Raw genomic sequence first — 121,896 nt, 5'->3', positions numbered from 1 at the left:
GCAGCTGGTCCCGCGTGCTGTCACCGCCTGCGCTGTCACCGCCTGTGCTGTCACCGCCTGTGCTGTCACCCCCTCCCCACGCACAGCCCGAGGGCAGGGGTGTCACCCCCCCCGCCATCAGCCCCCGAGTCCCCAGGTGACCCCGGGTGGGGTGGGCTCCCCTCCCTGCTCACCCCCCGCACCCCCGGAGCTCCGGGCCCCCCGGGCTGGCAGCGGCCGTCCCGGCGTGTCCCTGTCCCCAGCCCTGTCCCCAGCGGCCGGGACCGAGGGGGGTGTCAGGGGCTGAGAGGCGGAGTCAGGGATGAGTGGGGGAGCAGGAGTGGGCTGGGGGTGGGTCAGAGGTGGGCTCAGGGGTGGGGGGCTCAAGGATTGGGGGGGCGAGGCAGGAGGGTCCCTGCGCCCCGCCCGGCCGCGGGTCCCTGCTCGGCCGGTGCCGGGGGTCGCGCCCCGGGGTCCCGCCCCAGCCCCGCGGCGGTGCCCGCAGCCCGGGGCGATGGCGGAGGCGCGGGGGCTGCGCTGCCCCGGCCCGGGGCCGAGGAAGGAAGCGGCGGGCGCGGGGGGCCGGGCGCGGCGGGGGAAGTTTCTCCGCGGGACCGCCCGGGGCGGCGGAGGAGGCGGCCGCAGACTTCCTCCTCCTCCTCCTCCTCCTCCTCTTCGTCCTGCTCTTCGTTCTCCTGCCGCTGCCGCCCCGGCCCCGCGCCCGCCGCCGCGCCATGCCCCGGGGTGAGTGCGGGGCCGGGGCACCGGGAAGGGCCGGGGGTCCCGCGGCCGGGGGTCCCCGCCGGGCCGGGCTCCGAGCGGGGGGCGGGAGGAGCCGCCTGTCGGGGCCAGGGCGGGGGCGGCGGGACCCGTCCGGAGCGGGACCACGGGAGATAACGGGACTGCCGGGGACAACGGAGCTGCCGGGGAGAACGGGGTTGGGATAGCGGAGCTCCGGGGAGGAGGGGACCGCGGGGGATAACGGAACCGTCAGGGATAACGGGGGCCCGGTGGTAACGGGACAGCCGGGGATAACGGGGGAGCGCGGTGCCAGAGGAGCGGAGTTTTGGGCGGGAGCGAGCCCGGCAGCAGCCGGGACAGAGCGGGGACAGAAACTGGCCCGGCCCGACTCCCTCGGCGGGACCCCTGCCCCCGGCCCCGCACCCGCCGAATCTGCAGCCGCACCCCCGCCCCGCTCCCGGGCCCGGCGCTGCAGCGGCTGCGTGACACCGGGGGGCGCTGCACGGCCCGCGGGGACCCCGGACCCAGTCTTGGCCCACCGACCCCCTGCACTGACCCCCCCTGCACCGACCCCCCGGCCCCCTGCACTGCTCCCCACTGCTCTGACCCCCCCCAACCCCCCTGCAATGAGCACTGAGCCCCTGCCCTGACCAGCTCTGCACTGACCCCACTGACCTCCCCCCGGCACTGCTGCACTGACCCCCTGATCCCCCTGATCCCCCTGGCCTGACCCCCCACACTGACCCCAGTGACGCCTCCAGCACTGTTCCACTGCACTGACCCCACTGCCCGCTGCACTGGCCCCTACAGTGACCCACTGACCCCGCTGGTCCCTGCACTGGCCCCTGCAGTGACCCACTGACCCCACTGACCCCGCTGGTCCCTGCACTGGCCCCTGCAGTGACCCACTGACCCCGCTGGTCCCTGCACTGGCCCCTGCAGTGACCCCCCTGTGGGACCCCGCACATCCCTTGCCGGCGCTGCCACACGTGCGCAGCAGCCAGGATGTGCCAGGAGCTCCTGCCGTGTGTGCTTGTCATGGGGTCCCCCGGGGTGTCCCCTGGAGTCACTGGGTCACTCAGTCAGCGTGGGGACACCCGTGGGTCCCCTGGAGCCTGCGGGCGGGCTGGGGGCTGCTGGGCTTCCCCCGCTTGGCTCGGGGGAAGGAGAAGCCTCTGAGGTACCATTTGTGGCCCATGGGGACAAGCTGCGGTGGGAGCGTGGTGGCAGGGGGCCCACAGGGACAGGCTGTGGTGGCAGAGGGCTGGCCCAGGCACCAGGAGTGTCTGTGGGCAGTTGTGGAGGTGCCGGGCCGTGCTGGCCATGGTGCCGGCGTGGGCTGTGCCCTGTGCGTGGCGGTGGGTCTGGTTTGGCCGGGGCCCAGAGAAGTGCCAGAGCAGCACGGTGCTGCCACCCAGCACTGGGACCCGCTGGAGGCCGTGGAGCCTGGCCTGGCCTGCCTGGCTCCATCCCTCCATCCATCCCCCATCCATCATCCATCCATCCATCCATCCATCCATCCATCCATCCATCCATCCATCCATCCATCCATCCATCCATCCATCCATCCCTCCATCCATCCATCCATCCATCCATCCCTCCATCCATCCATCCATCCATCCATCCATCCATCCATCCATCCATCCATCCATCATCCCCATCCATCCATCCATCCATCCATCCATCCATCCATCCATCCATCCATCCATCATCCATCCATCCATCCATCATCCCCATCCATCCATCCATCCATCCATCCATCCATCCATCCATCCATCCATCCATCCATCCCCCATCCATTATCCATCCATCCATCCATCCATCCATCCATCCATCCATCCATCCATCCATCATCCATCCATCCATCCATCCATCCATCCATCCATCCATCCATCCATCCATCCATCCATCCATCATACCCCACCTACCCACCCACCCACCTACCCACCCACCCAGGATCCCCCTGCTCCAGCCCTGTGGTTGCTGGGACAGTGCCAGCTCAAGCAGGGGGTCCCCACGTCCCCTGGCCCCAGCTCCAGCCCTGGAGCTGCAGAGCTGTGGCAGCTCCTGGGGCAGAGGCCAAGGGCCGGGAGTGGCTGTGGTCGTGGTGAGGAGCAGAGTGGGACCTGGCCCGGGAGGGAAATAAAATGAGGAAATTAGTCACAGCAGCTGGAAAATGAGAGAAATCAAAATCCTCCGACTCAGCACGGGAGTTATTTTAGCTGCCACGGCAGAGCCTGGGGCAGACATCCCCGTGTCCATGGCCATGGACCCCCGTGGGGTCCCTGCTTGGGATTTAGAGATTTTAGCAGTTTTATTAATTTCCTTTCTGCTGCTGAGCAGGCTGCAGGGCCGGCGGGGCAACGCTGTGCCTGCACCCCCCAGAGCAGGAGTGACCCCAGTGACTGGGGCTGGTGACCCCCAGCCTGGGTGGTGCTGGGCACGTCCCCCGGGCCGGGATGGACCCTGCGGCTGGGGAGGGGTGCCCGGGGGCACGGTGGGCTGCGAGGTGCCTGCAGTGGGGCATGCTGGCGGCCATGGGGCACGGAAGGGGTGCCTAGGGCTTTCAGGGTCGGTTCAGGGAGGTCCGTTCAGGTTTGGGGACCGTGGGACAGGGAGCTCATGGGGGCGGCTGCTCCACTTCCCCGGCGGAAAACCCCCGGGGGCTGCCCCGGTCGGGAGCGCTGGCAGAGAGTTTTGCTTCCCTTTTCTGCTGAAGAGATGAGTCGCTTTTCCCGTGCCAGGGGGGGGTGATGGGAGGGGGGACCTCTGTGTGTCACCCACAGCCCCCCCTTGCCGCCTCCCCAGCCCCCCAGATGCCACCCGAGTGCCACCGCAGTTAGGAGCGGGGCCGGGGGTCTCGGGGTGCAGCCTCCGGGGCTCCCACCCTTCCTGCCCCGGGCCCCTCTGCTTGGGCTGGGAAGGGGCAGGTGCCCCACGGGCTGTGTCCCCCGCGGGCTGTCCCCTCAGCCCCACGAGGCCGCTTTGACCCCGGCATCCCGGGGCCCAGAAGGGGTTAAATGCGCTGCGGGCGGCGGATTTCCTGGGAGAACAGAGCTGGCCTTGTGCCGGCAGCGGAGCTGGCAGCAGCGGTGGGGGCACACCCGGACCGAGGCACCCACCCAGCGTCCCCGGACCGGCCCATCCTGGCCCTCGGGAGCCCCAGCGTGGCTGCAGGGACATGGGCGATCTCCAGCCCCTGCCTGGCACTACCAGGATGCCACCGGGCAGCCCCTGGCCTGTCCTGGGATGGGGTTCCTTTGGCAGGGCTCCTGCCGACCCCCCTGTCCCGTGCTGGGGCATACAGGGGCCCAGGAGGCAGAGCACGGGTCCCTCCTCATCCTCCCTGGGAAGATGAGTGTGAGTCGGGGGCTTGGCCGGGGCTGGGGGCTGGTTGGGACGGTGATGTGGTGGCTGTGACTGCAAACCTTGGCTGTGACAGAGCTGGAGCCCTCCCCTGGCACCCACATCCCCTCCTTGGTACCCAGACAGACCTGGGGCTGCTGCAGGGGCTCTGCCCTACACAAAGCTCCCTCCTCAGTGAGGCACTTGCCCTGTGAGTGCGGGCCGTGCCTGTGGGTGCCCTCGTTGTGCCACGGGCACCTCGTACCTGGTGCTGGCAGTGCCAGGGCTGGCAGGAGCCAAAAGGCTCCCGTGTGAGCCCTCAGGTCCTGTGTGGCCCCTCCATGGGCACCGTGGTGTGTGCCCATGTTTGCTGTGTGCCGGTGACAAACCTGGGGACACTGTGGGGCTCCACACCTCTGGGGTGCTGGGTGATGGAGAAGTGACCCCTGGCCTCGAGCCCCTCCTTCTCTTCCTCCTCCTCCTTTCCCTCCTCCTCTCCATTTCCCAGTGGTGATGCCCTTCATGAGCATGAGTGTTTCCTCTGCACTGGGATGGGATGGGATGGGATGGGGATGGGGATGGGGATGGGGATGGATGGGGATGGGGATGGAGATGGGGATGGATGGGGATGGAGATGGGGATGGGGGGATGGAGATGGGGATGGGGAAGGGGGGATGGGGATGGAGATGGGGATGGTTCCTGCCAGGTGCAGCTCATCCCGAGGTGCCCACAGTCAGTTTGGGCTCTGCATCAGTCCCAGTGTGGGATGGGCACAGGGCCAGGCTGGTGCTCAGGGCTGCTTTGTGTCCAGACTGAGTCAGACAGGCCAAATGGGGCCTTGGGGTGACAGGGACAGCTGTGTCCCACTGCAGGGGCTGCTCTGGGCTACCCCCCAGCCCTGGGAGCCGTGGGCCAAGGGATGGGGTGGCCGCAGGACAGAAGGGGCTCAGGGGATGTGGGTGGCAGTTACAGCCCTGTGGAAGGTGCATGTCCCCAAGGGTGGCCCTGCGCAGCCATGATGGGACCTCGGTCTCCCACAGTCCTGATCCTGGTCCCAGGACCCTGATCCCGTTCCTCCCACTGCCCTATTCCTTCTCCCTCTGCTCCTACTCCCATTGCTCTGTTCCACTTCCCCCACTGTCCTGCTCCAGCTCCTCCTGATTCAGTTCCTTGTCCCACTGTCCTGTCTCCTTGATCCTGATCCCACGGTTTTGATTCTGGTCCCGTCCCCATCCCTCTCCTCCTGCTCCTGCTGCCACCCCTCTGTCCCTTCTCCCACCGCCCACCCCGTGCCCCTGCAGCCCAGCACTGCCGGGCTGAGCAGCTGCTGCAAAGCCTTGTGAGGAAACCTCCGGGCTGTGTTTGCTCCCAAACTGGAGGCCAAAGGCCGGGACTGTGTTTGTGGCCCCCGGGGACCCTGCAGGCGGCTTCCTGCGGGGGTGGGATGGGGGAGCCGCCTGTGCCGGCCCCGCTGCTCCCCGATCGCACGGCAGGGATGCGGGGATGGCCGTGGGAGCGGGACTGCGGGGGAAGCTGAGGCACAGCGCTGCGGGGCGGTCCTGGCAGCCCCCCTGCCTGTCCCGGGGGTCGGGGCACAGCCAGGCAGGGCGGGGGTCACGGCACAGCCGCAGGAAGCCGCGTGTCAGGGCGGGAAGAGGAACAGCGACTTCCCCATCCGAGGGGGCAGGGACGGGCTGGGGCTCGGGCCTGGGGGCTCGGGCCCTTCCCCCTCCCCAGCCCTGCGGACTCAGCGGGCTCTGGGGAACGGGGACCCCCAGCCCAGGACTCCGGGACACTGCGGCTTCTCTGGCCCGGCACTCTGCTCCCTGCCTGTCACTGGCACACGAGCGGGGCTCCCATCCTCCCGCAGTGATCCCACGGGTAGCACCAGCTGCCCACGGCCGGATCCCGGTGGGAAAGGGGCTGCCAGCCCCAGGGTGGGCGCGTCCCCACCCCAGCACCGTGGGGTGCCCCCGCCTCGGCTGGGCAGGGCTTGGCAGCGCCGGGCTCCGGCAGCAGCAGGAAGGGGAGCAGGATGCAGCCCTTAATGGGAATTGCAGAGGGAACCTGAGGAAGGAAAACGCGCGCCGGGATTGGGGATAAACACAGCTGCCGGAGCGGACGCTGGCTCCGCGGCCACGCCGGCCACAGCGCCAGCCCGCCGGGACCAGCACCGGCCCTGCTCGGGGTGGGCAGCATGGGGCTGGGACAAACGGTGACAGCCCACGGGCTGCCACAGCCCCGGTATGGCCCTGCTCCCTGCCCTGCTGCCCTCCGTGCCATTCTGGGCCGGGGGCACGGCACAGCGTGGGATGGCACAGGGTGCTGCCACAGCCTGGCTGCCATGGATGCAGCACCCTGGGAACGACGTGGTCCCCATGCACACTGGCCATGGTGGCAGACACGTGTCCCTGGGTAATGGTGGGCAGATCCCCCTTGGGGGCTCTCTGTCAGGGGGATTTGCCTGCTTGGGAAGCTCATCTGGGCAGTGGCTTGGATGGTGAACCAAGGGGGTGTGACCCTTGTGCAGCCCGTGTCCTCGGGGTGTCAGAGCAGGGGGACCACGCTGACCCAGCCCTGGAGGGTCCCCCCCTGAGCCTGTTCTCTTCCCACAGGCTGCTGAGGGGACAGCAGGAGCGCCGGGATGCAGAGCATCAAGTGCGTGGTGGTGGGTGATGGGGCGGTGGGCAAGACCTGCCTGCTCATCTGCTACACCACCAACGCCTTCCCCAAGGAGTACATCCCCACCGTGTTCGACAACTACAGCGCCCAGAACACGGTGGACGGCAGGACTATTAACTTAAACCTGTGGGACACGGCCGGCCAGGAGGAGTACGACCGCCTGCGGACGCTTTCCTACCCCCAGACCAACGTCTTCATCATCTGCTTCTCCATCGCCAGCCCGCCCTCCTACGAGAACGTCAAGCACAAGTGGTACCCCGAGGTGTGCCACCACTGCCCCAGCGTGCCCATCCTCCTCGTCGGCACCAAGAAGGATCTGAGGAACAACCCCGAGACCATGAAGCGGCTCAAGGAGCAGAACCAGGCGCCCATCACCACCCAGCAGGGCATCAGCCTCTCCAAGCAGATCCGTGCCGTCAAGTACCTGGAGTGCTCGGCGCTCAACCAGGAGGGCATCAAGGATGTGTTCACCGAGGCCGTGAGGGCCGTGCTCAACCCTGTCCCGGCCAAGCCCAAGAAGCCGTGTGTGCTCTTGTGACGGGGCTGCCCAGAGACGATCCTGGCCCTGCCCCCATGCCCCCACACATCTCCTGCCCCGCAGCCACCCCGTGCCTCCCCGAGCCTCGGTGGGACCCGAAGCCTCCAGCTTTAATAATACAGACCTTGTTTGCACTAACTGGCCGCCCGCCCCGGGGGCACCGGGCTCCCCGCCCCGCCCCGGCTCTCGGCCGTCGCTTTTGGTGACGCCTCTCCGGTCCTGGCACAGCAACGCTTCCTGAGAAGGGGATGCCCGGGGTGAGCCACCCCCACTGCAGCCCTGAGCACCCCACGGGGACCTGCCACCTCCACCCTCTACACCAGCCGGGGCACAGGGGGTCCCCAGCCCCTGTGCCGGCCCTGGCACTCGCCCAGCCTGGAGCATCTCGCTGGCACTGCCCCATCCTGCCCCGGGATCCCCCTGGCGGCACCAGGGACCCTGGGGGGTATTTGGGGTGAGCCCCACACCAGGAACCTCCAGCCCTGCTGAGAGCAGAGCCAGTGTGGCCACAGTAGAGTTCTTGCCCTGGCTGGTGCTGGAGCTCCACAGGGCAGCAGGACTCACCTGTAACCAGCTGTCCCCAGAGCTGCTTCTCCTTAAATAAAAACCTGCCCAGGCCCCCGTGTCCTGTGCTCTCCCACACTCACCCACCTTTCCTGGGCATGAGGACACTCCCTGGAGGGACATGGGTGTCACTGGCCCGAGCTGGGCTGGGTCCCCTCACCATGCCAGGGCCAAGCTGAGGGTGCACATGGTACCTGCCAGGGCTCTCTTCTGGAGGGAACTGCCAGGGAAACCCTGGGATATCCCTGCCATGGCCAGTCCTGACCCCACCATCTCTGTGCCAGCTGAGCTCCCACCTGGGGGCTTGGGGACATTGTAAGGGACACAATGGGGACAGTGCAGGACGTGGCCATGGGGCCATTGAATTGTGTGGGACTGGGAACACTGAAGATGGGGACATTTCAGGAATTGGCACACAAGTGTGATCCCCACCTGGGCAGCCCCCAGCCACCCCAGCCCCAGTACTGCCTCTGGAGGGGCAGGTGGAGGGCAGAGCGCTGTGTTCTCATGCCCAGGGGCATCCTTGGTGTTCCCATGTCCTGTGGCTGGCGATGGCAGCAGCGAGGGAGCGGTGGCATCCCCGGCCGCTCTCGCCACCCCCTCGCCACCCCCCCGGCACGTGCTGGCGGGCGGCCAGGTCCGGACACGGGCCCCTTGTCCAGCCCCGGGGCCTTCCTGCAGGAAGGGCAGAGACCCGGCGCCCGCCACAAGCCGCCTTTGTTCCCTGCTCCCGTTTGCTCCAGAGCCGGGGCAGGCGTGGGCAGCGGGGCTGGGGGCTCTGGCCACGGCCCGGCCCAGCCCCGGCCATGCCTCCTGCAGCCTCCCGGGGCACGGCAGAGCGTGGCCCCTGCAGACCCCGCCCTGGGAGCCCAGGGCCAGGGGACACGGCCCCAGGGCCGCTGCACAGCCACGGGCTCGTGGGTCCCTGCTGCACCAAATCCTGCTCCCACCATGGGCTTCCAACATCCCACAGACAGACCTGTCCTGGTCTGTCTGCGGGAGAATCCCCACAGCCACGTCCAGCTCCCACTGTTATGGATCCCTACAGCCGTGTCCAGATCCCCATGGGATCCGGGTCCCACTGTGGGGCTGGCGAAGTGCCACCCCGGTGGGGTTTGGTGTAGCAGTGGGTGCTGGGATGAGGAGGGGACCCTGTGATGCCACCAGCGGGACACAGCCCTGCCCTGGCCCAGCACAGCAGGATGAGCTCATGGCTCTTCCCCTCCCAGCTGCTCCCGGTGCAGCTGTAGCAAGGGCAGGGCCCCACCATGGCCTGGGACGGGGGGAACCAAGCCCCCGGCAGCTCCCCTGCCCCAGCCCTCCTGGCTCCAGGCTCTGTCCCCGGGGCTGTGCCGGCCCTGGCCCCGCAGCAACCATAAGATCTGCAGGATCAGCAGCCAAGTGAGCGGCCCCAGGAGCTGGGCGGGGAGCGGGGCCGCCAGCTGCGGGGTGGGCTCAGTCCCACGCCTGCAGCCTGGCTCCTGGCTAGCTCCCAGCCTCGCTGAGCCTTCCCAGGCTTCATCCGGCACCCCAGGGCCACGTCCCACACCACAGCCCCAAGAGCCAGGATCCAGAGCCCACACCCCAGCACTCAGGACTGACATTCCACACCCCAGCCATCCACATCCTGCACCCCAGCACTCAGGGCTGACATTCCACACCCCAGCCATCCACACCCCACACCCCAGCACTCAGGACTGACATTCCACACTCCAGCCATTCACACACTGCACCTGAGCACCCAGGATTCACATTGCACACCCCAGCAATCCACACCCCACACCCCAGCACCCAGGATTCACATTCCACACCCCAGCGATCCACATCCTGCAGTGACCTGCATCCTGAGCCCCACCTCCAGGGATCCATACCCCAGAACACGGGGGTCACATCTTGCACCCCAGCTCCAACACCCAGGATCCACATCCCACACTCCAGCCCCAGTGCCCAGGGTCCATGTCCTGCACCCCATTCCAGCCCCCACCCTGCCCATGGTGCTGGTCTGGACCTGCTGGCTGTTCCAGGACCATGCCAGGACCATGCCAGGCTGGGCCAGGTGGAAATGCTATGGAGGCTGCCGAGAGCTCACAAAAATACTTAGTGCTTTATTTCCACCTCAAAGCCAAGGCGCTGCAGGGGCAGCGCGTCACACGCATGCAGGGACACAGATGGAGCCCATGGATGGGGACACTGACGATGGACACGTGCAGCAGGACCTGCTTGAAGCCAGCTCGGCCCCAGCTCTGCCAGGGCCCCACAGCTCGCATTGGAGGAGGCTCTGCCCAGCCCTGGGATGAGCACTGGGACATCCCAGAGGACTCTTGGCGGTGGCTGCGCTCAGGTGAAGGGCAGGGAGGGACCCACACTGGTCCTTCCTGGCCAAGCATGGGCAGGAAGCCGAGCCCTGGCAAGTGCAGACCTCCCCAAAATCAAGACAGCTCCAGGTGCCCCTTCCAGCAGCACTGCAGGAAGAGCTTGGGGACACTGTCAGCCCCCATCTGCCATCCATCCCCTGTGCCCTGGCAGCCAGAGCTGCACACTGGGGGCACTGCTGAACCCCAGCAGTTCCCAGCTCCAGCCCCACGGCACAGGGGAAGCCATGGGGACACTGGGGCAAAGACCTCCAGCACCAGCACACTCACCCTTCCTCCTCAAACTGGGTTGGAATGGGCACAGCACCCCGGAACAGCCTGTGCCGCTGGGAGGGCTTCTGGGAAAGGCAGGGGCAAGATGTGGATGCTCCTGGCACCTGCTCTGCCCTGCGCACTCCCACCCTGCTCCAGGCAGTCCCTGCACGGCCCAGCACCTTCCCACTACTGTCCTGGGCACTCAGGCACAGATGGGCCAGGACCCTGCCCCAGTCCAGTGGGAGACCAATGCCTGAAGCCAGCCCAAAAGGCCACCAGCCCTTTTTGAGGACTTGCCCCAAGACCCCCAGCCTGGAGGAGGAACCGTGAGGCCTCTTAGACCAAGAAAGGACAGGGCAGGGCTGGATCCCTGTGCCCCAATATTGGGAGCAGCATTGTGCTCTCCCTGGAGCATTCTCCAAAGCAACAGGCAGCAGGTCCCTGTTCCTCCTCTGTCCTGCCCTCCTGGAGCTAGAGGGAGCCAGGACAGGGGGTCCCTGGGAAGAGCCCACAGCTCCCCCGGAGCAGAGCTGCAGGTGCAGGAGGGACAGACACTCAGGGATCTTGGCAGGATCCTCGCAGCAGCTCCACAGCAAACACCCGGCCCCGGCAGGACAGGGAAGAGGAGCCCCCAGCAGCAGGGCTGGCTAGAAGTGCTTGTCCTCCAGCAGTGAGCTCACCACCAGCTCCTTGTTGCCGAAGTCCCAGAAGGCAGTCATGTGGAAGGCCATGTTGGAGAGGACAACCAGGTACTCCAGGAAGGCGAAGACAGTGTACACTGGGGAGGAAACACAGGTGAGGGGGACCCACAGCTCCCACAGCTGCATCTGCCCCGGGAGCTGGGGGGGGTCTCTGGGCCACCTGTTTGGGACAGCAGAGCAGGGGCTCGAGGCTTGGACCCCACCAGGGAAGAAGCGTGGCTGGGCACCCGGAGCTTCCCTAGGCTGGGATTTGGAAGGCAAGGTATCACATTAGGAGGATGTCAGACAACAGGAAGAATTCTTGGACATCAGAAGAATTTTTTCATAGAAGGGGTGGTCAGGCATGGAAGAAGCTGCCTAGGGAGGTTTGGAGTGCCCATCCCTCGAAGTGTCCAAGGAAGGCCTGGAGGTGGCACTCAGCGCTCTGGGCTGGGGACAAGGTGGGCATCGGGCACAGCTGGGACTTGCTGATCCCAGGGATCTCTTCCAACCTTAAGGATCCTGTGATTCAGTGATTCTGGGACCACCCAGCCCCCTCCCCACACTCCCCTGGCAGCCCCCTCACCTCCAGGGCCGCAGTACCAGTTGTGGTGGAAGTAAACGCACACGGCGAACGCAAACGTGATGAAGGTGAAGAAGAAGAGCAGCTGCTTCCACTTGTACGACTTGCGCTCCTGGAAGAGGCCAAGGGCTGGCTGATGATAGAGCTGCCATGCCATGCCATGCCATGCCATGCCATGCCATGCCATGCCATGCCATGCCATGCCATGCCATGCCATGCCATGCCATGCCATGCCATGCCGTGGCCCCGCACTGCCCCAGGGGTCTCTGCACCCTGGCTCCTTGTACAGAGCCCCCCAGGCCAGCCCCAGGGGTGGCTTGGGCAGTGCTGGGTGATGCCAGGGGCGCGTGGGGCTCACACCTACATGGAGATACAGGGTCTGAGGGAGCCACAGGCTCCCAAAAAATATGGGGCCCCCAGTGCTGGGGTGCTCAGGGGACCCCTCAAGGATAGGCCAAGGCTCTACCAGAGCCAGATCCCCACGCCAGGTGGCTGCAGGTGGCCCCAGGACACAGGGAATTCACTGGGTGCTGCACCCCCTCACCCACAACAGCAGCAGGGAGGAGGAAACCACATGAAGGGTGGCAGCTGGGGCAGGTGCTGTGCTGGAGAGCTCGCCCAGCATGCCCTGGCACTGGAGGGGCCCCATCCTGCCCCCCAGCACCTCCTCTGATGGGGCAGGAACAGAGCATGGGGATGCTGCCAGTGGCCCCAAACTCCCAGCTCACTGCTTCTGTCCCCCAGAGCTCGGCCTTTGTGGCAACCCAAGGGCCAGTGATAGGCTCCCAACCCACTGCCCAGCACCCCAAAGCTGGGGGCAGTGGGTGCAGTGACCCCGGCAGCCACAGCAGGTACTGACTCCAATTCCCTTCCACTATTTCTCCCATCACCCTGAGGGTCATGGATAAGGATCCTACAGCCTGGGGGGCAGAGGAACCCCATGCCATGTCTGGAGCCCAAGGAGGGTGCAGGGGAGCCCTGGAGCAGGGGGGCTGCAAGGGGGGACAGCCCCACAGAAGGGGCTAGAGATACCACAGAGAGCCCTGGCTGTTACAGGTGGGAGGGGAATTTCCCCCTCGCCTGACACTTCACGTGAGACAAAGATTCCATTCTGAGGGAGTGCTGATAATAAGGAAAATTTAAATTGCCCCATCACACTTTCCATTACCCCCGTAATGTGTGCCAGGGGCTCGGCCAGGGAGGAAAACCCAGAGAGGAAGGACGGATTCACGGGCACTTCACCGTGTGGGGACACGCGGGTGACGCCACCTCCAGCCCACGGGGGCTGGGCTGGTCCTTCCTGCCGGGACTGACGGTCCCTGAGGCCAGCAGCAGCTCAGCCGAGCGCGGGGTGTGAGGAGCAGCGGCGGCACCGGGAGCGGCAGAGAGCGCCGAGCCGGGGCCGGGGCGCGGTGCCGAGTTTCACACCGGAAAAGCGGCTCGGAACAGCCGCTGTCACCGCGCTGCCACCGCGCTCCCACGGCAAACGGCTGCGCTGAGCCCCGCCGCACCCACACAGCCCCGCCGGGGCCTCCCGGGACCCGCTCCTCCCGGGAGCACCGAGGCAGCGAACAGCTCGGGCCGTCCAGCTCCGGTCCTGGCCCCGTGGGAGCCACCCCGGGTCACCACCGTGACCTTGCACCTCTGCGTGCCCTCTGAGCTCCCCCTCTCCCGGTCTGGGCCGGGGATTATCACACGGATAATTAGGTGTTAATCCCTAATTCCAGGGCACAGCTGGCTCAGCCCGGTGCCAGGGGATCACAGGGCAGCACCTGGTGACATGCCACGATGCTGAGCAGACCTGGCTTGGAAGGTGGCACCTCGGGAAAGGTCCCTGCAGGAGCACGGGCAGGATGCCCAGGCACAGCAGGGGGACTGGGGTGCATGGGGACCCCCGGGGCACGTGGGAGCTGGAGTGCCACCCTGCCCTGCTGCAGCAGGAAGGGAAAGGGCCAGCCCACACCTCAGGCACCACGGTGGGAGCTCCAGGAGCTGCTGGATGGAGGAGCTGCCCATCCCCTCGCTGGTGTGGGCTGGACCCACTGCACTGCCCAGGGCTCAGGCAGTGCCAGGCACTGTCCCTGCTTCCCATGGCCCCAGCTTTGCTGTGATTCCCCACCTGGGGACAACCCAGATGGCGGCCAGAGGAGGGCACCAAGATTAGAGGGATGGAGCACCTCTGCTGTGAGTAAAGATTGGGAGAATTGGGATTGCTTAGCCTGGACAGGACCAGGAACCCCCAGGTTAGAGCCCTGGAGAGGAGCTGGCAGCTCCAAGCACCCTGGCAAGAAGCCACCAAACTCTGGCTGCCTGTGAGGAAAAAGGGGGATAAGAAAATCCCAAGGACGGGGTGCTCCCATCTGAGCTGGTGCCAGGCTCCCCTGTGGCTTGGCTGTGGCTGCCAGGCTGGCACAGCTGGGGCTGCCAACTTCCTCCTGGCAAGTCAGACCGGGGCACCCGTGGCCCCTGCAAGCAGCGTCACACAGCCACCCCAGCCCTCCGTGGCTGCATGTGTGTCTGGCTCAGAAAAGCACAGGGGAATTATATTTAGTGCCCAGCTGGCGGGCCGGAGCTGAGGCACATTCCCCAGCAGGGGAAGGTGAGTCAGGAGCAGGAGGCTGGACAATTCGGGGAGGAGAGAGTGGCTGCTGCAGCCAGCTCTGGGGGCACACTCTGGGATGCTGCTCCCAGCCCAGCCAGCCCGGGGCACACTCTGGGATGCTGCTCCCAGCCCAGCCAGCCCGGGGCACACTCTGGGATGCTGCTCCCAGCCCAGCCAGCTCTGGGGGCACACTCTGGGATGCTGCTCCCAGCCCACAGAAGGCACTGGGGGTCTCATTCCCCCACGCTGGGGGAGCCCCGAGCCCTGTAAATGCAACTCTGAGGGCTGAGGTGGCTGCTGTGAGCTACCAGCAAGGAGGCACAGGAACCTCCTGCTTCTTCCACTGCCTCCAGAGAGAAGAAGGACTGTGCCTAGTCCCCAGTCCCTGATGGGGACAGGGATGACAGTGATCTTAACTCCAACAGCAGCAGCTCACTCTGCAGGGACCTCCCAGGCACTGGTTCTGCCCGGGAGCCACCATCCCTTTCTGGGGGACAAGTGGCACCTGCAGGGCTGTGTGTCACGCACCAGTCCCAGCTCCCCCGGAGGGTTTCCGGGTGTGTGCAGAGAGCCCAGAGCCAAAGGGCGCCACACGGAGCTCAGCTATTTACAGAGGGCTTGTCTGAGCCACCGGCAGCGCTCCCAGGGGCGCCGGGGTGAAACCACGCGTGGTCACCAAGGTGCTTGTGGTCCCCGCTGCTCACACAGCCCTGCTGGGCAGGGACACAGCTCAGCCACCCTGCTCCAGCTCCGGGGGCTCAGCTGGGCCCAGGGGACACAAGGGACTGTGCCTCGCAGGCTCCTGTGCCTTGGCGCTGGCTGCAGCCTGGGCTGGGCTCAGCCCTTGTGCCCTGCAGATGCCAGGTGAGTGGGACATTGTGGGATACAGCCCAGGCGCCGAGGGCACAGCAGGACCCATCTCTACTAACCCACAACACGGACTACAGGTGACCTTAAAGCCCACCCAGTGCCACCCCTGCCATGGCAGGGACACCTCCCACTGCCCCAGGCTGCTCCAGCCCCAGGGTCCAGCCTGGCCTTGGGCACTGCCAGGGATCCAGGGGCAGCCACAGCTGCTCTGGGCACCCTGTGCCAGGGCTGCCCACCCTGCCAGGGAACAATTCCTCATTGCCAAGATCCCACCCAGCCCTGCCCTCTGGCCCTGGCAGCCATTCCCTGGCTCCTGTCCCTCCATCCTTGTCCCCAGTCCCTCTGCAGCTCTCCTGGAGCCCCTTCAGGCCCTGCCAGGGGCTCTGAGCTCTCCCTGGAGCCTTCTCCTCTGCAGGTGAGCACCCCCAGCTCTCCCAGCCTGGCTCCAGAGCTCCAGCCCTCCAAGCATAACCGTGGCCTCCTCTGATGGGCCTGAGCCAGCCAGCCCTGTGCCCACCACATGCACACACTGCTGTCTGCTGGGGCCACCAGCCCTGAGCTGGCGGGGGGGGAAGTGTTTTTGCAAACAAGAAGTGAAACTGCTCTGCCCCACTGCCCAGCTCTGCAACTCAAGGCTGGGAGGAAGGAGGGTTTTAAGGGCGAGCAGCCAGCCAGGTACACCAGAGCTGCCAGCCCAGGTGGGCACTGCCATACCATGGCCAAGCACCAAGCACAGGGTGCAGTGACCAGCCACAGCTGAAGGCTGCTAGGCTCCATTTCCTTTTTCCACAGAATCTCTCTCCTCTGCTTTGCCCCCTCCCCTCCTTTTCTCCCTCCTGCTTTCTCTTTTCTCCCCTCCCACAGAGCTGTATTTTCCTTTCTCTCACCATTTGCCACCTCGAAACTGGAAACCGCCTGTACTTCCTCATTACAAACCAGTTCCTCTGCACCTTCCTGCCCTTACAGGACACCAGTTGCAACAGGATCCCAGCCGGACATGAGAAGCTTTTGCAAGACCAATTCCTGTCCATCCTACGGTGCCAGACCTGGGGAGCTCAACCCCCACCAGTAGCACCAAAAGCAGTGTCAGCCATGGGGCAGGGAAGGCACAGCCCCTCCTGTTCCTTCCTCCTTCCAGGTCCCCACACGGAGCTTGTCCTGGTCCCAGGTCTGGCCCTGGAGAACCTGAACCCTGTTGGGACCCTCTGCTGGGGAGGAGGGAAGGACAGAACACCGCGGGACCGGAGCCATCCCTTGCCTGTCCCCTCCTGCCGTCACCAGCTCCAGGGCTGGGGGCAGCAAAGGTGAACAAAGCCCCACAAGGCACACCAACCGAGCCAGAGTCTGTCCCCAAGGTGCCATGATGCACACGGAGGGATCAGCTGTGCCCTTGCCTAAAACAGCCCCACAAGTGTGGCTGGGTAGCTCATGGGTACTGCCCGAGCCCTTGGATGCAGCAAGGACGTGGCAGTGGCACCTCCCGTGTCCTGCCCTGCCAAGCCAAGCAAACCACGGGTGTCACAGGAGCTGTGCCAAGCCTGCCAGGGCCACCAGACGTGAGCAGAGGGCTTGGAGCCTGAGGAATCCAGGCAGAGAGTGGGACAAGCCCCAGGAGACCCCACTCGGCCCAGAGTACCCGTGGGAAGGATTGGTGGCACGAACCCAACGTGCATCACCGGCCACGGGGACGCGGCAGCCGCAGTGACCAGAAGTCCCTTAGCCAAAGGGGACGCCTGATGGTGTGACAAGCACTGTGCCATCTTCCCCCCGGCACAGCCGGTCTGGGAGCTGTGTCAGCCCGCAGCGCCTTCCTCCTCCTCCTCCCTTACCCGTCACCCTCGTGCCCTGGGCGACAGCTCCATCCTGTGGCCGCGCATGAAGCGGGCGGGGACACCAGAGCTGGCACTGGGACATTGTTGCTGGCACAGGGATACCGCACCCGCGGTGGCCTCAGGTCAGGGCTGGCCCTGGAGGGCTCCTGTCTCCTCGGGGAAACCCCCAGCTTTGGGGGGACCACACACCCCCGAGGGCAGCTCCCCTCCACCAGCAGGGTTGTTCCAGGATGGGAGGAGGAAGTGAGTGGTGGCACTGTGCCAGGTGGTGGCAGGCTCAGCCAAGGAGTCACCAAGTTCCCTGTCCTTCCCCCATGGATGTGCAGATTCCTTTAGTCCACGTGTAGAGTCACAGAAACCAAGGAGGCTGGAAAATCCCTCTGACACCACTGAGTGCAACTGCACCCCAGCATTGCCAAGGCCACCGTCAATCCATGTCCCCAAGTGTCACATCCACACAGCTGTGAAATACCTCCAGGGATGGGACTCCACCCTTGGCCTCAGAAACTGGACAGCCCTGTCTAGGAAGTGATTTTCCCAATATCCAATGTGAACCTCCCCTGGTACAGTTTGAGGTCGATTCCTCCTGTCCTGTCCCTGTTCCCTGAGAGCAGAGACCAAACCCCCAGCTACCCCCTCCTGTCAGGAGTTGTGCAGAGCCAGAATGTCCCTGCTGAGCCTCCTTTTCTCCAGGCTGAGCTCCTTCAGCCCGTTCCCCAGCTCCATTCCCCTCCCTGGACATGCTCCAGCCCCCCAAAGCCCTCTTGCCTTGAGGGGCTAAGGCTGAGCCGAGGATCTGGGATGTCTTACCCCTGCCTGTTGCAGGAGAGATAAACCAGCTCCAGTGGGTGACGTGGCAGGGGAGGAGATCCAGGGCCTTGGAGGTCTCACCCAGAAAAAAGACAAGCCAAAACAATATGACAGAAATAAAGGAAGCCGTGGGAAGGCTGCCAGAGAATGACTGCAAGCTCCCGCTATTCCCATATCAGCAGAGAGAACAGATCACTTCCCAGTGAGCAAGGAGACTCTCAGCATCTCCACAAGTCCCCTTCCTAAGGAGCCTTACAGCCAAACAGCTGCTGGAAGCTTCTTTTCCAGGTCTCTGGAGTCAGGCAGCAGGGACAGGCTCGGTGAATTGGCGGAAGGGGAGGATAAGCAGTGGTGACAGAGCAGGAGCTGCTCTGGGACTGCACAGCTCAGCCCTCCAGCACTCATCCTGCTGGGACTGCACAGCTCAGCCCCCCAGCACTCATCCTGCTGGGACTGCACAGCTCAGCCCCCCAGCACTCATCCTGCTGGGACTGCAGGGCTCAGCCCCTCCAGCACTCATCCTGACAGGACTGCAGAGATCAGATCCCCCCAGCACTCATCCTGACAGGACTGCACAGCTCAGCCCCCCAGCACTCATCCTGACAGGACTGCAGGGCTGGGGCCCCCAGCACTCATCCTGACAGGACTGCAGAGCTCAGCCCTCCAGCACTCATCCTGCTGGGACTGCAGGGCTGGGGCCCCCAGCACTCATCCTGACAGGACTGCAGGGCTCAGCCCCTCCAGCACTCATCCTGACAGGACTGCACAGCTCAGCCCCCCAGCACTCATCCTGCTGGGACTGCACAGCTCAGCCCCCCAGCACTCATCCTGACAGGACTGCACAGCTCAGCCCCCCAGCACTCATCCTGACAGGACTACAGAGCTCAGCCCCCCAGCACTCATCCTGATAGGGCTGCAGGGCTCAGGCCCCCAGCACTCATCCTGACAGGACTGCAGAGCTCAGCCGCCCCAGTACTCATCCTGACAGGGCTGCAGAGATCAGATCCCCCCAGCACTCATCCTGACAGGGCTGCAGAGATCAGATCCCCCCAGCATTCATCCTGACAGGACTGCAGGGCTGGGCCCCCCAGCACTCATCCTGACAGGACTGCAGAGCTCAGCCCCCCCAGCACTCATCCTGATAGGGCTGCAGGGCTCAGGCCCCCAGCACTCATCCTGACAGGAATGCAGGGCTCAGCCCCTCCAGCACTCATCCTGACAGGACTGCAGAGCTCAGCCCCCCCAGCACTCATCCTGACAGGGCTGCAGAGATCAGATCCCCCCAGCACTCATCCTGACAGGGCTGCAGGGCTCAGCCCCCCAGCACTCATCCTGACAGGAATGCAGGGCTCAGCCCCCCCAGCACTCATCCTGACAGGACTGCAGAGCTCAGCCCCCCCAGTACTCATCCTGACAGGACTGCAGAGATCAGCCCCCCAGCACTCATCCTGACAGGGCTGCAGAGATCAGATCCCCCCAGCACTCATCCTGACAGGGCTGCAGAGATCAGATCCCCCCAGCACTCATCCTGACAGGGCTGCAGAGATCAGATCCCCCCAGCATTCATCCTGACAGGGCTGCAGGGCTCAGCCCCCCAGCACTCATCCTGACAGGAATGCAGGGCTCAGCCCCCCCAGCACTCATCCTGACAGGACTGCAGAGCTCAGCCCCCCCAGCACTCATCCTGACAGGGCTGCAGAGATCAGATCCCCCCAGCACTCATCCTGACAGGGCTGCAGAGATCAGATCCCCCCAGCATTCATCCTGACAGGACTGCAGGGCTCAGCCCCCCAGCACTCATCCTGACAGGACTGCAGGGCTGGGCCCCCCAGCACTCATCCTGACAGGGCTGCAGAGATCAGATCCCCCCAGCACTCATCCTGACAGGGCTGCAGAGATCAGATCCTCCCAGCACTCATCCTGCTGGGACACGCACCCCAGGCACAGCACCCGCCCTGCAGCCCTGCTCACAGTCCCTTGAGAGAGGCTTGTCTGGCCCTTGGCAGCCTCCCAGCCTGGGCCACAGGCACACGCCTCCCAAGGGCTCTGCTCTGCAAACTGTCACCTTCCTGGGGCAACACAGTCTCAGGACCCCTCCCCATTTAACACTGGGACCATGAGGGCTGGACTCAGATCAGATGGGGAGAAGCATCCCGAGGGGAAAGGACAGAGAGATCCAGGCAGTCCAAATCCACAGGTGAAGGCAAGTGTGCAGGAGCCACGTGGGCACAGAAACAGGACCCCACAGCCTGAAACCTGGATGTCCTGCCCTGCCCGTGCTGCCAGTGCCTACAGTCCAGGACAAAGCTGGATGTCCTGCCCGAGGCCCAGAACTCACACCACAAACCAGCACACCACAGAAGCTGCATCCAGGCAATGGGGCCAGGAGCCCCTGGCTGGATCCTCCACCAGACCTGCTGCCCCCACAATCAGCCCCTGCACCCCCTGACCCTTCCCCAGAAAAGGAGCCAGAGCCAGCCTGCTCACCGTCATTCTGGAGCAAAGGGAGAACACTGCTGCCCACTGCTCCCAGTTTGCAGGACCAGCAATTCCCAGCACAGGGAAGCCAACTTCAGCTTAGAAACAGGCATGGAGAAGGGATGAACAATCCAAATCCACAGGGATGCTAAGTGGTTTCCAATATGATTTCTCAATGAAAACTTAATGAGATACTGGGAGGAAATGCTTCCCTAGGAGGGTGGGCAGGCCCTGGCACAGGGTGCCCAGAGCAGCTGGGGCTGCCCCTGGATCCCTGGCAGTGCCCAAGGCCAGGCTGGACACTGGGGCTGGAGCAGCCTGGGACAGTGGGAGGTGTCCCTGCCATGGCAGGGGTGGCACTGGGTGGGCTTTAAGGTCCCTTCCCACTCAAACCATTCTGTGGTTCTATGATAAAACCAGAAAATAGGAAAAGAAAAGCTTCCTTCCCATTTTGCTGTGGTAAATAATGGATTTAGGTGAGTTCTCCCATTTTACCTGCTGCAATTGGCTCCTCTAGCACCTGCTCAGGGCTATTTCACAAGCAAGGACAGCCAAAGCCCTTCAGTGCCAGCACAGAACCCCCTGCCAACTCCCAGCATAGCCCCAGAGCCCCCTCCCAGCTCCCAGCAGAGAGAGAAGAAAGAAAAGTGTCTGTACCTCGGGACTTACTGTGTGTTTCTTAGTCATTCTCCAGAGGATGCAGGTGAGCAGCATGTGGCCCAGGGCCGACGTGATGAACACGATGAAGGCATTTTCGTGGATTGCTGGATTGACAAACAACAGGTTTCCTGTTCAATCCAAGCCAGGAGCACACCGGGAATGTGGGGCAGGATTTGGGAGGACTTTGCGCTCTGCTGGGAGCCCCAGCACCCCCGGTGATGCTGGTACTCTGGTGGGATCTTGGCAGGAGACAGGTACGGCACAGTTCCATAACCTGCTCATGCTGCCTCAGGGGGCCCCTGGAAGGGGATAAAAGTGCCTGGAAGACTTATCCCAAAGTGCCAGGAGGGTGCTTCTGTGCTCTGGGACCATGGCTTCACACAGCTGTAAACTCAGGGACCCTTGGGAGTAGCTCAGCATTGCTGCTGTTTTTCTAGGGATGGGGAAACTGAGGCACGGGGAGGGGGGTGCAGAGCGAGCCAATCCAAAATCCAGAAAAGTTCATTTTCTGGCCCCCTGTATTACCTACCTGAGCATTTGCAGCATCAGCAGCCTCATCTGCAGCACTGAGGTTGCCTTGTGCATACCTGGACTAGCCCAGGTACAGGATGGGGCTGGGAAAGCAGCTGGAGCAAGGCTGAGACAGAGCTGCTCCTAAGGCCCCAACCCCACACAACCCCTGCACCTTCAGGTGAGACATTTTGATAAGTGCTACTCTGAAATGAACTTCCCAGTCCCTTCTCCAGAAGCTGAACCTCGGGCTGAATTCCCAACCACCCGAACACCAGGAATGACCATCCCTGTCTGCCCTCTCCATGCCAGGGGAAGGGAAGCACGCGAGGGGTGAGGTGCCAGCAGGTGGGAGAGGTCAGACCGGGGTGTTCTGCAGGGATGATTAACCTGAGCACGGCAGCTCAGGGCTGAAACTTTCCCCAGAGCCAGGGATTAGTCTGGGGTGAGGATCCCAGGAAGTGGGTCAGCCAGGACTCTGCACCGGGCCGGGCCAGGCTGGCCCAGCTGGCCAAACCTCAAAGCAGCACCTGGATTTCCAAGGGCAGGGCCCTGGCTCGGACCAGGGGGAGAAGCCCCGGGGGCAGGTCATGGCTGCAGACCCTGCCATGAGGAGAGCACTGGGACACCTTGCCATGGGGACAGGGAATGCTGGCAGGACACAAGGTGAGCTGGACAGGAACAGGTCCCAGACCACAGACCTCTGTTGGAATGTGGGGGGACACAAGACAGATGATGGACTTTGGGCCTGGTTAACATAAGACATTTGATAACAGGATGCCTTGGCAAAAGCAAACGGAACTTTGAAAATTAGACCTAGATTGTAAGAAGATTAAATCAGACAGGTTTACCAGAAAAAGAAAATCCCATTAAACTCTGCAAGCAAGAGATGTTGCTATATGCACAAGTCTGTGTATGTGATTTTAACCTAATCATTGTAGTACACATTACTAATCTCCCTGAAATAGTATAGGAGTGTTTGTATCCCACAGTAAAATTGGATTCTGATCACCGAGTCAGTCTCCCCATCTCTCTCCATCGCTGAAGGACCTCCCTCAGCAGGAGGTTCCTGCCCTGCCATCCCAGTCACTGGGCTCCGCCACAGACCATCCTCACCCTCAAAGGCTGGGGGAGATCCTGGGACTCTGCTCACAGCCCTGAATCCCAGAACAGTTTGGGTTGGGAAGGACCTTAAAAACCTTTTCATCCCAACACCTGCCATGGCAGGGACACCTCCCACTGTGCCAGGCTGCTCCAGCCCCAGTGTCCAGCCTGGCCTTGGGCACTGCCAGGGATCCAGGGGCAGCCCCAGCTGCTCTGGGCATCCTGTGCCAGGGCCTGCCCACCCTGCCAGGGAACAATTCTTCATTCCCAAGGTCCCACCCAGCCCTGCCCTCTGGCACTGGGAAGGCATTCCCCTTGTCCTGGCACTCCATTATTTGTTCAAAGTCCCTCTCCAGCCCACAGCTGGACACAATACCCATCATCACCATCCTGCTGTGCAGGGAAAGCCAACACATTATTGTCCTGCTGATACAGCCCAGCATGGGGTTTGCTCCCACTGCAACAGCACCACCTTGCTGGCTCCTGCATTTCAGTGCTCTCCAGTTAACCCCTGGTGCCTCCTCCAGATTCTAGAATGAAACAGCAGCTGCAGACCAACATTGGCACTTATGTTCCTATCAGATGAGACCATGTGGGGGAAGAGAATTTCCCAGCCTGTCGTGGCCAGGTTCTGGACACATGGATTTAACCTGAACAACTCTGATTCTGTTTCCAGCAGCTATTAGAGGGCTGGAGCCCCTCCACTCTGGAGCCAGGCTGGGAGAGCTGGGGGTGCTCACCTGCAGAGGAGAAGGCTCCAGGGAGAGCTCAGAGCCCCTGCCAGGGCCTGGAGGGGCTCCAGGAGAGCTGCAGAGGGACTGGGGACAAGGATGGAGGGACAGGAGCCAGGGAATGGCTGCCAGTGCCAGAGGGCAGGGCTGGGTGGGATCTTGGCAATGAGGAATTGTTCCCTGGCAGGGTGGGCAGGCCCTGGCACAGGGTGCCCAGAGCAGCTGGGGCTGCCCCTGGATCCCTGGCAGTGCCCAAGGCCAGGCTGGACACTGGGGCTGGAGCAGCCTGGCACAGTGGGAGGTGTCCCTGCCATGGCAGGGCTGGCACTGGGTGGGCTCTGAGGTCCCTTCCCAATGCAAACCAGTCTGGCATTCTGTGATTCTATGAAATTTTGCCCAGAAATTCCTGGGGAGAGTATGTGAAGGCAGCTGGAGCAGAGCCCAGCCCAGCTGTGGGGATGGGGCATCTGACCCACCTTGCCCACCTGCCCTGGATCAGGCTGGGGCACACAGGTGGAACCAGATGCCAAGGCCTGGTCCAGGCTTCATTCCCAACCTGAACCCACAGCTTCAACCAAGCATCAGCAACCAAGAACTGTGGGAAGAGCAGGGCTATTTGCACGCTATGCACACTTCATTCCTCTATAATTACTAACTTCAATGGAATCTCTGGGGGCTTTTAACTGTTTTTTCTCTCCCAGCTGCCCCATTGCAAAGCAGCAGCCCAAGGCAGGGTGCAGCAGGGCAGGGCCCGGGCGGGGTGGGGGGTGACACCTACCATAGTTTTCGGTGGAGGACACGTAGGTGAGGATGAGGAGGGCGAAGTTCTCGAGCAGGTTGAGCAGCAAGGTGACGTGGCACAGGCGCAGGTAGCGGGGGTGGGGGCAGTGGCAGCTCTGGTAGTGGTTCCAGTAGGCCACGGCCACGAGGACGCGCGGGGCCGAGTGCAGGCCGATGCACAGGCGCCACACGTAGCGCTGCGGGGTCTCGCCCCCGATGGCCGCGCTGATGGACGGCAGGTAGTTGGGCACCTGCGGGGACACGGGCTCGTGGGGACAGGCTCACGGCACGGCCGCGCAGTCAGCTCTTCCAGACCCTGAAACTGTGCTTCTTGTAATTCTGAATGAGTTAATTCCTAGCCCCAAAGCCAGGGAATGTATCGCGGCAGCACCCCGGTTCATCCCACGGGGTCGTGGATCCCACAGCCCTGCTGGGGCAGCCCTGGGGTGTTGGGGGGCGCTGCCCAGGTACCTGCTCAGGTTTCTTGCTTTTACACTCCTGACTGTCCAGAGAATCCCAGAATGGTTTCAGTTGGAAGGACCTTAAGGCCCAAGGACACCTCCCACTGCCCCAGGCAGCTCCAGCCCCAGTGTCCAGCCTGGCCTGGGGCACTGCCAGGGATCCAGGGGCAGCCCCAGCTGCTCTGGGCACCCTGTGCCAGGGCCTGCCCACCCTGCCAGGGAACAATTCCCAATATCCCATCCAGCCCTGCCCTCCGGCAGTGGGAAGCCATTCCCCCTTTCCTGGCACTCCAGACCCTGCTAAAGTTCTTCTGCTGGAGTGAGATGTCTCCTGCCCTCCATTCCCAGCTCGTGTTCAGCTGCTCATCCAGCAGCCTGAAAGCCCTGAGCCCAACCCTATCCCACATGGAGCTCCAGGCCCTCCTTCCCCAGACACCTGTGGCTCCTCTGAACTCCAGCAGACCTGGGGGCAGCAGCTCTGGACCAACCCCTCCCCAGGACAATGCACTTCCCTTCAGCTTCCCCACTTTATTCCTCACTGCAATACCTCCAGCGTGCCCAGTCCAGACACCAGCCTGACCAGTCTGTACTACCTTCAGTCCCAGCACAAGGCCAAACCTGCTGCTGCCGGTCCTGAGGACAATGAAACAATGCAGCTTGTTCTGGATTCTGGAACACTTTGGCAGGAAAGCCCAAGAGAGGAGCCCAGAGAAGAGAGGAATCCAGAAGGTGGATAGGAGCCCAAGAGGAGAAGGGAGCCCAGAAGGAGGGAGAGGAGGCCCGGAGAGGAGACAGAAGAGCCCAGAAGGAGGGAGAGGAGCCCAGGAGGACAGAGGAGCTAGGCCACCCCCAGGAACATGGCCTTCTCGCAGGGAGTCTCTCACCCCACAGTGGGTCGCAGTCGTCTCACGGAAGTTGAAGAGCAGAGACCAGATGACACAGAAGAGGAACCCAAAGAGGGGGCAGAACACAGTCCCGAGGGCCAGCGTGGTGAAACGCAGCCGGAACAGGATCCCGTCCCGATCCAGCGGCAGCGGGACCTGCAGCATCGTGGAAACCTGGAAATGAACAAACAATGTCTGACTGGGGCGCTCCGTCCTGCCCTGGGCAGGGTAACAAGGTGGGATCAGTCACAGGCTGGGCTCGATCACCCTGGGGGGCTTTCTGAAACTGGGATTGGGGGATTCTGTGCACCCCACACAGCCCTGGGCAGGGACCCCACACACGGCCCCTCACACCCTGAGGGACCCCACAGACACACGGCTCAGCCCCTCACACCCTGAGTGACCCCACAGACACACAGCTCAGCCCCTCACACCCCCTGTGACCCCACAGACACACGGCTCAGCCCCTCACACCCCCTGTGACCCCACAGACACACCGCTCAGCCCCTCACACCCCCTGTGACCCCACAGACACACGGCTCAGCCCCTCACACCCCCTGTGACCCCACAGACACACGGCTCAGCCCCTCACACCCCCTGTGACCCACAGACACATGGCTCAGCCCCTCACACCCCCTGTGACCCCACAGATACACAGCTCAGCCCCTCACACCCTGAGTGACCCCACAGACACACCGCTCAGCCCCTCACACCCTGAGTGACCCCACAGATACACAGCTCAGCCCCTCACACCCCCTGTAACCCCACAGACATACAGCTCAGCCCCTCACACCCTGAGTGACCCCACAGACACACGGCTCAGCCCCTCACACCCTGAGTGACCCCACAGACACACTGCTCAGCCCCTCACACCCCCTGTGACCCCACAGACACACTGCTCAGCCCCTCACACCCCCTGTGACCCCACAGACACACGGCTCAGCCCCTCACACCCCCTGAGTGACCCCACAGACACACAGCTCAGCCCTTCACACCCTGAGTGACCCCACAGACACACGGCTCAGCCCCTCACACCCTGAGTGACCCCACAGACACACGGCTCAGCCCCTCACACCCTGAGTGACCCCACAGACACACGGCTCAGCCCCTCACACCCTGAGTGACCCCACAGACACACTGCTCAGCCCCTCACACCCCCTGTGACCCCACAGACACACTGCTCAGCCCCTCACACCCCCTGTGACCCCACAGATACACAGCTCAGCCCCTCACACCCTGAGTGACCCCACAGACACACAGCTCAGCCCCTCACACCCTGAGTGACCCCACAGACACACAGCTCAGCCCCTCACACCCCCTGTGACCCCACAGACACACGGCTCGGCCCCTCACACCCTGAGTGACCCCACAGACACACGGCTCGGCCCCTCACACACCCTGAGTGACCCCACAGACACACGGCTCGGCCCCTCACACCCTGAGTGACCCCACAGATACACAGCTCAGCCCCTCACACCCTGAGTGACCCCACAGACACACGGCTCAGCCCCTCACACCCCCTGTGACCCACAGACACACTGCTCAGCCCTTCACACCCTGAGTGACCCCACAGACACATGGCTCGGCCCCTCACACCCTGAGTGACCCCACAGATACACAGCTCAGCCCCTCACACCCTGAGTGACCCCACAGACACACAGCTCAGCCCCTCACACCCCCTGTGACCCCACAGACACACCGCTCAGCCCCTCACACCCCCTGTGACCCCACAGACACACCGCTCAGCCCCTCACACCCCCTGTGACCCCACAGACACACTGCTCAGCCCCTCACACCCGCTGTGACCCCACACACACACAGCTCAGCCCCTCACACCCTGAGTGACCCCACAGACACACCGCTCAGCCCCTCACACCCCCTGTGACCCCACACACACACGGCTCAGCCCCTCACACCCCCTGTGACCCCACAGACACACGGCTCAGCCCCTCACACCCCCTGTGACCCCACAGACACACGGCTCAGCCCCTCACACCCCCTGTGACCCCACAGACACACGGCTCAGCCCCTCACACCCTGAGTGTGCACACCCTGAGTGTGCACACAGCTGCAGGATGGGCAGCCAAAGAAAATCCCATTGTGCGGATGGCACTGAGACTCACGGAGAACAGGGAGCAGGGTACAGCAGAGCAGAGCAGAGCGGGGCAGGGCCGTTCCCTCAGCCCTCCAGAGGGATCTGGCAGGAAGGGCACGTGAACCCTGTCCCGTGGCATCCATCCAGACCATTCCCTGTGCTCGGGGCAGCGCTGACACAGCCGGGCCACCGCTGTCAGTCCCGCCGGGAGCCGCAGCTCCTCCGGCACAGCCCCGGCCCCGGCTCCACAGCCTGGCTCTGCCGTCCCGGCTGCCCCGGCCCCGGCTCCACAGCCTGGCTCTCCCGTCCCGGCTCCACAGCCTGGCTCTGCCGTCCCGGCTGCCCCGGCCCCGGCTCCACAGCCTGGCTCTCCCGTCCCGGCTCCCCCGTCCCGGCAGCAGCCCGTGCTCGCCCCGCCGCACCCGGCCCTGCACGGGCAGCGCTGCCTGGAGCTGGGCCAGGGCAGGGTTAGGTTGGATATTGTGAAAGGCTCTTCCCCAGAGGGTGCTGGCACTGCCCAGGCAGTGGGCACGACAGCCCCGAGGCTGCCAGAGCTCCAGGAGCCTTTGGCCAGCGCTGCCCAGGCTGGGCTCGGTGGGGGTCTCATCAATGAGCCCTGTGGGTCCCCCAGCCCCGAGGGGTCAGGCTGGGATGGATCCCACCTCCCCACCGCCCGGCTGCGGGACAAATCCGATTTATGGACAATCCCTGAGCCGTCTGGGCAGTGCCCCAGGGCAGCACGGCCACTCTGCCAGCACCAAAAGCCCCCACAACGGGGAGCGAGCCCCAGTGAAGGCACCGACCCCAAGCACCGAGGGGCCACAGGAGGAACGCAGAGCTCTGCCCCACCCGCGCTGCTGGGCACGGAGAGAGGGAATTATCTGAGGATTAAAGCAAAGAGAAAGGGAAGCTCCAAAGGGCCGGGACTGGGTGTGGAGGGTGGTCCCCGGCCGGCCCAGGCTCCCCTCCCCGGGACCCCCCGAGGGCTCCCCACAGCCCGGAGCGGGGGATGGAGCCCCCCAAACCCTGCTCCTCCCTCGGGGGGCTCGGCCACAGCTCCCTGTGCCGTGGGACACCCCGGGGACCCCACGGCAGGAGCTCCGCAGCCCCTGCCCTCCCTCCCCCCGGGGGTCTCACCCAAAGAGGGCAAATAAAAGCTAAATCTTTTGTATCACGTGTTGAATGGCCGCGACCTGTCCTGCAGGACAGGGGCTGCAGGACCCCGAGAGCTGCCCCGGAGACCGCACAACCCCTTGGAGACCCCCTGAGAGCCCTCCCCGGGCCCCCCGCAGGCGCCCCCCGCCCCAGGACCCCCAGGCTCCCGCAGTGAGTGACCCCTCGGGGCAGCCCACATCCCCCAGAGACCCTGCCTGGGACCCTTCCCCACAACCCGCGTGCCCCCGCTCACCGCTCAGCCCCCGCGGCGCTGCCCCATGGCCCGGCCCGGCAGCCCCACCACGCCTCCTCCGCCTTTTCCGCCTCCTCCTCTTCCTCCCTTTCTCCCACCTCTTCCTCTTCTTCCCCCGCCCTCAACGCCGCTGCGGCCCCTTTAAGAGGCGGGGCCAAGCTCCCGCGCGCCGCGACACTCGATTGGTCCGCGCGGCAGAAACCCCGCCCCCTCAAACGCCCCGGATGTCAGGGTGGCGCCGCGACACGGGCAGTTCTGGACCCTTCCGCGGCGTAAAGCCCCGCCCTCTCCCCCGCCCGTTCGGCCAATGAGCGCTCAGTGCGCGACGCCGCTTCGCCCAATCAGCGTTGAGCCCAGGGCGAGCGCAGGGGGGGGCGCGGCCAATGGGAGGCGGAAGCGCGGAGGGCGGGGCGGGGCCGAGGCGGCGCGCGGGGGAGGCCGGGAGTGCGCGCGCGGGCTGTGACGCAGCTGCGGCCCCGTGAGGCGGCGGCGGCGGCACCGCGGGCCCGACCCGGCCCGGCCGCTCCGAGCGGCGCTTCCCGGCACCTGCGGTGAGCACCGGGGCCTGCCGGGGCTGCCCTGCCCGCCTCCCGCGGGGAGCGACGCGGCCTGGCCGCCCTATCCTCCCGGCGTGGTTGTGGCGCCGCCGCCAGGCCTTTTGTGCGGGAGACCGGGCGGTCCCGGAGTGGGGGGGGGGCGCGGGGAGGCCCCGGGACGGAGGGAGGGTCGGAGGGAGGCGGGGAGGCCGCGAGCGGGGGGGATTTCCCGGCAGCCGTGCCCCGGCTATCTCCGCAGTACCTGGCCGCTTTTGGGGATTTTTAGGCCTTTTTAGTTGTCCCGGTGCGGGTCCGGTCGGAGATTCCGGATGTTTTCCACCGGGGATACGCGGCTCTGGATGCGGGTAACGGCCCAGCTGTCCCCGGGGCCGGGAGTTATTTACTGTCGTGTTAATTAGTCGTAGTTTAAAGTTAGGTTGGTTACATGTGGCTCGAAGTTGTGTTGATGACATGGGTTTCTTTGGGTGGTTTTGGGGGATTTCCTGCTGTTGCTGTTAAACTTCAATTAGAGCCTATTGGCATGAGGGGTCCCTCCTCCGCTGGGGCTGCAGCGAGTGGGAGGGGGATCCTGTGGTAACCTTCGAGTTTTACTAATTCTGGTCCAGCTCTTGGGTTCACAGAATCCCAAATCCCTGGGGCTGGCACAGCCCTGCCAGCGCAGGCAGTGCCAGCTGTGCCCCACGGCCACCTTGTCCCCAGCCCAGAGCACTCAGTGCCACCTCCAGGGCACACCTGCAGGGATGGGCACTGCAGAGCTCCCTGGGCAGCCCCTGCCAAGGCCTGAGCCCCCTTTCCATGGGCAAATTCCTGCTGCTGGCCCAGCTGAGCCTGCCCTGGCCCAGCCTGAGGCCGTTCCCTCTGCTCCTGTCCCTGTTCCCTGGCAGCAGAGCCCGACCCCTCCGCTGTCCCCTCCTGGCAGGGACTTGTGCAGAGCCACAAGGGCCCCCTGAGCCTCCTTTGCTCCAGGCTCAGCCCCTGCCCAGCTCCCTCAGGAATGCTCCAGCCCCTTCCCAGCTCCCTCAGGAATTCTCCAGCCCCTTCCCAGCTCCGTTCCCTGCCCTGGACACCCTCCAGCCCCTCCAGGTCTCTCTTTCACTGAGGAGCCCAGAACTGGACACAGCTTTCAAGGTTCAGGGAAGGAGGGATGGGTTTGAAGTAGAACAAAATGCTTGTTGTGGGAGGGGAAATCTTTCCATAACACGCTTTCTCTTAAAATGTGATTTTTTTAGTTTTCTTCTTAGGTAGAGTTTGGCGTTTAGTGATCTCAGGACAATGTGAGAACAGTGACTTAGAAAAGAGGAACCACAGAAAATGAGTGACTTGTGAATTTGCAGATAAGGCTGAGAGTCACAACGTCGGACAGCTGGAAGGTGCAGGTGATTTTTGTCAGGCCTGAAAGGGAAACTTGCACTGACACAAGGGGAGGTGCCTGAAAATATTCCATAGGAATGGAGAGGTGTCTTTGGGAGCAGGTCCTGATGGAGAGGGGGGAGGTTCAGCCTGGAGAAAAGGATGTGCAGGGTGGACCTTTCCGCTCCCATAACTCCGTGACAGGAGGCTCAGCTGGGACAGCAGCAGGAATTTGCCCATGGAAAGGGGGCTCAGGCCTTGGCAGGGGCTGCCCAGGGAGCTCTGCAGTGCCCATCCCTGCAGGTGTGCCCTGGAGGTGGCACTGAGTGCTCTGGGCTGGGGACAAGGTGGCCGTGGGGCACAGCTGGCACTGCCTGGGCTGGCAGGGCTTTGCCAGCCTCGGGGATCCCACGGGAGAAGGTGAGGAGGGCTCAGGGTGCAGTGTTACCCTGTCCCAGACGAGCTCTCCCAGGAGCTCCTCTCAGCTTGGGGAGCTCTTGAGAGTTTGTCAGAGCAGCTTTTCCTGGCTTTTACCAGGATCCTTCTGCTGAAATTCCTCTTTATGTGACAAATGAAACCTGTAAGGATTTGCCTGTGGATGGGTGGAGACCCTTAACACTCCAAAATTGTGCTGTGTGTCTGTTGGAGGTGACACTAAAAATCATCTTTTTGGTTCTCCTGCCAGGGGAGTGTGGGATCGGCCTGGTTGTTCTGGGCTGGCTTAGTCTCCAGCTGCTCAGGGATGGGGGGAGGCTGTGGCTGGTCCCAATCTGGATTTGGCCATTCCCAGAAAGTGCTGCTGGTGTTAGGGAAACAAACACTTCAGTTTCAAGGATGGGCACATGGATGTAGCCATTTCCCTGGGGGAGGCTGTGCTGGGCAGTGCCCTATCCCTCTGTGCTTGCCTTGGCACAGGGAAAGGGCAGCTTTGGCTTTGACTGGAATTGTTTGCCTTGTTTCCTGGTGGGGGCCATCCTTGAGCTGCTGGTGTTCTTAGTTCTGCAGTGCTGTGTGTGGCTGCTGCTGCCAGGAGTACCTGGGAATGTGGGGGAATTCCTTGTTTCCTGCTGAATCTGGAGAGGGCTGGGGTAGTACTAGCATTTTTTTTTAATGGACATTATTTTAGTAATGTGTATTTTTTCTAGTTATGATTGTCATGTTCTTCTGGCTAATATGGCTTTTCATGGATCATTGCACCCATTATTTTTGGTTAACATGGCATTTTTGGGAGTAATGCTGGCTTTTTTAAACTTTGGCTTTTTTTTGCTAGTATGGCTTTTTTTGGGTTAACGTGGCATTTTGTTTTTCTAGTTCTAGTCTTTTTTGTTGTTGCTAGTAGTGCTTTTTTAGGGATAATATGAACATTATTTGGGGTAGTACTGGCTTTTTTTGTTAATCTGGCACGTTTTTGGCTAATCTGAAATTTTCAGTGGTGAAGCTGCAGGAAAACACCCCACAGTTCCTGACAGTGTGCCCGAGGAGCTGTGGGGATTGTGCTGGATTTGTTGACAAACTCAGAGAGCTGGAGCAGTGTTTGTATCTGTTTGTGCTGGGGGAGGAGGCTGGGGAGAGGCAGCAGGGAATGTGCTGTAAAGAAACGGTGGGGGCTGGAGAGGAAACTGGGCCCAGCACAAGTCCCCTGGAACAGCAACTGCTGGGAAGTGCAGAAGGGGAAGCAGAGGGAGGCTGGATTCCTGTAATCCCTGTGCAGTGCATTCCCCTCTGCAGTGCTTGAAGCAGTTGGCAAAGAGGGTGGAACAGGAAAACCATTCCTGGAAACCCCAGGATTGCTGTGGGATCCCTGCAGCCCAGGACACAGGCCGAGATAGGCAGGAACTCCAGCCATAATTAAGGGTGACACCTTAATTTTAGGGACACTGATGTTTAGTGACACCTCCTTAGCTGTGGTGTCACTGGAATGTTGGTGCCCTTGACCCTCCTGGGGTTGTGGCAGGGTTTGGAATCACGCCAGTGGAAAGTACCATGGGGTCAGTGCTGAAGGATTCTGGTGGGATTGCTGCCCTTGGCAGTGAGGGCAATGGAAAATGAGTTTGCAGGGTGAGCTTTCAATAAAACCTGAATTCTGCTTTCCAGGTCTAGGAAGAAAACCTGATACATTCTGAAAATGTTTAACAAATCCTTTGGAACTCCGTTCGGAGGCAGCACCGGCTTTGGGACAACTTCAACTTTTGGGCAAAGTAAGTGAAATATCCAAGGTGGTTTTAATGAGGTGTCTGTTCCTGGAGCGCAGCTCAGAGAATCCCATGGAGGTGGTGATCCTTCATGGGATGGAACTAGGGAGCTGCTGGGTGTTCCAGCTGGCTTGGAAGAGGTTCAGGAGCCTGAGGCTTCACCCCTAACCAAGCTTTCAGCTTGGGCAGACAACCAGGGCTCCAGGTCTGCTGTGGGAATTCCTTCTGTGGGAAGAGTGGAACGTACAGTGCTTGGGGAAGGCGGTATCGTTGGGGTGTTTTGGGGCTGGAACAAATCAGTAGTGGGTTTGTTGGGAAGGCCTGGTAGGAAGAGGTGTGTGTGTTCTGGGGCTGTTTGTGGAGCTGCAGCCTGAGGGGCTCTCTGGGCTGTGCTTGCAGATGCTGGCTTCGGTACTACCAGCGGAGGAGCCTTCGGGACCTCGGCCTTCGGCTCCAGCAACAACACCGGCAGCCTGTTTGGGAGCACGCAGACCAAGCCAGGTACTGCCTGGGGCTGGAAAGGGAGGGAGGGGAGAAAAGGAGCACCCCAAACTGAGGAATCCTCAACAAAAAACAGCCAGAAATAGCCAAAAAGTGCCCTCCCAAGCCCAGGACAGCAAGAACCTGTCAAAGCTCCCAAGCAGAGGAGGTTGTGAAGGATTAACAACAGCCTGTTTCTGTCTGCAGGAGGGTTGTTTGGGTCCACCACGTTCAACCAACCAGCCACCTCCTCCACCAGCACTGGCTTTGGCTTTGGAACATCCACTGGGACATCAAACAGCCTCTTTGGAACCACCAGCACTGGTGGAAGCCTCTTCTCATCCCAGAATAATGCCTTTGCACAGAACAAACCAGCTGGTTTTGGAAGTGAGTGAGACTGGTGCCCCTCTTCTGTTGGGTGGGAGAGCAGTGGGAGCTGGGACAGGGGTCAGGGTGGGGCTGGGGGGGTTTCTGCTGGAGGATACAGTGACATCCCTGTGCATCTCTCAGCAGCTGGGGGGAGCCCACATGCTCCCTAATCTGTAGCTGTGATTCCAGCCCTACATTTTGAAATAAATTGCCAGAGGTTGTTGGTTGGAATTCTTTATCCTGAATACTGTTTTGGTGCTGTTTGATTTTAGGTATTTATCTTGTGGCAGAGCACTTACAATTGGGCTTGTCTGTGGCAGGAGAAGACAGGGAATGCTGTTAAACTATTCTGTAATTTTGCGAGGCAAAAGCAAGTGCTTGCAGCCCTTTTGAACAAAGAAAAGGAGCCTTGCTGATTCTCTTTATTATAAAGTTGTTATGTTATTTTCTTCCTACTTGTCAGCAGTAGAAGGAAACTGGCTGCTGTGGTTTGTCTGGTGTTTCTGGGGTGCTGAGTTAAGGACACTTCTGCAGCAGAGAACTGCATTCCAGCTTTGCTGTCAAATTATTTTTCCCAGCTGTTTTTTCCATTTTCAAACTAGTTTCTAGTTTGAATAAAATATTAGGGTTTAAGTGTTAAATAATTAATTCGGGTTTGTTGTAATACTGATGTTGTTATTTTTTGTACTTTATTCAGACTTTGGTACAAGCACCAGCAGTGGAGGGCTCTTTGGGACCACCAACACCACTTCCAACCCCTTTGGGAGCACATCTGGCTCTCTCTTTGGCCCAACCAGCTTCACTGCTGCTCCAACTGGCACGACTATTAAATTTAATGTAAGTTCTCCTCTTCCTTCTTACTCCAACCCATTTAGTGTGGGAAGTATTCAGTTTTGCAGTTGTTCGTGTGATGTCTTGGTCACTGAGGTGAAAGAATGAGTTCACCTGCAAGTGTTTTGAACTGATTTGAAAACATCCCTTCTCAACCACTGTAGAATTGCAGGCTTGTTGGGTTTAGAGCCAACACTGAAAGAATAAAGGAGCTCCTAAAGCTGAGCTTTCCCAGCAAGTGCCATGGAATTCAAGGTGATCCATGGCAAATACTGGCAGCAGTAAGGATTAGAGACATCTTGGGATGGGTCTGCTGAGCCAGCCTGGCTCTGGGAATGGGACCTGGAAGGAGAGGAGTGGTGTCCTGCCTCCTCTGGACGAGTCCCCTTTAAGACAGGATTCAGTAACTGCTACAAAGTTCTGTGGCAGTTGGACCTGGAGGGTGGCCCAGCAGAGAGGCCTTGAGGAACTGGGCTACCTGGGGCCTGCTGGAGGAGAGACTGTTCGTGCAGATCTCATCCCTCTGCATTTCTGGACTGAGCTGATGTAAGACTTAGGCTTTGGGGGCAGAGCTGTGCTGCTGCCTGGGCTCTTGCAGTGCTGCTGATTTGTACTTCCATAGCACTGTTAAAAAGAGGGGGGATACTGAAATTCATGCAGAGCTCCAGTATTTGTGTTAGAAGCTGAGGTAAACTGCTTTTAAAGTGAAACCGAAAGCAGAATTGCTGGGAGTTGTTTTGAGTGTTCCTGTGACTAATTCCACTGTTGATCATCATTAAACACACCTGGGTGAGGCCTCAGCTGTGCAGATAATGATGGAGTCATAAAACCATGCAGTCACACACGGTTTGGGTTGGAAGGGGCCTCACAGCCCCCCCAGTGCCATGGCAGGGACACCTCCCACTGCCCCAGGCTGCTCCAGCCCCAGTGTCCAGCCTGGCCTTGGGCACTGCCAGGGATCCAGGGGCAGCCCCAGCTGCTCTGGGCACCCTGTGCCAGGGCCTGCCCACCCTGCCAGGGAACAATTCCTCATTGCCAAGATCCCACCCAGCCCTGCCCTCTGGCACTGGCAGCCATTCCCTGGCTCCTGTCCCTCCATCCTTGTCCCCAGTCCCTCTGCAGCTCTCCTGGAGCCCCTTCAGGCCCTGCCAGGGCTCTGAGCTCTGCCTGGAGCATTCTCCTCTCCAATTGAGCACGCCCAGCTCTCCCAGCTTGGCTCTAGAGGAGCTCCAGCCCTGGAGCAGCTCCATGGCTCCTCTGGGCTGGCTCCTAGAGCTCCACATCCTCCTGCTCTTGGGCCCCAGGGCTGGGGCAGCTCTGCAGGTGGGGTCTTGCCCAAGCAGAGCAGTCACACAGAGCCTCAGGTCTGTGCTAGGTGTAGGGTTTCCCAGGATCTGCAGGGAGTTCTGGCTGTGTTCCCCCACGTCTGGCTGGATTTTAACCTGGCCCTTCCTCCCTTCCCGGCAGCCCCCAACCGGCACTGACACCATGGTGAAATCCGGCGTCAGCACCAACATCAACACCAAGCACCAGTGCATCACTGCCATGAAGGAGTACGAGAGCAAGTCCCTCGAGGTCAGTGCAGGGCACACAGCCCTACCTTGGTTCTCTCTGGGCCTCAGCTACTGTCTGTGCTCGTTAATGCAAAAATATTAATGAACCTTCAATATCTGTATCACACACGAGAGGTGTTGTCAAGTAAAACAATTAATGCAACGCCACGTTAATTGCAGTTGGGTTTAAGTGCTTGATGGAGGTCTGGAAGAGCTGAAATTCCATCTTGTCAGAAGGACATGATGTCCTGTTGGGAACAGCCCTATTCTGCTGAGATAACAGCAGGATCCCAGACAGAGCTCAGTTGTTTGTTATAAACTAATATTCCCAAGGATTTAACCTGAGGCCTTCCCATTTGGGCTGGTTTGTTTGACCCTTCAAAACAGATAGTTTATAAAATATCTGAAAAGGCTCTGAGATGTCAAATTGAAGTCAAAACATGGATCTAAGTCTAGGTCTCATTTTTAGTGTCCTTATTTTTAAAAATGTGGGTGTTGCAGCTTTTCTTGAGCCTCCACCTTGGTGAAGATGGAGTGCTGTGTGAGTGCTGTAAGGACATTTGCCTGCCCTTGTCCTGGGTAAAAAGAGCTGGATTTTCCTCTAGGAACTCCGTTTGGAAGACTACCAGGCAAATAGGAAAGGGCCCACGAATCCTGTAGGAGCAGGAGCAACTGCTGGCTTGTTTGGTTCTTCCACTGCCACGTCCAGCACAGCCACAGGGCTTTTTGGCTCTTCCACTACCAATACAGGCTTCTCCTATGGGCAGAATAAAACTGCTTTTGGAACCAGTAAGTACTGCCTGGCCCTGATGTTCCTGTGAGTGCATGTGCAAATATTCTGTTAAACCATTTAGAATTCTGTGATGCAAAATGCTGAAACACTGCTGTGAGCTCGGAGTTGTGCTGGTTGTGTTGCCAGCATTGACTGGTGCAGCTCCTTGCCATAGGAATCTGTTTTCTTACTTTCTCTTGGAAAAATTGAAACAGCTGTTGGATTTTTATTAGGTTTTGGTGCAAATTGAAAAGTAAAGAGATCACAGAAATCCCAGAATGGTTTGGGTTAGAAGGGACCTTGAAGCTCACCTGGTCTCACCCCGCCATGGGCAGGAACACCTCCCACTGCCCCAGGCTGCTCCAGCCCCAGTGTCCAACCTGGCCTTGGGCACTGCCAGGGATCCAGGGGCAGCCCCAGCTGCTCTGGGCACCCTGTGCCAGGGCCTGCCCACCCTCAAAGGGAAGGATTTTTTCCTACTAGTGGATATTTGTGTTTGTGGAATTCAGCTGTAAACACATACAAATCCTCCAGGCTGTAGGAATGGAAGTGGTTGTTGGATGAGCAGAGACAGCACCAGGGAGCGCCTGGGGCTGGGCCAGGGCAGCTCAGGCTGCAGAGCAGGGCAAGGCTCTTCCCCAGAGGGTGCTGGCACTGCCCAGGCTGCCCAGGCAATGGGCACGGCCCCCAGGCTGCCAGAGCTCCAGGAGCCTTTGGCCAGCGCTGCCAGGGATGCCCAGGCTGGGCTTGGTGGGCTCTGGGCAGGGCAGGGGTGGCACTGGGGCATCCCTGGGGGTCCCTACGGCTCAGGACATTCTGTGACCCTTTTTGCTGTGTGTGTGCTGGGGTGGGATCTGCTGGGCTGGGTCTCTAACTGCCCTTGGTGTCCCAGGTACGACCGGCTTTGGCACGGGCACCACCGGGGGCCTCTTTGGGCAGCAGTCCCAGACCACGAGTCTGTTCAACAAACCCTTCGGCCAGGCCACCACCGCTCAGAACACCGGCTTCTCCTTCGGGGGCACCAGCACCCTGGGCCAGCCCAACACCAACACCATGGTAAGGGGCTGCAGCTGCTCCTGCTGGGCACGGGGGGCTGCAGCACTGGGGGCTGCCTCACATTCCACTGCCGGGGGATAAAAGCAGCGTGCCGGGCTCTGAAGGCTGCGGTGGAGTGAGGAACCTCCTGGCCGTCAGCTTTGTTCCTGACAATTGGAGAACAGTCAGCTGTTCACAAATCATGTACCCACTCACCTTCTGAAGCAGCTGCTCTCTAGCAACTCCTGTGCTTCCGATTGTTTTCACACAGATAATGTCATTCCGTTATCAACCTTCTACGGGAATTCAATCCTGGGCTTTCTGGTGACAGATGAGCAACATTTAGAGGCTTTTGTGACAGAAAGATTCTTCGTAGTTGTAACTTGTGTAACTAGAGGCTTCGGTTCCAGATATCCTGTGTTCTTTGTGAATTTGTTGTGACTTCTCCTAGAGAACCCTGTGAAATGTTTATTTTCCATCTCCCTTGCTCAAAGCGATGAGGAAATTCCAATATCCTTTAAATCTGGAGCATAAATTTTGGTGTTTTTTTTTTTTAATTTCCTTTTGGTAACTAATTTTTTGGAGGAAGACTAAAGCTTCTGGAATGCTCTTCACCTGTCCTCTTCCCCCAGCACGAGGGCAAATGTAGCATTGTTTTATTGCCTGATTGTGTGTGTTGGATCTGTTGTTGTCAGTGCTGGACTTGGAAAAGCCTGGGAGCGTTACCTTAACCTGGTTCCTTTTTGTAGGGTCTCTTTGGGGTCACCCAGCCCTCGCAGCCTGGAGGCCTTTTTGGGACAGCTGCCAATACAAATGCTGGGACTGGATTTGGAACGGGAACTGGCCTTTTTGGACAAGCCAACACAGGATTTGGTGTTGGTGGTTCGGTATGTCTGTGCCTCTGTAACAAAGAGAGAAAACCAAGCAGAGCCCTGTTCAGGGTGTTCAGGGTGCTGACTGTACAGAAGTTGTGTCAGCTTAGGAATTAGTATGTCTGAGATGTGAAAGTCAGGTGGTTTGCTGTAAACTGGAGGATAAACAGGTGTAGTAGAGTAATTTTTTTAACAAGTGATGTGTGGAGTGATAAAAGCAGCAGGAGATACAGAGTTTCTGAGTGCCTGGGGTGCCTCAGCATAGGGTTGGAAATACAGGTTGTCAGTTGTGATGGTCCAAAACCAACCTTGGTTTTTGATACTCAGTCATTTTGGTTCTGGTGGAGCAAAAATCACAGGATCACTGAGATTGGAAAAGTCCCCTAAGCCCCTTGAGTCTGACCCTAACAGCTGCTTTTGGGGGATCTTGCAGATGGCTTGGGATAACCCCACTCATGGGAGGGTGGGCGATGGGGCTCAGCTCTGCTTGCCTTAAGTTCTGCTTCCTTGCCTGCAGCCAAACACTGACACAATTCCTGTGGTGTCAACATCCCAGGTTTCTAAATTCCTGTTGTTTTCTTTTCAGACCCTGTTTGGGAACAAGCCTGCTGGATTTGGAGCCACCACAACCAGCGCTCCCTCGTTCGGTACCACCACAGGCGGGGGCCTCTTTGGTAACAAACCTGCTCTGAGTTTAGGAACCCCTACAAACCCTTCCAGTCTGGGGACAGGGGAAAAAATGTGGCTTCAGTTATTTAAATCTGTACTGTGTGCACCACAGACTGCAGAGAGCACATGTTGAGTACTGTAGTGTTGGAATTGTCAGGTGAACAATGGCCCTGGCACAGAGGAACATGCTGGGTTGTGCCTTTGCTCTTGCTGGGGCTCCCTGACTCAGGAAGTAGATGGTCAATCAATTGCCATTGTGTTGGTGAGTCCTTAAGGGAGTTTTCAGCCTGGGATGGCCAGGAGAGCCCTGGATCCTGGGGAGCATTGGGAAGGGCATTCCCAGCATGTCGGGGAGGGGATCCTGCCCCTCTGCTCAGCTCCAGGGAGGCTCATCTGGAGTGTCCTGTTCAGTTCTGGGCTCCACGGCTCAAGGAAGACCAGAAGCTACTGGAGAGGGTCCAGGGAAGGGCACAGAGATGATTTGGGGTCTGGAGCATCTCTGGTGAGGAGAGACTGTGGGAGCTGGGCCTGGTCAGTCTGGAGAATGGAAGGCTGAGAGGGGATCCATCCATCCATCCACCCAAATACCCCATCCATCCATCCACCCAAATACCCCATCCATCCACTCAAATACTCCATCCCCATCCATCCATCCCCATCCATCCATATCTCTCCAGGGGTGTCAGGATGGTGCCAGACTCTGCTCAGTGGGGCCACTGGCAGGACAAGGAGCAATGGCCAGGAACTAAACCACAACAATTCCAGGCCAGCCTGAGGAAGAACTTCCTTCCCTGGAGGGGCAGAGCCCTGGAGCAGCTGCCCAGGGAGGGGCGGGAGTCTCCCTCTCTGGAGACAGGGGGCTGGGCTGGGTGGTCTCAGAGGTCCCTCCCAACTCCAGCCATGCTGTAATTCTGTAGTTGAAAACTCTTGAAATCGAGGATTCAGGGAGCAGAGGGGTTTGTTAGGAGGCTGTGAACAGCCTGTGTTGGCACAGCAGCACTGGGAGAATTGGGGTAAAACCAGTGATCCCTGGGCTTGGGCAGGTGTCAGGAGATGGTGCAGTGAAGGTGAATTGAGTCAGCTCCAGTTCAGCTGGTGGCTGTTGTCCTTGGTGGTGTGAAGGAAAGTCCTGAGGAGCTGCTCGTGTGTTCCTGTGGCCTCTGATGTGAGAACTGATGTTGGGTGGGTGTGACTGAGTAGGAGGAATGTGCAGGGATGGCTGAAGGGAGTGGCAGCTTCTTTCAGGGGACTCTCAAATCTCTTCTGCCTTTTTAATTCTGGATTTCAGAGCAACAAAACTGTGTCTCTAAGAGTGAGTAGGAGGGGGTTGGACCCTGCCATCCCTGTCCTGCAGTGCTGTTTTGTGTTGGTTATTTAAAGGCACTGGGGCCTGCCATGCCTTTAGCCTGCTGTGCCAGCCTGCCCATATAGACAGGGAAGACCTTGAGGGAGCTGGCTGATCTTTTAGATCCTTTCCAAATCAAGCTCTTTGTAGTTCTCAGTGCTCTGAACCAGGGCAGCACCTTGGCAAGCAGGGCTTGACTGGTGAGCAGCCCTGGGTAAACCTCCCAGGGGTGTGAAAGGTGCTTTTGAGTTCGTGTTCTGCTGCTCAGGATCTCCTTGGCCCCACAGTGTGTTGGCACTATTTGATGGAGATCAGCCTCTGCAGTGTGTGGTTTTGGTTTGCCTATATAGCAGTTTATAGGAGGAATGGAGCTGGATTCCAAGGGGTTGGTGCACACCTGCACTTTTTCAGTTTAATCCTGGCTTTGTGTAATAACCAAGCATGGGATGGGGTCAGCATCTGCAGTAGAACTGAGCTCATGGTAGATTTGGGGTGGCCTTGTTGCAGCTACAGCTGTGCCCTTGAACTGTGCAGGTCTGAGTTCCCACCTCCTCTGTGGTGAGGGTCAGAGAAATGAGTATGTGGTATAAACAGGATGAAATGAGGTTTGTTCCCTCCAGGCACTGAAAAATCCCCAGTGTTTTACTCTGTTGCCAGCTACAGCAGCATCATGTCAGCTCTGCCCTTCTGGGAAACTCTGAAGTTTGTAACAAACTGAAAAGCTTAAGAAGGCAGACCAACATTTTTCTTTGCTGCTTTAATGCTATATTTATATCTAAAATGTGTTTATTACCAGTGAAGCCCTTTCTTGCTGAATGCCAGTTTAACCTGTGCTGTTGGAAACAGTGAGAAATTTGGCTTTGGCAGGGCTCTACAACCCTGTGAGGCTTATTTATTTAAATACATTGTTTTCATTTCATCTCTAATGAGCTGCTCATTCTGTTGTTGAAGGTTTTGGTGCCAACACTGCTGGAAATAGCTTGTTTGGAAATAAGCCTGCGACTGGGACTCTGGGCACTGGACTTGGAACAGGCTTTGGAACAGGTAAGCAGTTTCCCAGCTCATTTCTGGGCAGCTCCAGCCTTCAGGCTGCAATGCAGTCCAGCCTGGGCATGACCTGTAGCTGAGTTAGGAAAGGTTGGGCATGTTTGAGCTTCAGGGCAGCTCCAAGGGCAGCTTCTCAGCACAGTGCCAAGTGGCCTGACAGAAACTGGGCATGACTGGTGAGGTCCTCTGTGCTCAGAGCCTCTGCTGCCTGCAGCATCCATGGGCATGGAGAGTGAGGAGTTCTTTGTTGTGCCTGTAAAGTTGTCAGAGTCCTGTGGTAACTGACTGCCCTCTCTGTCACAGCTCTGGGGGCAGGACAGACGTCCTTGTTTGGGAACACGCAGCCAAAGCTGGGGGGAACGCTGGGAACGGGAGCGTTTGGAGCCCCAGGATTCAACACCTCCACAGCCACCCTGGGCTTCGGGGCCCCTCAGCCTGCCGTAGGTGAGTGTCCGTGAGCCTGCTGCCTTCTGCCCATGTGCCTGAACACAAGAGCACAGCCCTCCCAGAGGGTTTGGAACGACAAAACGTCTCCTCAGGGCCACTTCTGTTCTCAGTCACAGTGCAGACTGTGTTAATGGCCCTTGTTTTGCTAGTTATACGTATATTTTTAAAGGAATTCCAAGTTGCTTTACACACCCAATAATTGCACGTATTTTAGATTATTGTCTTGAAGATTAGTAAATTTCCCAAATTAAATTTGGGGCAGCAAGAATAGATGTGCACAATGAACAGTAAGGGAAGTGCAACGTTGGATTTTTCAGTACTTCCAGATAGGAGAGGCCTAGAGGGCCTTTATTAACAGGAATGTTCTGCCTTTGGGACAAAAATAAGACCCAGTTGTCACCAGCTCTCCTTCCTGCAGACCCTGACAATAAGCTGTTGTTCTGAGAGTGGTTTTGTTGATCTTTGGGAATGCCCACATCCATCCTGAATTTATTGGAATTAGAATTAAGCTGCTTTTGGTGGCATGAATGTTTCATGGGGTGAAGTCTTAGAGCATTTCAATAGGAATTAAAATGCTTTAAGACAGAGACAAGATTTTGAATCCATTGTAGAGGGGACTCTAGACCTGTATGGTTGTGGCAGCAGTAATGTCAAAATTCTGCATGAAGTGTTTTCCCTGCACACCCTTTCAGAAGCCAGCTGGATTGGTTGAATATTCTGGCAGGCCAGACTCCTTCCACTGTTTTGTAGCTCTGTGTGCCCTCAGCTTTTCACCCATGAGAACTCAGTGAACATGATTGGACACTCTGATGGAGGAAGGAGATGTTCTGGGCACTGCTGTATTTCTGCCTGCCCTGGTTCTGTTCCCAGAGCTCTAAAACTGAAATGCTGCTCCTTTTTTAGCTCTGACAGACCCCAATGCCTCTGCAGCCCAGCAAGCTGTCCTCCAGCAGCACCTCAACAGCCTGACCTACTCCCCCTTTGGGGACTCCCCACTCTTCAGAAACCCCATGTCAGACCCCAAGAAGAAGGAAGAGGTAAGTGCCCACCAGCACTGAACCCCTTTAATGGGTGACAGTTGGAATGACTTGGTCTGGTGCAGTCCTCACTTCAGTGCACACTGAGCAGCCAAGTAATTTGCCCTCTGTGCTCTCCCTATGGTGCAGTGGCTTTTTACCTTCCAGGACACAAAGTGCTTGATTTTATCCCAGTGGAAAGTTCCCTGCCCATGGCAGGGAGGGTTGGAAGGGTATATAATCTTTAGGGTACTTTCCAACCCAAACCATTCCATTGTTTCCTGCTTTTGCCTGCATCACAACCTTGACTGTGGAGTTCCTGTGCTCCCTGCTGCTGATTGGGAATAAAGACGGATCGTTGCTAATGCTTTGAAAATAATTGTAGTGCTTTGCTTAGGACATCCCTGAGAGTCTCTGAGAAACCTTTCCCTGTTGCTTTGTTCAAGAGATGATAAAACAAACACTTCCCAGGCTTTTGAGGTGGTAGGGGAGGTTCTGAGTGTCTGCTGCCCCTGAGCAGGTTCCAGGGGCTGGAGGTGAGTCCTGCCTGGCAGCTGTAGCCCAGGGTGCCCATGGATCCAGGCTGATGGCTGGGGCTGTACATGGAGCCCCCTAACCTGGGGGCAATTATTGCTTCCCTTGACTTACCACCCCCTTTGCCTTTCAGGGCCCTGGGCTGGAGCACCCTAAAGCTCTGTCCCCATGCCTGAGATTTCCATCTTTCTGTTCCAGAGGCTGAAGCCAACCAACCCAGCAGCCCAGAAGGCCCTGACGACCCCCACCCACTACAAGCTGACCCCCCGCCCTGCCACCAGAGTGCGGCCCAAGGCCCTGCAGTCAGCGGGCTCGGCCAAGTCCCAGCTCTTTGATGGGCTGGATGATGATGAGCCCTCCCTGTCCAATGGAGCCTTCATGCCAAAGTGAGCTTCTCTTTTGTCTCTGTGTGAGAATCTTCTGGAAACTCCTTTGTATTACCCTGAATCTCATGATTTTGTGCTCTGGTTCATATTGGAAGAACGATAAGTTGTCTGTAAGGCTTCACCAGAACTGTTTTCTGTAGAGGAGGTGAAAAGGTTCAGCTTAGACTCTTAAGGCCAAATAAGCTGTAAAATGAGGTCAGCCCGTGATGGGAGCAAAGCTCCTATAAAGTCATTGAGGAATTCTAACAAGGAAAGCTTGCACAGGGTAATACTTCCTGCTCCTGACTGGGAGTGTCAACAGGTTTGCTCATGCCCTTAGTATGGATGCCAATTTCTGGTGGTTTTATCCCAGCCTTGGTTCTGTTGCAGGTCCACAGATGCTTCCGTGAGAAATAAATCACGGATCTGCCCAAGTTAAGCTTTGGGTTCGGTTTTTAGTTGCATCAATGGCTGTCAAATAGAAAAGGGGTTTGGAAAGATTTGAAGTTGAGTAAAAACAAAGGGCTAAAAGATTAAAGTGACCCTGCTGTAAAATGAACCTGCACTTGTGGACCAGACCTGTGTTTCTAGAAGAGCTGATTTGGGAAACAAGGAACACTGTGGTTTGCTGAACTTGGGCTTTGAGCTGTTCACTGGCTTGTGCTTTTTACACCTTTGTATTAGCCAGAGCTTTGAATGGAATTCCCCAAAATATTTTAGGATCTCTTATGGGTGACCTGATATGTCCTGGGTGTGGGAACAGGTCTTAGAGCTGGTTCCTGGTCCCTGTAGCATCTGAATTAAATATGAAATATACATGTATGCAGTGGATAGATCCAAATTGCCTTCCTTGGTGTGTTGTGTGTTTAGGAAGAGCATCAAGAAGCTGGTTCTGAAGAACCTCAACAGCAGCAACCTGTTCTCTCCCGTGAGCCGAGAGAACGAGGACCTGGCGTCGCCGTCGGAGTACCCAGAGAATGGGGACAGGTGAGTGAGTCACCCTGCAGGGCTTGTCCTCAGAAATGCAGACTGGTTCTGCCTGTCCCTAAATTACTGCTGGCCAGCAGCCCCTTCTCAGGGATGTCACTTCACTGTTCATTGAAAGCAGTTGACCTGCTGGGAGATGCATTTCCTCCTGTGTTCTTCCTGTGTGGGCACTGCCAGCTCATCCCACCCAAAATCCAGGTCAGGGAGCAGGGACTTAGGTTCTGGACAAGTCTCTCTTCCTTCCCTGTAGCAAGAAACCAGGATATTCCTTGGGGAAGTGCTAAACCTGACTCTGAGGGGAAAGGACCTCTGCTGGTCAGTCCTCAGTAATGTGGGAATTGCAAGGGAGCTCCACTGATCATCATGTCTCGTATTTTTATTTTCTATATGTGTTTTTTACAGATTACAGTGAGGAGCCTCTAAGGCTACATATTCCTCCCCCAAAAACCAGAATTCCAACCTCCTCTAAAAAACCTGTGGCCATATTTCAGATGAACTCTGATTTTTGTCTTAGTTTTCTTTTAATCAGAGTCTGGAAAAAACCTGCCCAGCTCACCATGTTGATTTTATTGAAAGCCACTAAAATAAGAGCTGCTGTGGGAGTGAGGTCACCCTGGCCTTGTGGGCAGAGGGTTTGGAGCTTTGGGGTTGCTGTTACACTCCCTGTTGAGGCTTCTCTCCAGCCTGAGCTCCCTGTTCCACTCAGCTCTGCACAGGGCACGTGCCTTAGTCCCCAGCCTGTGGGGACTGTCCCAGTCTCACCATTGTCCTTGCTGTAGTGGGAGCCTCAGTGGCGGTCAAGCAGGAGCAGAGGGAAGGGGAATAATCACTGACACTGCAGTTGGTGTGGTCATGTTTGCTCTTTGTGTGGAAGGAGCAGAATTTTAATCATAGAATCACAGAGTCTCCTGAGTGGGAAGGGACCCACAGGGGTCACCCAAGTCCAGCTGCTGGCCCTGCCCAGGAATGCTGGTGTAAGTCCCTGGGAATGAAATAATTCACATTATCCTTCCTCTGGCCAGGTTCTTCCTGTCGGTGCCTCCCGAGGAGAACCACAGGCAGGACGGGGAGCGGGAGGAGGAGGAGGAGGCCCACGAGGTGACCAGGTTTTACACCAACCCCATTGCCAAGCCCATCCCGCAGAGCCTGGAGGGCAGCGGGCACAAGCCCCACTCGAGCGTCGACGACACCATCGTGGCGCTGAACATGCGCGCGGCGCTGCGCAACGGCCTGGAGGGCAGCAGCGAGGACGCCTCCTTCCAGGAGGATTCCCTGCAGGAGGAGTGGGACAAGGAGATCGAGCCTGGGCTCCAGCAGCATCCTGCAGGTGAGGCTGGCGGGGGCAGCATTGCATGCAGAGTTTTCTGCTCTTTGACACCCTCAGCTTTTGCTTTTTCCCCTCCTCCTTCCACCAGAATACAAATGTTGCTTTTCTTATCTAGTGCAGAAATTTTATCTGCTGAGTCAGTGAGCATTTAAATTTTATCCCCCAGTTTTATATCACGTGTTAGAGTTTTTTTAAACTGAGAAGGTAAAGGGAAGATTTGTTAATCCTCCCAGGTAATACTTAGGTGGCATGTAATGAAACTGGCAGGTGTGTGGAATAAATGTCTATAGACGTTTTGGGGATGCAGAAGGCTTTTGGGAAATAGGAAGATCATTAGACAAATCAATAGATGAAGAAGAATTGGAGCCTGTTAAATGTAGAAGAAGCTGCAGTTTGGTCAGCAGTGCCTGAGGACCCAGGCTACTAAAGTTGGGAGAGTGTTTTCTTCAAGTCTTGATACATTTGCAATTTTTCTTCTCCCTGCACACCTTCTTCCCTCCTCTTTGCACACCTGCTGCTGCCTGGCAGATGCCTGGGCAGAACCTACCAGAGCTCTTGGTTTAAATGTGCTCTGGAGGTGTGGAATGAAGGTGTTGTGGTGTCTGTTGGCTTTGGGTGCCCTGATACTCAGTTCCTCTGAGGCTTCCAGGTGTATAGTCAGGCTGACAGAAGAAATGGGATAACAGTCTGGGAATGCTGATGCATTGCTGCCAGCTCTGTTCTCAGGGGATGTTGTGTTGCAGGGATTGTCCTGACACGAGCTGGCTACTACACCATCCCGACGCTGGAGGAGCTGGCCCGGCTGACCAACGACAGGAAGGAATGTATCGTGACAGACTTCACCATCGGCCGCACAGGTGAGAGCCCCAGCCTTCCTGGGCCTTCCTGGGCCTTCAGCCTGACCCAGGGATCCTAAAGCTGCAGAGCCTCAGTTCCAAACCCTCAGTCTGACTGCCACCAGTGCCCTTGCTTTGGGAGAAGTTGCCATCAAAGTTTTGTAGGATTTTAGGATAAAATAAATCCCAGTATCACAGACTGATTTGGTTTGGGAAGGGCATTAAAGCTCATCCCATTCCATGGGCAGGGACACATTCCACTGTCCCAGGCTGCTCCAAACCCTATCCAGCCTGGCCTTGGACATTTCCAGGGATCCAGGGGCAGCCACAGCATGTCTGGGGCTTCTCCACCCTGCCAGGGAAAAATTCCTCATTCCCAAGATCCCATCTAGCCCTGCCTTCTGGCCATGGGAGCAATTTCCTGTGTCCTGTCCCTCCAGGCCTTGTCCCCAGTCTCTCTGCAGCTCTCCTGAAGCCCCTTTAGGCCCTGGCTGGAGCCTTCCCTTCTCCAGGTTGAGCATTCCCAGCTCTCCCAGCCATTTGAAATTGGTGTCAAAGTTGATAAGGCTCCTCCGGAGTTTTCTCAGGGGGAAGGAGATTTTGCTGTGCTCAGGAGACAGGACAGGGCTGGGTGGGACAGGAGGAGCACAGCAGGTGTGTGGGCTCTCTGGCACATGACTTTTCACAGACAATTTAATTGTGACTTTTTGGGTTGTTATGCAGGTTATGGATCGATTTACTTCGAAGGAGAGATAAATCTAACAAACTTAAACCTGGATGAGATTGTACATATCCGGAGAAAAGAAGTTATTGTTTACCCTGACGACGAAAAAAAACCTCCGATTGGGGAAGGGTTAAATAGGTGAGTGTTAGATAAGGATGATTTTTAGAACCCTGACAGTCTGCTGTGCTTGCAGGCTGCAACCAAGAGACAAATCCAGATGGTGCATTTGGGTTACAGTGTCAGCGAGTTCCTTCCAGGTTTCTGAACCACAGATTGGGTTTAAGAGCCGATAGGTGTTTCCCTTGTGGGGCTGTGCTCTGCTCAGGTTCCCAGCCCCTCGTCTCTGAGCCCGTTGTCCTTTGGCAGGCGAGCTGAGGTGACCCTGGACGGGGTGTGGCCCACGGACAAGACGTCGCGGTGCCTGATCAAGAGCCCGGAGCGGCTGGCCGAGATGGACTACGAGGGCCGGCTGGAGGCCGTGTCCCGCAGGCAGGGCGCGCGCTTCAAGGAGTACCGCCCCGAGACCGGCTCCTGGGTCTTCAAGGTGAGCCACCCTGCAGCTCTGCCTGGCCTGCAGGCTCCTCAGCATCCCCAGATCGAGGCATTCTGACTTTGGACAGCTGTCTGGAATCCCTCAGCTCTGGTGAGAACCGTCCTCATCAGAGCAGCTCCTCATTCCTGGGAGCATTCAAGGTCAGGTTGGATGGGGCTTGGACCAACCTGCGCTAGTGGAAGTGCATGCTTATGGAATATATATCCCTGCTCATGGAATGAATGAGCTTTAAGGCCCCTCCCAGTCCAAACCAGTCTGGAGTTAGGTGGTGAAAACTGTGGCCCCAGACCTGCCTAGAGCAGGTGGTTTTGTAATACACATAATCAATAACACATGTGAAATCATACAATTACCAAGCACTACAACACTGAACTGTCGTCCCTGAGTCTGCGACAGCTGATAAACTTTAAAACAACAGCCTCTGTAGAGAGGCTGAGTTTGTTGCAGGTGTCCCAAGAGTTGTGTGTTAGGACACCTGTATAGGGCACAGTTACACCTGCCCAGTGTTCAGGCCTTTCAGAAGTTTCACTTCAAGCTGTGACACCTTTGTCCTTCTCCTTAACACAGGTAGCACACTTTTCCAAGTACGGCTTGCAAGATTCTGACGAGGAGGAGGAAGATCATCCTTTAAAAGTGGACACCAAGAAGTTAAAGACCACACCTGTGCCACCCCCAGGGCACCTGCCACCCCAGCAGATGGCCCTGAACGGCAAACCAGCGCCCCCGGCTCAGGTAGAAGGAGAGCAGTGACAAAAGGGGGTTGATGACACGGAATTTGGAGAATAGCTGTGCCTGGGAAGGGGTGGTTGGAGTAACGTGCAATCTGGAGAGTGAAGCCTGACAGAAACTCTTCTGAGCTCTGCCTGAGTGGCTGTGTGTTGTTTTCCTTTGAGACACTTGACATTTCAGACTAAGGATGGGGTGGGGAGGCTTTCAACCCTTGTTTCTTGTTTGAATTCTAGTCTGAGTTTGGCAGATTTGCACCTCTTCTGGAAGAACCCTTGTTTTTGTGACTATTAAATGCACGCCCGTAATGCCACCGCCGTGTGCTGCCTGCCTGGACAGTGATGCTGTGCACTCAGTTGCCTTTACCACCATTAGTGTGCAAGACTGTCTGCTTTCCATTTTAAGAATGTGCTCTATTTTTATTAAAATAATACATTTTGTAAGGCTGGCTATATGCTGGCTTTGTAAACATATTTGTGTTGGATGTGACTGCTTTAAACCTTTGCAAAACATCCTCAGTGCTGGGCCCATCTTACACAGGAATGTTTGATCCACAGGTGGTGTTTGATCTAGTTCACTGGGAATACCAGGAGCCCAGGTGGGCAAGAGGGCAGGGATTGTCCCCTGTGCTGAGCACTGTGTGACACCTTGAGGCCTGTGTCCAGTTCTGGTCCTGCAGGAGAGACCTGGAGGGGCTGGAGCATGTCCAGGGCAGGGAATGGAGCTGGGAAGGGGCTGGAGCCCCAGGAGGGGCTGAGTGGGCTGGGGAAAGGGCTGAGCCTGGAGAAAAGGAGGCTCAGGGAAGCCCTTGCGGCTCTGCACAAGTCCCTGCCAGGAGGGCAGAGTAGGGAAATGGCCTCAAGTTGTGCCAGGGGAGGTTTAGATTGGATATTGGGAAAATTTTTTCCTGAAAAGGGCTGTCCAGCCCTGGCACAGGTTGCCCGGGGCAGTGGTGAAGTCACCTCCCTGAGGGATTCCACAGCCTGTGGATGTGGCACTTGGGATGGAGTCAGTGGTGGCCCTGGCAGTGCTGGGGCATGGTTGGACCTGGTGGGCTCCGAAGCTTTTCCCACCTCAGTAGTTCTGTGTTTCTAACACAGAACTTGTCCCTGGTAGCCAGTGTGAGTCTCTGCTGACCATTTGTGTGGCAGGAGAGCAGAGCTCTCCAGGTAGGTGAGAGAGGCTCTCAGGACCCTGATCCCTGTTCAGCAATTCCAAAGCACCATCTGCTCCCTGGGCAGAGCACCCTGCTGCTGGGGCGGGCTGGGGGCTGCCAGCTCTGCTGCATTCTGCATGGAGAATCCTAGAGCAGTGGCCGGCTGCTGCTCCAGCTCTCCTGGCTCCTCAGCTAATTAACACCCACTCATTAATCCCTCTGCTGGAGTAGATCCTTGACTATTTGCATTTTGAGCTGCACACATGGCTGCCCAACAGCATCACTTCAGCTCCCCTCCCTGCTTCATGTTCAGACTGGGGGGACCAGAGCTGAGGTTATAAACACTCAGGAACACTGGGAGTATCACTGATCTATTCAAATATTCTTGCACAATCCAGTGTGCTTAGTGAAAACTCCTCCAGGTTCATTAACCTCTCTGACTTGCATAACATTAACTTAGGTTTTAATTTCTGAAATTAGGAAAAACAGCAGTTTCCCAAAACCCTAAGAAACATCATAGCATCGCTTAAAACATCCCAAAAACCTGGTGTAGAACACATCTGATAATACTATTATTTGGGCTGTAAGAAGCATTTAGTATGTAGACTTGGTTTTTTGCTTTGTCTTCCCTCAGTAAGTTAAATATTAATGAATTTATTAATATTGCAAGGGAGCTTGCTGCATTAAAGCCCAATGAAGGGAGCAGTGAAACTTGTGTGTTTGTAACCATATTTTGACTTGTAAATCTGTTCCACACGTGGGGCCAGGTTCAGATTCTGCATCTGCCGCTCAGTTCTGTCCTTACAGACACCCCCAGGTGATTTTATCTCAGCTGAGAACTTTCACCGCATCCTGGCTGGTTCTAGAGAGCTAAGCACAGCTTGTGAACATGCTCCTTAATTCCTGAGCAGGATTCCCAGGACACTCCCTGCCTAGGCTTCCTCACTCCTGTTTTTGCATCACTTCAGTGCTCTTTACTCTGTTTTTTCTGGGAAGCTGGAAGCACGAGGCTTTCGCAGGACACAAAGTGAGTCATGGGATGGTTAAACTAGAACCAAGCCAGTACATGAGAGCTCAGGTCCCACAGAGCCAGCTGAGCAAAAGTACAGCCCCTGTGAGCAGTTAGCCATGGAATCGTGGAAGGGTTTGGGTTAGAGGGACCTTAAAGTCCATCCAGGGCCACCCCTGTCCCAGGCTGCTCCAGCCCCAGTGTCCAGCCTGGCCTTGGGCACTGCCTGGGATCCAGGGACAGCCTCAGCTGCTCTGGGCACCCTGGGCCAGGGCCTGCCCATTACAGTATCCATGTGAAATGCAGATCTTTGTGGAATGTAGGCTCTGTGATTGGAGTTTGTACCGCATGGGATGGAGCTAGGAGGAGGGGAGGGAGGGAGGCAGGCAGGACACAACAGAGCTCTCCCTCGCTGGGCACGTGAGAACTGCACTGCTGAAGAACAGTTTCCTAAACTGCATGGCAGAACTGGGAAAACTCCAGGAGGGCACCGCTGCTCTGGGACTGCTCCTTCCCTGGCATGGCACACCCTGAAGGTTCTGTGTGTCCATCCCTGCCCTTGGTGCGCAGCCTTGGCCGAGCCCACAGGTGCTGCTGGGAGCCGTGGCTGTCCTGGCTGAGCTGTGCTCTGTGGGTGTGACCTGGCCTCTGTATCCGCAGCCCCTGGAGCTGGAGCAGCTGAGCAGGCTGGTGGAGCTGGACAGTGACATGGCAGACGTCACCCAGGAGCCAGTCCAGGAGCCCTTGGCAGAGGATGCCCTGGCCGAGGAGCAGGAGGCAGTGCCAGCGTCCACGCACATCGCATCCACCCAGGGCATCAACCCCTACGTGCTGCAGGTCAGTGTCCTGCCCCTGCTTCTCTCTGGGAAATGAGGGGAGCGCTTCTCAAGGAGGTTTTTGTCTCCCCAAGGGTGGTCACACACCAGCCTGTAATGTTCAGGGCATCCCATGGGGTGGGACTGAGCTCACACACCACACCTCTGTTCTGGGAAAAGTCCCACACGTGGAGAGCTGAGTGCTGACATGGAACACCTTAAAGCCAGAGCTCAGTTTCCAGAACTCTGGCCTGTGGGCACTGAGACAAGCTGAACTGATACCAGAGCAGCTGCCTTGGGCACCTTCTGCCTTGGTAGAAAAAAATGTTTTGGGGTAACTAGTCTTGATTTGGAGCTTGGTGTTGATGCTTTTATTTCACAGTACCAGAGAAGATTTGGGTTGAGTAAAACCATAAAGCCCATCCCACCCCTGCCATGGCAGGGACACCTCCCACTGCCCCAGGTGCTCCAGCCCCAGTGTCCAGCCTGGCCTTGGACACTGCCAGGGATCCAGGGGCAGCCCCAGCTGCTCTGGGCACCCTGTGCCAGGGCCTGCCCACCCTGCCAGGGAACAATTCCTCATTGCCAAGATCCCACCCAGCCCTGCCCTCTGGCACTGGCAGCCATTCCCTGGCTCCTGTCCCTCCAGCTCTTTATAATTTTTGTGGAAGGACAGAACCTTGAACATTTTTGGGCTTCTCCATGTAATGACAAATAGACCAGTTAATCCTTAAGCTGACAAACAGCAGACAGAGCTACGATCTAAGAAATCAGGATTATTGTGGGATGTCCCCCCCATCCCCAGTGAGTCCTGTGCAGTGTTGTAACAAGTAGTTGTAAAACCTCATCCATCAGGCAGCATGCCTGAGCTGTCCCTCCACTGTTCTTTGGAATGTTTGCAGCATGGCTGTGTTGTTTGGTCATGTGCTGCATGTAGGAGTTTTTTTGAGTGGGAAGAGCTAATCTGATGAGCTTAGTGAGCTGCAGCTGTGGGAGGGATTGCTGATGTTCTGGCTTGGCTTCCCACATCCTCAGATCATGAAAGCTTCCTTGCTTGCTGATGATGACGACCTGGATTTGATCCTGGATTATCCTGGGAAGCAGCAACCTGTCAGGATGGACACTTCCCAAGAGATCTGCTCCCCAAGGCTTCCCATTTCAAAATCACATGGACAGAAAAGACACTCAGGTATGGTGAGAAACCACAGATGGTGTGAAGGAAGGTGAATTTTAACATAAACAGGCAAAATCCTGGGGTCTGCAGCAGTTCCTTCCTGCCACTCCTTCCTCCTCTGTTAATTCCCTGCTCCAGCACAAGCCCTGCCCTGAATGCTTCAGCGCCTGGAGCACCTCCTCTGATGCTTGCATTGATCTTTTAACTTCTTTTTTTCTTTTCTTTTTTTTTTTATCTGCTTCTGTGGGTTTTTTCCCCTTTCAAGATCTCTCACAGGCACCAACTTTGCAGCTTGGTTTGGAGGTGGCCTGTGGTGGCTCTGCTGTGGGCACCAGCTGTGCCCTGCACAGGGCAGCCCCTGCCAGATTCCCCCACTGCCCTAACCTTGCCCCTTGCACCCAGTGCACCCACTAAGTGGTGCTTTCCATAGGGATATTGAGGAACACCTCTGGGAACAAGCAGGAAGGTGCTCCCTGATGGAGGAAACCCATTAATTCAGATCTGTTAATCAATTCAAAGCCCGTGTGGCTGGCAGGGACAGCCCTGCGGTGTGTGTGAGCCCTGCTGATCCGTGTGCCACCCCACTTCTGTTCTGATGTCCTGACTGCAGCATTAAATCAGGGACTCCTTTGGGAATGGCCCAGTTTGGGATGGGGCTGTGCCTTTCCCCTTCCTGGGAGCACCCCATGTGTTCCTGTGGGCAGTGCTGGAGGTTCAGTGGGACTCAGCACTGCACACGCTCACACTTAGCTCCGTGTTCCCATCGCACCATCCAGACATTTGTCACTGGCTATTCTGGCAATTTCTGAAATCCCTTCAAAGCCCAGAAATGCTCTCTGAAATACGGGTGCCCTTCCACTGAACCGTTCTTCTGCTTCTCCCCGTCAGCTGCTGGGCTGCTGCAATCCAAGTTTGCCAGTGTCCTTTCCCAAGCCCCGAGTGCTGCCGTGGCAGATGCCAAGGGCCCCAGGACTTTGGACGGTGCCCCCTCGGCTGCGCTGTGGTCGGCGGCGTCCCCGCTGGCCTCGGCCTTCGCGGTGCCCGCGGCCGTGCCCGAGGTGCAGGTGAAGACAGTGGGGGCCCGCCGGCAGCGTGGGCTCGTCCCTCTGGAGAGGTCCATCACCTACGGGAAAGGGAAGCTCCTGATGGACATGGGACTCTTCATGGGCCGCTCCTTCCGTGTGGGCTGGGGCCCCAACTGGACGCTGGTCAATTGTGGAGATCAGCTGAGCGCCTCCAGTGAAGTGGAAGATGCTCAGTTGGAGCCTGTGGAATATGGATTCCTGCCCACTCCCGTGGCTCCCAAATCGTGAGTAGTGATTCCCTTCAGGATGGGTGTGACAGGCTCACTCTCCGTGACTGGCAGAATCCTGGTTGCAGGTCGCTGTTCCTTCTGACATGCAGGAGTGGTGCTAGATGGTGTTAGCCATCGAGATCTCCTTCATGGCCCTTCTCCACAAAAATATATCTGTCAAATCCTGGAATAGCATAGTGAGAGGGTTTGGTTTTTCTTTTTTATCAAACAAATAGCACTGTCACCCAGCACAAGGTTGAAGGGAAGGTTCAAAGTTGTTGTCTAGAAAGCTTACAGTCTGTTGGTTCTCCCTGAGGACATCTGCCCTACCTGAGGAAGTTCTAGTTCAATTCCCAGACACCTTCATACTGCCTGTGCATCCAGCAGCACGTGGGCCTGTAGGGTCTCCATACCTGAACCAGGCTGGAATATAGCCCAGTCCCACCATTTAAGTGCTCCAGAAGGCTTGTGTGGATGTTCTCCAGCATATGTGAAGTGCTGAGGAATGAGCTGGGGGGAAGGTGTGCTTGCTGCCTCTGCAGAGGTCAGGAGTCACAGTTTATTCACCAAATCACAGAAGGTTTGGGTTCAGAGACTTAAAGACCATCTTGTTCCACCCCACTGCTGTGGCCAGGGACACTTCCACTACCCCAGGTTGTTCAGGGCCCCAAAGCCTGGCTCCAAATCCCAGACTCTCACCAGAATCTTCATGCCTTGGGTCATGTTTTACTGTCGTTTTAATTAGGACAAGCTGCAGCATGAGCTGCTCCACTTGCATGGAGAACATGCAGAACTTTTGCTACTTGGTCTGTCTCCTCTTTTCCTCCAGACTCACAGAATCCCCTTTCAAAGTTCACGTGGAAAAGTTGAGCTTGGAACAATGGAAGATGGACAGAGACAAGGAGCTGTATCTCACCCCTCTGGAGATAAAGCTGAAGCACAGCACTGTCCATATGGATGAGCCCTGTCCTCTCCTGGCCCCCAACCCCGGAGTCTCTGCTATCCATGACTATGCTGACTGGGCCAGGAAAGCATCTGAGGATCCTGCTGTGGCAGAGAGTGAGTATAGAAGGATCCTTCTCACAGAATGGTTTAGGCTGGAGCAGCCCTGCCAGCCCAGGCAGTGCCAGCTGTGCCCCATGGCCACCTTGTCCCCAGCCCAGAGCACTCAGTGCCACCTCCAGGGCACACCTGCAGGGATGGGCACTGCAGAGCTCCCTGGACAGCCCCTTCCAAACACGGTGGGGACAGTGAGCCCTCCAGGGTGGGGGCAGTGAGCCCTCCAGAGTTATCCTCACATGAGCCCCTCTGAGTTCTGTGCTCCCACTCCTGACGCTGGGTGTGTGTCCCCACAGCCGTTGTGAAGCACTGGTGCTTGGCCTGGACGTTATGTGAGGCCATCTGGGGCAAGCTGAAGGAGCTGGAGGCCAGCCTGGAGGAGCCCAGCGAGTACGTGCTGGCGCTGGAGCGGCGCCGCGCCTTCTCGCGCTGGCTCTCCGAGACGGCGGCCGGGCGCATCGAGGAGGAGGTGGCTCTGTCCCGGCACGGCAGCCACGTCGAGGCCGTGTTCAGCTGCCTCACGGGCAAGAGGATCGGCGAGGCCTGCAGGCTGGCACAGCAGGCAGGTGAGCACCCCGGACTGCTGGGCACTGCCCAGGCAATGGGCACAGCAGCCCCGAGGCTGCCAGAGCTCCAGGAGCCTTGGCCAGCCCTGCCAGGGATGCCCAGGGTGGGATTGCTGGGGGTCTGGGCAGGGCAGGGGTGGCACTGGGCAATCTTTGTGGGTCCCTGCGGCTCACGTATTCTGGGATTCTGTAAAGTGCCTAAATCACAGCTTTTGTGTAGAGGAGAAAGGATGTGCACAAAGAGGGATTAAACTTGGAGAGCTCATAGTTGACTGGCTGTTGTGCATGTGAAGTGTTCCCTTGTCAGTGACCACAAAATCATGGAATGGGCTGGACTGGAAGGAACTTGAAAGCCCATCCAGTCCCACCCCCCGCCAGAGGCAGGGATTCCTTCTGCTATCTGTGGTTGCTCCAAGCCCTGTCCAGCCTGGTCCTGAAGATTGGGTAGGAGCTGCTGCTGGACTCCCTGGTCCACTTCACTCTGGCTCTGTCAGCTACCTCCAGTTAGGAAGTGCTGCCGGAGTGCATTTGGAACTGGGAGTTTTCATAGTCACTCCTTTGAATTTTTAATGAATGATCTTTTAAGTCGAGCTTCTGTTCAGACATTTTATATTTGGGTTAAAAATGTGTATTTTCCGAGCCTTATGGCAGGTTTTATCCCTGTCTGTTATACCAGGTGTTTATGGAGTGGTTTATTTCATAAGAAATATTGGAGTTGTGGCCTCCCCATTCCTGGAAGTGTTCCATGCCCCAGTGGATGGGGCTTGGAGCAGCTGCCCTAGTGGAAGGTGTCCCTGCCACGGGCAGGGGCTGGAAGGGGATGAGTTTTAGGTTCCCTCCCAGTGTGAAGCCTTGTTGGGGGGCTCTAAGGTGTGCAGCTGAGGGGTGTCCCTGCAGGTGACCACCGCCTGGCGCTGCTGCTGTCACAGCTGGCCGGGAGCCAGCCCGTCAGGGACCTGCTGACCCTGCAGCTGGTGGACTGGCACCGCCTGCACAGCGACCGCTTCATCCAGGAGGAGCGGCTGCGCCTCTTCGCCCTGCTCGCAGGCAAGCCGGTAAGGACAGCCCCGCCAGGACAGCCCACTGCTGGCTCTGACATCCAGGGGGGGCAGGCATGGAGGAATCTGGGTCTGGGCTGTTCGGGTCCAACCCAGCTAGCCATGGACCCCAGCCCACACTGTCTTACATGGACAAAGGCAAAAGACCAGAAGCGCTCTTCTCCACATGGGGACAAATGTCCTACGTTTGTTTCCAAGGTAGAAAAGAGGCCGGGCCGGCTGCCCCTAGGCGCTTTTAAGAACTGGGAAGGGGTCTGGAGGAGAGGAACTACATCCAATGGGATACCAGTGAGGAGGGTGAGGGGAGGGGTAAACCAGGGAGAGCACCACGCTGGCACTTAGGAGTGGGGGAAAGGGGAAGACCATGTGGTGATAGGATAGAAATCATGTGAACAGTGCAAGTTACCAAACACCCAGTGCAAACAACTAAATAACTATTTAGTGCAATACAACAGAAGCTGAAAGGGCCTTTGCATGTTGTCCACAGATGTTTTATTCAGCCATACAGTGAGACGTTCAGGGTCCAAGGGCACACTGGTGGGGAGGGTCCAGGTCCCTGTGCCTCAAGAGGCAGGGGCTGCACAGTGGCATCGGGGCAGTACAAAGATGAGAGCCAGTGGGGGAATAGGGAGGGGGTGGCTGAGGGACATAGGAGCAAGGGAAGGAGCCAATGGGGTCAAACAGCTTTTGAGGGAAGCTTCTTGTGTCTCCCTAACCCAGGGAATGCCTCTCAGGGTTCCCACAACTCCCCCTTTTGATATTATTAAGAAAGCTTCTCTGAAGGATCAACTGAATCAACACAAAATGACAAAAACAATCAAAAGCGCCCATAAGACAATTTTCAAAATGCAGACAATTCTGAGTCCCCAATGTCCAAACAGATTTTCTGGAGCATCTTAGAGCTGGCAGGAGGGATGCAGGGTTTTCTTAGCACGGTTTATCAGGAAACTGACTCAGGAGAAGGTTCCTTCAGCAGGTACTGGTTTTCTGCCACCTGTGGCAGTGTTGTTGGCTGTGATTAGCTCTGTACAAGGTAGGGGGTGGTGTGCCTGTTGGAAACTCCAAATAGAAATCATTAACTTCTAAGAAAAAGATGGTCACTTCAGGGAAACTTTATTTTCTTTCCCTCTCAGTCACCCTCCCCTCTGGTGAGCTGTGCCACGCAGCCACGGGCACTGCAGGGAGGGGCTTCTCTCCCAGAGCCACCTCCTGCTGCTGCACACCTGGCTCCAGGTGTGGCTGAGCAGGGTGTGTGGCCCCAGGGGTGGCTGAGCAGGGTGTGTGGCCCCAGGGGTGGCTGAGCAGGGTGTGTGGCCCCAGGGGTGGCTCAGCAGGGTTTGTGGCCCCAGGGGTGGCTCAGCAGGGTGTGTGGTTCCAGGTGTGGCAGCTCTCTGAGAGGATCAGTGTCAATGTGTGCTCGCTGCTGGACTGGAAGCGCTGCGTGGCCGTGCACCTCTGGTACCTGCTGCCCCCCACAGCCTCCATCTCCCGGGCTCTGGCCATGTACGAGTCAGCCTTTCAGGTGGGTCACTCCTTCCTGTCCTAGAGGAGCCCTTCAGGGGGCTCCTGCCTGTCTGGTGCTGCACAGAGGCTCCTTGAGCAGCCAGGAGTTGCTGAATGTGGGATTGAGTGTAGGATAGGGGGGGGATGGCTTCCCACTGCCAGAGGGCAGGGTTAGGTGGGATACTGGGAAGGAATTCCTTCTGGGAGGGTGGGCAGGCCCTGGCACAGGGTGCCCAGAACAGCTGGGGCTGCCTCTGGATCCCTAAAAGCATCCCAGGCCAGAGTGGACAGGGCTTGGAGCAGCCTGGGACAGTGGAAGGTGTCCCTATGGTAGGGAGTGGAACTGGATTATTTTGAAGGTCCTTTCAGCCCAAACCATTCTGTGTTTCTATAAAATCGTAAGTTCTGTGGAGAAAACCCATTTATGGAGTGTTTCCAGATTTTGTCTAGCTGTTTGACAACTGGACAAAATTAGGAAGAGGGACAGTGGCAAACAGCAGGAAAGCCCTTTTGAGGCAGGCAGCCTGTTCTCCCACTGAGGTCATTAATCCTCAGCTGCCTTGTCCAGGAGCCCATGGTGCCCCACACCTCGTGTGTGCCTCCCCAGCCCCTGTCCCTCACCCTGTGTGTGCCCCCCCAGACACTGTCCCACACTCCTGTGGCTCCATGCATTATGCAGAGCCCTGTGTCTTGCTGCAGAGCTCTCAGCTCTGTGTGCAGCAGGACAAAGGGTTCTGCTGAAAAACATGTTTAATCATTTAACTAAAGCCAGCTCAGCCCTCCATCCTCAAGGCAGCCTAAGCACAGCAGCAAGTCTGGAAACTTGTCACTGATGTTTGCTTCAGTATTTGGTGTGCACAGTGTTGAACCCTTCTGAATCCCCAGCTGTAGGGAAAGTTCTCAGTTGAGTGTTCTGACTGACTCAGTGTGTCCTGTGCTGCTTGTGGCTGCCCAGACCCTGCTTAGCTACAGAGAGAAGGCTCCCTGGGCTGCACCCACTTCATTCCACCAAGGCCTAGGTGGTTTTCCAGCTATAAAAGCCTTTGGGAATACAGGCTGTGTGTGAGAGCTGGCTGTAGCTGCAGGCACTGGTTTGTAAGAGCTCAGTGTGAGACATGAACCAGCCCGAGCATTTTGAGTTCAGGTTTTTCATGTTGCTCCATAGTTCTGAGGAGGTTCCAACTGCAGGTGCAGAAAGAGTCTCCTGAGCCTGCTGAGCTGTGGAATTCAGTTTTGTTCAGTTTCAACAGTAAGTTTGAACACCATATTCTATCTCCCTAGAACACCTCAGAGTGTGAAAAATACGCCTGCTGTCCTCTGCCTCCTTACCTGGAGGATTCTGGGTATGTTATTGAGGAAGATGACAATGGAGGAAGGCCCCTGAGAGATGTCTGCTTTCATTTGTTAAAGCTCTACAGTGACAGGTAAGTGGGCAAAGAGTTCAATAAGTATTCAGAAAAGTCAGGATCTGTCAGTGACTTCCTGAGTTCACCAGCCAGGGGCATGAAATCAGCCTGAAACTCTTGGAGCAGTCCAAAATCAGCCCCACACGTACCCCTGACACAGAAGGTGGTGTCACCTGGGGATGGTAGAGTTGGGAACCTTAAGCTTTGGGGCACATTTGTGGGGGTTTAGGTGCTTTCTGTGTCTGAAGAGTGCAGGAAGGCTTCTCTGTAGCTGCCTTTTTTGAAGGCAGTGAGAAATCTTCAGGGGAGCACATACAGAGGAAAAAGGGTGAGAGTCGGGGTGCAGACTCATAAGAGTTTTAGCAGTAAATACTGTTAATTTTCTTCTTGAAAAAGAAAACCAAACCCCCACACCTATGTAAATCACACACGTGGAGGTGGGTGAAGGGAGGGGACTGGATGTGATGTTGTGGGCACAACCAGCTCTCCCAGTTACCAGTTCTCCTCTGCAGGTCCTATGAGCTTGACCAGCTGCTGGATCCCAGGAGTGTCACCTCTGACCCGCTGGATTTCCGCCTCAGCTGGCACCTGTGGGAGGTGCTCAGGGCCCTGAACTACTGCCACCTGTCCCAGCAGAGCTGGGGGGTGCTCAACACCAGTTATGCTGCCCAGCTGGAGAGCGAGGGGCTGTGGGAATGGGCTGTGTTCGTGATGCTGCACGAGCCTGACGCACAGTGAGTGACCCTGGGTGACTGTCCTGGGCTGGACAGACTGTGACAGACCCTGTATGACTGTCCTGGGCTGGACACACCATGAGTGACCCTGGGTGACTGTCCTGGGCTGGACACACTGTAAGTGACCCTGGGTGACTGTCCTGGGCTGGACATGCTGTGACAGACCCTGAGTGACTGTCCTGGGCTGGACACACAATGACAGACCCTGGGTGACTGTCCTGGGCTGGACACACCATGAGTGACCCTGGGTGACTGTCCTGGGCTGGACAGACTGTGAGTGACCCTGAGTGACTGTCCTGGGCTGGACACACAATGACAGACCCTGGGTGACTGTCCTGGGCTGGACACGCTGTAAGTGACCCTGGGTGACTGTCCTGGGCTGGACAGACTGTGAGTGACCCTGGGTGACTGTCCTGGGCTGGACACACAATGACAGACCCTGGGTGACTGTCCTGGGCTGGACAGACTGTGACAGACCCTGTGTGACTGTCCTGGGCTGGACACACCATGAGTGACCCTGGGTGACTGTCCTGGGCTGGACACACAATGACAGACCCTGGGTGACTGTTCCAGGCCTTGCAATAACTTGGGGTCAATCCTAAAGTCCTGTGGTTGTAGTGGCTTCTCGCACATAGAATTCCCGGAGGGCTTTGTGCCACTTGGGAAAATCCCAGCATCCCAGACTGGAGTGGGGTGAGGGGGACCTTGGGGCCCGTCTCCTGCCACGTCCTGCTCCTGGTGGGTGACAGGAGCGGAGCTGGTCGGTGACAGGTGCCCCGCGTGTCCGCAGTGTCCGTGAGAAGGCGGTGCGGGAGCTGCTGGGCCGGCACTGCGCCCTGGCCGAGAGCCCCGAGTGCTGGGCCAAGGAGAGCTTCCTGACACAGCGCCTCTGCGTGCCCCCGCGCTGGATCCACGAGGCCAAGGCCGTCCGCGCCCGGATGGAGGGCGACAAGCACAAGGAGGCCCTTTTCCTCTTCAAGGCTGGGCACTGGAACCAGTGCCACAAGCTGGTTGTCAGGCACTTGGCCTCAGGTGGGTCTTGCTGCTCGTCTTGCGTCCTGTCCTTTGAGCAGCACACAAAAGCTGGAGTGGGAGTGGCATCCCCTCTGCTGTGGAGCCAGGCTGGCAGAGCTGGGGGTGCTCACCTGCAGAGGAGAAGGCTCCAGGGAGAGCTCAGAGCCCCTGGCAGGGCCTGAAGGGGCTCCAGGAGAGCTGCAGAGGGACTGGGGACAAGTGGAAGGGGTGGGATCAGATGATATTTAAGATCACTCCCAACCCAAACCAGTGAGTGACTCCATGATTCCAAGCCTTGGGGTGGCTATTGAAGGGATCAGGCTGGGTTTGGAGCAGCAGAGTCAGCACAGAGGGCCTGGCACTTCCCTGGATAGCTGGTGTAGTGCTTTTCCTGGGCAAACAGGGAAGCAGGGCGGTGCTTTCCCTGCTGCAAGCCCCACCTTCCTAGAGCACAGGGGCCTCTGGGGACAAGGGCAGCAGTGGCCTTCCTGTTCCCTGCTCTGTGGGAGATGGGGTGGGCTCTGTTCCTAACTCCAGTTCTCTCCAGATGCAATTATCAACGAGAACTACAAGTACCTGAAGGGATTCCTGGAGGACCTGGCGCCCCCGGAGCGCAGCGCGCTCATTCAGGACTGGGAGCTGGCGGGGCTGGTCTACCTCGACTACATCCGTGTCAACGAGATGCTGGACAGGATTCAGCAGGTGGGGCAGCTGCCTTCCCATGCTCGGCAGCTCACACGGGGGCTGCCTTGAAGCTCTCACGGCTGTTGAGGGGCAGTCGGTGCTTCTCTTTGGCCGGCACTTCAAACTGAACGTGGGGCATCTCTAAAACCGGGCTTTGCTGTCACAGCAAGGGTGGGCTGCGTCCCGTGGGAGCGTGACAGTGACAAGTGAAAGGGATGGGACAAACCCTGCAATCTCCATGTCCATTCCCCCATATTCCTGTCCGGGCTTCCCCTTTGCCTGCTCTGGTGTGAATTCAGGCAGGTTTTGGTGTAGTGTCACCCAGTGGGTGAGTTTGGCCTTGGAGCTGACCCGTGTTTGCTTCCAGCTGGATGTTTCCACCTACGAGCTGGAGCGGTTACACACCAAAGTGACGTCCCTGTGCAACAGGATAGAGCAGCTGCAGTGCCACACGGCCAAGGACCGCCTGGCTCAGTCAGGTATGGTGACACCCTGTCCAGCAGCTCCCTGGGACAGCCAGTTCCACACCTGGCTGCCGCCTGGGCAGCAGCTGTATCCCCATCTCACAGAATCAGTTAGGTTGGAAAAGACCTTTCAGACTGAGTCCAACCATTCCCCAGCACTGCCAAGGCCACCACTGACCCATGTCCCCAAGTGTCACATCCACACAGCTGTGAAATCCCTGCAGGGATGGGCACTCCAAACCTCCCTGGGCAGCTGTGCCAGGGCTGCATTCCTTCCTATCTGGGAAGGAATTGTCTCCATATCCAAGCTGAGTCTGCCCTTGCCCGGCCTGAGGCCATTCCCTCTGCTCGTGTCACTGTTCCAGGGAGCAGAGCCCAATCCCCCCATTTGCCCCTTCCTGCCAAGGATTTGAGAAGTGTGAGAAGGTCCCTCCTTGGGCTCATTTTCTGCAGGCTGAGCCACCTCAAGCCTTTGGAGGAAGAATTTTTCCCCAGTATCCAACCTAAATCCCCCCGGCATAGCCTGAGGTTGTTTGCTCTCTCCCTGTGGCTGCACTGCCTGTGCTGAGGGAGGGAGCAGGGAGAGGACAGCACATCCAGTGCCTTCACTCCCGAGCCGCCCCAGCCCCATCAGTCCTGGCTGGGTTTGCTCTGGAGCCCTCCCGGGGTGGAGCACACGCAGGGTGTGGTGGTGTTTGCAGGACAGGGGAAGAGATGAGAATCTTGACTCCATGCTTAAGAAGGCTGATATATTATTCTATTATATACATTATATTAAAAGAAAATTATATACTAAAAGAATAGAAGAAAGGATTTCATCAGAAGGCTAGCAAAGGAAAAGAAGGAATGATAATAAAGTCTTGTGAGTGACCAGAGAGTCCAAGACAGCTGGACTGTGATTGGCCATTAATTAAAAACAGCCACTTGAGACCAATCACAGATGCACCTGTTGTATTCCACAGCTGCAGATAATCATTGTTCACATTTCATTCCTTGGGCCTCTCAGCTTCTCAGGGGAAAAAGTCCTAGCGAAAGGGTTTTTCATAAAACATGTCCGTGACAGCCGAGCCCTGTCCCGCTCTTGCAGACATGGCGAAGCGCGTGGCCAACGTGCTGCGGGCGGTGCTGAGCCTGCAGCAGGGCCCCGAGGCGGGCCCCGAGCCCGCGGAGCCGCGCGTGCCGCTGCGCCTGCTGGCCCCGCACATCGGCCGCCTGCCCATGCCCGAGGACTACGCGCTGGAGGAGCTGCGCGGCCTCACCCAGGCCTACCTGCGCGAGCTGGCCCTGGCCGCGCACTGAGCGCCGCCGGGACTCGCCGGGACTCCCCCGGGACGGGCGGCCGGGGCAGGGCTGCCCGCTGGGGAACGGCCCCGTGCGCCCCGCGGGCCCGCCCCGGCGCCCGGCACCGCCCCGGGGTGCGCACCCAGGGTCTTCATGCATGAGGAGTATCGAAAGGTTTTTATCAAAAAATATAAATAAATGCTCTAGATTATTTTCCTGTCTTTTTGAAAACCACAAATAAAATGTTTATAGTACTCCCATGGGTTCCTTTGGTTTCTACGGCAGGGTTTGGGTTTGGAGGTGTGTCCTTTGCTGTGTCACCCCGGGGTGGTTGGGTGGAGGGTAAAGACAGCCCAGGAATGTTTGATACAATCCCACCTTGCCTTAGGTGGTGATCAGGGTAGGCTGCTTCAGAATCTTGGGAGAAAACATCACTCATCTCTGGGACAGAGTGTGGGGAACCCAGATAAACCAGATTGTGGCCTTTTGGTACTGAAAGTGGCTCGTGTAAAAGCTGCAGAGGGACTGGGGACAAGGATGGAGGGACAGCACACAGGGAATGGCTGCCAGTGCCAGAGGGCAGGGCTGGGTGGGAGCTTGGCAATGAGGAATTGTTCCCTGGCAGGGTGGGCAGGCCCTGGCCCAGGGTACCCAGAGCAGCTGGGGCTGCCCCTGGATCCCTGGCAGTGCCCAAGGCCAGGCTGGGCACTGGGGCAGGAGGAGCCTGGGACAGTGGGAGGTGTCCCTGTCCCTGGCCGGTGGCACGTTCAGGTGACACTGGCTGTGTGCAGGGGCCGGGTCACTGCGGCTTCGCCTCCTTCCATTACTGTAATTGGGCCTGAGCGGCCCCGGCCCGGCCGGCACGGGCTGGGATGAATAATTCACCGCCTGGAAACAAAACCTCCGGCCTCAAAACCGCTCGACATCTGCCGCCGGGGCTCGGCGTGGGAACGGTGCCAGGAGGCGCCGGGGGAGAGGAGCCGGTGGATTCCCCGGGGCTGGAGCTGGGGATGCTCCGGCACCTCCGAGCCCGGCGCCGCTGCCCCTCGCTGCTTCGTCTCCTGGCTCGTGCCCCTCAATCTCCCTGGGTTTTCCTCCCACCGAGCGGGAAGGATCTGCCTCTTCCCTTCCCTTGCTCTTTCCAAGCCCGGAGAGGGGGATGTCCCTTGCCGTTCAGGGCGGTCACTCCGCTCCGGGGCTGCACCAGTCGCCCTCGGCTCCGCCGTGTCCCGGTGTGGCGGGTGCGGTGTCCCCGGGCTGGGGCCGGTGCCGGGCAGGGACAGGCACCGCGTGGCTGCCACCGGCGCCCCCCAAACCCATCCCCGAAGGGGCTCTGCTGCACCCGGAGCCCGTCCCGGCCCCTGCCCGCTCCCAGCCGGGCCCTGCGGGGCTCACCCACCGTAACCCCTCGCCGTGGGTGCCTGGGGGGCCGTGCTCCCCCGCCCTGTCCCCGCCCTGACGTCACCCGGCCCCCCCGTGTCCCCGCACCTGCGGCGGGATGGAGCCCGGAGCTCGCCTGTGCCTCGCCCTCTGCCTCGCCGGCGTCCTCCCGGCCCCCGGTGAGCAGGGGGGCTCGAGGGGCGCGGACCCCCCTCCCCCGGTCCCTGGGGCAGCATCGCCCCGCACGCGGGGAATCCCGGGGCTGGGGGCTCGGGCTGGCGGTGAGGGGGGACGGGGGTCCCGTCGGGGTCCCTGTCCCTCCCAGCTGCAGGAGGGTCCCGCGGCCGGGCCCTGGGGATCCCACGGGAGGGGTTCGGCTGCACCCCGGCCCCTCCAAGCCCCGCTCCGCCTGTCTCCAGGCTGCCGGGCGGCGCCGGGAAGGTTCGCCTACAAACTGCTCCACGACCTCTTCGCCAACTACTCCAGCGCCCTGCGCCCCGTGGAGGACACGGACCGGGCGCTCAACGTCACCCTCAAGGTCACCTTGGCCCAGATCATCGACATGGTGAGCGCCGGGCACGGCACCGGCCCCGCGCCCTGCTCCCCGCACCGGGTCCTGCTCGACCCCGCGCTGACGCTCAGCCCTTGAAACCAGCCCGGATCCGCCCCCAGAGCAGCCCAGGAGGTTTCGAGTCAGCTCAGAGCACTTTGCAGACAGCCCGGTTCCCCCCCAAAACCCCACGAGCCCCTCGAACCGAGCTCAGCTCCGCGGGACACCCGGAGATGCCGCTGGGCCGGCTGGGGGCCGAGGGGAGCGGGGCGGCAGCGGGGTCCATTCGCCCACGCCCACCCTCTCCCCTCGGCAGGACGAGAGGAACCAGGTGCTCACCTCCTACCTGTGGGTCCGCCAGACCTGGCTGGACGCCCACCTCACCTGGGACAAGGACGAGTACGGCGGCATCGACAGCATCCGCATCCCCAGCAGCTACGTCTGGCGGCCGGACATCATCCTCTACAACAAGTGCGCTGTGCTCGGTACTCGGGGGGGCCCTGCTGGGGCTGGGGGGCTGCGGGGCTGCTGCCAGCCTCGGGCGGGGAGCAGGAGGGTCACGGAGGGGGGCATGGCTGGGGCTGCTGCCAGCCTCGGGCGGGGAGCAGGAGGGTCACGGAGGGGGACAGGCAGGGAGGTGGGGGCGGGGGTGCTGGCAGCAGCCAGCTGTGCTTGGGACTGACCCCAGCAGCGAGGGGACAGCCGGGGGCTGCAAGGGGCACAGGGAGGGGATGTGGCCCCACGGGCACCCCTCTCTGCCCAGCGCCGACGAGCACTTCGGGGGCTCCATGGAGACCAACGTGGTGCTGCGCTCCGACGGGCACATCACCTGGGACTCGCCCGCCATCACCAAGAGCTCCTGCAAGGTGGACGTGTCCTACTTCCCCTTCGACGGGCAGCAGTGCCGCCTCACCTTCGGCTCCTGGACCTACAACGGGAACCAGATCGACCTCCGCAACCAGCTGGACACCGGCGACCTGACGGACTTCGTGGAGAACGTGGAGTGGGAGGTGCTGGGCATGCCGGCCACCAGGAACGTCATCACCTACGGCTGCTGCTCCGAGCCCTACCCCGACGTCACCTACACCCTGCTCCTGCGCCGCCGCGCCTCCTTCTACATCTTCAACCTGCTCCTGCCCTGCATCATGGTCTCCTTCCTGGCGCCCCTGGGCTTCTACCTGCCGGCCGACTCGGGGGAGAAGGTGTCGCTGGGGGTGACGGTGCTGCTGGCCCTCACCGTGTTCCAGCTGCTGGTGGCCGAGAGCATGCCCCCCTCGGAGAGCGTCCCGCTCATCGGTGAGCCCAGGGCGCCCGGCTCTGTGCCAGGGCTGGGCTCGGGGCTCGGCACGGGGGGCAGCGGGACCCCCGGTGCCCCCTGCCAGCGCCCGCTGCCCCCGCAGGGAAGTACTACATCGCCACCATGACCATGATCACGGCCTCCACGGCGCTCACCATCTTCATCATGAACGTGCACCACTGCGGGCCGGGGGCGCGGCCCGTGCCCCCCTGGGCGCGCCGGCTCATCCTGCACCACCTGGCCCGGCTCTGCTGCGTCTACGAGGTGGGCGAGAGCTGCAAGAGCCCCCAGCGGGCGCCGGGCGGGCGGGCAGCAGCGGGGGATGCCGGGGCAGCGGGGGAGAGCCCCGGCGAGGGGCAGGCGGGCACGGAGGTGAGGGGCTGCCCCTGGGACCACTGCCTGTGCCACCACGACGCCCTGCTGAGGAACGTCGGGTACATCGCCGGCTGCTTCCGGCGCCACCGCGCCAACCAGCGCCGCACCGGCGAGTGGAAGAAGGTGGCCAAGGTGATGGACCGCTTCTTCATGTGGGTCTTCTTCCTCATGGTCTTCCTCATGAGCGTGCTGGTCCTGGGCAACGCTGCCTGATGGCTTTGTGGACCCAGCACTGCGACCCCCCAGGGACGGCGGGGGCTGAGGGGCCTCGGGAGGGTGACACGGATGTCCCTGGTCCCCCCCAGAGCTGCAGGGCGGGAGCTGCATCATCCCTGGGGAAGAGGTGCCCGAGAGTGGGACCCCCAGCTGCAGGGCTGGGGGGTCCCAGCCCCTGTCCCGCTGTACCAGAGTGGGCACACACATCCCCCCGTGGCATCCTGCACCTGGGAAATTCCAGAGTGGAAATAAACCGTGGAATGTGTGTCCTGCCCCTGCTGCTGGGGACAGGGGTGCTGCCCGGGGAAGGGTGGCCCTGGGAGGGATGGGGGGGTCAGGCCCTGAGCCCTGGCTGAGGGATGGGGCTCCCCGTGAGAGGGGTGGGGGGCTTCCCATGGGAAGGGGTGCAGGGCCCAGTGGGAACTCTGGGGCTGCTGCCCAGCCTGGCCAGGGTGGGCTGGTCCTGTGGTCTGTCTGTCTGTCTGTCTGTGCCCACCCAGCCCAGCCTGTGGCAGCCACTGTCCCATGGCAGCCTGACCCCTTGGGGAACCCTGCTCTGGGAAGGGAAGGGAAGGGAAGGGAAGGGAAGGGAAGGGAAGGGAAGGGAAGGGAAGGGAAGGGAAGGGAAGGGAAGGGAAGGGAAGGGAAGGTGATAAACTCTCCAGGACTGGTGGGTGTTGTGATGGGGGAGGCTCTCCTGGGCACAGTGACCACCAAAGGAGGAGTTTTGGATTCTCAGAGAAGCAAGGACAGAGGCAGCAGGAACAGAGAGAGATGGCCTTTGGAAGAAGCGGCAGCAAAGCAGGAGGTGACAAGGATGTCCTGAAGTCCTGCAGAGGGAAAACAGGATGTCCCAGCAGCTCTGGAAGAAAGTTGGGAACACCTCCTGGAACTGCATGGGGAGCTGCCAGGGGTCTGCAGCTGCCCAGCACCACCTGTGTGCTCCTGGGCAGCCCCATGGCTCCACTTCGATAGCCTGGCACGTGGGCATGTCCCCTTTGTCAGGTGGCACTCAGATGTCACACAGGGGTCTCTGCCTGTCCTGTGATGTCACACAGGGGGCTCTCGCTGCCCCATACTGTCACAAAGGGGCCTCTGCCCCCCTGCTGGGGTATAAAAGGGACCATGGGAGGCTGGGACATTGCAGACTGGCATCACCAGGGCCGCTGCCACCCCAGCCGGGTTGGGGGCCCTTCGCTGGGGCCCCGCAGGTCACTGGGGAACCTCTTCAGCAGCCTGTGCTGGTGACAGGGATGGTGCCATGGGGCTACTCAACATCTTCACCATGGGTGAGCTGGTGGCAATCACGATGGTGCTGCTGCAGCTCATCCTGGTTTTTGTCATGCTACGGGACAAGCGTCTGTGGGTAGGTGGGCTCTGATCTGCTGTGTGGGCTGGGCTGGGTTTGGGGTCTGGGATTGGGGTGTGGGTTTGGGGCGTGGGTTTGGGGTGTGGGTTTGGGGTGTGTTGGTGGCAGGACAGTGTGGAGCGCTCTGGGGAGCTGCCCTTGTCTCACCCACCCGTGGTTCTTGCAGAGGATCCGTCAGAGCTCAAAGCAGCCAAGCGCAGCCAGAGACCGGCTGGAGGGGCAGAGCACCGTGGGCAGGGCACAGAGATCAGCACAGACGGGGCTGCCCCGCGGCAGCTCCCCACACGGTTCCATGAGCTGCAGGAGGCGTTTCCCAAGGTTCATCCGGAGCTGCCAGGACTCGCAGGCGCTCTTCGAGGAGCACCGCAGGGAGCTGGAGGCGCAGCTGCCCCAGTGGCCGAGGATGCAGAGGGGCTGCAGGGCGGCCCAGCCTGACGTGCCCGCGGAGCCGGGGCTGCTGGGGGGCAAGGAGTCGCCGCAGGGCGCCGGAGAGGAGCGGCCCGAGGCGGGCACGGACGGCGCGGACGGAGCCGGGGCCGCGGGGCGAGGCAGCGGCTGCACGGCCCTGGCCTGGTTCATGCCCAGGGACGTGCTGATCGCCGAGGCGGCGGGCTCGGAGGGCAGCAGCAGCAGCAGCTCGCTGGGGCCGGCGTTCGGCATCCTGAGCGCGGACCCGTGGTGGGGCCCGGCGCTGCCGCCCCCGCCGCAGCCGCTGCCGCTGCCCGCGGCCCGGGGCCGGGAGCCGGGCTGGGCCCTGGGCAAGCTCCGTGCCCGGCTCGGGGAGTGCCTGGCAGCCTGGTGCAGCCGCCGCCTCCCTCCCTGCTGCTGCCGCCGCCGCTGAGCCCCCGCCGCCCCCGCGCTGCGGAGCCGCAGGAACGGGCCGTGTCTGTGTCGGTGTCCGTGCCCGTGCCCATCTCCGTGCCCGTGCCCGTGCTCATGCCTGTGCCTGTGCCCACGTCCGTGTCCCTGCCAGTCTCCATGCTCATGTCTGTGCCCGTGTCTGTGCCTGTGTCTGTCTGTGCCCGTGTCTGCGCTCATGTCTGTGCCCGTCTCCGTGCCCATGTCTGTGTCCTGCCCGTGCCTGTGCCCATCTCCGTGTCCGTGTCCACGTGGAGCAGCCGTGGCTGGCCTGGCACTGTCACCTGCCCAGCCCTGCTCAGCCCAGCGGGCACCTGGCCTGGAAGGGAGCAGCTTGTCCAGGCAGGAGCTGACTCCTGCAAACCCACACTCTCCAGGCCTGATCCCTGGGTATCTCGGACTTTTCCTCACTCTTTCAATGTTTCCTCTCAGCAGTGAAAAACAAACAAAGAAAAAAAATACCCCAAGCAAACCAAACCAAAGCGAAGGTATTATTTGTAAAAGTAAGTTTTAGTGTCTGTCGCAGCAGTAACCACATGAAGTTGTAGCGAGGCTTTGCCCTTCTCATCTTCCTCCTGCAGGACTTCAGGACATCCTTGTCACCTCCTGCTTTGCTGCCGCTTCTTCCAAAGGCCATCTCTCTCCTTGCTTCCCTGAGAATCCAAAACTCCTCCTTTGGTGCTCACTGTGCCCAGGAGGGCCTCCCCCCATCACATCACTTCTTCTTCTCTCTATTCTTATTTGTATTTTGCCTTTCAATTTTTTTTTTGTAATTTGTTTCTATTATCTCACGAGTTTCTTTCTCACAGTTCTGTGCCCAAGGCAGTGAGGGCTCTCCCCTGGGCTCCTGGGTGTCACAAACGGATTTCTGAGTGCCCCACACTGTCACAAAGAGGGCTCTGGCTGCCCCATGATGTCACACAGGGGACTCTGCCAGGCTATAAAAGGGGCCCCACAGGAGCAGACAGTGCTGGGCACCACAGTCTGGCAGTGTCCTGGCAGACAACAGCCTCAGCCTCTGCCACCCCAGCAGGGTTGCACTCCCCTCACTGGGATCCTGCAGGTCTCTGGGGAGCCTCTTCACCAGCCTGTGCTGGTGACCTGGAGCTCCAGGGATGGTGCCATGGGGTGCCCCAAGACTTTCAGCCGAGGCTCACCCAAACCTCGCGGGCGCTCTCGGGGGAGCAGCACAAGGAGCTGGAGGCACGGCTGCCCCGGCGGCCGAGGATGCAGAGGGGCTGCAGGCTGGCCCAGCCTGAGGTGCCCGCGGAGCCGGGGCTGCTGGGGGGCAAGGAGTCGCCGCAGGGCGCCGGAGAGGAGCGGCCCGAGGCGGGCACGGACGCTGCAGCCAAAATGGACAGAGCCAAGGCCAGGAGACGAAGCAATGCCGTATTCCTGGAGCTGGGACAAAGCAGCAGCTCCGCATCCATGGACTGGTTCGTCCCCCCCGGAGAAGGGCCGAGCCTTGGCCCCATGGCACCAAGGAACAGCATCAGCTCGCTGGGGCTGGGCAGGACCGCCAGGGCTGCTCGGGCCAGGGGGTCCCTGTCCGTGCCCAGGCCCCGGCAGCAGGAGCCCGAGGAGGGGGACAGGGGGGCAGGATGTGGCTTCCTGGAGCTCTGCTCCTCCCTGAGGGGGCTGGTGGTGGGCTGGTGGACGCGACACGTCCAGCGCCGCCGCAGCCGCCACGTCCGCTTCGCCAGCCCCCTGGTGACAGTGAGGTACATTGACTAGAGGGGCTGGGGACACCGCCCCCCAGAGCCTTGGAATTCATTTCTAATTAATAAATTCTCAAAAACCACGGGTTTCTTCCTTCCACCATTGCAATTCGGCCTTCCATCCCTACAGGGATGTGGGGAGGTGTTCCTGCCCATGGCAGGGGGACTGGAATGAGACGACTTTGAAGGTCCCTCCCAACTCCATGACTACACAGTGATGGCACACTGCTTGTTCTGGAAGTTCCATGCCATGCCTTTCCTGCTGGGGGGAGCTGGTCCCACCTGGCACTCCCCAGGGCAGCTGTGCCATCGTTTATGGCTGCAGCTCTGGGGGTGCAGAGCCCTGTGCTGAGAGCTGGACTCAAACCCAGGCTGGTTTCCTGCACGGCCCCCTCCAGGGGCTCAGGGCTGTGCCACACTCCAGCCCAGTGTCCCCGCTGTCTGTGGCTCTCTGGGCGTCCCTGCAGCTGGGCAGGGACAGATTCCCAACAAAGGCCAGCCCTCCCCACCTCCCATGAATGCAAGAGCTTAAAGGTGGTGAAGGAACCCGGACTGGTGCTGTTCTGTGCTGTGCCAGGCAGGAGAACCTGGGGTTCTGTGTCTGCCAGGCCAGCAGGGCAGGTCCTCAGTGCCCTTGATAGCAAGAAACTCTCACCTGCCAGCTGGAGCTGCTGATCTCCTGGACAGGAGAGCACCTGGGCGAGACTGGTCCCAGAATCACAGAACCCTTTCACTTGAAAAGGACCTTCTAAATCCCCCCCAGTGCCAGCCCTGCCATGGCAGGGACACCTTCCCCTGTCCCAGGCTGCTCCAGCCCCAGGGTCCAGCCTGGCCTTGGGCACTGCCAGGGATCCAGGGGCAGCCCCAGCTGCTCTGGGCACCCTGTGCCAGGGCCTGCCCACCCTGCCAGGGAACAATTCCTCATTGCCAAGATCCCACCCAGCCCTGCCCTCTGGCACTGGCAGCCGTTCCCTGGGTCCCATCTCTCCATCCCTTATTCTCCATCTCTCTTGCAGGCCCCTTCAAAACGCCACCTGAGGCAGGTCCATGAAGCTGAGCCAGTTGAGGTAGATGCTGAATTTCCCATTCCATCAACTTTTCCTCTTTATTCCTTTTCTAACACACTGGCCACTACCTCAGGCAGCCTCTGAGGCACGTCTACAACAATAAACACAGCTGATAACCAACCCCATCCTCCAATCAACAACCTGTTGGACTTTTGGGGAAGCTGACTGCCAGCTCTTCTCATCAGCCCAAAGGCCCTGGAGGGGCAGGAGCAGCCCAGGGGTTGCAGGTGCATCTCTGTGTCCCTGCCAGGCTCTGCAGGGCAAGGACAGAGGACAACAGAAGGACAGAGCTGCCACACGTCCACCCACCTCTGGGTTTTCTCTGGGTGCCTGAGGGCACTGGGAGCTCGGACCTGCCCAGGTGGAAAACACGGTGGACACAGCAAGGATCTGTGGAGAGCAGCCAGGAATTGGCATCAGCAGAGGGCTCCCAGTGCCCTGGCAGGATTTATCCCATCCCAGTTCCATGGCAGGATTTATCCCATCCCAGTGCCCTGGCAGGATTTATCCCAGTGCCCTGGCAGGATTTATCCCAGTGCCCTGGCAGGATTTATCCCCATCCCAGTGCCCTGGCAGGATTTATCCCAGTGCCCTGGCAGGATTTATCCCCATCCCAGTGCCCTGGCAGGATTTATCCCAGTGCCCTGGCAGGATTTATCCCATCCCAGTGCCCTGGCAGGATTTATCCCAGTGCCCTGGCAGGATTTATCCCAGTGCCCTGGCAGGATTTATCCCATCCCAGGGCCCTGGCAGGATTTATCCCAGTGCCATGGCAGGATTTATCCCAGTGCCATGGCAGGATTTATCCCCATCCCAGTGCCCTGGCAGGATTTATCCCAGTGCCCTGGCAGGATTTATCTCATCCCAGTGCCCTGGCAGGATTTATCCCAGTGCCCTGGCAGGATTTATCCCATCCCAGTGCCCTGGCAGGATTTATCCCATCCCAGGGCCCTGGCAGGATTTATCCCATCCCAGTGCCCTGGCAGGATTTATCCCATCCCAGTGCCCTGGCAGGATTTATCCCATCCCAGTGCCCTGGCAGGATTTATCTTCTGTCGAACAGAACAGATGCCAGAGCAGCGCCAGGGGGGCAGCGCTCACCAGCTGTGCTTTGCCAGAACCTCCTCCCGCAGAGCCCCGCACGGGGGACAACACACCGGAAACGGCAACGGGGGACACAGGGACCCGGTGCCGGGGCTGGTTCTGTTCCCAGCACTCGAGCCCCGGTGCTGGTCCCGGTTCTGTTCCCAGCGCTCGAGCCCCGGTGCTGTTCCCGGTTCTGTTCCCAGCGCTCGAGCCCCGGTGCCGGTTCTGTTCCCAGCGCTCGAGCCCCGGTGCCGGTTCTGTTCCCAGCACTCGAGCCCCGGTGCTGTTCCCGGTTCTGTTCCCAGCACTCGAGCGCCGGTGCCGGTTCTGTTCCCAGCACTCGAGCCCCGGTGCCGGTTCTGTTCCCAGCACTGGAGCCCCGGTGCCGGTTCTGTTCCCAGCGCTCGAGCCCCGGTGCTGTTCCCGGTTCTGTTCCCAGCGCTCGAGCCCCGGTGCCGGTTCTGTTCCCTGCACTGGAGCCCCGGTGCCGGTTCTGTTCCGAGCGCTCGAGCCCCGGTGCTGTTCCCGGTTCTGTTCCCAGCACTGGAGCCCCGGTGCCGGTGCCGGGGGTGGCGCGGGTCCTGCAGTTCCGCGCGGCGCCGCCGGGGGGCGCTGGTGGCGCGGCCGCCGCGGGGCCGTTGGGCGCGCGCCCCGCCCCCGGTGCCCGGTGTCCCGGTCCCGAACGTCCCCAAATGTCCCCGGACCTGCCCGGACCTTCCCTGACCTCCCCGAACCTGGCCCAGCCCTTCCCGAGCCCCCCGGCCCCGAGCAGAGCTCGCCGTGTCATCGGGCACATCGGGGTTACACCGTGCCACCTCCAGGGCACACCTGCAGGGATGGGCACTGCAGAGCTCCCTGGGCAGCCCCTGCCAAGGCCTGAGCCCCCTTTCCATGGGCAAATTCCTGCTGCTGGCCCAGCTGAGCCTGCCCTGGCCCAGCCTGAGGCCGTTCCCTCTGCTCCTGTCCCTGTTCCCTGGCAGCAGAGCCCGACCCCCCCGGCTGTCCCCTCCTGGCAGGGACTTGTGCAGAGCCACAAGGGCCCCCTGAGCCTCCTTTGCTCCAGGCTCAGCCCCTGCCCAGCTCCCTCAGGAATTCTCCAGCCCCTTCCCAGCTCCCTCAGGAATGCTCCAGCCCCTTCCCAGCTCCCTCAGGAATTCTCCAGCCCCTTCCCAGCCCCATTCCCTGCCCTGGACACCCTCCAGCCCCTCCGTGCCCTTGTCATGAGCACCCAGAACTGGACCTTTGTGGAAGGTTGGACTTCTTCCATCTCCAGCTGTGCGGGCCGTGTCCATGGGAGCCTTGAACTTTGTCACATCTGGGTGATGCCATCTCCAGGGTGGCTGCTGTCAGTGTCCCCTGTCCCCCTGAGTGCCAGCCTCTCCCAGCACAGACAGCCTTTCCAGGCTTTTCTCTCCAAGGCCCGTGGCTCAGGACATCTTTGTGTGTTCCTGCTGCTCCCAAGACTGGATCTCTCCTCTCTGGCAGCTTCAACCCATTCCTGGGAAATTATCCCAGAGTTGAAAGCTGCCCAGGACATGACCCTGTCTGTCTGTCCATCTGTCTGTCTGTCTGTCTGTACCCATGGCGTCCATCCCACCCAGCCCAGCTGCCGTGGGATCCTCTGCTGCTCTGGGTGCTCAGCAGGCAGAGGGGGCCCAGGGCAGGGAAAGCTGCTGGCAGCGGTGCCAGGGGAGCAGGGAGCCTGTCCCTGCCATCCCTGGGACACCTGGCCTGGGCAGGAGCCCCAGCTCAGCCTGGGGATGTGTGTGCCTGCAGCCAGGATCCAGGGGATGTTCCAAGGGCTGCCCTGCAACCTGCTCCTCTTTTCCTCTGGGCAGGGATGCTCTGTGGCACTTCCCCCTTTGGAATCGCTGCTTTTCCCCAGGAAGTTTGGAGCTTCCCCTGCTTTTGGCTGGGTTTGTCCCGGTGGATTTTGGGCTCTGCCCCATTGTCAAGGCCACCTGAAACCCCTCCTGCTCTGGGCTGAGGGCAGCCCTTGGCTGGCCCTTGGCCCCAGGTTTCACCCCACACTGGAGCTGTGGGCTCTCTCTGGGATTCTCTCAGAGCCCTGACTTGGAGCTGTAAGAGCTCTGACTTCTTTCCTTGCCTTCTTGTGTCTGTGTGTTTGATGCTTCTTAATTTATGGCAGCAGAGCCTAATGGAGATCCTTAACTCTGCATCCGCAATGCAGCAGGCAAACAAGGAGCTCTCCCCCACTCCCAGGCCCTTTCCCATCTATTTTCCTATTTTCAAAATTACAATTTTTTGTGCATCACTTGACGGTCCTCCCAACTTTCTGTAGACACTTAGAAATATCAGCTGGCAAAGAGAGCAAGGTGCTCCCAGCCCTCCCTGCCTGCACAGAACTCATTTGTGTTCCATAAAAAATGAGGTTTTTATGCTGGGGGAAGATACTAATTCCCTGGAGTCCTTGCATTGCCCAACATTTTTTTTTTATTTTCCCCACAAGCATAGAAGTCAAACTCAGTAAAAGCATTAAATATTGCTGAGCAGCTCTTTGGGTTTAATATTCATCTGGCAGCTCCTGCTCTCTCCTGCCTCCCTCCAAACCTCATCCCCATGCACAGCAACACCTTGGAGGTGTGGAGACGTGGAGCTGCTCGTTAATTTGGGCCAGGCTCAGAAGCCTGGCAGGAATGAAGTGCTGGAAGGCTTGGAGAGGTGCTGGTGAGGCTGAGGCAGTGAGTTGGGGGCTGCTCCCGTGGATAGCCCTGCAAACCTGGCTGCTGTGTGAGGCAACAACAGCCAGGGGAGGTGTGAGGTGCCTCAGCCCCTGAGACAGACAGCCAAGGGCTCCCCAGGCTCAGGGACCCCAGAGTTGGACTCCAGGGGTCTGAGGAGGGGGAGCAGAGCCCCTGGCTGGGTCCCTGCTCCCAAGGCTGCTGCAGGGAGGGGATGGGGAACCGGCAGGTTTGAATCCAGCACCTGCAGAATTCAGGAATCAGAATCAGGAGGGAACCTGGAGACACCGAGCAGAGCTCCCCTCCCTGCCCAGACCTTCTGCCACTCTCTGATTTACTGGCTGAGTCACAGAGGAGCACGGCCTGGGAGAAATCCAGCCTGATTTGGCAGGGGGTTTGTAGCACAGACACTCATCACACATAGAGGGTGCTCGGGGTTAGTCAGACTGAGAGCTAATTATGACATTAATATAATTAGAAGAGAAGAGCCAAAGTCCCTAGGGAAAATTCCTGACTGCAGGGGGAGAGCTCAAGTAAGATAACCCAACCAAAGATATTGTGGAAATAATTAAATATTAAAAATTGACATAAACCAAAGCAAATACTCTGATTAAGGGATGGAAGAGGTGAAACTGCTGCAGAGGAAGGGAGGGGTCTGGGCTGGGAGGCTGGACATCCCAGCATCACCTTTAGAGCCCTTGGGGACAGAGTGACCAGCCTTGTCACTTGGCTTTGGACCACCTGTCCATTTTCTCAGTACTTGAACGGGATGAGGAGGAGCTGACACAAAATCTGGATGTGCCAGTGTTGCACCAGCCCTGGCTGACTGGGGCTCCCTCCCTGGCATGCCACCAGGGCCACCCTGCCGAGGCCAGAGGCACACGGGTGCCAGCTCGTGTGGCCACGCAGCGAGGCCATGGGGGCCTGTGGGAACCCAGGAAATCCCTCTGGCTGCCCTGGGGGGCTCCAGCCCCTGCCCAGGGGCTCAGAGACCTTGGCACACAGCCCAAGAGCCCTGTGCCTTTGATTTAGCCCTTGGAACAAACAATTACCAGCCTTATATGAAGAATTACAAGCCACGGAAGTTTAAGTAGAATGATGGGGAATTTATCACAGGTGAAAAATAGATTTTTTAGAGTTTTTAGAATGGGGGTTCAGGGGGCAGATGGAGCAATCTGGGTGTGTCCAGCCTTTCTCCTTCTTTTCCTGGCCTCCACCTTCTGCTGTGATGGTGGCACTTTTGGATTGGTTTAAGGTAGCAGCTCACTGTCTAACACAGGTGATGGGTACTGGGAAGTTATGGTAAATATTGTACACATAGTTTTTAGCATAAAAAGATAACAGTGCCCCAGGGGTGGCCAGAGTGCCTCTGTCTGTCCTGATGAGCAGACCTCAGCAGGTCAGGAGAAAGAAGTTTATAGATAAGTAACAATAAACAACCTTGAGACTGAGAAATTAGGAGCTCTGACTCCTTCAAGCGCAGGGCTGGGAAAAGAGACTGTGTGACACATCTGGGGTCACTGTGAGAATTTGTGACCCATCTGGGGGTCACTGTGAGCAGCAGAGGTCCCGAGGGTGCCCACCCAGCCCCAGGGTCAGGCACTCTGGGACAGGGGCCTGTCTGGAGCTGCAGGGTCAGTCCAGCACGGGGCAGGGTCCTGGGAGCTGCAGGGTCAGTCCAGCACGGGGCAGGGTCCTGGGAGCTGCAGGGTCAGTCCAGCATGGGGCAGGGTCAGTCCAGCATGGGGAGGGTCCCTGGGAGCTGCAGGGTCAGTCCAGCACGGGGCAGGGTCCCTGGGAGCTGCAGGATCTGGAGCTGCAGGGTCAGTCCAGCACGGGCAGGGTCCCTGGGAGCTGTGCCTGCCCCTGACAGCACAGGGAGGGTCCCTGGGAGCTGCAGGGTCAGTCCAGCACAGGGAGGGTCCCTGGGAGCTGCAGGGTCAGTCCAGCACAGGGAGGGTCCCTGGGAGCTGCAGGGTCAGTCCAGCACGGGGCAGGGTCCCTGGAGCTGCAGGGTCAGTCCAGCACGGGGAGGGTCCCTGGGAGCTGTGCCTGCCCCTGGCAGCACAGGGAGGGTCTCAAGCCCCGGTCACCCCCAGCTCTGGCACTTTGTCCCCTTGCTTTGCGCTCCAGGGCTGCAGCCACAGCCCCTGGAGGAACCATGGACCTGGAGAACAGCAGAGGCTGTGCCCTGTGGCTGCTCCTGCAGGCTCTGCACCGCTGGGCTGTTCAGCTGAAGGGCTTCCCTGGCCCAAGGGTCTCTGCTTCCCGCTGGGTGTGACAGCCTCTCCCAGCCTGCTGCCAGCCTCGGGTGCTTTTGTACTCCCTGTCAAATTGTGGTTTTCCTGCACGACCCTCGTGGTGCTCCCCCACAATCTGTGTCTTTGCAGCCCCAGCGGCTCGGAGCAGCTGGGCAGCTCTGTGCCCCAGCTCCCACCTGTGACACCGCCAGGGAAGGGCTCCAGGCTGGATCTGAATCGCAGCAATCTGCATTCCTGTGAGCTCTCCCCGGGTTTCCATGGAAGCTGAGGCTGCTCCACAGCCTCTCCACAGCTTCCTCTGCTCTGTGTGGAGCACACAGGATCCCCGAGAGCCTCAGCAAGCAGGCAGGTTGGAAAGGCACTGCATTTATCCACATTTGGCACTCGTCCTGGGCTCCCCTGGGATTGTCACCAAGGCTGGGAGGCTCTGAAGGGGCTGTCACACAGGCAGTGTCTCCTGGGGCTCATCCTGGCCAGGCCAGAGAACAGCTGGGAGCAGAGTGAGCCAAACAGCACCAGAAGGCTCCTGGACACTGCTCCTGGCTGTTCCCATGCCAAGAGTGTCCCTAAACCCGGCCCAGCCGGGCACAGGGACCTGTCACAGGTGAGCCACAGCCCAGACCCCCTGGCTGAAGGCCAAGAGAGCTCAGAGGATCAGCTGAGGCTGGGAGAGCTGGGGGTGCTCACCTGCAGAGGAGAAGGTTCCAGGGAGAGCTCAGAGCCCCTGGCAGGGCCTGAAGGGGCTCCAGGAGAGCTGCAGAGGGACTGGGGACAAGGATGGAGGGACAGGAGCCAGGGAATGGCTGCCAGTGCCAGAGGGCAGGGCTGGGTGGGATCTTGGCAATGAGGAATTGTTCCCTGGCAGGGTGGGCAGGCCCTGGCACAGGGTGCCCAGAGCAGCTGGGGCTGCCCCTGGATCCCTGGCAGTGCCCAAGGCCAGGCTGGACACTGGGGCTGGGGCAGCCTGGGGCAGTGGGAGGTGTCCCTGCCGTGGCAGGGGGGCACTGGGGAGGTTTAAGGTCTCTCCCAACCCATTCTGTGATTCCATGGTTCTGACTTGGGTCAGAGAAGGTCAGTCCCACACTCAGGGCTGCTCCCAGAGCTGTCCCCAGGCAAGCCCTGGGTGTAAAGCCCAGCCTGAAGCCCCTGTGCTGCTCCTTGGGCACTGCCCATGCCCTGGGAGGGGGCACAGGGTGGCACTTCAGGGTCTCACACAGCGAGACAGAGGATGGCACTGCAGGGAGGTGGCAGGGGGTGACAGCGAGGTGGTGACCGTGCAGGGAGGTGACAGGAGGTGGCAGACGGTGGCAGGGAGGTGACAGCGAAGCGGCGGCGCTGCAGCGCGGTGGCAGTGCTGCCTTATGGCCAGGAGGGGCCTCCTGCGCCCCACACTTAGTGCCATGCCCGGTGTCCCTGTCACCGCCGTGCTCCCGGGGCGGCCCGGCCCGGCTGCTGCTGGCCCTCGGCACAGGGACGAGGCTGGGAGTGGCATCCATCTATTGTGTTCCTTGCGGACAGCCTGGCAGTGCGAGCGTCATCATCATCATCATCATCATCACCATCACCATCATCATCATCACCATCACCATCATCATCATCATCATCATCATCATCATCACCATCATCATCATCATCAAGAGCAGCAGCAGCAGGGCAGGGTGACCTCGTGGGTGCTGTGGTCGCTCATCCGCAGAGTGACGCCCCCCAAGCCCCCCTTGCAGAGCAGCTCCGAGGGGCAGGGTCCTGCTGGGGACGCGTCCGTGGAATTATGGAATGGTTTGGGCCGGACGCACCCCGAGCTCCCCCGGTGCCATCCTGCCGCGGGGTCACCGCGGGGTGTGTGGCACAGCACGGCCCCAGGGGACACTGACTGCCGTGGGGCTCGGTCCTGTCCCCTCCCCTGCCCAGGGCTTCGGGACGTGTGACGGTGGCGGAGGCAGCAGCGTCCCCTCCCGCACCGCCGCCCCTGTGAGTCACTGCCCTCCCCGGGCCTTCCGACCAGTCCGAGCTAAAGCAATTGAACTTTGTTTATTGTGTTTTTTCCATCAGGTTCCCTTCCCGGGAGAGTCCAATTAGCGCTAACGAGCGGGCTGGTAATTACAGCTCTGGCCCCAGGAGCATTGAGCGCTGCTGGCCGGGCGGCTCGGCGCCCCCGCCGCTGCCCAGGGGCCAATTAACGGCATTGTCACCGGCCGGCTTGTCACCGACCGGCTTGTCACCGGGGATGCTTGTCACCTGGGGACTTTCCATCACTCTGGGCTGGTGGCGCTGGGGACACTGTCCCCGCGGCCACCGCAGAGACGCGGCTCGGGACCCTGCTCCCTGATCCCGGACAAACTCTCCCTGTAATTCACTCTTCCCAGCCCCAGCTCTGCTCGAGGGCCCGGGGACAGCTCTGTTCCCTTCTCTGCCCGTCCCCTCTCCGGAGGGAGGCACGTTTGTGCCTCCCTGTCCCTCGGTGCCCGTCGTGGCCAGGCAGGGACGGTCCCGGGGGTCCCCCGGCCCCTCCTGCTGCCAGGGGGGCTCCATCCATCCACCCCTCCTTCCATCCCTCCATCCATCCATCCCTCCATCCATCCATCCATCCATCCATCCCTCCATCCCTCCATCCATCCATCCATCCATCCATCCATCCATCCATCCATCCATCCATCCATCCATCCATCCATCCATCCATCCATCATCCATCCATTATCCATCATCCATCCATCCATCCATCCATCCATCCATCCATCCATCCATCCATCCATCCATCCATCCATCCATCCATCCATCCATCCATCCATCCATCCATCCATCCATCCATCCATCCATCCATCCATCCCTTCCTCCATCCCCAGAGGGATCCCTGCAGCTCCCCCAGCCCCTGGGGCAGCTCCTGCTGCTGGCAGCACCCGTCCTGCAGAAGCTTTCCTGGAAAAGCCAAAGCCCCCTCCCCAAACCCAGCCCAGCTGAGGCAGTTTTAGGGGCTAAAAATGCCACGGCAAAATGGGGAAAGCTGTGCCCGTGGCAGCTCCAGCCCTCTGCAGCAGAGCAGGGGTTTGGGTAGCACCCAACAGTTTGTGCTGCAGGTCCTGAGAAGGGTGCACACTACAGGCATGGCAGGAAATGCTGCTGGACAGTGATAATTTAGCTGGAATTAAATAAACCTTAATTCTGAGTGACCTGAGGCCGGGGTATGGGCTGTGGTGGAGGGGTGGTGCAGGTTCTGGGCTGGTCCAGGCAAGAGGATGGGGGGTGAGCTGCGCTCTGTGCCCAGCCTGGGCCCCCAGCAGCCAGGGCTGGACTTGCTGAAACCCTGGAATTTGTCCCTGCTCACCCACCTCCTTCCTGCTGTCCCACAGCTGGCTCTGGGTATGGTCACTGTGCCTGAGGGGTTTGTCCCAGCACTGTCCAGGCAGCTGCAGCCAAACCAGTGTCCCCAGGAAGGAGCTTGGGGCACCTGGGGCAGTGGAAGGTGTCCCTGCCCATGGCAGGGGTGGCACTGGATGGGCTCTGAGGCCCCTTCCAACCCAAACCTGCTGTGACTCCATGACCTTCAGGGGCCGTGGTGGTTCAGGGATGCTGGCATTCCAAAGGCTTTGCAACTCTGCAACCAGCTGTGGGGGGAGCAGAGACCCTTCCGTGCATGGCCAGGACTGGGGTCACTGCCCAAAGCCACCCCTGCCCCAGCCCTGTCCTTGCAGGGGCTCGGTGTCCCCCGCCCATCTCTGAACAGCCAGCAGGCACCAGCCTGTCCCAACACCTGCAGGGCTGAGCTGGTGTTTGCTTTGAACACTTCACCCAAAGGAGTTCAAAATGAGCAAGTGAGCCCTGGCTCAGACCTGGAATCGTCCTGAGGCTCAGAGCTGAAATCATCCCAAGGCTGAGTTGGAATTGTCCTGAGGCTGAGCTAGAATTGTCCTGAGGCTCAGAGCTGGAGCTGCCCTGGGGCTCAGCTGGAATCTCCTGAGGCTCGTTACTCTGCTGTCCCTGCTGGGCTCAGGCTCCTCTGCAGGTAAACAAGGCAAAGGGCCTCTTTCCTTGGGGCTCTTTCGTGGAGGAACCTGGGGCTGGATGAACCCAGACCCAGGAGCTGCCCCGTGTCACCACAGCCCCGTGTCACCACCACAGCCCCATGTCACCACTGCCCCATGTCACCATTGCCATGTGTCACCACAGCCCCATGTCACCACAGCCCCATGTCACCACAGCCCCATGTCACCACTGCCCTGTGTCACCACAGCCCTGTGTCACCACAGCCCCATGTCACCACAGCCCCGTGTCACCACAGCCCCATGTCACCACAGCCCCGTGTCACCACGGCCCCATGTCACCACTGCCCTGTGTCACCACAGCCCCATGTCACCACAGCCCCATGTCACCATTGCCATGTGTCACCACTGCCCCATGTCACCACAGCCCCATGTCACCACAGCCCCGTGTCACCACCACAGCCCCATGTCACCACAGCCCCATATCACCACAGCCCCATGTCACCACTGCCATGTGTCACCACTGCCCCATGTCACCACAGCCCCGTGTCACCACAGCCCCCTGTCACTACTGCCCCGTGTCACCACAGCCCCATGTCACCATTGCCATGTGTCACCACTGCCCCATGTCACCACAGCCCCATGTCACCACTGCCCCATGTCACCACTGCCCCATGTCACCATTGCCATGTGTCACCACAGCCCCGTGTCACCATTGCCATGTGTCACCACAGCCCCATGTCACCACAGCCCCATGTCACCGCTGCCCCATGTCACCATTGCCATGTGTCACCACAGCCCCCTGTCACTACTGCCCCGTGTCACCACAGCCCCATGTCACCACTGCCATGTGTCACCACTGCCCCATGTCACCACAGCCCCATGTCACCACTGCCCCATGTCACCATTGCCATGTGTCACCACTGCCCCATGTCACCACAGCCCCATGTCACCACAGCCCCGTGTCACCACCACTGCCCCATGTCACCACAGCCCCATGTCACCACTGCCCTGTGTCACCACAGCCCTGTGTCACCACTGCCCCATGTCACCACTGCCCTGTGTCACCACAGCCCCATGTCACCACAGCCCCGTGTCACCACCACAGCCCCATGTCACCACAGCCCCATGTCACCACTGCCCTGTGTCACCACAGCCCCGTGTCACCACTGCCCCGTGTCACCGCTGTCCCAAGCACCTGCACAGTGGGGCTCCTGCCCACCTTCCCATGGTGCTGGGGAAAGCGCTGTCCCCCCAGCTCCCCAAAAGCAGCACTCCCCAGGCACTGGGCACTTGCTCCAGAGCTGTTCCTCGCTGGTGCTCTGTCTGCAGGGTCCTCACCTCACAGAGCCCAGTCCTGGCTGGGCCGTGGAGCTCTCCCAGTGAAATCTCAGGTACCAGGGACACATCCTGACCGCCACAGTGGGCTCTCCCAGCCAGGACCAGCCTTTCTAAGCACATGGAGAAGCAGCAGGCTCACCTGTGGCTGTGCTGCTGTCCAGAGGGACCTGCACAGGATGGAGAGATGGGCCAACAGGAACCTCTGAGTTCAGCCAGGACGAGTGCAAAGCCCTGCCAGCACCGGGGAATAAGCCCAGTACCAGCACAGGCTGGGGCCACCCGGCTGGAAAAGCAGCAGAGAAGTGCCTGGGGCACACCTGGGGACACCAGGCTGGCCAGGAGCAAAGGGCCCAACAGTGCACCAGCAGGGACAGGAGATGGACCTTCCCTCCTGCTCACCTCTGGAGGGGCCACACCTGCGCTGCTGGGCGCAGTGCTGGGCTCCCCCGAACAGGAGAGGCTTGGGCAAGGTGGGCATTCCATGGACAGTGATGGGACAAGGGGGAATGGTCCTAAATTAAGAGAGGAGAGATTTTGGTGGGAAATTGGGAAGAGATGGCTCCCTGGCAGGGTGGGCAGGCCCTGGCACAGGGTGCCCAGAGCAGCTGGGGCTGCCCCTGGATCCCTGGCAGTGCCCAAGGCCAGGCTGGACACTGGGGCTGGAGCAGCCTGGGGCAGTGGGAGGTGTCCCTGCCATGGCAGGGGGGGCACTGGGTGGGCTCTGAGGTCCCTCCCAACCCAAACCATCCTGGAATTCCATGATTTGCAAGTGGTATCTTGGAAGGGAGGAGTGCATTGGCCAGAGGAACAGTTGCCCAAACCCATCTGCACTGGCCCATTGGTTCCCTGTGATTTGGCTGTTGCTGTGTCAGTGTCATCTGGTCTAGGTTCCCTTTGTGGAGAGGGAGCTGGACCTTCCTGGGGGATGATTCACTGCACTCAGCTTCACACCTACTCTGGGATGGGAGAAATCTTGCTCTGTCTCTGAATCTGAGCCCCCCTTAGCAGCCTGTGAGCTCCTGGCTCCTGCCAGCTGCCCCAGCAGTTTGCAGACTCCTGCCTGGATCTGCTTCACCTTGATGCCACAGACGAGGGGCTGAGCATGGGAAGGAGGGTCAGACAGGAGTCAGCCACCAGCACCTGGGCATGAGGCGCCACGCTGTGAGTGAACATCTGCAAAAAGATCCTCTGTAAAAGATCAGGAGGATGAAAATGTGAGACCCACAGGTTCCGAGGGCTTTGAGCCGAGCCCTGTGGGACGGCAGCCCCAGCACAGGGCTGAGGATGATGCAGCAGGAGAAGGTGAGGAAGACAGTGTGTCCCCAGGAGCTCACACAGCTGGGGTGTCTGTACAAATCACCAACAGGACAGGACTGCTGGGAACGTGCCTTGAGCTGGTTTATTTTCCAGCATCACTCTCATTACACGGTTATGACAATGGGAAGGTGCCAGCAGCTCACATTTTAGGCAGCAGACACAGAACTCAATGTTACAACTCACTTTAAAAATTTTCTGACCAATCACACAAAGCAGAAGCACATTGACGGTACCTGCTATAAGCACAGGTACCTTTGGTTAGACAATGCTTGCTTGTTGCCAGGTCACACAGGTTCACCTGATGCTCCTTTGGGTCGTGCAGGAGCTGCACCACGGCTGAGGTGGAACTGGGGGACAGGAACTGCAGCCAGGGACATGGTGCTCCCTGCTGACCCTGACCCTGGGGGACATGGGCTCCGTGGGCAGCTCTGGCTGCAAGTCCCAGCCATGGAGAGCCCAGCTGAAATGGGCTCTCTGCTCCTGCTCCACCCTCACCCAGGTGTGGGACTGAAGGCCAAACCGTGCAGAGGAGGCCTTGTCAAACCCCTGCAGTTACGCCAAATTTTTCCCCTCTGGACCTCACAGGATTCACTAAATTATGTTTGCCTGGAAGAAGTTGGACTGTCCAGGTTTGTGGGTCTGGCAGAAATTGGAGTGCCCAGGTTTGTGGGCATGCAGAGGTGAAGAATATCCGTCCATTGACTGGCACACAGGTGCTGACCCCCCTCAGGGTTATAACCCTCTGCTTGTCCTCCCCTTTAACACCGTCTGCTCCTTCTCCTGCCTTCTCTTGGCCAGAGAACTCTCATGGCAGAGCCCTTGAGGAACTAAAACATATAAAATTAACACAAACTCAAGGCCCAGAGCACTGCACTGCCTCATCTCCACTGACCAGTTCCAGTATCTCTCTTACTGGGTTTTTTTGCACATTGTCAAGGTTCTGTGACCCAATTAGAGTTGGAAGCTGTTTAGTGGAGAAGTCAGATAAAAGCAGACAAAAGCATCTATCCTCTGCATGGAGCAGGGAGGTCCCAGCAATCAGAGAACTTTATTTCTTATGTCATTTATTTGACTGGCAGCTTTAAACGATGTTAAACACCCTCTGCCAAAATAAAAAACAAACACAGCCGCTGGCTTGGATCATTTACATGACAGGAAAAACATCTCCAGAGGCCTTTGGTGGGCCCTGCCCAATTCCCAGGAATGCTGGGGCTGCGGGCACTTCCCGGGATGATCCTGGGGAGCAGGGACACTGATGGGATGGGCTGCCATTGTCACCTTGGGGAGCAGGGACACTGATGGGATGGGCTGCCATTGTCACCTTGGGGAGCAGGGACACTGATGGGATGGGCTGCCATTGTCACCCTGGGGAGCAGGGACACTGATGGGATGGGCTGCCACTGTCACCCTGGGGAGCAGGGACACTGATGGGATGGGCTGCCATTGTCACCTTGGGGAGCAGGGACACTGATGGGATGGGCTGCCATTGTCACCCTGGGGAGCAGGGACACTGATGGGATGGGCTGCCATTGTCACCCTGGGGAGCAGGGACACTGATGGGATGGGCTGCCATTGTCACCCTGACAATGTCAGAGCCCAGCGGAAAGCCCAGGAACTTCACAGGTGATTTGGTCAATAGAGAATGAAAGGACTGGAATCAAATTAAATTAGGGCAATCAAGGAGGGCTGCAGGAAACAGCTGCTGCCAAAGAAGCCTGATTCCATTCCTGCCCACTGAAAGGTTTCTCACTCAGCACCAGGACCAGGTGATCCAGAGACCTCCAAATGAAGCTGTCAGAACCACCATAAAATCACAGAACAGACTGGTTTGGGTTGGGAGAGACCTCACAGCCCCCCCAGTGCCACCCCTGCCATGGCAGGGACACCTCCCACTGTCCCAGGCTGCTCCAGCCCCGGTGTCCAGCCTGGCCTTGGATCCAGGGGCAGCCACAGCTGCTCTGGACAGGGTCATTGCCTTGTGGTGGCTCTGGGACATCACCAGGCTGCTCCAAGACACCCAGAGGAGGTCAGAGGAATGAATTTTGCTGCACCCAGCTCTTCCATTGCCATGACCTTGGGGGTGACCCCGTGGAGCTCTGCCCCAGGTGTGTCTGGGCAGGGTGGGGCTTGTCCCACTGCTTTGCTGCAGAGGAAACACCCCGTGTCTGATGATTTCCTTCAGAATCCTTGCATTAATCACAGTCATTAGGTTTGGAAAAACCCTCCCAGACCATCAAATCCAGCCATTCCCCCAGCACTGCCAAGGCCACCACAGACACGTCCCCATGTGCCACATCCAGACACCGTTTGAACTTCCAGGAACTGTAATTCCTTCCAGCACTTCCCTCTGCCGGTGCCAGAGCACCCTGTGGGTGCAGCCCCCAGCCTCACCCCTCTGCTGCTCTCCCACCTCACTTCCAGCTGGGTCTCCCACCCTGGGTGGCCCTGTGACCCTGCAGGGACAGAGTGCTCTGGGGAGTTCAGGTTTGGGTGTGCTCAGTTCCCATCCACACCCAGCGACCTGGGAAAGCTGGTCAGGGCTCAGCCACCATCCATGGCCCCCTCAGCCCCTTGTGCAAGAGAGGAGAACCCCTGGGGCAGCCCAGGGGGACTAGAGAGGACAAGACAGAAGAAATCTCTCCATTGGGATCAGGATGTGTGTATTGAAACAAGGGCACCTGCAGTCCTGAGATTATCCCAGTTCCTGGCCCTGGGAACAGCCCCAAACCCAGAGGTGGGTTCTTGCTGCTCCCAGTCACCTGGAGAGGAGGAAGGCAAGGAGCACCTGGGCTGTGCTCCTGCCCCCAGTCCCAAATAACCCTCATCATGGAGCAGGGGCTCATTAGAGCTGACGAGTCCTCCCTCCTGCCCTCTCCTGCTTATAACTCCTTCAGAATTTTACACTCATATTGACACTGAAATGTTTTTAAATCATATTAAATTGGATCCCTTACCCTCCTGAAACACCATTGGTGGAACCCCAAGAACTGGAATTCCTGGGTTCTGAGAAACTGGATTTTTGTGTTAATTTTAAATATGTGGGAAGAAATCAGTCTAAAGCGTGGGATGTTTCTCCCTATCGCCCTGTGTATAAGAATCAAACTTTTTGGTACAATTACACTTCTGGCAGCCTTTCTAAATCCAGTAATGCAGTTGCCATTGGGAATGTTTTTAGTTTATAAAGATCAAGCCTGAGCCTTTTAGTGGCTGGAGTTTGTAACTAAAAGATTCTTTTTAGGATAAGTATGTACATGGGAGTTTTGATATTAATTATATTAATCATTATACCTTTCAATGTGTGCAGAGATTAATTATCAAGGCCATTAAAAGAGTATTTTTGGTCAAAAGGAAAGGGGGGGGATGTTGGAATGTGGGGGGACACAAGACAGATGATGGACTTTGGGCCTGGTTAACATAAGAGATTTGATAACAGAATGCCTTGGCAAAAGCAAATGGAACTTTGAAAATTAGACCTAGATTGTAAGAAGATTAAATCAGACAGGTTTACCAGAAAAAGAAGATCCCATTAAACTCTGCAAGCAAGAGCTGTTGTTATATGCACAAGTTTGTGTATGTGATTTTAACCTAATCATTGTAGTACACATTACTAATCTCCCTGAAATAGTATAGGAGTGTTTGTATCCCACAGTAAAATTGGATTCTGATCACCGAGTCAGTCTCCCCATCTCTCTCCATCACCAGCACTGCTCACCTGGTGCTCTCCCTCCCTCCTGCCTGCTCCTGCTCACCTGGTGCTCCCCCTGGGACAGCAGCTGGGGCTGCCTTTGCAGGGATGAACACCCCTGTGTTATAAAGGAATACTCCAATTTAGTAATTAAGGAAATTTATTAGATTATCCAAGTATAAATTTGGAAAAAGCTGCAAGCAATTTCGACTCTGAGCCAGGCAATCAGGGTCGGGGAGACTCAGGGTTTGGCCCCTATCACACCAAAGTCCCCATGGGTCTCCAAATGTCATTTTGAAGGGGTCCATTTTATACAGTCTTTTGGGCTCTGGAAGGGGCCCTTCTTTAGCAAATTTTAGCACATTATCGAAGTTTTTCTTTCTTACTGCTGCGTTTCCCGGAACCGGTGGATAACTGCTGGAATCCTGTCAGGTGAAAACTTTTGGGATAAAATTCTGACAATGCCAATCAAATGCCTCCTGCTGGGGTCTTGTCAGACGAGAAATCCCTTGAAACATCCATCCCTGGAGCCAGTGTCCTCCTGGCGTTTGAATCTCCACTCTTTATGGCGCAGCCTATCGCTGCTGGCCGCCCCACACTGGCTGGGTGGGTACCCAAGGTGCTGCGGCTGTAATTCCCTTTATCAGGAATTGTTGTATAACGCGTATCACCCGTGGCACAGCCCTGCTCCCGCCTCCCTGCCGGGAAGGAGCCTCCTGAGCAGGATCTGCGCGCTCCTCAGGCCGTACACCAGCGGGCTGGGCAGGCGGGCAGGCTCAGGTACAGGTCGGCCAGCAGGACCTGCCGCCCGTGGGCACGGCGCAGGGCGAGCGCTGGCACCAGATGGACACCACCGGGGCACGTAGAACAGCAGCATGTGCTCAGGCCCTTCCGGGGGAACGCCTTCCCCGGGCAGCCCTCAGGACCATGCCGTAGGAGGCGGCGGTGAGGGCCGCGGTGAGGGCCGCGTCCGTCCCCACCGGCACAGAGGAGCAGGCCGCGCTGCGGAGGCGGCTGGCGGCGGGGCTGGCGCAGGCCGGGCCGGCACGGCCAGGTGCTTGCAGCAGGAGCGGGGCAGGCGGCGGGGCCCGCGGCAGGGCAGGGAGGCCAGGGGCAGGCGGCGGGGCCCGCGGCACGGCAGGGAGGCCAGGGGCAGGCGGCGGGGCCCGCGGCAGGGCAGGGAGGCCAGGGGCAGGCGGTGGGGCCCGCGGCAGGGCAGGGAGGCCAGCAGCCCCATCGGGGGCACCATGCACAGCACGGCCCTCAGCGCCATGGCCAGGCCCGCCCGGCGCACGGCCCTCAGCGCCGGCCCAGCAGCCGCCGGTAGCTCAGCGGGCGGCAGACGGCCACGTAGCGGTCGAGGGCCGTGGCCAGCAGCACCCCCGACTCCCGGGCCGTGGCGGAGCGCACCAGGAACGTCTGCGGGAAGCAGAGCCCCGCCGGAGCACGCCCGGCAGCTTGGGCAGCACGGCCGTCACCGTGAGCAGTCGGTGACCGCCGGCATGGCCAGCAGGCTGTGCCTGGGCGCCTGCAGGGCCCTGTCCCGCCCCAGCACCAGCAAAACCGCCCCGGTCCCTACCACGGCAAACACGTAGGCCGAGCAGAAAAGGATGCCCAGGCAGGTGGAGAAAGCCTCCATGCCAGGGACACCCACCAGGATGAAGGAGGAGGAGGAGGAGCTGCTGTTGAAGGAATCACAAGCCATTCGGGAGAATCTTCATTTGTGTTTGAAAACATACACCAAACTTTGAGTCCCGAGGTACCGGGGGGATAAGGTGGGGACTCTGCATCAGTGCAAGAGCCAGATCAGGAATGCAGATAATTATGATGATGTGTGAAACCGCATATCATCCTTTCTCCATGGAAAGGGGGCTCAGGCCTCGGCAGGGAATGCCCAGGGAGCTCTGCAGTGCCCATCCCTGCAGGTGTGCCCTGGAGGTGGCACTGGGTGCTCTGGGCTGGGGACAAGGTGGCCATGGGGCTGGCAGGGCTTTGCCAGCCCCAGGGATCTGGGGATTCTGGGATCACCAGCTAGGGGGAATGGGTCAGAAATGCAGAATAAATGGGGTTGCTGTGGCTAGGAAGTTCCTACGAGGGGAAGAAGTTCAATGTTTCAGGTTGTGCCATCAGGGATAACCAACAGACTTTTAGTCTGTTGCTTGTGAAGGGCTGATTCCTTTGTTGGTTGATTGCCAGGGCTCAGCTGACATCCTGAAATGAGCTGCAAGAGGAGAGAACAAGGAGAGCAAGGTCAGCTTCCAGCCCTGGCTTCCCTCAGTGGGGCCAGCACAGGAAATTCTTCCAAATTTGTAGAGCAAAACAGTGCTCTGGGACATTAAATGTGATCATGAAGTTCTCTTTTGCTGCTCTGCCTTCTGTCATCTGCCATGACAGAAGCCTGGCCATGACAAAGGCAGGCAGAAGAAAACACCAATTTCTGAGCGTTTATTCAGATGGGAGAAGCTTGAAGGTAACATAGAAACTCCAGAGCACAGTTCTGGAGGGACAAGAAGAGTCTGAGTGTGGTGGGCAGGATCTACACCTTTGTTTGTGCTGAAAAGTTTTCTGCTGCTTCTTCCCAGAAAGCAGCAAAGACCAGGCAGTGCTGACACACCAGACCCTGCTGGCACACCAGATTCACCTGGAGAAATTGCCTGGAGGATCATCCACCAGGAGCTTTCCAGTACAGAGCAGGCTGTCCCTGCCAAGGCACAAACTCACATGCTCTTAGCCCGAATTTGTGGGATTTATCTCACATCCCATCCCATCCCATCCCATCCCATCCCATCCCAGCCCAGCCCAGCCCAGCCCAGCCCCTGGCTGCTGCCCCCCTCCATCCCTCCCCTCCTCAGCCTGGCAGATACAAACTCAGGGTTGAGCACATTTATTTTCCATCAGGAAAAGAACCCAAGGAGGGAGAAGGAGACCCAGAGCACCTGGAAGACGAGCTCAGCAGGACTCTGCTCACTCACACACCTGGGCAGGTGGAAGCCACACCGTGTCCTGGGCTGGGTGTCCCATCTGACCCCCACCCTGGGAAATGGGATGTGCCTTTGCCCCTCTGCATGTGCTGCCCAGAGGAGTTTTGCTGGGAGAGCTGGTGCTCCTGCACAGGGGCTGAGGCTTTCCCTGGCCTGGAGCCCTGGGTGAAGCAGCACTGTCAGCTGTGGGGCTGGTCCTGCTGGAGCCCCTCTCTGGAGGGCATCCCACCCACCCACGGGGTCCCTGTCCCTGTGTGAGAGGAAAACCAGTGCTGTGTCCCCTCCAGCCCCTCCAGCCCCGGCACAAGAGGAAACGCTGTGACTGGTCCTGTTTTACAGGGAACAGACATGGAAGGGTTAAACCGGGCTGCTGGCAGTTTGGGAATAGGATGCAATTTTCTCAGGCACTTTTATCCTCTGCTTTGGCCAAAATTCCAAAGGGCCAGACCTCATCCCCTCGGCTCTCTAGGCATTTGACTTCCTTGACCCATAAACGGTTTAATCTCTCCTCTAAGTCACTTTGAGTCCTCCCCACCACACAAACCAAGAGGGTTTCCAGCCTGGCTCCAGTCAAGAACACAAACCAAGAGGGTTTTCAGGCTGGCTTCAGTCAGGGACACAAACCAAGAGGGTTTCCAGCCTGGCTCCAGTCAGGGACACTAACCAAGAGGGTTTTCAGCCTGGCTCCAGTCAGGGACACAAACCAAGAGATTTTCCAGTCTGGCTCCAGTCAGGGACACAAACCAAGAGGGTTTCCAGCCTGGCTCCAGTCAGGGACACTAACCAAGAGGGTTTCCAGCCTGGCTCCAGTCAGGGACACAAACCAAGAGGGTTTCCAGCCTGGCTCCAGTCAGGGACACTAACCAAGAGGTTTTCTAGCCTGGCTCCAGTCAGGGACACAAACCAAGAGGGTTTCCAGCCTGGCTCCAGTCAGGGACACAAACCAAGAGGTTTTTCAGGCTGGCTTCAGTCAGGGACACTAACCAAGAGGGTTTCCAGCCTGGCTCCAGTCAGGGACACAAACCAAGAGGGTTTCCAGCCTGGCTCCAGTCAGGGACACAAACCAAGAGGGTTTCCAGCCTGGCTCCAGTCAGGGACACAAACCAAGAGGGTTTCCAGCCTGGCTCCAGTCAGGGACACTAACCAAGAGGGTTTCCAGCCTGGCTCCAGTCAGGGACACTAACCAAGAGGGTTTCCAGCCTGGCTCCAGTCAGGGACACTAACCAAGAGGGTTTCCAGCCTGGCTCAGTCAGGGACACTAACCAAGAGGGTTTCCAGCCTGGCTCCAGTCAGGGACACTAACCAAGAGGGTTTCCAGCCTGGCTCCAGTCAGGGACACTAACCAAGAGGGTTTCCAGCCTGGCTCCAGTCAGGGACACTAACCAAGAGGGTTTCCAGCCTGGCTCAGTCATGGTCACTGGCTGTGTGAGGCCGAGCACTGCAAAGCCAGTATCGTGCCATCGCTGCCCAGACAATGGTGTTGATGCTGGTTCATTGCTCAGAACTCTGTTTCCAGCCTGGCACCTGTGACCCCCGTGGCAGCTGGCACAGGCCACTCCAGCAGGAACCACGTCTCATGCTGGAATTGTTTGTTTGGAAAGGGCAAACATGTCTGAGATCCTGTAATTCTGAGCCTGGGAAAAAACAGCTCCTCCCTCCCTCCTCCCTCCCTGAGGTACTCGATCCTCTGGGCAGCAGTTTCTGCACTTCTCCCTGGGTAACAAAGCCCTCCAGGTTATTAAACAGTGCTGCTCAGCCAAGCTCAGCTTTACTGGGTCCTTCTGGTTCACAGTGCTGCTCCAGCCTCATTTCCTTATTGCAGAACCCCTGACTGGTTTGGGCTGGAAGGGACCCTAAATCCCACCCAGTGCCATCCCTGCCATTGCAGGGTCACTTCCCACTGTCCCAGGCTGCTCCAACCCCAATGTCCAGCCTGGCCTGGGGCACTGCCAGGGATCCAGGGACACCCTGTGCCCCTCAGCCCCCTCCTAGGGAACAATTCCTGCCCAATATCCCATCTAAACTGACTCTCCTCAGGACCACTCACACACAGAGGTGTCCAGTTGCAGGTCCCAGCCCTGTGTGAAGCATCCCACCTGGAGCAGCTGCTCCTTCAGGCTCAGGGGGCCCTTCTGGCTCTCCACAGCTGCCTGGCAGGAGGGTGCAGCCAGGTGGGTTTGGGCTCCCCACTGCTGTAACCCTGAACTCCCCCCAAATCACCCATCCTGGTGTTTTTTCCTTGCTCCAAGCCTGTGTCCCCCCAGAGCTCAGGATTCTCCCAAGCTGCATTCTCCTCCCAGTCGTGTTTGCTGTTCCCAGGTGCGTGCAAGCACAAGGGACAGGCCGGGGCTGGGAGCAGGGAATTGCAGCTCAGCCCAGGTGACAGGGTTGGCAGATGTCACCCCTGAGTGCCTGCAGCTTGTCTGAGGTGGGTTTGACCAAGGAAGAGCCAGGTAATTAGCACTGTTGTAATTAACCTCAATGAGGCAGCCAGTGGTGGTTGCAGGTGTGTGACTGGCAGGTCTTGACCATAAAATTCACTAAATCTGAGGTGTCTGGAGGTGGTGAAGCAGCTCATTACCTCCATCAGAGCCAAAGCCCTCTTAGATGTACTGGCACTGCTGCCCAGCAGCTTTTCTGGCCGGATTTTTTCATACTCCACCTCGATCTGGCTAAAGTTTGAGCTTGGCCCAGAGCATGGCACTGCACTTAAAAACACTGCCCCAACACCAGGTGAAAAGGAAAAAATACATACCCAGGACAAAGTGAGACCTGATCCTGCCTGTGCCTGCAACCCACAGCAACGCCTCAGCCTGCAAAAAGACCTGCATGGAAATATTCAAGTGTCTTAGGGAAGCTGATGTTCCTAATCACTGCTGGGACTTGAGGGACTGAATCATCCCGGGGGAGAAGCTGCTGCCTGGGAATAGCCAGGGAGAGAAATGATAAACAAATGCACTACTCCCACTGCGGGGGTGGTGTCTGTCCCAGCACCAAGATGCCAAACAGATCCTGGGCCGTACAGGGGAATATTTTAACCCTGGTGGAAGTGGAAGTGCTGGAGCCAGTCCAGATGGGACACGGGGCTGCTCCAGGGCTGGAGCCCCTCTGGAGCCAGGCTGGGACAGCTGGGGGGGCTGGTCACAGGGGCTGGACACGAGCCCAGGTGTGCCAGAGGCTGATGGCACCTGAGCTGTCCCAGGGCAGGGATTGTCCCCTGTGCTGGGCACTGTGTGACCCCTCGAGGGCTGTGCCCAGTTCTGGTCCTGCAGGAGAGACCTGGAGGGGCTGGAGCATGTCCAGGGCAGGGAACGGAGCTGGGAAGGGGCTGGAGCATTCCTGGGGGAGCTGGGAAGGGGCTGGAGAATTCCTGAGGGAGCTGGGCAGGGGCTGAGCCTGGAGCAAAGGAGGCTCAGGGGGCCCTTGTGGCTCTGCACAAGTCCCTGCCAGGAGGGGACAGCCGGGGGGGTCGGGCTCTGCTGCCAGGGCACAGGGACAGGAGCAGAGGGAACGGCCTCAGGCTGGGCCAGGGCAGGCTCAGCTGGGCCAGCAGCAGGAATTTGCCCATGGAAAGGGGGCTCAGGCCTTGGCAGGGGCTGCCCAGGGAGCTCTGCAGTGCCCATCCCTGCAGGTGTGCCCTGGAGGTGGCACTGAGTGCTCTGGGCTGGGGACAAGGTGGCCGTGGGGCACAGCTGGCACTGCCTGGGCTGGCAGGGCTGTGCCAGAACCAGGGATTTGGGGGTTCTGAGGGAGAGCAGCTCCAGCTCATGGGGAAGAACACAAACATGAGAAGAACACCGATTTTTTTTTAATCTGTCTTCAGTTGTGTTTGTCCTCCTATGACTCCGACATAATTTCTGTTGCCTGAATTAGTTATTGATGTGTGGGGCTGCTGCAGAGCTGATTCACAGATCAAACACAAATCAGCAGCTCTGAGACAGGCTGAAGATAATGAAATCCATAATATTTCCACTGATTTAATGTACCTACCTCCTTTATTTCCCCCAAGTCTTAGAACAAGGAACTGCAGAAGTGGAATATTTATAAATCTGTGCTGATACAAAAGGAGGTTCCTCATGAGGCACAAGAGCAAACCTGGCCTATTGTACTGCTGAATCCCTGATCCAGCTCTTGCCATCCCAGCCCAGCAGGTAAGAAATCCCCTCACCCAGGTGGCCCCTGCTGCCCTGGGAGTCACAGGGTTTTGTAGGGCCTGTGTTTGCTTCCCCCAAGGTGTCCTCAGCAGCTCTTTCTCCAGCACAGAGCCCACGGCCAAGGAGAAGGGAAAAAATACAAATACCATATTTAAATAGATATATAATATATAAATCAAGTACATAAATAGTCCTTTTTCACACCTGTGGGAGGTTCCCAATTTAGTTGTGCAGGAACTGAGCTTTGCACATAGAGGAAAGGATGGAATTGGGTTGTTTTGAAGCTTTTTATGAACCTCCCTATACCCAGAGTACTGGATATGAGGGATCACGGGGGAATATGGGATGCTGAGAGATGAAGTGATAAAATGGACAATCTAATCCAGTGTGGGCTCATTCCTTTGGGGGTGTAGCTGCTCAGGTGGGGCCCTTCAGACCCTTCAGGGCTGTACCTGCTCTGTTTGATATTTTCTGCCCTTTATAATAAATACATTTACACAAAGGCACCACAATTCCCCACCCCTGGCAGTGCCCCAGGCCAGGCTGGACACTGGGAGCAGCCTGGCACAGTGGGAGGTGTCCCTGCCGTGGCAGGGGTGGCACTGGGTGGCTGTGAGGTCCCTCCCAACCCAAACCCCTCTGGCATTCCGTGGTTCCAGGATTTTGTGATGGGTCAGTTCCTGATCCTTGTGGAACCACCTGTGCCCGGCACAGGAGAGCCCAGAGCTCCCTCCTGGGCACTGTGCATCCCCCCGTTGCCAAAACCCACCCCAAAACACATCTCAAGCTGCTGTTTGCAAATATGATTTTACTGTGTGGATAATGAGTTAATTTGTGCCTAATTCAGGAAATGAAGATCTCAATTGGGTTTGTGCTAGAACTTTCTGCTTCCACAAAGTGTTATTGATTTTCTTCTTCCAAAAATAAATTTCCAAATTATAGGCAGTGGTTAAATGCAAGAGGAAGATGACACAGTGGTTAATTGTAGATGAATGCTTTGTGCTGTCTGCCTGTGGCACTCAGGGCTGTGCTGCAAGGGAAGGAGCACGTCCCAGCGAAGTGGAGCTCCCGACAGGCTCTGAGTACCCCGTAAAACCATCAGCAGCTGGGCTGCTCAGCCCTTCACTGCAGCCCCAGGGCATGGCTCTGCTGCAGGATGAGCAGCCATAAAGGACAGCTCTGTGTGCTGAGAGCCAGCCTGGGCACAGCTGAGGAGCCCCTTCCCACCCCAGACCTTCCAGTGGGGTCCTGACAGGAGCTTCAGCCTTGAAAATTGAAACTGGAGTCAGGCAGGATCCTTCTGTGCATCTGCGTGGTGCTCACGCCACAGAGCATGGCGGTGGGCACAGGGGGCACCAGGGTGGAGATGATGCCCACGGGGATGTGGACAAGGGCAGCCAGACCTTCCCAAACTGTGCAGAGTGCCAGCTTCTGGAACCAGCAAGGCTGGAGCAGCCCTCCCAGCCAGGCAGTGCCAGCTGTGCCCCACGGCCACCTTGTCCCCAGCCCAGAGCACTCAGTGCCACCTCCAGGGCACACCTGCAGGGATGGGCACTGCAGAGCTCCCTGGGCAGCCCCTGCCAAGGCCTGAGCCCCCTTTCCATGGGCAAATTCCTGCTGCTGGCCCAGCTGAGCCTGCCCTGGCCCTGAGGCTCTTTGCTCTTGGGCTGGTTTTATCATAGGATCACAAAATGGTTTGGAACCTCAGAGCCCACCCAGTGCCACCCTGCCATGGCAGGGACACCTCCCACTGCCCCAGACTGCTCCAGCCCCAGTGTCCAGCCTGGCCTTGGGCACTGCCAGGGATCCAGGGGCAGCCCCAGCTGCTCTGGGCACCTGTGCCAGGGCTGCCCACCCTGCCAGGGAACAATCCCTTCCTAATATCTGTTTTGAAATGAGGAAGAAGGTATCTGGTATTTTCCTCGTATCTGATGGTTGGGAGCCAAGGCCTTCAGCACCTGCCTGTCCCAGCTCTGTGCCATCCTGATCTCCTACATCCCCCTGCCCACCTTGTCTGCCATCCACAGGCTTGGGAAGCAGCTGCCCCCTGGCCCCAGGCTGTGGGAATCCTTAAAATCAGAGGGTTTTGGGAAAGCTGCCAAAGGCAGGCTCAGAGACGGCAGAACTGTGATTGGAGCTAAGCAGCAGCCATGAGATTGGTCAGCAGAAAAATTATATAAGTAGAAAATAAGGACAAATAGAACAATGGTCTGTGTATTAACACTTGCCTAGCATAACTCCCTTAGCTGCAGAAAAGTTTATCTAGTGAGGTATTGGGAAGTTCTAAGCTTAATAATGGAGCTCTGTGCATTGTGTTTGAAGGCTCACAAGCAGGTATTGTATTCCAAATAAGCCAGCATTGTACAAGCAAAGGTACCTGTGCTTATAGTGGCTGGATGGAACTGCTGTCAGTGTGCTTCTGCTTTGTGTGATTGGTCAGAAAACTTTTAAAGTGAGTTGTGACATTGAGTTCTGTGTCTGCTGCCTGGGACGTGAGCTGCTGGCATCTTCCCATTGTCATAACCTTGTCATGAGAGTGATGCTGGAAAATAAACCAGCTCAAGGCACGTTCCCAGCAGTCCCATCCTGTTGGTGATGTGTACAGAGACCCTGGCCAGCCCCCTGGCTGCTGGCCAGTGCCCATCTCCTGGTGGCCCCTGCCCTGAATGCCCTGGTGCAGAGCTGGAAAACAGCCCCAGGGATCCACCCGAGGGACAGGGCTGCAGGGCCAGGCCCGGTGCCCAAAACCAGATCCTCCTTGCATCCCCTCCAGCCTGGAGCCAGAGAGCCCATTCCCTCATGCCAGCCACCTTGTGAAAAATGCCAGGCACTTGGTTTTAAAATTTTAACAGTTTAATGATAATTAAATGGTTATAAAAATAGCAATATAATGAGAGTAAAAATAATTCGGACAATTTGGATTAGGACAATGTGAGACAATAAAAACAAAGAGTTAGGGACAGTCCGGGTACATTTCTGGGCAAAATAAGCCCGAAAAAGGCCCCACGTTCACAGAGGATTAACCCTTAAAACAGCAGCCTGTTGCATATTCACACCCCTCATCCCTGGTGCATCAATTCCATTCCCACCCAGGATTCTGGCTGGGCACTGTCAGCTCCTTCCTCTGAGTCCTGACGGCGTCTGCAGGGCTGAGCAGGCAGGAAGAAGTTCCTTTGTTCTGATCATGGGGCAATAAATTCTCTTTCTCTGAGACATTCAGGTGTCCTGTGGCTGCTATCAGGTGTGAGTCCTTTCTTTAAAAAGTATCTTACATAGCATAGTTTCTATTTTAACGTTCTGTTATAACCTAAAACTATATTTGACACACTACTTAAGGGAATGAATACAGCAGGACTTTCTAACACATATAAAATTCATTTGAATATTTGCAAAAAGACAGTCATAAAATGCACATTTTTCACAACCTCCTGCTCCCTCCAGCCTGGCTGCTCATGGGCAATATCCCTTCCTGGCAGAAATTCCTTGTGTTGCCTCCCATCCCTGTCACCTCTCCGTGGCACAGCTGCCCTCCACTGAGGGATGGGCTGTGACAATCCACATTATCCCTCTCCCGTTTTGGGATGCCCACTCTCTGAAGGGCCCTGTGGTAAAGCTGCCCTCCCTGCAGGCACAGCAGAGACAGGGCTCCTGGGAGCAGAATTTCACTGGGGTTCACTGCTGAGAGGGGATTTGGTCTCTGCAGAAATACAGAGTGTTCCCAGAGCTGTGTTTTTATTTGTGTCCCTGTTCAGTCCAGGCTATGAAACTGTCAGTTCCCAGAATTGTGTGACCCTCTGGACCGCTCAGCTTTCACTGCACAGCCAGAGTGAGTCACATCTGTGCAGTTATGGAGACAGCACTGCTGGCCTGTGGGCACAAACCCAGAAACCTCAGTGAGCTGGGACACAAACCCAGAGACGTGACTGTGGTCTCTCCTTGAAGGTCTGCAGGAGAGTGTGTGGTTATTCCTGTCCCAGGATAACACCTGCTCAGCCCAGAAGCCTTTTGGGAACATCAGGAAAATCTGTCCCACTGCCAGGTTCTGCTCCCAGTGAGGACAGGCTGCTCTGAAGGGAACTCCAGGAGCCCTGGGTGTGCAGGGCCACCCCAATCTCCCTGGGATGTGTGGGGCTGGCAGTGCCTGGCCGGTCCCTCAGGCACCCTCGGGATGCAGCAGTGACATGTTTCAGACCTGGGCTGCCCCTCTCAGAGCATCCAGGGCTCACTGAGGAGCTTACCATCCCAGGGCAGCCCCTCCTGGTTAACCAGCCTGAAATGGTGTAAAATCATCCTCCCTGCAAGGAGATTGTGCTGGCTTTGTGCTGCCTGCAGGGTCCTGCCAGGCCCTTTCCCTGAGTCTTCCCTTGGGGCTGTTCTCCTCTGGGATGTCTCAGCCCACCCTGCTCCTTATCCCAGGAGCTGAGTGGGCAAGGAAGAGAAAGAGAAAGGGAAACCAAAGAATGCCAGACTGGTTTGGGGCTGGGAGGGACCCCACAGCCCCCCCAGTGTCCCCCCTGCCATGGCAGGGACACCTCCCACTGCCCCAGGCTGCTCCAGCCCCAGTGTCCAGCCTGGCCTTGGGCACTGCCAGGGATCCAGGGGCAGCCCCAGCTGCTCTGGGCACCCTGTGCCAGGGCCTGCCCACCCTGCCAGGGAACAATTCCTCATTGCCAAGATCCCACCCAGCCCTGCCCTCTGGCACTGGCAGCCATTCCCTGGCTCCTGTCCCTCCATCCTTGTCCCCAGTCCCTCTGCAGCTCTCCTGGAGCCCCTTCAGGCCCTGCCAGGGGCTCTGAGCTCTGCCTGGAGCCTTCTCCTCTCCCGGTGAGCACCCCCAGCTCTCCCAGCCTGGCTGCAGAGGGAGCAGCTCGTGGAGCCCCTCCATGGCTGCTCTGGCCTGGCTCCAGCAGCTCCATGTCCCTTTTGGGGTCCCAGAGCTGGAATCTCTCCAGCTGGGCTCCCGGAGCAGAGCAGAGTGGCGGGTGGCCCTGCTGCCCTCGCCGTGGGATGGCCCAGGGCTGAGCCATGCCCTCTGCCCCTCGGGGCTCTCCTCACTCCCACCCTGCCAGCTGCCCCCAGACCCTGCTGCTCCCCAGCTGTTCCCACTCACAGCCATTCGCTGCCTCCCTTTAATCATTGACAGCACCCCCAGCCTTCCCAGCAGGGCCTGTTTGCTCTGCTCTGTTTGACTTTCCACAGCAGCACCCACGGCAATAATGGACAGACCAATTTTTCTGCAAGTGCCTTCCAGCTGTCGCTGCCTTTCCCCACCTGCACTTCCTCAGCCCTGGGCCTGCACACTGTATTTGCCGTGCCAAAATTCCATTTTGCCAGCAAACAGGCTGAGCTGTCAACATCCCCTCACACCACCAGCACAGGGGTTAGGTCAGGAGCTCCATGGTGCTCACAGGGATGGGAAGCTCTGCTCTGGAGCCAGGCTGGGAGAGCTGGGGGTGCTCACCTGGAGAGGAGAAGGCTCCAGGCAGAGCTCAGAGCCCCTGGCAGAGCCTGAAGGGGCTCCAGGAGAGCTGCAGAGGGACTGGGGACAAGGATGGAGGGACAGGAGCCAGGGAATGGCTGCCAGTGCCAGAGGGCAGGGCTGGGTGGGATCTTGGCAATGAGGAATTGTTCCCTGGCAGGGTGGGCAGGCCCTGGCACAGGGTGCCCAGAGCAGCTGGGGCTGCCCCTGGATCCCTGGCAGTGCCCAAGGCCAGGCTGGACACTGGGGCTGGAGCAGCCTGGGGAAGTGGGAGGTGTCCCTGCCATGGCAGGGCTGGCACTGGGGGGGCTCTGAGGTCCCTCCAACCCAAAGCTCTTGATGAGGATGAATAAATGACATTGCATCACTTCATTCTTATTCTGATCAACATTTGTGTTTTGCACCAATCTCACATTTTTGTCCCATGTCTGACACTCCCTTGGTATCAGCTGACCTCACACAGCCCCACCAGAGATTAAGCTGGGCTTGTGTTGATGGATTTGAAAGAGTTTTTCTTCCCAGGAAGGGAGAAGTGTCTGCAGCAGCAGAATTTTCTTACCAGCAAAACTTCATCTGCTCTGCAAGAGAAAAAATGGGTCCCAAGGAGTTAAAGGAGTTAAGGAGACCAACTCTGACGTGCAGTCTGATCTGGGATACACTGATGCATTCCACTGAGATATTTGTCCTCTTTGTTGTTTCAGGATCAGCCACTGAACTCCTCTGCTTCTGTACTTTGGGATTTCACCGTCCTGTGAAGGTCCAGGGCACCTCCTTGTGCCTGAACATGAAGGGTGTGAGCCTGAGGCGGTCACACCTTCACTGGGGGAGTTTGCTGTACCTGGGAATTGCTCATGGCCTGCTGTCCTGAGCTGTCTGAGCACACAGACTGCTCTGTTCCCCCTCCACACCCTCAGCAGCGGGCAGAGCAGCCCTTGGCTCTGGGTGAGCAGTTCCACACACTGACCCCAGCCTGAGAGCACGGCACCAGCGAGGCCAGCATGGACTGCGTGTTTCAGGGGGGACACCACAAAGGGATACAGGGCTTTGCACATGATGAGAAAACCTCCCAAAATGCAGCTTCTGAGTCTCCCCAGACCTGCACTGAGTGACCCAGATTTGGGGCTCCCTGTGAGGACCAAGGTGCCGTGGCAGGGGGCGACGGCTTGGTGTGGAGCTCACCTGCTCTAAGGTGAGCTGAGATGCTGTCAGTTCAAACAAGGACACTTCAAACCAAACCCCAACCCCAAACCCCCTGCCAGATCCCAAACACCTCATCTCTGGTTTCCCTGGGGCTGGGACCATGGCAAGTGTTGATGGTTTTTCAGGCCATGCAGAGATAAACCCTCAGCTTCTGCCCTGGGCAGCTGCTCCCGGCTGGACAACCCTTTCCATGGGGAAACTGCCATGCTGGTGTCCAGGAGCTGTGCAGAGCCACAAGGTCCCCCCAGAGGCACAGCTGCTCTGTGACACCAGCCCCAAAGCAGCTCTCCGTGAGCAGCACGGGTTCTGAGATCACTCAGCACCACAGCTGCTCATGTACTGTTATAAATTCCCCTGGATCTTTCTCCCATCCCTTCTGGAAGCAGAATCATCTGATAATGGTTTGCCAGATTGAGTTTTGACCAGCTTGATGACATGCCAGTGATTTATTTTGGAGAAATCATTGCAGAATTGCAGCATAATGTTGTTACTGCCTCTCCTCACAGCTCTGCCCTCATTTCCTTGCGTTGTTAGTGAGACGCCTGCTGCAATATTTTCCAAAAATCCCATTAAAGCAGAGTGATAAAGGAGAATGGACACACTTGGTCTTATGAGAATGAAGCGACTTCAAACTGCAGAACATAAGATCTGTTGAGGAGATTAAAACACGGACTCTTCTAAACCTTTTCAGAATTCCATCCCTGGAAGTGCTCCAGGCCAGGCTGGAAAGGCCTTGGAGCAACCTGGTCTGGTGGAAGGTGTCCCTGCCCGTGGCAGGGGGTGGAACAGAGCTTAAGGTCCCTCCCCACCCCAAACTGGCCTGGGATTCTCTGATTCTGTATTCTGGAATTTTGGTGTCTTTAAACTTGGTGAAACAGGGTGAAGAAAAATGTGAAATTCATGCACCACTCGTGCACCTCAACCCTGCTTCCTTGATCCAGATGTGGCCGGGCAACCTGGAAACCCTGAAATTAATTCTTTCTAGGAAGGAAATCCTCCTGCAGAACAGACCAGAGCTGTCCCTGTCCCTGGCAAGCCCCTGGATCCATCTGGCCCATTTTGGGCACCTGGAAAGGCTCCAGAAATCAAAGTGGGCTTCTCAGTGGCACTTTTTGCTGTTTTGGCAGAGCAGTGGTGTCTCCAGAGGAAATGCTGTGTCCTCTGCCCTGCCAGCCACTGCTGGGGATGGGAGCTGCAGGAGGACTGGGAGGAACATTCCCCTCAGGAATGACTCTTATTTGTGTGTGGAGCTGGGTCTGGGGGCTGGGCACCGCTGTCCTTGGGACCACCCAGCAGCAGGAGTGTCACAGCTTTGCCTGGCATTCCTTCCCCACCAGGGTAATTTATTGCATCCCAGGTGTTATTCAGAATCCCAGAATCCCAGAATGTCCTGAGCTGCAGGGACCCCCAGGGATGCCCCAGTGCCACCCCTGCCCTGCCCAGAGCCCACCAAGCCCAGCCTGGGCATCCCTGGCAGCGCTGGCCAAAGGCTCCTGGAGCTCTGGCAGCCTGGGGGCCGTGCCCATTGCCTGGGCAGCCTGGGCAGTGCCAGCACCCTCTGGGGAAGAGCCTTGCCCTGCTCTGCAGCCTGAGCTGCCCTGGCCCAGCCCCAGGCGCTCCCTGGTGCTGTCCCTGTGGCAGAGCAGAGCTCGGAGCTGTCCCTGCGCTGCCCCTCGGGAGGAGCTGCAGCCCCGGGGAGCTCTGACCTCAGGCTGCTCCAGGCTGAGCTGACCAAGGCACCTCGGGGGCCCCTCCAGACCCTTCCCCAGCCCCGTGTCCCTCCTCTGCACTCTGTCTGAGAGCTCTGGATCCCTTTCATGTGCGGCTCTCAGCCTGGCAGGGGTTTGGGCTCCGAGCCTGTTTTCAGCCAGGGACGCCCGGGCTGTGCCTCTGAACCTCTCTGCCCTCTGTGCTCAGCGTGGGCAAGCAGAACCCGCTGTTTGCAGATGTCTCTGGGCTGTTTGATTTTCCATCCCGTGCGCTGAGAGCGGAGTCTGCTGCCTGTGCAGCCCCACTGCCGTGCCCTCCGTGTTTCTGAGCCCCCGCTGGTTATCTATCTCCCTGATGGAGCCAGCCAGGCGTTAACTGTGTCAATGTTTGCCCCCGAAGAGCTCGTTCACCGAGCAGGAGGGCTGCGGGGCCACGGGATCCCGTGTGTCACCCACGGCAGCACAGGAAATTGGCCGATTCCCCTTGGCCTCCCCTGGGGCTCGTGCTGGTTCCAGTAAAAGTCACCATTCCCTCCTGGAGCAGCCCCCGTGCCCTCACCTCTGCAGGAGCACCTCCCTCTGTTATTTATTTCATCCATGGGCAGTGTAAAGGTCACAGAACGTTCATAAGATGATGAATCCCAGTATCCCAAATCCCTGGGGCTGGCACAGCCCTGCCAGCCCAGGCAGTGCCAGCTGTGCCCCACGGCCACCTTGTCCCCAGCCCAGAGCACTCAGTGCCACCTCCAGGGCACACCTGCAGGGATGGGCACTGCAGAGCTCCCTGGGCAGCCCCTGCCAAGGCCTGAGCCCCCTTTCCATGGGCAAATTCCTGCTGCTGTCCCAGCTGAGCCTGCCCTGGCCCAGCCTGAGGCCGTTCCCTCTGCTCCTGTCCCTGTGCCCTGGGAGCAGAGCCCGACCCCCCCGGCTGTCCCCTCCTGGCAGGGACTTGTGCAGAGGGAGAAAACGGGAAGGCAAGAGAAGGGGAAGGGGAAAATTTGTTTGGAAGGAACCCACAACATTTCAGTCTATTAGCCTGACCACTCTGAGGAAGCTCCTGTAGAAATCAAGATTGTCAGAAACGGAATTTTCAGCCCTGAGCAGAGACAATAAAGCAATGCAGGAAGGGTCTGTAAGATAAAAAATGGGGAGGAGATGATCTGTGTAGAATCATTATTCAGATTCACTCACACTATGTGAACCAGGAAGGGGAAAACACACCCTGAAAATGTCAGCATATTAAAGATATGTTAAAGAATATTCATAAATTGGTGTTTGAGGTCGCTGCCAGCACAAACCTTTCTATGATTTTACTCAAGTAAAAAAGTAGTTTTTAAAATGTGCTTAGAGTGGAATTATGAACCCATCACTGCTGGATGTGGTGGGATCCCAAAGGATGTGCAAAAGGACCAGACAAGTCCACCGGTGAGAGATTTTTTTGTTTCCTATGAAACACGGTGGCTGAGGTGCTGCTCCCCTCAGGAAACCTCTGAATTGATTGCCAGGTGCTGGGACAGGTGCCAAGGGAATGATAATCTGAAAATGACCTTCCTAAATGGCCATTAATAGACACTCTTGGTGGCAGCATGGCAAGATGGAGGATTCTTTAGTGTGCTCGATGGAATTGAACTCCAGGGCGGTTTGGCTGCAGAGGAACCTTCCAGCCCATCCATTTCAGCCCCTGCCACGGGCAGGAACACCTTTCACTGGGGCAGGGTGCTCCAGCCTGGCCTGGAACCCTCCCAGGGATGGGCACAGCTTGCTTTAATACCCGATTGCACAGTGTGAGACTGTTTCATCTCACCCGTGTGCCCCAAACCTTGCAGTTCCTCTGCTCTGTGCCCACACCAGGGACACGGGGATGTCTCCCTGCTGTGCTCCCACTGAGCCACTCTGGTGGTTTGCTGCTGAGCTCCCTTTCCCAGAGGTACTGCTGTGTGTGTGTGGGGAGGGTGTGAGCAGCTTTTGTCTGCTTTCCCATCTTTAGGAAAACAAGGAGCTTTCCCAGGAGCCAGCTGGGGTGGGCAGAGGCTCCCTTGGCACCGGCAGCGTGTGCTGGAAGTGTTTGTGATTTGAGACTGACCCAGCGCCCATAAACTGACCCTGCAGGGCAGAGTTCAGGGGGCAGGGCTGAGAGGAGTGTGGGAAGGGATGGTGAGGAGGGAGGGAAGAGGGGTGGAGGCTTGGTCATAGAATCCCAGAATCCCCAAATCCCTGGGGCTGGCACAGCCCTGCCAGCCCAGGCAGTGCCAGCTGTGCCCCACGGCCACTTTGTCCCCAGCCCAGAGCACTCAGTGCCACCTCCAGGGCACACCTGCAGGGATGGGCACTGCAGAGCTCCCTGGGCAGCCCCTGCCAAGGCCTGAGCCCCCTTTCCATGGGCAAATTCCTGCTGCTGTCCCAGCTGAGCCTGCCCTGGCCCCACCTGAGGCCAATCCTCTTGTCCTGTCCTCCCACGTGAAAACCTTTACAAGACCCCATCCCTGGAGGTGCCCAAGGCAGGCCTGGCCCTGGGCTGGGGACAAGGTGGGGTTTGGGCACAGGTTGGGGATCAGTGGTCTCGGACACTTCTCCAGTGCCAAGGATCCTGGGATTCTGTGAATTTCCCGGTGTCCATGGAGGGCAGTGCCCAGCACAGACGGGTTCACAGAAGTGTCATTTAGGGCCAGACGCTGCATTTCCTACAGACACCTCATGTGAGACAAACCCATTTGCTCTCCCTGGCCTGGTTCAGGCACGGAAATGGGGCTTCAGTTCAGTTTTAACCCCACAGCTGAGGGGGCAAAGAGAAACTTATTGCCACAAGACATCTTGACACGGATGGCGCCTGGCCCACCCCAGGCGACACCTGGGGCTGTGTTTGCCTTCCTGACATCCAGTTTGTTTTTATTGTGCAATATATTCTGATTTTAATTAAACATTTGGTGTCTCACCGGTCAAGGGGGGGAGACAGCCAGAACTTCCCCTCTGTCATTCCCTCGGAGCGATGCTGCAAGCACTCCTCTTGCAAAATTTACGACTTCCACTACAGATTTACCCTCCCAATAAAAATTATGTGGATTGCCAGCACTGTGGCTGCAGCAGTGCCAGCCATAAATCACCAGGAGCCATAAACATGTCACCAATAAACTATCAGGAGAAAGTCCTGCCTGCTGGGAGAGCAGCATAAATGGAAATGCTCATTTACTGCACACACTCCTCCCGCTGTTTGCGCACGGGAGCGGGGCTCAGGCTCGGGGGAGTGGGCAGGGTCCGCGTTAAAAGGGCTGCCCTGGGGACAGGGGCAGGGACAGGGACAGGGGCAGGGACAGGGACAGGGACACGGGCATGGACATGGACATGGGCATGGCATCTCCCTCTGCTCCTCGACACGGCTGAGTCTGCGCTGGCCCGAGAGCGCCCGGCACCTTGGTAAGTGCAGGCACCTTCCTGAGCCCTGGGGTGGGACAGTGACAGGGTGGGAGTTGTGCCCTGAGCCCTGGGGTGGGACAGTGACACTTGTGGGAGCTGTGCCCTGAGCACCTGGGGTGGGACAGTGACAGGGTGGGAGTTGTGCCCTGAGCCCTGGGGTGGGACAGTGACACTGGTGGGAGCTGTGCCCTGAGCCCTGGGCTGGGACAGTGACAGGGTGGGAGCTGTGCCCTGAGCCCTGGGGTGGGACAGTGACACGGGTGGGAGCTGTGCCCTGAGCCCTGGGGTGGGACAGTGACAGGGTGGGAGCTGTGCCCTGAGCCCCTGGGGTGGGACAGTGACACTGGTGGGAGCTGTGCCCTGAGCCCCTGGGGTGGGACAGTGACACGGGTGGGAGCTGTGCCCTGAGCCCTGGGGTGGGACAGTGACACTGGTGGGAGCTGTGTGTGCCCTGAGCCCTAGGGTGGGACAGTGACAGGGTGGGAGCTGTGCCCCATAGCACCTCTGATGGGACAGTGACACGGGTGGGAGCTGTGCCCCTGAGCCCTGGGGTGGGACAGTGACACTGGTGGGAGCTGTGCCCTGAGCCCTGGGGTGGGACAGTGACACAGCTGGTCCCCGTGGCCCCAGTGCCCCTGGGGTGGGACAGTGACACTGGTGGGAGCTGTGCCCTGAGCCCTGGGGTGGGACAGTGACACTGGTGGGAGCTGTGCCCCTGAGCACCTCTGGTGGGACAGTGACACAGCTGCTCCCCGTGGCCCCAGTGCCCCTGGGGTGGGACAGTGACACAGCTGGTCCCTGTGGCCCCAGTGCCCCTCGGGTGGGACAGTGACACAGCTGGTCCCCCTGGCCCCAGTGCCCCTGGGGTGGGACAGTGACACGGGTGGTCCCCATGGCCCCAGTGCCCCTCTGGTGGGACAGTGACACAGGTGGGAGCTGTGCCCCAGTGCCCCTGGGGTGGGACACTGACACAGCTGGTCCCCGTGGCCCCAGTGCCCCTGGGGTGGGACAGTGACACGGGTGGGAGCTGTGCCCCAGTGCCCCTCTGGTGGGACAGTGACACAGCTGGTCCCCGTGGCCCCAGTGCCCCTCGTGGTCCCCGTGGCCCCAGTGCCCCTCGTGGTCCCCGTGGCCCCAGTGCCCCTCGTGGTCCCCGTGGCCCCGTGGTGGCCGTGGGTGGGATGTGTGGAAGGAGAGGCTGTTGCCATCTCCTGTGGAGCCGTGGTGCTGTCCGTGGGCTGTGTCCAGGTGTGAGATCCAGCTGCTGTCCCACTCCTGGGGGCCATCTCAGCCATGGGAATGGCCCTGGCCGTGGTCCCTGTCCTGGCCTCCAGTGTCACCAGGCAGTGGGGCTCTCTGGGAGCTGCATCCCCAGGGTCCCCCTGCTATCTGTGGGGTTTTGCTTTTCCAAAACTCCAGCACAGATCCCGCTCCCTTTGCTGAGCCCTCACTTGGTTGCTGGGCAGGCAGAGATGCTGCTGAGAGAACAGCCAGGTCTCCTCTTTGGGAAGAAGCAGAGCTCTGAGCCTCAGCCAGCCCCAGCTCCCAGGGCCCTGCTCCTGCCCTCACTGACATAAAACACCAGCATTTTGAGTTACTGGAGAGCATCAACGTCAGAGACAGGGAAAGATCAGGAGGTGGCTTTAGAGGCATGAGAAAGAACAACACCACGTCCTCCATGAGGGCTCTGCCCCGGTGCCTGGCCTCTCCTCCCCGGCAGGCTGGGCTGCTCCTGGGGAGCGCTGGGCAGGAGACACCCTGTCCGTGGTGATGGCTCAGCAGCCACCTCCCAGGGCTGCCACCAACCCTCACCTTGGGATCCTCCAGGAGTGGGAGCTTTGCTGCCTCCCCAGGGCTTGGCTGCACAGGAAAGGTGCCATGGCCATCCCAGGACAGCCAAAACTGGTTTTGTGGCTCTGTGATTCTGTGACAGACATGTGCCTGCTGTGAGCTGAGCTCTGTGTTACCTACACACACAGAAATGCACATAAACAGGAACAAGCCTGCCTGGTTGTTTATATATTTCACACGTTTTATGTGTCTATATTTATACAAATCCTTTACAGACACACACCTGGGACATGGAGGGGTAAAACCATCTGGGAGTGGAATCTGTAACGTGTTGGGGCACAAAACAAGCCACAGCAGCTCGGGGGGAGCAGAGTGAATAAATCTTGAAGTTCTGAGTGACTTCTACACTGTGGTGGGAGTTGCTGGTGTTGGACAAAGTCAGGTTTGAGGGAAGGTTTTCTTGTAAGTGAAGCATCTCCTACAGAGCCAGGGAGCTCTCACCAGTCCCCTCTTTCCTTGGTGCTCCAACAGTCTCTTTTTCTACCTCCATATTCCTGAGGAACTGCTGAATCTCAGTGTCTCTGAGAGTTCTGGATGCCTGCCAGAAGCTGCACTCGGGGACACAGGCCTGCACAGACTCGGATTTTTTTAGGTTTTTAACCCGGGCCCCGGTTGCAGGAGTCAGCAGAGCTAATTCAGTGTTCAGATCACAGGATGGTGGAATGGCCCGGGTAGAAAGGCACCTAAATCCCCCCAGTGCCAGCCCTGCCATGGCAGGGACACCTCCCACTGCCCCAGGCTGCTCCAGCCCCAGGGTCCAGCCTGGCCTTGGGCACTGCCAGGGATCCAGGGGCAGCCCCAGCTGCTCTGGGCACCCTGTGCCAGCCCTGCCCACCCTGCAGGTGCTGCTGCCTTGGCAGAAAGGGGCAGCTCTTGCCTTTGGGGAGCTCTGAGCCAGCAGTGAGCCCCAGAGGTGCCCGTGGGCAGTTTGCTGTGGTACCACCAGGCTCTGTGGAGCATCAGGGGATGCAGCAGCTGCCCCAAGCCCCCTGTGCTGCCCAGGCTCTGCTGAGGAGGGGCTGAGATTGTCCCTTCAGCCCCTGGCACTGCAGGGCACGGTGGTTCTGATGCCAACACGTGGCTCTGCCCTGCCTGGAGAAAACCAAAGGGTTTGGGGTTTTCCCCACGTCCCATCAGTTCTGTGCTGCTTCTGCCCCGGAGCAGGAAGATGTCTGTCCTTGCTAAACTTCAGGATTTATTGTCACATTAGACTCTCAAGCTGGGAATCTAATGAAGAAAATCATATTAGGACCCTAATAAATACGTCATGGAAGAACTGTCTGTAATCAAAGATGAGCTGTGTTACAGCAAACCCTCTGGCCCACAATCCAGACACACTTTTGTATCCTGGGGAAGGTGCAGGAAGATTGAAGTCACAGCTATTTTTTTGCTTTAATGAGCTCATCTTGCACATTTGCTGCTTCCCCCCACCCACCCAGCGGGTCACTGTGCCACTGAGGGGCTCAGGGACCCTGCCAGCCTCTGCAGCACTGTCACAGGAAATGCAGGATGTGCCAAGGCTTGGAGGTTCATGGGATCATTCATGTTGGAGAGAATTCTGAAGAACTCTGGCCCGACATCTGCCTCATGCAGGGCCAGCTGGGACATCTCATGGCTCTGCCCATCTGGGTCCTGAAAACTTCTGTGCATGGAGATGTGCAGCCTCTGGGCAACCCCCTCCAGTGCTTGATGGGGAAACATTTCTCATTTCATTCAGTCTAAACCTCCCTCGATTCAGCTTCCACCTGCTGCCTCCCATCCTTCATCCACGCTCTGCTCTGAAGATCCCAGTCCAGCCTCCCTGGTGCCCCCTTGGAGGAGGATCCCTCCAAGCAAACCTTCTCTCCTCAGGGCTGAACAAGCCTCTTTCCTGGATCTCCCATTCCAGGGTGTTCTCCACCCGCCTGTCTCACTGACCCTGCTGAGCCTGACACCCACCTGCAGGCACTGCCAGATCTCTGCCAAGGCCTCCTCCCCTCTGCTCTGGCTCCCTGTGTAAAACACCCACATCCCTCCCCTCCAGTGCATCCCCAGAGACTTCCCCAGGATCCTCCCAGGGCTCTGAACCTGCAATATCTTGGGCTTTTCCTTGTGCTTTGCCTTGGGCTTTGCCTTGGGCTTGCCTGCTCTCAACAGGTGTCCCAGGCCCCACGCAGAGCCTGTGTCCATGTGGGGTTTTGCTCATTTATTTCCCTCCACCTGGCAGGAAGGTTGTGCAAAGAGCAGGGCTTGGCTGTGAGTGCCTCTGAAAATCCACCTTGCCCTGGGAACCATCTTCTGGGCTGAGAGCAGGAGGGCCCAAGCGCTGGTTCTCTGTTCTGTTGGAAATTGTGGAGTCCCAGACTGGTTTGGACTGGGAGGGGCCTTAGAGACCACCTTGTTCCATCCCTGCAGGGCAGGGACCTTCCTCTGGCCCAGGCTGCTCCAGTCTGGCATTGAACACTGCAGGGATGGGGCAGCCACAGCTTCTCTGGGCAGCCTGTGCCACTGCCAGTGCCAACAAATTTTGCATTTGTTTCCAGTGCTAATTTCCTTAATGAGAAGTGTCAGGGTTAAACTTTCACAATTTTCACACCTTTTGATCTCTCCAGTTGGCATAAAAAAGCAGCCTTGGCTTAGCAGCTTGGTCATGGTTGGGATGAGCATGGAAAAGGCGTTTGCTCCCTCCACAGAGCATCTCAAACCCTGGAATTTGGGGATGACTCTGAAATAATGGAGTGTTTTCCTTTTCACTCTGAAGCATTTCAAGTATTCCTTTTTTCCCCTCTTTATCAACAAGAACTGCCCATCCTTTTCCTTCAGTTTGGGGTTCAGTGGGTGAACGGGGCTGTAGCTGTGTGTGGCACCGTTCCAGCCAGCTCAGGGACCCCTGCAGCGCCTGCTGGGGAGGTGGAGGGAGGTGCAGCTCCTCTGCTCAGCGCAGAGTCCAGCTGCATTGTTGGTTTGTTCTAGGTCTAGGCCATGTGAGAGCTGAGCTGGGATGGAGCATGACTCACACACCCCGTGGGAATTCAATGGCTCCTTCCATCAGCCTTCAGCTTTCCTCATGATGGGCATCCCGGGCCTGGAAGCCCTTCACCCCTGGATCTCCATCCCCTTCTGCGCCCTCTACCTCTCCGCTCTCCTGGGGAACTGCGTGATCCTGTTCATCGTCAGGAGGACGCCCAGCCTGCACGAGCCCATGTACTATTTCCTGTGCATGCTGGCCCTCACGGACCTGGGGCTGGCCCTGTGCACCCTGCCCACCACGCTGGGCCTCTTCTGGTTCGGCGCGCGCCGCATCGCCTTCGACGCCTGCCTGGCGCAGATGTACTTCATCCACATCCTGTCCTTCATCGAGTCCTCCGTGCTGCTGGCCATGGCCTTCGACCGCTTCGTGGCCATCGCGCACCCGCTGCGCCACCCGGCCATCCTCACCGGGGGCACGGTGCTCAAGATCGGCCTGGCCATCGTGCTCAGGGGCGTGCTCTCGCTGCTCCCCATCCCCTTCCTGCTCAAGAGGCTGACCTACTGCGGCAGGACCGAGCTGTCCCACTCCTTCTGCTTCCACCCCTACATCATGAACCTGGCCTGCGCCGACATCAAGGTCAACGTCTTCTACGGCATGATCGTTCTCCTCTCCACCGTGGGCACGGACTTCGTCTTCATCGTGCTGTCCTACATCCTCATCATCAGGACCGTCGTCAGCCTCACCAGCAGGGAGGAGTGTCTGAAGGCTCTGAACACCTGCGTGTCCCACATCTGCGCCGTGCTGGTGTTCTTCATCCCCATGATCGGGCTCTCCATGATCCACCGCTTCGGGAAGAACGTCCCCCCCCTCGTCAACACCCTGGTGGCCTACACCTACCTCATCATCCCCCCTGCCCTCAACCCCGTCATCTACAGCATCAAATCCACCCACATCCGGGAGGCTCTGCTCAGGGCCCTCTGCAGGAAGCGGGGCTCGCACTGGTAGCTTCCTCCAGGGCTTCTGCCAGAAGGTGCTGATGGACTGGGCTGTCTGTCAGAGCTCTGGACGGGCTGTCTGTCTGTCAGAGCTCTGGGATGGGCTGTCTGTCTGTCAGACCCCTAGGACTGGGCTGTCTGTCAGAGCTCTGGATGGGCTGTCTGTCAGACCCCTGGCACTGGGCTGTCTGTTTGTCTGTCTGTCAGACCCCTGGCGCTGGGCTCTCTGTCTGTCAGACCCCTGGCACTGGGCTCTGTCAGACCTCTGGCACTGGGCTCTGTCAGACCCCTGGGACTGGGCTGTCTGTCTGTCTGTCTGTCTGTCTGCCAGACCCCTGGCACTGGGCTCTGTCAGACCCCTGGCACTGGGCTGTCTGTCTGTCAGACCCTGAGGACTGGGCTGTCTGTCTGTCTGTCTGCCAGACCCCTGGCACTGGGCTCTGTCAGACCCCTGGGACTGGTTCCTTGGTCAGAGCTCTTGGCCTGCTTTCCCAGCCAGAGCTGGTGGAAGGCTCTCTTGGTGCTCCATCCATGCAGCTCACTGCCAGAGGAAAGAACTGCAGACCACTGGGGTGCTGTCCCCCAGCCCAGAGCTGTGAGCTTTCATGTTGTGTCCTGGCATGGTGCTGTCCTCCCTTCCTGCAGAGAGCATTTCTCATTAGGCCTTGTTGGGGGGCCCAGAGCACTCTCAGCCCCTCTGAAAAAGATGCTCAGCCATCACCCATGTGTTCAGAGTGCAGTGCCCATCCCCAGTGAGAAAACAGCTGCTTGTGCATCCCTTTTGGAAGCCTTTGAGTCTTACCAGCTAATTAATGTCCCATTCATTGTTCTGCATTGAGTGTCATGTATGTGCAGCATCTGCAATAAAATCCATCTATTCCTTGTGAAAGGTCATGAGATTTGAGGAAGCCTTTTTTCCTGTCTATGTGATGCAGAAAGACTAGGTTGGGGTTGTCTGAAATCTTCAGGGTGTGCTGCAGGTGAGCAGGACTGGGTGAGCCAGGTGTGTGTCTGGATGGGCTGGGGGGTCTGCTGGGGCTGGAAGCTCCCTGGCAAGAAAAGAGGGGAGTCCAAAAACATTGTAGGAATGGTTAAAGTTCCTGGCAGCCAGGCTTACATGGTGCTGCCTTCCACCTGAGCTCTGCTGGTGCTGGCTGTACCCCTCAGCACGGGAGGGATCCCCAGGGACACCCTCAGGTGGGAGATGACAGCGTGTCCCAGCACCTCCTTGCTCTGCTGGAGGCTGGGGGTCAGCCAGGCAGGCAGAAAGGTTTCATGGTTCTCCTGGCTCCCACAGACAGAATAAAGTGTCCCAGAATCACAGAACAGAATCACAGAACCACTGGGGTTGGAAAAGCCCTCCCAGCCTGTGACTGATCCCCCACCTTGTCACTCACACCAGAGCACCAAGAGCCACATCCAGCTGCAAATATTTCTCTCCTCCAGAGAGCTGTAGTTCTGTTATCTCACACCACGTTTTGGCCAGTCCTGAGCACGGTGGAGAAGAAGAAGTGACAGCCAGTGTTTGCCTGGGAGGGATGAAGCTGCAAAGGCACCAGGACAGGCCCCCAGCCCTGAACTGGTTTTGCCTGGCACTGAGCACTTCACCAGCCCAGATCAGACTTTCTGTTCTGCTCCACATGTAGTGGAGAGAAAAAAACTGAGAGAAAAAAAATAATGCGGAAACAGCTCCATAAAAAAGCAGAAAGGGGGCAGGGAGGATTCCTGAGGGGAGGATTCCCAGGCCTCTGGGCTGTGTGCTGTGCTCATTATCTCGCTGTGTCCCAGGGTCCCTTCCCAGGGCGAGACACCAGCAGCCCCCAGGAGCTCAGCCTGGGGAGCAGCTCCCACTGGCACTGGGGAAGGGGAGAGCTCTGCTCAAACACCTCTGACCTAAACTGGAGCTTACAGGAGAAATTTACAGATGAGAAAAACAGCCAGGAGAAAAGAGCTTTGCTGTGGAGATGCCTGGCTTGCAGCATCCTCACACGGGACTCTGAGAATCCTGAGAAGATTCTGAGTCTCCTCCCATTCTGAAAACTTCCAGAGTTCATCCCTGGATGTCTGTGTTTCCTGGCTGCTGCTGGTCTCCAAAACGGCTCCAAAACAGAAACCCTGAGGAGCCTCTGCCACAGTAAGAAAATGTTTGTGCGGGAGTTGGAGGGCAAATCGTGGGGCATTTATCAGCACATCTGTCAGCACAGCTGGAGAGCAGGGTGGAGAGGCAATGAAAGAGGGAGAGATAAAGGTTGGAGGGGAGAGGAAGGGAAAGGGAAAGAGGGAGAAGGCAGAGAAGGAGAGAAAGAAGGAGAGGAAAGATGGGAGAGAGGGGAGCGGGGCAGTGGGGGTGCTCACCTGGAGAGGAGAAGGCTCCAGGCAGAGCTCAGAGACCCTGGCAGGGCCTGAAGGGGCTCCAGGAGAGCTGCAGAGGGACTGGGGACAAGGATGGAGGGACAGGAGCCAGGGAATGGCTGCCAGTGCCAGAGGGCAGGGCTGGGTGGGATCTTGGCACTGAGGAATTGTTCCCTGGCAGGGTGGGCAGGGCTGGGATGGAATTCCATCCCTGGATCCCTGGCAGTGCCCAAGGCCAGGCTGGACACTGGGGCTGGAGCAGCCTGGGGCAGTGGGAGGTGTCCCTGCCATGGCAGGGGAAGGAACAGGACCAACTTTAAGGTTCCTCCCAACCCAAACCATTCCAAGGTTCTTTAATGAGGCGGGGATTGGTCAAAGGTTGGATCAGTGATCCTGGATTTCCAGCCTCAGTGATTCTGTGAGTTACTGCTGGGGGTGCTGCTTGGGTCCCCCAGGAAAATGAATCTGCATTTACTGGAGTTTCAAAGACAAGGATTCAGTCTCCACCTCTGCAGAAATCCAGGCCCTCACAGCACCCACTCTGCCCACCAGCAATCCCAGATCCTGAGCCACTCATGGGAACCTGACTGCATTTATCCCTGCCAGAGAATTAGAGACGAGCCGAAGCATCAGGGGTGGTTTCAGTGCCTGTCTCACTGCCCCACTCCCTCAGGGAAAGGTTCAGGAGGGCAGAATTTTCCAGTGGGACTCAGGCAATTCCGTCAGGGCTGGCAGCTGAGGTGCCTCAGTACCTGCTGGTGATTACCGAGGCTCCTTGTTCATTCCGTTTGTGTCTTAATTCAAGTGCTTGGCTGACAACATCATCCCTGGAATAGATTTTGGGCACAGTGACAGCAGCAGTCCTCCCACACTGTGTGTAAATCAGGCATGAAAAGCTACAATGTGAGTCCTACTTGTTCTACATCCGAGATGGAAAAGCCCCACATCAGGAGAATAAAGCCTGATGCTATTTTAGGCCTTCAGCACAGATGTGCAATAAAAACCCCATGTTTCACAACTCAACATTGCTTATAAAAGAACTCCATTAATAACCTGCAGAGCCTGCCGTAAAGCCACTTGGCATCCTTGATCTGCACAGATTGGGCACAAAAGAATAACCAGAAAGCTCAGGCTGAGCCTGACCTTGTGCTGCCCCTCCAGGCCAGGAGGGAGGGTGGGTTTATTCCAGCACAGGTACTGGCTTGGTGCCTGAAAATAGAAAGGTACCTAAAGCAAAGCCTTTTCTGTATCTTTAGACCATTATCCTTGGATCACAGCACTCCTGGAAAATCCACAAATACAGAATAAGGTAAATATTCTGATTTTTTTTTTTAACAGATATTCTGGTTTTTCCATACGTGTTTTTCATAGGATGAAAATCCAATTTGTAAGTGCAAAAACATTTGAAAGATCCATGTCTTCCTGTGCCTGTGAGCTGTTCTGGGGAGGGCTGGGTCGTGGGAGGCAGCACTGCCAGCTCCAGCCTCACTGAGCACATTTCTGACAGGCCACCACAGCACATATGGAAAAAATCAAGCGGCACTGAAACATTACAGAAAGCGCTAAAAATCTGCCGGGTTTTTTTGTTATAATTTTTAATTTTGTCCTTTAAAAAGAAAAGCAAACAAGTTCAGCTGATGGGTTTATTATTCAAAAGGTTGATTTTACGGTGTTCTGCCTTTTTAGAGAATTCAGGCAATTCCTGAATTCAAATGCCAGCACTTTGTCACTGCATATGTTGTTGCACGGGGTAAAACACCCGGAGAGGAGCTCTCCTCATCGGCGTGGCGGCTCTGAGAGTCCCCGGCTGGCGCGGTCAGGCCCGAGCCGCGGGAAAGGGCTCCTAAAGAGTCTCCTTTGTGTTTGCCTCGCAGCAGGGCGCGCCCGGGCATGGCATGGGGGCCATGCCCTTCTCCAACAGCTCCGAGCTCAGCCCGTCCTTCCTGCTGGCCGGCCTGCCGGGGCCGGAGGGAGCGCGCTCGTGGCCGGCCGCGGCGCTCTGCTCGGCCTACGCGCTGGCCGTGCTGGCCAACGGCGCCGTGCTGCTGGCCGTGCGCGCCGAGCCCGGCCTGCACGCGCCCATGTACTTCCTCCTCTGCATGCTGGCCGCCATCGACCTGGCGCTGGCCTCGGCCGCCGTGCCGCGCGCCCTCTGCCTCTACTGGCTGGGCAGCCGCCGCATCGGCTTCGGCGCCTGCCTGCTGCAGATGTTCCTCATCCACGCGCTCTCGGCCGCCGAGTCCACCGTGCTGCTGGCCATGGCCGCCGACCGCTACGTGGCCATCTGCCACCCGCTGCGCCACGCCGCCGTGCTGGGCGGCCGTTCCGCCGCCCGCGTCGGCCTGCTGGCCCTGGCCCGCGGCGTGCTCTTCTTCCTGCCGCTGCCCCTGCTGCTCCTGCCGCTGCCCTTCTGCGGGCCCCGCCGCCTGTCCCACTCCTTCTGCCTGCACCAGGACGTGATGAACCTGGCCTGCGCCAACACCGCGCCCAGCGTGGTGTACGGGCTGGTGGCCATCCTGCTGGTCATGGGGCTGGACGCCGTGCTCATCTGCCTCTCCTACCTGCTCATCCTCAGGGCCGTCCTGCGCCTGGAGGCCTGGAGGGAGCGCCTCAAGGTGTTCGGCACCTGCGTCGCCCACATCTGCGTGGTGCTGGCCTTCTACGTGCCCCTGATCGGGCTCTCCGTGGTGCACAGGTTCGGCAAGGACCTGGCCCCGCTGGTCCACATCGTCATGGGCAACACCTACATCCTGGCGCCCGCCGTGCTCAACCCCATCATCTACGGGGTGAGGACCAAGCAGATCCAGAGGAGGATCCTGAGCTTCATCCGCGTCACTGGCAGAGCTCCCCGGTGAGCCGAGCCCTGCGGCCTCACCCTGGCTCGCCTCGTTTGACATCAGAGCCTGCGGGGCCAGGCTGTCCTCTCCCTGTGCTCTGAGGTGCTGCCACCAGGCTTGTAAACTCCTTCCAAGAGTGTTTGCCCTCACCAAACTCAGAGAGAAATGGCTGCAATTATCTAAACCAAATCCCAATCTCCCCAAACTCAGAGAGAAATGGCTGCAATGATCTAAACCCAATCCCAATCTCCCCAAACTCACAGAAATGGCTGCAATGATCTAAACCCAATCCCACCCTCACCAAACTCAGAGAGAAATGGCTGCAATGATCTAAACCAAATCCCACTATCACCAAACTCAGAGAAATGGCTGCAATGATCTAAACCCAATTCCACTCTCACCAAACTCAGAAATGGCTGCAATGATCTAAACCCAATCCCAATCTCACCAAACTCAGAGAAATGGCTGCAATGATCTAAACCCAATCCCAATCTCACCAAACTCAGAGAAATGGCTGCAATGATCTAAACCCAATTCCACTCTCACCAAACTCAGAAATGGCTGCAATGATCTAAACCCAATCCCAATCTCACCAAACTCATAGAAATGGCTGCAATGATCTAAACCCAATCCGACTCTCACCAAACTCAGAAATGGCTGCAATGATCTAAACCCAATCCCAATCTCCCCAAACTCAGAAATGGCTGCAATGATCTAAACCAAATCCCACTCTCACCAAACTCAGAGAGAAATGGCTGCAATGATCTAAACCCAATCCCACTCTCACCAAACTCAGAGAGAAATGACTGCAATAATCTAAAGCAAATTCCACTCTCACCAAACTCAGAGAGAAATGACTGCAATGATCTAAACCCAATCCCACTATCACCAAACTCAGAGAGAAATGGCTGCAATGATCTAAACCCAATCCCAATCTCCCCAAACTCAGGTCTCACCAAACTCAGAGAAGTGACTGTAATGATCTAAACCCAATCCCACTCTCACCAAAGTCAGAGAGAAGTGACTGTAATGATTGAAATCCAAGCCCAACCTGGCAGGATCCACAAGAAGGGAAGAGTGACTCAGCAAACTTACACAGATGTCCCAACACTGCACCTCTTCTCACCTCTAACTGTGGCAGAGCAGAGAAAATGCCGCATGGTTTGGGATGGTTCAGTTAATTCCTTGTTTTCACATGGGGCACAGTCACATTCCAGATGTTTTGCCAGAAAAACTTTCATGTAGCATCATTCTTTGAGTAAAATAATTCCAGGACACCTGTCCAAAGTGACATTACAGATGCCAAAATGCATTTCAGAGAAAGATCATCCACCTCTGTGGTCTTGTTCTGACCTGCTGGGTGCTCTGTCAAGACCCCTCAACCTCCTCATAGCAGATGCTGTGGAAAAACTTCAGACTCAGAGTTATTGGTAACAATTGTAAAATTATTTTAAATTAGTAATTGTATTCAGTAAAATGAAAACATCTCCTGGGAAAAAAATGAGCAAGTTATAAATGTCAGTGATGATTCCAAGCTGAAGGAGGTCTCCTTGCCAGGCCAAAGGTGTTCCACTCTGGGAATTGCTAAAACAGGGTCCTGTCACTAGCAGAGTGACACCACCAGAGCAGAGTCTGGCACCATCCTCTGGCACTTGGAGAGGTGTGGATGGATGGATGGATGGATGGATGGATGGATGGATGGATGGATGGATGGATGGATGGATGGGAACCCTCTCAGTGCTGTCATCACCATCACCTGTGCTTTCACACTCAGGTGAAATCAGGGCTGTTCCCACTGGGGCAGACACAGAGATCCCCCAGGGAGGGGCTGCAGGGGGGCCAGGGCTGAGCCCCCCTTTGGTCACCGTGGGTTTGGGGGCTCAGGGCTGGCACAAGGCCCTGCCCAGACCTTTCTGGGGGAGCTGCAGCAGCCCTGGTCTGACCTGCACCCCACCAGGACGCCCAGGAGCTCTCAAACCCCAGGGTCTCCACTAGCATCCCAGAATCCCAAAT

The 121,896-nt window shown here is 58.4% G+C and overlaps 5 protein-coding genes across 9 annotated transcripts in view; 4 read left to right on the top strand and 1 right to left on the bottom strand.

Annotated features, from left to right (window-relative positions):
- Positions 1-660: 660 nt before the first annotated feature.
- On the top strand, positions 661-7,890 carry RHOG (ras homolog family member G). Its single transcript, XM_084226150.1, has 2 exons — positions 661-723; positions 6,681-7,890. Exon 2 carries the CDS (start codon positions 6,710-6,712, stop codon positions 7,283-7,285), a length of 576 nt encoding a protein of 191 aa, XP_084082276.1. The 5' UTR covers positions 661-723; positions 6,681-6,709; the 3' UTR covers positions 7,286-7,890.
- A 2,076-nt stretch (positions 7,891-9,966) lies between these two features.
- PGAP2 (post-GPI attachment to proteins 2) lies at positions 9,967-29,042 on the bottom strand. Of its 2 annotated transcripts, XR_014617045.1 has the most exons (7): positions 28,965-29,042; positions 25,462-25,635; positions 24,115-24,367; positions 20,989-21,095; positions 11,743-11,851; positions 10,492-11,254; positions 9,967-10,311 (listed from the first exon to the last, which is right to left on the bottom strand). XR_014617045.1 is itself a non-coding variant. In XM_084227097.1 (6 exons), the coding sequence occupies exons 2-6, from the start codon at positions 25,624-25,626 to the stop codon at positions 11,124-11,126; spliced, it is 765 nt and encodes a 254-aa protein (XP_084083223.1). In that variant the 5' UTR covers positions 25,627-25,635; positions 28,965-29,042; the 3' UTR covers positions 9,967-11,123. The 2 variants fall into 2 exon arrangements, 1 of the variants encoding a protein (XP_084083223.1); XM_084227097.1 differs by having other exon boundaries at positions 9,967-11,254.
- A 340-nt stretch (positions 29,043-29,382) lies between these two features.
- On the top strand, positions 29,383-65,022 carry NUP98 (nucleoporin 98 and 96 precursor). Of its 4 annotated transcripts, none has more exons than XM_084201136.1 (34): positions 29,404-29,515; positions 30,751-30,891; positions 32,966-33,069; positions 33,463-33,564; positions 33,751-33,930; positions 34,610-34,749; positions 36,211-36,318; positions 36,902-37,085; positions 37,961-38,124; positions 38,853-38,990; positions 39,562-39,649; positions 41,941-42,033; positions 42,340-42,480; positions 43,387-43,520; positions 44,232-44,419; positions 45,269-45,385; positions 46,408-46,712; positions 47,456-47,569; positions 48,272-48,410; positions 48,639-48,816; positions 49,393-49,557; positions 52,377-52,553; positions 53,567-53,720; positions 54,594-55,014; positions 55,829-56,058; positions 56,355-56,624; positions 57,522-57,679; positions 59,061-59,204; positions 60,467-60,609; positions 61,104-61,325; positions 62,116-62,357; positions 62,887-63,041; positions 63,391-63,502; positions 64,575-65,022. In XM_084201136.1, the coding sequence occupies exons 3-34, from the start codon at positions 32,997-32,999 to the stop codon at positions 64,784-64,786; spliced, it is 5,391 nt and encodes a 1,796-aa protein (XP_084057262.1). In that variant the 5' UTR covers positions 29,404-29,515; positions 30,751-30,891; positions 32,966-32,996; the 3' UTR covers positions 64,787-65,022. The 4 variants fall into 4 exon arrangements, with proteins under 4 accessions (XP_084057260.1, XP_084057263.1, XP_084057262.1 ...); XM_084201135.1 differs by having other exon boundaries at positions 30,751-30,897; XM_084201134.1 differs by lacking the exon at positions 30,751-30,891 and having other exon boundaries at positions 29,383-29,515.
- Positions 65,023-66,254: 1,232 nt separating this feature from the next.
- On the top strand, positions 66,255-68,804 carry CHRNA10 (cholinergic receptor nicotinic alpha 10 subunit). Its single transcript, XM_084201391.1, has 5 exons — positions 66,255-66,327; positions 66,568-66,713; positions 67,015-67,169; positions 67,462-67,994; positions 68,099-68,804. Exons 1-5 carry the CDS (start codon positions 66,267-66,269, stop codon positions 68,581-68,583), a joined length of 1,380 nt encoding a protein of 459 aa, XP_084057517.1. The 5' UTR covers positions 66,255-66,266; the 3' UTR covers positions 68,584-68,804.
- Positions 68,805-113,730: 44,926 nt separating this feature from the next.
- Positions 113,731-121,896, top strand: part of LOC311166385 (uncharacterized protein) — an 8,461-nt gene continuing 295 nt past the window's right edge. The window contains exons 1-5 of the mRNA XM_084226330.1: positions 113,731-114,700; positions 115,834-115,943; positions 116,742-116,828; positions 118,303-118,355; positions 118,921-121,896. The exon at positions 118,921-121,896 is cut by the window's right edge and continues 295 nt beyond it. Coding sequence (XP_084082456.1) covers positions 113,796-114,700; positions 115,834-115,943; positions 116,742-116,828; positions 118,303-118,355; positions 118,921-119,901 — 2,136 coding nt within the window. The 5' untranslated portion in view covers positions 113,731-113,795 and the 3' untranslated portion in view covers positions 119,902-121,896. The remainder of the gene's footprint in view (positions 114,701-115,833; positions 115,944-116,741; positions 116,829-118,302; positions 118,356-118,920) is intronic.

Source organism: Fringilla coelebs (genome assembly GCF_963513975.1).
Source record: "Fringilla coelebs genome assembly, chromosome: 2".
In the NCBI taxonomy this organism is placed as follows: Eukaryota; Metazoa; Chordata; class Aves; order Passeriformes; family Fringillidae; genus Fringilla; species Fringilla coelebs.
This window is presented reverse-complemented; position numbering and strand designations above follow the sequence as displayed.

Bases quoted from the DNA above. Each gene is read 5' to 3' on its own strand.
- RHOG (XM_084226150.1), top strand. From the start codon at position 6,710: ATGCAGAGCATCAAGTGCGTGGTGGTGGGTGATGGGGCGGTGGGCAAG.
- NUP98 (XM_084201134.1), top strand. From the start codon at position 32,997: ATGTTTAACAAATCCTTTGGAACTCCGTTCGGAGGCAGCACCGGCTTT. The intron at 37,086-37,960 runs GTAAGTACTGCC...TTGGTGTCCCAG, and splicing joins TAAAACTGCTTTTGGAACCA to GTACGACCGGCTTTGGCACG. The intron at 62,358-62,886 runs GTGGGTCTTGCT...AGTTCTCTCCAG, and splicing joins TGTCAGGCACTTGGCCTCAG to ATGCAATTATCAACGAGAAC.
- CHRNA10 (XM_084201391.1), top strand. From the start codon at position 66,267: ATGGAGCCCGGAGCTCGCCTGTGCCTCGCCCTCTGCCTCGCCGGCGTC. The intron at 67,170-67,461 runs GTGCGCTGTGCT...CTCTCTGCCCAG, and splicing joins GACATCATCCTCTACAACAA to CGCCGACGAGCACTTCGGGG. The intron at 67,995-68,098 runs GTGAGCCCAGGG...CTGCCCCCGCAG, and splicing joins GGAGAGCGTCCCGCTCATCG to GGAAGTACTACATCGCCACC.
- PGAP2 (XM_084227097.1), bottom strand. From the start codon at position 25,626: ATGCTGCAGGTCCCGCTGCCGCTGGATCGGGACGGGATCCTGTTCCGG. The intron at 21,096-24,114 runs GTAGGTGTCACC...TTGTCAATCCAG, and splicing joins GTCCTCCACCGAAAACTATG to CAATCCACGAAAATGCCTTC. The intron at 11,852-20,988 runs GTACAGACACTT...GGCCTCTTCCAG, and splicing joins AACACACAGTAAGTCCCGAG to GAGCGCAAGTCGTACAAGTG.